Here is a 121,896-nt window from a genome sequence, read left to right on the forward strand (position 1 = left end):
TTTTAATTTTTTAGTAGCTGACTGTCCCGTTACGAAGTCTCGTAAACGGTTGGCCCTGACTAGTATTTGTACGCAATCTGACTGCATAGAATAACAACAAAGAATGAAAGAAAATTTTCGTTAACACAATTAATTAATTAATTAAGTCCCCAGCAACTATAAAACCTACGAAACCAAAACACAAGTGTAATTGTTCTGTGTGTGGATGTGTGATTCAACGTACACATCTGGCGCGGTTCATCTTCAATAAGACAAGAAATTTTAAATACCTTTTATACTGAAGTAATTAAAAAAATAGAAATACTATAATTGCGCAAGAAAACCAGAATTACAATCTAATACAAGAACACAAGCCAGATGCTTTGTTGACTGAACCTGTAATGACGCATTATTTAAGACATTGAAATAATAAAAAGAAAAGGAATTTTTTTTTACCTTGATATATATTGACGAAAAGCACTCTGATTATTACAATATCTCCATTAGAACAACATCTGCTGTCTATCCCATCAAACAACTGCATAAAACATGGAACAAGCACTCCCTACTGCAACATCTCAACACCGACTCGCTACTACCACATTTCAACAAGCACTCTCCACCACGACTTCTCGACAAGAACTCTTCACTACGACATCTCAGCAAGCACTCCCTACTACGAGTTCTCGACAAGCACTGCCAGTGGAGGCGGCGGAATAATACTCTTTGGCGCAATCTCTGGCGCTGTAGCTCAGTGTAGCCACCTTTCACGTTTCATGACTTTATTGCGAATGTGCAGCATTGGTTGCCAATTATTAATATTGTTAGCATTGGTAGATAGAGTAACACAAATGAAAGTGTGGGAGAGGAAGTGAGAGCCAACGATTTCTTTCTCTCTTTTTTTTTGTTTGCATCATTAGAACAGCACTTTTTCAGTGTTCCTCCACCACGATTTTTATATTCTTACAAAATATAAATTATATTTTGAAAGTAGTAAAAATTAGCTGCTCGAGTACCTTCTGCACTTTTATTCAACCGAAGTAATTACCGTAAATAATTATTGTTGTCATTTTGTATTAAATAGAATGTTCTTCATCACGACCAAAGGCCAAAGTTTCCTATTATTACTGACAGATGAGAAAGTTTTTTCGTAACAACGAAAACATGTTTCATATAAGCTTGACAAAATATTGAAGCGACGTTTGATATGTTTTCGTTTTGCCTTTTTTTGAGGAAATTGCATTTTCTAGCGCTATGTGATAAACCTGTGGTTTTTTTTTATTTTTGTTTTGTCACCTATTGTCACTTATGGTGGAGAAACATGGACAATGACAGAAAGGGGCTGGAGCAGACTGCAAGCAGGGGAAATGAAATTTCTCAGAGCAGCTAAGGGAAAAACAAGAATGGACAGAGTACGGAATGTAGAGATTAGAAAGGACCCTAAACAAGAAAGTATGAGAGAAGAAATTGAAAACAAGACATTAAAATGGTAGGGGAATGTTAAAAGCGATGCATGGGCAGAGACTCCCTAAAATTATGGAAGAACTAAAAATGAATGGGAAAAGACGTAGAGGGCGCCCAAGAACACGGTGGAAAATGGGAGTGAGAATATCTGTGGAAAGGAGAAATGTGACCTGGCAGCAAGTGGAGGAAGAAAAGTGGTGGAAGGACCGAGCCAAACAGAGAGGATTCGTCAGCACCCAGACCCGGCAGTAGCTGGAGCGAGATCCGGGTATAGGTAGATAGATTTTTGTTTTTACAACTTCCCTCTGTTTCATTTTAAAGACCAATTAACTTCGAATAAAACATTGACAGTTACAATTTTGCTGTAAATAATGTTTATTTTTATGTACCAGACTGTTGCTAGTTTCTGACTGCATTGTTGTTTAAATAGTACAGATAGGTGTTCCTATTTTCTATAATGACAGAATATTTCAAACCAAAGCAAATTTCCCCAATTAAGAGCACTTCAAAAAAATTAGGGTTTATTTAAAAACGATAAATTTCAGTATAGCTGCTATGACTAATCGATAGTTTGTTTTTTTACATAATTATTAGTAATACATCTGTTATAACAGAAACCAAATAAACACTAAAAAATGCCGGTAACCCAAACTGGAATACCGGTATCGACGGTTTTCCCCACTCCTATCCACAATATGGCAGTATGTATGGCCCCCCTTTTCTGTTTGCGAACTGGCAATATGGCGGAGCCCTCGATGCAGCTTTCTTTCCTTATTTACGCTGAGACGCGGACGCGTAAAGACGCAGCGCAGTAAACAAATTACGGCAGTAAGCGAGCGGGCAATTTGTTTATCGCTTCTGCGCTCGCCGGCGGTGCGGCCTGGGACCAGTTGCCCGGCGCCGGCACGAGAACGGCGACTTCAATCTCGTTCCACGCGGCGCCCACCCTGCCCGCCGTTGTTCTAAGCCAATGGCGCGCCTCGTAAACAATTAGGGCGGCCGTCGGCGGCGCCGGCGCCGGCTTGACAGCTCGTTACGCGCCGCAAATTGCTAAAACTTTATAACGACACCGGCCGTGGCCGCGAACGGCGCTCAAGTGGAGTGGCGAGTAATTTTAATTGCTTCCCTCCTGCCCGCACCCACCAGACTTAGCTCAAAGTCGCCCGCAGCTCACAACTTGCGCAGCTTGTCGCTCTTTCAGCTCACTTCTATGACGGCCCCACATACACCTGTAGATAAAATTGTAACGCTGTACTTTCCGTCTAATTTTCACGTTTTAGGAGAATGAACACTGTAATGAATTAGGAACGTGGTTGACAAGTTGAAGGCCGGCCGAAGTGGCCGTGCGGTTAAAGGCGCTGCAGTCCGGAACCGCAAGACCGCTACGGTCGCAGGTTCGAATCCTGCCTCGGGCATGGATGTTTGTGATGTCCTTAGGTTAGTTAGGTTTAACTAGTTCTAAGTTCTAGGGGACTAATGACCTCAGCAGTTGAGTCCCATTGTGCTCAGAGCCATTTGAACCATTTTTTGACAAGTTGAATAGGCTTCGGCAGAGTATTTTAAGTAAGCGTAGGTACGATACTTTTCCTACTAGCTTTGGTCAGTCATGATCGCAACCTGGTTACCTGTACGTTAGGCGTTTCAGCACTCTCCTTCCGTTAGCATCATTGGTCACAGAACTATTGATGACAGATCAGCTGAACTCAGCGAGGTTGCTCATGGAGACACATATCTCGCTGTAGGTAGCTGAAATACACTGACTTGCATCTTTCAGATCGACTCTGTACTGGTAGTGGTTTCGCTGGACTGAGGATATAGAAGAACGGCTGCAACGGTTTAGAATGATGAGAAGTCTGACAGAAGCTAGTGATCACATATTAGTACTCACGATTTTTGAAGGGACGCCATTTTCATTTCTAGTAATTTCCTTTGTGGTGGTTTACAAAACACGTTTTCCCAACCATTCATCGTCCATCTGTGCCGTATGCAGATTACAATGGTCTTACACTCGTGTATCGCGCCATAACCACAGACAGCAAGGGGCACAAGTGAATGCCGGCCGGGGTGGCCGAGCGGTTCTAGGCGCTACAGTCTAGAACCGCGTGACCGCTACGGTCGCAGGTTCGAATCTTGCCTCGGGCATGGATGTGTGTGATGTCCTTAGGTTAGTTAGGTTTAAATAGTCATACATTCTAGGGGACTGATGACCTCAGAAGTTAAGTCCCATAGTGGTCAGAGCCATTTGAACAAGTGAATGAAATAGTAGCAGTAAGAGAGCAAGAGGGAACAGCGCCCAGTGTCGTGAGAGGAAGTAGTGCAGTGACCGCTATTTTTTTTTTAAGTCAGTCTTCTGAATGGTTTGAGGCGACGCGCCACAAAATCCTCTCCTGTGCCACCCCTTCATCTCAGAGTAGCACCTGCAGCCTGCGTCCTCAGTTATGTACTGGAGATGTATTCCAATCTCTCTCTCCCTCTACAGTTTTTACCCTCTACAGCTCCCTCTAGTACCGTGTAAGTCATTCCCTCATGTCTTAACAGATGTCCTATCATCCTACCCTTTCTTCTTTCCAGTGTTTTCCATGCACTTCTTTTCTCACCAATTCTGCGAAGAACCTCTTCATTCCTTACCTTAGTAGTCTAACTAATTTTCAACATTTTTCCTTAGCACCACATCTCAAATGATTCTATACTCTTCTGCTCCCTTTTTCTCAAAGTCCATGTCTCGCTACAATGCAACGCAGTGATCTTATCACACATACCCAGAAATTTCTTCCTCAAATTAAGGCCTGTGTTTGAAACTAGTAGACTACTAAACTTGGCCTGGAGTGCAGTTTTTGCCAGTGCTGGTCTGCTTTTTATGTCCTCCTTGTTCTGTCTGTCATGGGCTATTTTCTTCCTAGGTAGCAGAATTCCTTAAATTAATCTACTTCCTGATCACCAATCCTGATGTTAAGTTTCTCGCTGTTCTCAATTCTGCTACTTCTCATTACTTTAGTCTTTTTTTTTTCACTTACTCTCAATCCATATCTGTACTCATTAGACTGCACATTCCACTGAGCAGATCCTGTAATTCTTCTTTAATTTCACTGATTTCCTTTCACTTCGAATTTTAATTCCACTCTTGAACTTCTATTTCCGTCACTGCCTCTTCGACGTATAGATTGAACAGCAGCGGACGAAAGACTACATCCATGTCTTGCACTCTTTTTAATCCGAGCACTTCGTTCTTGATCTTCAAAATGGCTCTGAGCACTATGGGACTCAACATCTTAGGTCATAAGTCCCCTAGAACTTAGAACTACTTAAACCTAACTAACTTAAGGACATCACACACACTCATGCCCGAGGAAGGATTCGAACCTGCGACCGTAGCAGTCCCGCGGTTCCGGACTGCAGCGCCAGAACCGCACGGCCACCGCGGCCGGCTCTTGATCTTCCACCACTCTTATTGTTCACACTCGGTTCTTGTAGATATTGTGTACTACCTGTCATTCCTTATAGCTTGTTTCTAGTTTTCTCAGAATTTCGAACATCGTGCACCATTTGACATTGTTAAACACTTTTTCCCGGTCCTAAGAAAGTGTCTTTATTTTTCTTTAGTTTTGCTTCCATTATCAACCACAACTTCAGCACTACCTCTCTGGTGCCTTTACCAATCCTATAGCCACACTGATCGTCATCTAACAACATCCTCAACTTTCTTTTGTCAGCAGTTTTGATGCATGAGTTGTTAAGCTCATTGTGCGACAATTCTCACATTCGTCAGCTCTTGCAGTATTCGGAATTCTGTGAACGATATTTCTCCGAAAGTCAGATTTGTTTTGTGGAAAATTTATCCGTTGCCACGATATAAGCAAAATAGTTCGAAAGACAATGAAAAAAAGCATCTGTACCAGATCAGTCGTCGCCCGAGTAAAAATCTACATCGGCTGTCAAGCTACGGTTGTCTAATGTCTAAAATTATGCTAGACTTAAGTTGGGAACCAAAACAAAAAAATTCTCCTACCTAGCACAAAAAAGGTGAATATGCCCTGGACAGAGTTAAAAAGGTAAAAGAATGTAATCAGATTCCGAATTATCTGGCAGCTTCAAAGACATATAAATCAAAACATCTTGACATACGTATTCGCACTCTTATACGAGTTAATCCTACTCTCTTAGACCCACCCCCTGTTTCATCTACGGTGAGGGGTGTAACAGCAAATAGACACAAATGTATGTGCTTCTAGAGAGTGGGATACATCTACAAGAAAACGTATCCGGAATGTGGGAGTACATCTATAACAGTTAGTATCCCAGAGTGGGGATGCATGCATCCTAAACTTTAATGACACGTTGTGTCATAATGCAGGACATGGCTTGTGTCATATTATACGACATGAAATCAAGCATTATGTTACTTTAATTGACGCGATGCACTGCATTACATAAAATGGGCACAAATACTAAGAGGTAAAGAAGCGCAAATATTTCAAGATGTTTTGATTTAAATGTCTTTTAAGCTGTCAGGAAAGTCAAGAAACTAGTTCCCTTCATTCACCTCCCTAACTCTGCAAAGGATACTTTCATATCCATTATAATTATCCGGTCTGTTATGCCGTGGTCGGTTGATGAATTCTGTGGCGATTCCCAACGTTTCGTCTCCGACTACGGGAGACATCTTCAAGGGGGTCCGTAGCTCGATGGAAGGTCCAACACACCCAGTGGCTCGCTACTACTTGACACAGAATTCATCAACCGACCACGGCATTTCCGGCCGTGAAAGTCTACATTTTAGTAAAAGGATACTTCCGCCTTTTCAGTGCCACAATAGGAACATTTTTCATTCCGGTACCTCTTCTTCCAGTATATCTGTCCTCAGACAGGTATCAACTGAACATCTCCCATATCTCTCTGTACTGAGCATCCTCCTTCATTTATTTGTAACTTCTTCCCCTCTTCACATATTGTTAGTACTCCAAACCTTCTTCCTCCTCTCCCTCTTTTTCTTTCCGCTTTCCCCCTCCAGGGTTCTCTGTAGTGGACAATTCCTAGCTAATATGTGTTCCATCCAAGATGTTTTCCTCTTCTGTATCAGTTTCATGAAGATCCTCTCCTCTCCTACCTCGCTCAGCACCTCCTCATTCTCATTCTGGTCGATCCACTTCACTTTTTCCATTCTTCTCTACAACGACATTTCAGAACTTTCTAAATATTTTCGTTCTTTCTGTCTGACTATCCACGTTTGCAAACCACAAGACCACAAACTCCACATAAAACATTTGTTGAAAATTTGGCGAACGTTTGGCAAACCACTGCCTAAGTGTAATGGCTGTCAGCTAACCTTCCACTCTGTCGAACGCTCTGTTTATCATGGAGATCCTGCATCTCACTTCCTCTGCACAACTTCCGCCGGAAGTTATCAAGCTTCCCAAATAGTGGAATGACTGAACATCTTCTAATACCATTTCATCTAGTCACACGTTAATCGTGTAGTCTTTTTTTCCGCTTCTCCTGGCATTAGTCTTGCCAGTGTTCAAATGGTTCAAATGGCTCTAAGCACTGAGGGACTTAACATCTTAGGTCATCCATGCGCGAGGCAGGATTCGAACCTGCGACCGTAGCAGCAGAGCGGTTCCGGACTGAAGCGCCTACAGCCGCTTGCCCACAGCGGCCGGCGCCAGTGTTCAGTTTCATCCCAAACCCTTTACCCACACTTACAACGTTCCTCACAATTACCTGCAGTTCTTCGTCTGTATCTGCAAGCACGGCAATATCGTCAGCAGGCTTGATGGATGGTTTTTATCCTGTCTCCGCCCCCTTTTGATTTTTCCAAGGCCTTATTGATTAATTTTTCACCAATTATATTGAAAAGTGGTGCTGACATACAGCAGCCATGTCTCACGTTCTTTCAATACGCATCTCTTCAGTTTCACCTTCTTCCACTCGAACTAACATTTTCTGTCCCTTATACAGTTGCTTTATCAGCCTTCTATCCTACTAATCTATACTACTATCTTTCAGAATCTTCAACAGCATACGACAGTTAATTGTGTCAAATGCTTTCTTCCAGTCGACAAAAGAAACAATCAGTTCTCGGTTCACTTCCGAAAATCTTTCTGCCATAATCCTAGTCCCTCTTCTTTACTAAGTCCGATCTTCTCCTATATTCTCCTCTACTTTCCTTCCTATTTTTCTCAGCACTGTTCTGATAGCAGCCTTGGAGACATAGCATATGAAATTAATTGTCCTATAACCTTTACATTGGTTGCCATTTGGTTACTTTGGTAAGGAAAGATTATCTTCAGGCCAGATACTTGTGTCGTATACTCATTTGATTAGATTTGTAATTCTAGTTGTGGCATCACTCCGTTACGCCTTCAGTGCCTCAGATGGTATTTGATCACAGCCCATCCTTTTCCTTTCCTTAAGATCCGGAATCGCTTTCTCCCCTCCCATTTTTCTATTATTGGTCCTCTGTTAGGATTGAGAGGAATATGCGGGAGGAATTGGCAGGTTTCACAGTTGGACGATCTTGTATGGATCATATTGTCAGCCTTAGGTAAATAAGTGAGCAGGCATATTCTAAGAATGAGAAAGTACACCTAATATTTACAGACCTAGAAAAACCTTACGATTCTGTACCCATCGACGCACCATGGGAAGTGAGGTATTATGTAAGTGTAGAAGCACAAAAATATAATTCTTAGAATATACCACCAGTCGTAAATAGTAGTTAAGTTAGGGAGAAAGTTGAGTGAGAAATTCCAAACATCAACTTAGACAGAGCTGCAGTATTTCGCCGACCCTGCTTATAACACACGAGGCTAATCCCAAAAGTAAGGTCTACTTTTTATAAGTACATAGACTTGTTTATTTCTGCAATAGTTTACATCAGTTTACAGCTTGAACATTTAGCTATTTTTCGACTTAATCACCATTTCTGTCGATGCATTTTTGTAGACGCTGTGGCATTTTTTGTATTTCTATGGCATATCAGCTCGCCGCCATGCTGTTTAGAAAGTTACGTACCTCTTCTTTCACCTCGTCGTCGGAACTGAATTGCAGGGACCACAATTAATGCTGCCAGGTACTATGACACTCTGAAAAACCTCAAAGGGGCAATTCAGAACCGGAGAAGAGGAATGTTGAACAAGGGCGTACACATTCTCCATGACAACGCTCGCCCACACATCGCTCGGCAAACCGTTGCTCTCCTGCAACAGTTTCAGTGGAACATAATCACCCACCCACCCTATAGTCCTGACTTGGCGCCCAGTGACCATCACCCGTTCCCTAGGTCAAACGAACATTTGGCCGGAAAGCGATTCAGCTCCGACGACGAGGTGGGATTACCCTCGTATATGCATACATATTGGAACGATGGATAATTAGGATTTCCTTTCCGTTACTTATTGTTGTATGCCAGTGATCACGTACTGATAGCACAAGGTAGAGAGGATGTCCAATTTATGATAAAGAAGTTAATGGCAACGTTTTAACGAGGCGGGCGTAGAATAAATACGAGCAAAACTGAATATCTAGTAGTGGGAGGAAATGGAAGGAATATAGCGCTGCCGCAAGGAATTATTAAAACTGTGTTGTTGTTGTTGTTGTGGTCTTCAGCCCTGAGACTCGTTTGATGCAGCTCTCCATGCTACTCTATCTTGTGCAAGCTTCTTCATCTCCCAGTACCTACTGCAACCTACATCCTTCTGAATCTGCTTGGTGTATTCATCTCTTGGTCTCCCTCTACGATTTTTACCCTCCACGCTGCCCTCCAATGCTAAATTTGTGATCCCTTGATGCCTCAAAACATGTCCTACCAACCGATCCCTTCTTCTAGTCAAGTTGTGTCACAAACTTCTCTTCTCCCCAATCCTATTCAATACCTCCTCATTAGTTACGTGATCTACCCACCTTATCTTCAGCATTCTTCTGTAGCACCACATTTCAAAAGCTTCTATTCTCTTCTTGTCCAAACTGGTTATCGTCCATATTTCGCTTCCATACATGGCTACACTCCATACAAATACTTTCAGAAACGACTTCCTGACACTTAAATCTATACTATTAAAACTGTAAAGCAGTTTAAATAGAGTACTTAGGATCGATTATCCATTCCCCGGTAAGCTGTGAAGCAGATGTAGAACGCAAGATACAGCAATCAAGAAGAGCAATTAAAATGTCAAATGTAATTCTGTAGAGCCGAGCAATATCAAAAGAAACAAAGAAAAGGTTTCTGCAAACGGTAGTTGAAAATATACTAACATACGGTACGGAAGGACGGATCCCCGGCGAGCAGGAGAGAAGACGAATACACGCAGTAGAGAGGGACGGAATAAGACGGTCAGCCAAGATATCCAGGATAGGCCGAAGATGGAATGAGAAACTTAGGGAGATAATGAATATCGAACAACCAGTCGTGCGAAGAACTGAGAATAGGGCTCTTCAGTGGTATGGTTATGTACGGAGAACGGAGCAAGAACGATGGCCAAAAGCAATACTAGAATTATCGCTGCCAGGGAGGAGGAAGCGCGGACGCCGAGATAAACATAGAGGGTCGGAATAGTTACCATGATGAAGAAGGGAGATCTGAAAGAAGAAGACTGCCATGTACATGAAAGCTAGCGAATGAGAATACGAAACAACTGCTGAAGCGTTAAGAAGCTCTCATGTGTAAAAGTAAGTGGTCCCCACTGATGTTCGACACATTTTGGGGCATCTTCTAAGACTAATTGTTCATCATCAGCCGCAAAATCATATAGATCTATGTACGTATATGCGCTCATTGTTATCTTGCCCTGCTTGTTTAGTATTCCTTGCTAATTTGTCGCAATTCTTTCTTTGGTAAACACTTTGCAGAATCTTTTTCTCCTTGCTTTTCTAGTTGTTCTGTTTCCTCACATTTCTTTTTCTTCCAGTCTGCTTTTCCTTTGTCAGTAGTCCTCCTCAGTTCATTGTTCAATTTTCTACATTGTTACTTTCCTTCTCCTGCAGAGTAATTTTTCCACTTCCTCCACTCACCCATTTTATATATTACATTGTGTTTGATTCATTCCTTTCTGATCCTCCTTTTTTCTGCTTCCCCAACTTCATTCTCTAAAGTTTCTAGCAGTGCTTCTCTGGCAGTAATTCATTCTTTTCATACATCCAAACGGTCTCATCCCTCTCAAGCTGTGTTACATGCTATTTGTAAAGCATCTTCATTTTTCAATTTTGTCAGATTCCACTTCTTTCAGTTTGTTTCTTTTTAATATGTTTCAGGGTATTACTTACGATTGCTACAATCTAGTTGTGATCTGTATTGGCATCTACTCCAGGGAAAGTTCTAGTCCCCCTCATGGTGTTTTTAAATCTTGATTGGTTAAAATGTATATGACTTTATCACCAGTGTTTTTCCGTGTGTACAGTCTTCGCTTATGCTTCCTGAAGCAGGATTCTATCATTCTATATTTTCTTCATTCCATTGTCCTAGTCCATAGGCACCAAAAACATTTCCACATCCTCATCTCCCTACCACACTCTTCCAGTCTATAGTTATCACTGCTCATATTTGAGCATTTCCATTATCTTCAAACACCTCTTCTATCTGAAACTTCCATACATATTAAAACTGTATGCCAGACCGAGACTCGAACTCGGGACCTTTGCCTTTCGTGAGCAAGTGCTCTACCAACTGAGCCCAACTGAGCTACCCAAGCACGACTCACGCACCATACTCGCAGCTTTACTTCTGACAGTATCTCTTTTCCTACCTTCTATCTGTTCATACACCTTGTCCACCTCCTTTCCACATTTGCTTCCGATATAGGCATGTACACTTGAACAAATAACGCATTCACTGGTTCTTTCAAGACTCTCACTTCTGTCTTGCTGTCGCTGATAGATATTTGATCAGTACAGGCTCCTATCGATTTTGCTTGCCGCCACTAGTCATTATCTTTGACTGAGTGCTGCGCCAAAGGTACTAAAGGGCGTGCATAGAGAGCTCTAGGTGAGGGCCCGAGAGGGGTGGGGGGGGGGGGGGAGGGGGGTCTGGCAGTCTCGGAGCAGCCATTGCGGTACTCAAGTGCAGTGACGGCTCTGCTACGCACTAGAAAGTGAGCTGCCATACCGATCACATGCGTGCCGAACCAAGGCTAGTTTTGGCGTGTGGCTGTACGAATGGCTGTTAGCCACTGTGGAGCCCATACTGAGTCACCTGGGTGGTTATTGCGATGCACCGTGTGACTAGATAGAGGCACGCCTTGCTCTGAAAAAAAAATGGCTCTGAGCACTATGGGACTTGTTCCGGACTGAGCGCCTAGAACCGCTAGACCACCGCGGCCGGCCCTTGCTCTGAGTTTCAGTACTTCCTGTCAGTTGCCCGTGCCGGGAATGTGCATGTATTAACCCTCCTGGAATTTTGACAGTTATTATTTTAGTGTACATTTCTGTCGCTTCTGTACCTTGGCGCTCCAGTACTTATATGGTGTGCTGACGTGTGACTCAATTTTGAGAATGATTGTAGAGTCTGCAGAAGTATAATGTTCAGTTGTATTATTGGAAGGAATAATTTTGATTACTTAGAAATAACTTTCAAAATAGAGGTTTCTTGATATTTGTTATTTAATTGTGAATAGTGTTTGAAAAATTAATTCCTTTACTTGTTGTTGCCTGGCTATTTATGCTGAGCCAAATACTGTAGCATACCAATGATAGCTGCAGAACGGGGTTGTTTATTGGGTGTGACTAATTAATTGTCCTTTAAAAACATTATTCACAGTTAAAAAAGAAAAGAAAATATTTGTTTCTGCTTGTGGATACACTACCGTTCTTCCAACGTTTCAGGATAATAGTGCAGAGGGAACGGAACCATGAGGTTTCCTGGGTATAGCATGCATTTATGAACTAAAAATTCACGGCCAGTCAGGTGGCGGATGCACTGCGTAACTTGGAGCGCGCTTGCGCCACGCTTTGGAGTGTCTGTTATGCGTTACTGCTGGCAACATTGGCAAGATAGGATCATCTCCTGATACATACTCTGCTGCTCTCTCTGGTGTGTGTGAGAACACTGAGATTTTGGAAGTCAGTATTCCCACCTATAATCAAGTACGTAGAGTGTGAACTCAAATTAATCATTGAGTTAATCGGTTTCTGTTTTTGAAGCAAGACCAGTAAGGAACAAGCTCTTGTTATTCAAAAATTACTCGTGCGAGCCAAGGAATTACAAGTTTGGCTTAATATGCTGGGTTGGGCCGATATTAGGGTAATACACCAAGAGGGTAGCCCAATTCTGAGAGAGATGAGTGGATCAGGTTGTTAAGGGGGAAATGGTCAACCGAGACGAGAATCATTTGCTAGACTGCCGAATCCAATGATGCAAGTACTTCGAGGGATTACAGATTTATCGATTACCGGTCTTTGAAAAGTGGCGGATCTTTTATGCCTTACCATCCGTTTCGAATTTCATGCTGACGCACTTGGTATTTCGCATCAGGTCGTCCTTCAGCTACTTTAGCCCATAACTCAGGATTCATTGAGGAAAAGTGTCTATGAAATATTACCTGAGCAGCGAACGCTGAGGGTTCTAAGAAAAAGATCATTCAGGGAAGATTGATACCAAGGGTTAGGAGTGAGCCTATTAATAAGTAACTTTTGCCTGTTTAGTCCTGAGACGAGAGCATCGAGAAATAAGGTACGTGTATCAAATAAGGCCATCTAATGTTTAGGAATTTCGTATTCAGTATGTGTAAGTAGTAAGATTCCAAGATCGTACGTGCAACATCAACTACATTCAGTTCAAAAATAAATGAACATTGAAAGTTTATTTAATTAATATCATCACTTTAAAGAAAATGTTTAACTCTTGCAAATGGGTCGTGTTAGGAGACCTTGTACCTAATATGGCCCATAGCCACATCTTGTTCATATGTTACCTGGGCCGTGTAAATGGCAGAAAGACTGTTTGAAATCACCGCAGGAGTTGTAATGTAATTTTATTTTAGAAATAAGTGGAATGGGATGATACATAGACTTTTATAATTACTTGTTTCTACAAACGCTTCATACAGAACTGTTGGTACTTACTGTTTATTAACTCTTCAGATTAGTAAATTTAATCAGCAATCAAAATTGTTCTGACAGCAGTAAGTTTCCTTATCGTAATAGGAAAAATAATTATAATCATTGCATATTCTATCATCACATGAGTAATGGTTCATGAAACTGGTTTGGCTTGTTTAAATCATTTTTGACATGTAGGGCACAGGGAATTTCGCACTTTGAGTGTCATCCCTACACAATCTCTACATCTACATCTACATCTACATTGATACTCCGCAAGCCACCCAACGGTGTGTGGCGGAGGGCACTTTACGTGCCACTGTCATTACCTCCCTTTCCTGTTCCAGTCGCGTATGGTTCGCGGGAAGAACGACTGTCTGAAAGCCTCCGTGCGCGCTCTAATCTCTCTAATTTTACATTCGTGATCTCCTCGGGAGGTATAAGTAGGGGGAAGCAATATATTCGATACCTCATCCAGAAACGCACCCTCTCGAAACCTGGACAGCAAGCTACACCGCGATGCAGAGCGCCTCTCTTGCAGAGTCTGCCACTTGAGTTTATTAAACATCTCCGTAACGCTATCACGGTTACCAAATAGCCCGGTGACGAAACGCGCCGCTCTTCTTTGGATCTTTTCTATCTCCTCCGTCAAACCCGACCTGGTACGGATCCCACACTGATGAGCAATACTCAAGTATAGGTCGAACGAGTGTTTTGTAAGCCACCTCCTTTGTTGATGGACTACATTTTCTAAGCACTCTCCCAATGAATCTCAACCTGGTACCCGCCTTACCAACAATTAATTTTATATGATCATTCCACTTCAAATCGTTCCGTACGCATACTCCCAGATATTTTACAGAAGTAACTGCTACCAGTGTTTGTTCCGCTATCATATAATCATACAATAAAGGATCCTTCTTTCTATGTATTCGCAATACATTACATTTGTCTATGTTAAGGGTCAGTTGCCACTCCCTGCACCAAGTGCCTATCCGCTGCAGATCTTCCTGTATTTCGCTACAATTTTCTAATGCAGCAACTTCTCTGTATACTACAGCATCATCCGCGAAAAGCCGCATGGAACTTCCGACACTATCTACTAAGTCATTTATATATATTGTGAAAAGCAATGGTCCCATAACACTCCCCTGTGGCACGCCAGAGGTTACTTTAACGTCTGTAGACGTCTCTCCATTGATAACAACATGCTGTGTTCTGTTTGCTAAAAACTCTTCAATCCAGCCACACAGCTGGTCTGATATTCCGTAGGCTCTTACTTTGTTTATCAGGCGACAGTGCGGAACTGTATCGAACGCCTTCCGGAAGTCAAGAAAAATAGCATCTACCTGGGAGCCTGTATCTAATATTTTCTGGGTCTCATGAGCAAATAAGGCGAGTTGGGTCTCACACGATCGCTGTTTCCGGAATCCATGTTGATTCCTACATAGTAGATTCTGGGTCTGCGCATATTTCATACATTTTTTTGTAAAGCCTCGTGTCGAATACCCTGTCTTCACACCACGCGTGACAAAACCAGCCAACCTCTTGCAACACTTTCTTAGAGGCAGAGCTGCTGCTTGCTTCAGCGGAGTCTATATTTTCGCATTTTTTCTGAATATTCTTTACTGACAGTGAAATTTTTTGCGACGTGTATCTTCCTTAGACCCAGTGCTTTCGTTGGTACCACTTTTCTTTTGATTCTGCGTGAACAGTGTCTTGCAAACGACTTGCGCCTTGTAATTTAATGCCTTCTTCCGTGGCGTTTGGTATTTTTTCTTCAGCTTTGGGGTTTGCAAAATTTCCTTGAAAGGACAATCGATATCATCAGCTGCATCACTATTTTGAAAACTGAAGTAACTTGAACTATCCTTTACTGAATTACTTTGCTTTGTGATGAACTGGAATCAATGGACTGGCATCTCTTTTTTCGGGAAGCGTTTGGGACTGATTGAGTCTCTAGCAGTTTCTCTGTTTCAGGGGCAATTGTCATGTCCTCTTCTGGGTCAGGACGCTTTGATGGACGAGAGGGAGCAAATGCAGTGTCTGGAATAGCTTCTGGGTCAAAAGGATAGATCCTTGTTTCATGGAACTCATACATGATATTTACTGGGGATACTGCTTTTGGCCACGCCTTGCTGAAGATTTTTCCAGACATACGTCTATTAATTGCTCTGTTTTCTTCCCTTTCATGTGTTGACCGGTACAGCTGAACTTCGTCATCCCAGTAAGAATACTGATTTATCCAGAGTTGCAGTTCATGTGTCATGTTGCTGGGCAAGCAGTCAAGTCTGATATTGCGCTCTTCAGCAACGTCGCTTATTTCAGGATCCAAATGTAACGATGCCCCATCAAATATCAAAATAACAACTTTTGCAAGCTTCAATTAGGCAAAATGATGTATCCATCTGATGAATGTCACAGTATTAATTCACCCCATATCTGTCATTTCTACTGCTGTCCGAGGTGGCAACTAGTCTTCCCATTCTGGCTGTGTCCCTTTCCTTTGAAAAGTATCATAGGGGGAATAACCTGCCCAATTGCATTCCCACATGAGACAATGGTAACATTTTCCCCACGTTCTGGGACAACATAGTGCAAGCGTTTCTCACCTTTCTTCGCTAAAACTTCAGGATACTGGTGAAATGAGAGGCGACGTCCCTTTTCGTACATATTGTAGATAAGGTGGGGTTTGTCAAATAACTGTAATTCGGACAAGACCGCTTTCAGTTTCTGAAAATGATCGTTTAGAATGTTCTTGTTTAGCTTGCAGCTCTTCCTGGATTCAGGTGTTGTGCCTTCCTTCTTGCAATGTCTGGGTGCCCTTGTGGGAAGAGCTTGAGCCACTTCCGTCCAGCCAATCTCTTTGTCTCATTAAAAGAATTCTGCACACTAGTTTTTGACAATATACATATACACATTTTCCGAGCACTTTTGCTGTAATTGGATACCCAACTTCAGCGAGTGGAAAAATTCTTTGGCAAAGTTCTCTCCTCTGAGCTTCGTCCCAACAAGTTTTCAAAAAAATGGTTAAGATGGCTTTAAGCACTATGGGACTTAACATATGAGGCCAACAGTCCTCAAGACTTAGATCTTCTTAGACCTAACGAACCTAAGGGCACTACACACATCCATACCCGAGGCAGGATTCGAACCGGCGACCGCAGCAGCAGCACCTAGAACCGCTCGGCCACAGGGGTCGGCGAACACGTTTTTCGTCCCGAACTTTTAGTTGTTAGTCCAGAACTTACGAGGTTGCGTAACGTGCATCGAGGAATTCTGTATGTTTCTGAAGCGGCTCTGACAGGTATCCCTTCACCAACAGATTCCATAACTGTGGCTCTATCTAAAAACAAGCATTTCCAGTAAGTCTGACGTTCCTGAATTAGGACTGTAAAATTATGATTATATATATATATTTGAAGTACCATACTTCAATTATAGCTACTAAAAATTATTGATCTAAATGCAGAACGCCCCTTTACAAAGATTACCAAGAAGGAATTTAAAATGTTTTCTTTTGACATTTCTTGCAACAACCAACTAATAGCTCAGTAAAAATGTACAAAGTAATTTATATTTAATTTATAGATAGTAAATACGTGTTACATGAGGTTTCTCAGGATACGTTTCTCAGGATACGCTAAAACTGCTTCATAATCGAAACGATTACATTAGATGAGACCTACAGTTAGAGTGAGAAGCAGCCCTTCTCCGTTGATCGGCGTAGCACAACCGATAGGCCGGCCGGAGTGGGCGAGCGGTTCTAGGCGCTACAGTCTGAAACCGCGTGACCGCTACAGTCGCAGGTTCGAATCCTGCCTCGGGCACGGATGTGTGTGATGTCCTTAGGTTAGTTAGGTTTAAGTAGTTCTATGTTATGGGGGACTGATCCCCTCAGCAGTTAAGTCCCATAATGCTCAGAGCCATTTGAACAACCGATAGTAAAATGGCCGGTACGAGTGTGGGTGCGGAAATACATGTTGCCTTGGCCGCTAGATGTCACAAATTATCACTACCGAAGACATTTAGCGCTGTTTCCAAACTTTCTATGCTGGAAAATGAGAGTGGGCCTTATTAGGAACCGGGCCTTGTTTGATACGTGTACCCTATATTGAGTAAATTCGAACTGCTATCTCTGCTTTAGATTTGGATGCAATGGACTATATTTTAGAAGGAATGAAGACAGATAGCTTGAGTGTGATGTTTCCCCCGAAACCCACCATACGTCTGTAATTAGACGGACTGGTCTCTAAGATTGAAGGTATATGGTTTGCAGACAAAAAACGTAACTTGGGAAAATTGTTCTTGTTACCGGAGGCGGCAGACAACAAGGGAATAAAGAAATGGGTCCCGTGCTGTCGAATGAGAGGGGTTGTTTTTGCTGTAGGAAGCGGAACACTTTGTACATGAATGTCCGGTAAGGTGCGATGGGCGTCCGAACAGGTGAACCGCGCAAGGCTCCATTAGCACCAAAGCATTGTGACGGTAATGAATCAGTCCCTTCCTTTCTTTGCGCGAAGTTAAATCACCTTAATGTACCTTGCTTGGTTCTGGAAGCAGTCTTTCATTACCTGATTACACTTGATATCTGAGGTGCATGCTGTATGTAAGCTTCCTCCCTCACGAACTATGGCTCAGAAATGTATTGCCAATGGCAGATGTTGCCTCCGGTGGGCTTTTTTCGGTGAAGTCTTTGTGTTGAAGTTTTTCCAGGCCCACGGAGCTTATCGTAGTTAAGGGTTCATTTGCTAAATGGGATTGGTTCTGAATTATGCTAATAGGTGTTTTTCCTTCAAATTTTTTCCTGGAAGGAAGTCTCATTCGTGTTCTTGTCAATGGGTATCAGGGGTCAAGGGCGCTGTGGTGCTAGGTACAGGGTTTAGGTAAGTCACTTGGATGCAATTGAAGTTAAGGAATTACTAGTGGTGGTCGGTCGCTTCAAAGACGTCTTACATGAGAAATTGGGGGACAAGGATAGGGTTAAATATAAAATAAGCTTGACTGATGACATACCTGTCTGACAACTACCTTATAGGCTTCATGTCCTAAGATGAAAGTTTTGAGCAACCCATGGGTAACATGCTCCGCAATGGTATTAAATGTCCATCTAATTCATCATATGCCTCCCCGATGTTTTGGTCCCCAAATATCAAGGGGCCGCTTTCCGCCCGATAGTGAACTGTAGAGCTCTTCATCAGAAGGTGATTTAAGAGTTAGTGCTGCTACCGAATCTACACAATTGTTTTACTTAGTTTTCTGCTGAACGATGGTTCACTGTCATAGTTGTAAACCAGACACTTCAACACTCTCCGCCCACCGAAGATTGGAAGCATGTCAACGCTTTTTGCACTATCTTCAATATTTATGTGTTTCACAGAGTTTCTTTGTGGTTATTCACGCAGCCATCCGTTTTGTTGCGACTTTTAGATGATCTAAAGTTTAAAATCGTGTACACTTATTTGGACGATGAGGTTGTGTGCATAATGAACTTCCAAGGGCAGATCCATCATCTGGATCAGATCCTAATCCGCTTCCAGACCACCGGTTTCACTATTAAGCCATCCGAGTTTAATCTTGCCCCCCAAACAAATATCCTTTTTGGGGCAAATGGTATGACCCGATGGTGATCAGGAAACACGTGCGATATGCGTAGATTCACCCATCCCAAGAATAAGAAGGGAGTCACCCATCTTGTGGGCATGGCAAATTTACTCAGAGATTTCGTGCCTAACTTCACCCCACTGGCCGCCCCTTTGAAAAATTGATGTAAGAAGGAAGGAATTTTTCAGAGGAAGGAAAGTCGGCAGTCCGCTCTGGACGCCATTTAGACGGCCCTCAGTAATCCATTGGCCATCCTGGACTTCGAGCAACCTTTCGTTGTTCCAATCGACGTTTCCAGTTCTGGGATTGCTGTTGATCTACTGCAAGAACAAGATGGTGGTTGTCGGCCATTGGCTTCCACCTCTAGAGCCCTCTCCCAAGCTGAGGTGAGGCACTCAATCTATGAAAGAGAGGCCCTGGCAGTAATGTTCGCCCTGAAAAAATTCATGTTTGAAGCACCGCCAATTCGCACTTGAGACTGGCGAAGAACCCTTAAGCCGATTGTTTTGGCCGTGTTAGCAGGGAAAGAAACAGAGCCAGGACCCTTTAATTCAGCATATGAAACAAAAGCTCCTTCCCAGAGAGCAGGTGTCTGGGTATAGTCTAATAAAGGAATCGTATGCTATATGACCAAGTTTAGGATTTGTTTTCAAAATTTTCATCGTTCCTTAATTGGGGATATCTCAATGTGCATAAAACGACTATGAAGGTTAAAGAGCACTTGACATGGCCAAGGATATGTGCAGATTCAGATTGATCGGGTAGCGCGAGAAGTACAAGGCAGCGAAGCCAGATTTACCTCTCAGAAAGGTCTTATTCAGCCCACGCGTGACGGCAATCCCATGGAGAAATTATTTAGTAAGTACGTCGGGCCGTTGCCATGGATTCGGGACGGCAACCGTTATATTTTCGTTTCTGTGGGTGTCTTTTCCAGATTTTTGTGACTCATACAGAGTCGCAGTTACTGCCACTTCAACCATCAGCCATTTGTCTAAAATCTTTTCCATCTTTGGCCCTCCCAGAACCTTTGCTAGTAACAATGATCCGGCAAATTTATGCAAAAACTTCAAGAGGCTCTATTCTGAAAACGCATTTCACGACGATTATGTACTGTCCCCAGCCTTCATTTGCGGAGAGGGTCAATATTCAACATTCAACTCACTCTGCACTGATAATATTCCATTCACGCATTCAGAACGAATGGAATACATCCTTCCCTTGACGGAATCTAGCATTTAACTCGATCCATTATGAAGTCATCAGGGCAACACCCACATCATCTATTTATACCTACACATTCAATTAGCCCTTGGCCAGTTTGTGGTCCGTGAACAATCTCCGGACAAAGTCACTCCTGAAATTATGCAACAGAAGTGGAGGCGAATTAAGAACCACTCTGATCTTGCACACCGACGACAGGCACAGCGTCATCACAAACGGCGGCATGCATTGGAGACAAAGGTCAGTAACAAAGCCTTCATCCGTTACTTTGGTGTACGAGAGCAGGGTGATGCCATTTTGCGCAAGTTGTCACGCTGTTTTGTGAAAACCAGTCAGTCTCCCGGTATGCAATCTCGTTACAGCAAGACATCAAAGGGGGCACATCACTCAGGATAAAGATGGTATCTAACTATTTTTTTTTCAAGTCCTTCACCAAGGATATGGACTTCCCTAGCCTGAAGTGGGGAAGGATGAACCGTGCTGGACTCCATCGATTTTGTTTGCCTGCAGTAGTCGGTGTCTTGGTGTTCTAGAGGACATGCACAGATAGCGGTGGGGAGTGTGGTCGAGCAGTCTCGGAGTGGCCAGTGGCTTAGTCGTTGAGTGATGGGTCTAGTAGGCATCAAGAAGTGAACTGTGATGGCGAGTGCGTGGGCGGCAATCCAGGGCCAGTTGCTGACATGTGGCTGACTGAGTGGATGTTGGACGACGGTTCAAACCCATGTACAGCCATCCTGATTTAGATTTTCGATGATTTCCCTACATCGCATCAGGTAAATGCCAGGATGGACGCTTTCAAAGGGCACTGCCTACATCCTTCCCCATCCTTCCCTAATTCGATGGTCTGGTACCGAGCGCCACGGAATTTGAAACCGCGCCAGACGTCATGGATGTCGAAGACTCATAGAGGTTTCTGCACCATCGCGCCGTAAGCTGTGACGGCGTACGCCTCCTGGCCCGCTTTTAGTGTGAGGGCGTGTGAGGGCGCCACAGGGGAACACGTGGTCCCAGCGGCCAAAAGCGGCGCCCCCGATAGCGTACTTGAGCGCCTGCCTCGCGCTCAGGCAGCTCTTCATGTCAGTGTATTTTTACCTCCATTTTCTCCCCTTACTCTGTTTTATGGCCCCCTTTTTTATCGCCTCACACATGTCACATTTTATCCTTGTATTAGTTGCCATGTCACTCGGCTGAAGGGCGGCGGATTGTGCCGCTGACAGCCCTCCCCTGCCCATATTGGGCAGGGGAATGAAATCACAATAAAGAAAAGAATAAAAGCTCAACCATCCAGTATAATCTCGCGTACGTCGGTTTACACCTCGCTTCGCGCTAGACAGCTTACTTCCTTGTCCTGTGTACGAGTGGACGTGTTTGTTTCCTTGTGACTCCGTTGTTCGATCTTGTTGTATTTGTTCCGTCGTTCGTTGGTCGTGTCCGTCCTCTCCCGTTCTGTTGTTGTTCGCGGGCCTCTCCGCGGGTCCTGTCGCGCTTTCCGTCATTGATACCCCGCGACCATCCTGGTCGCAGTTACAACAGATGGGACCGAAGGCCTTGCTTTGTCCCTTCCCCCCCCCCCCCCCCCCCCCCAAAATGGCTCTGAGCACTATGGGACTTAACGTCTATGGTCATCAGTCCCCTAGAACGTACAATTACTTAAACCTAACTAACCTACGGACATCACACAACACCCAGTCATCACGAGGCAGAGAAAATCCCCCTTCCCCCAAATCAACCTACAAGGCAAGTGGATTTTGGGTGGTTAGCCGCCCTGGATTTTATACTGAGCCGTCTGCGTGGTTACTGGGCCGTGCCGTTTCGCTCTGTACTGTGCAACGCATTTCTCTGATCCTTGTGAAAACGTTTACAATCAATGTGCAAATAACTTGATTGCAAGTAATGTGTAAAATGATTTTTAAAATAAGTGTTTGTTGTCATTTGTTATTTGATTGTGAAATGCGTTTGAAAAATTACATTATATACTTGTTGCGACCTGACTCTTCCATCTAACAGCTCATTATGCTGACGCCAAAGTGGCGTGACGTATCAATAGAAACGTCTTGTACAGTATACAAACTTCTTCCGGAATCTCATCCCGTACTCTCCTAAAACCAATGCTCCTTCTCCTTCCCGTCGTACTAAAGCACAAATTATATCTCTTCATTTATTTATTGGTATTTTATAGTTTGCCTTGAAACAAACACGTTTAAGTTAGCGTAACTGGCAGTAGTTTGCAGCACATATGTTAGAATGGGTATGGCGTGCGAACGTGCATGCTTGCGCGCTTTGCTCTTTACTGAACTGCGAAAGTGTAAGCTGTCAATAACTTTAAACCAAACCAAAACTGCCTGAATTTACGTAACACAAAAACTGAATCTGATTAAACACTATTGATCTTAAATTGGCCCTGGTAATTAAGTAAAACTTGATCCATTTCAAGGTAGTGGTCCCTGTGCTTACTGAGTGCTACCCCTGGAATAATAAAATTTCTTACCTTTATCTAGGCAATGGTAATGCTTTTCGCACTGCTCTCTGTTTGTATTTTAAATTATATAGTTACCATACAGCTATTGTGCAAAGCTGTTGCTTAGCATACATTTTAATTACATCGAATATGACAGACAATAACTTCTTGTGCAAAATAGTTAACTAAAAACGACATGGATGTGGGAATTGGTATTGACTTGTGGTAAGTAACAATACGGCACTAACTTTAAAACTTGTATTTTGACTCTTTGAAAATTAATAATGCTCACAATTAACACATAATAAACTGATTATACGTTAACAATTATCTGTACAAAATCATTGGATGTGAGTCTATACATTGTTCCAGTCATCACTTACGAATATCCGCACTGCACTGATAACAAAACAACTCTCTTTACCTCAATTATTTTCAGTATTGTATCTTACAAATACAATCATTACTGCCCGTAGCAAGTAAGTATATATCCAGTACACATGACATACAACACATCTTTACACTTTAGAGTCCTCCACACTTCTGTCTATCTGAAGTTACTCTAACACGTCTTTACACTTGAGAGTCCTCCATACTTCTCCCTATCTAAAGCTACCCAAACACATTAGCCGTAAAACTTAGAACCAGTGATCGCTGTTGAGCAGTGACGCTACTGGTCTAGTTCAATGTCAAATTTTCTTACAAAATTTAAATTACTTGACGCTATGTGTATACTTTTCAACCTTTCTCATTTGTTGTTCTAACATTCCAAGTTCCAATCCTCAGGTGAGAAATTTGAGTCTTCTTCTTGTATAATCTCTCAGTGCCATTGTTTTACTGGGATAGTGTCCACCCAGAGATCCGGGTGTGAGCATATTAGTTCGGAGTATTTCTTTTCAGAGACAGCCATTCCATGAAAGGCTTTTACCAGTGGAACTAGGTAAACCACAAGGGACATTAATGCGGTGGTTTCCCCTTGTCTTCCGCATTATGTGATTTTGAATAGGTTCTTCCGCTTTTAGAAGCGATTTCTCATTTCAAGGGAATAAGGGTACTCTGCACTTCCACAGCTCGTCCACCTTTAAAGAGGTTGTTGCCATTTGGTGGAGGTGTACCACTTACACAGGTAGTCACTCGGTGTGTGGTCGCAGTGACCCGGAGGCCGATATATGTTCAAGTAGTTTTTCAGTCCACTTCACAAGACTGAGTGGCCCTTGCTCCCGGTCCTTTCTATTACAGAAAGTTACAGACCAGTGTCACTTCTATGCCATCTCTATAAGATACTGGAGCGGATGATTCTCAACCGGGTGGCAGAAGCTATAGATGGAAAGCTCATAAAGGAACAAGCCGGTTTCAGATCAGGAAGATCTTGTTATGGGCAAATACTTAATCTGACGCACCATATAGAAGACGGGTTTGAAAAAAAATTAATAACTGGAGCAGCTTTCATAGATCTTACTGCTGCATACGACACGGTAAACCACAGAAAGCTATTGCGCAAATTATATCACCTCACAGGGGACTGTAGGTTGACGATGGTTATTGGTAGTCTTCTGCAGAATCGAAGATTTTATGTCGCCCTAAATGGTAAGAACAGTAGATGGCGACTGCAGAAGAATGGCTTACCACAAGGAAGTGTACTTTCTCCCATACTTTATAATGTGTAAATGACCAACCTATACCTCAAGATGCAAGACTGTTCGTATATGCTGATGACACTGCTGTGGTGGTCCAGGGGTCCAATTTTGATGCAACATCTGGAAATCTCTCTAGAGCGCTTGAAGAACTGGCTCAATACTATGACGCAAATCACCTCAAGCCAAACCCTGACAAAACCCAAGTATGTGCTTTCCACCTGCGCAATAGAGATGCTGGAGTTGAGCTCGACGTTACATGGCAAGGTAAGAAGCTAAAGCACTGTCCAACACCTAAATACCTTGGGGTTGTGCTTGACAGAACGCTTTCCTTCAAGCAGCATTGCCAAAACACCAAGGCTAAAGTCTGCTCCAGGAATAACATCATCCGCAGGCTGACAAACTATGAATGGGGAGCTCAACCATCAGCACTGAGAACATCAGCACTTGCTCTGTGTGTTACTGCAGCAGACTATGCAGCGCCAGTATGGGAAGCATCTGAACATGCTAAACAGGTTGATGTAAGTGTAAATGAGACAATGCGAATTGTTACAGGCTGTCTCAGACCCACACCAACGGGTAATTTGTACCTACTTGCTGGAATTGCCCCATCCAAGATCAGAAGGCAGATGGCAGCAGACGCTCAAAGAACAAAGAAAGAAACAGATTCTCGACACCCACTGAAAGGGTACGTCACTCAGGCTCGGAGGCTTAAGTCTAGAAATAGCTTCATTGCAAGAACCAAGATGCTTGACGGTTCACAGGAAGATAATAGAGTCCGTAGATGGGAGAATGAACAAACCGCACTGCAGATAATACCGAAAGAGCAAATGGCATCTGGAAACAAACTTCCTTATACAGTGTGGAGAACACTAAATAGGCTGAGAGCTGGTGTACCCAGATGCAAAACTAATCTGTGTAAGTGGGGACTGCTGACTAACGATGACGACGTTCTTTGCGTATGCGGAGAGGTACAAGACGAGGCACATCTGCTCATGTGCCGACTACTGCCGGAGCCCTGCAGTTTTAGTGACCTGCTACAAGCCAACGACAAAGTCGTTGTGGTGGCTAACTATTGGAAAAATAAAATTTGATCTGGACACGGAAAAGTAAAGTAAAGTAAGTATTACAGAAAAATTTCAAGTGGTCGCCGGGAATCAAACTCAGGACCACAGTGTTACTGGCCAAAAGCGCTAACCGCTATAGCGTTTCTACTCTTTTTTTTAATGGCACTAGAGACCTTATAGCTCATCCACTCACAAGAATTGCCTTCATTGGCATCAGCTTCTCCTGCCATTCTAGACCTTTCACAGTTATTTCACAAAAGTTACTGAAAAGAAAATTGAAAGGTAAATCCATAATGCGTACATAATACTCCCTACAAGTGTCGGTGAGAACCCTTTACGCCGTGGTTTGAGGTTATTGTAAGTAAATATCGTGTTGAAATGAAAAAAAATATTGCTTACATACCTGACTAAGCTGAATTTGATTATGCATAGCACTTCTATTCCTGCTTGAGTCACCAGCCTCCCTCACAGACGAAAAGTACCGTAATGGAACTAATTATAACACAGATGGTTGAAAGCAGTGTAGCTGTGGGTATTCTGTCACAGTTTGACCGTCGTTGAAATTAGATTAATTGTAATAAGGTTCTGGAAACTGCTCTTAAGAAGTAATATCATGTACTTATCAGATGTTCAGATGTGTGTGAAATCTTATGGGACTTAACTGCTAAGGTCACCAGTCCCTAAGCTTACACACTACTTAACCTAAATTATTCTAAGGACAAACACACACACCCATGCCCGAGTGAGGACTCGAACCTCCGCCGGGACCAGCCCATGTACTTGTCGATGAGGGGGAGACCCTTATCGGACAAACCATAGTTAAAGCTGTCAGAGCGGTTGAGAGTCTAATAGGTAATAGTAGTTCCGAGGGAAGACTAGTCTTGGAGGATTCGGGACAAATGTTTCGAAAGAGGGAAGGGGGAGGTGCGGGGTGTGCTGTGCCCCGAAAAAGTTCGGCAAGTGACTGTAAATTCTATAAAGTTTTTTTCCGGCCATGCAGCCAGTGCAGCCAGTGTGCTAATAAAGTAAGCTACTGCACAGTATTGTTGACATCACAAATCGCCTGCCGGTTTGGCCGAGCGGTTCTAGGCGCTTCAGTAGGAACCGCGCGACCGCTACGGTCGTAGGTTCGAATCCTGCCTCGGGCATGGATGTGCGTGATGTCCTTAGGTTAGTTATGTTTAAGTAGCTCTAAGTTCTAGGGGACTGATGACCTCAGATGTTAATTCCCATAGCGCTCAGAGCCAGCCACATCACAAATCGCGAGGGATAGCCGCGTGTTCTGAGGCGCCTTGTCACGGTCCGTGCGCCGTCGGAAGTTCGAGTCCTTCCTCGGACATGGACGTGTGTGTTGCCCATAGCGTAAATTAGTTAAAGTTAGCTCAAGTAGTGTGTAGGCTTAGGGACCGATGACCTCAGCAGTTTGGTCATATAAGACCTTACCACAAAATTCCAATTGACATCACATCAAAATACTCAGGACGGACACGGTCTGCCACATCGGTCACGGCCGAGGAGCTCAGAATCACTAACGCCGCACCACAGGGCGACCAGGAGTGAAGTAACATTTTGTAACTCGCAGCACTAGCGTGTTACCGAGAAACTCATACATTGCATACGTGAGTGAGCAACCCGTGCTCTGAGTAGGTGGAGCTAGAAAAAGCTGACAGAACAAGAATACAGCAATCCAAGTTGTAGGCCCTACCCCTTCGTCTCCACGCCACCCCAGTAGGGCTGCTTCAGAAGTGTAGGTATAACGGTATAAATAAGCGAGCGTAGGCGTTCAAAGCATTCAGTCATCTCGCTATTCCGTCTGCGTTGAGAAACGGGGAGAGTGACAGCCTTTTGAGCTTCAGAGAAACCACGGCTAATCCTTGGTGATGAAACTCTGCTGGCTGGCAGCTCGCTGATTAACTTGACAGGCTTCGCCACGAGTTTCGCCACGACTGTGGCGGTGCTGTTGTGGCACTTGGAGAATTTCACCATTGTCTGGAGCTCGTGCGCACCCAGCCACCACCCGCTGAGGAACTCCGGTACAACTTCCGAGGACCTCTGCGGGCAGTGCTCATTCTTCAGCGCTAGAAACACACATGGCACCGCGGTAGCTGCCGGCCACGACATAGGACAATGGAAGTCCCAGGCGCCATCAGGGTATCAGTGCATTCCGCAGTGGGCTAAATGCCTGTAAATACTACGCTGTTTACCCGCACATCCTGTCGTGAATCTGCTCTCCCTCGCCATTTTTCTCGCCCATCCTGATGCGTAGTGGCTTGGTATCTGCCAGATCGTTACAGCTGAAAGTTAGACCAGCAATGGTACAGACGTGTGTTTTATAATGTTAAAGTACAAATTTTTATTTACAGGGTGTTATTGGTATAGGTACAGATATTATGATCATTGGTGCCTTGATATGTACGCACTTCAGAATGTTGCTTATTTTCTCTGTGTCAAATGGTCTTCCCACAAACACATCACATAGTTTACTATCTGATGTTTCTGCATGGTCGTAACTATGTCGTGACATGAAGTACATCTGTCAGTATAGACTAACCATATTGTGTCCACGCACCCACAATTCATCATCTGACCTGCTACCCAGGGAAAAATTAATTTTAGTGGCTTCTTGTGCCATGCATACTCGGACATACTAACACACATAAAAGCCTACCACTTGTAATAGGTATAATTATTAGTCTGCAAATTAAGCGTATACTGAAGTAATGTTATTAAGTACACTGTCCCCAGTCAACAATAGAAATATCTGCATTGGTAATGCTAACACTAACGCAAAACATCCTTGCATTTTAATAAATTTAATGTCTGGGGCAAAAATCGTAATATGCTTGTCAACTAGTCTGTAGCTTATTTGAGTAGTGCCAATAAATGATTCACGTTTATTTTGATAAATAACGCAGACAATGTAGATACGGAAATATTTAGTTTGATTACCATAGTGACTCGAAAAGCGTGGTATCAATTAACTTTGGTTGTCGTCATAGTACATTAACCGGTAAATTTCATTACTAGTGTTACTACGTTAGAAAGCAAGTTACGCTGGTTGTGCCATGTGTGTTTTCTGCTTCAAATCTTATGTATTTTGAAAAAAATTTATTTTGGTACAAATATTGAATCTTTGTTCGTGTTCAGTGATCTCTGGTGCAAAGAGCTATCTAAGTTTAATCTCTGTGTGTGGAACCTTGTTCGACCGCTGTCTTTCGCCATAATTACATTCGTTTTCCGTGCTTTATGTCAGTCTCCTTGGCTGTTACGAATACCTGCAGTGTAATTGCTACAATGAAATAAAGATTTAAGTAACATTTTCTTCCCACCCTGAAACGGTGCTTGATCAGTTTGATTGTCTTTGGCTTCGTCGTGTGTTTCGAATTTTTGAGCATTATATTTAAATTTTGATTTTATTTAGAAGTGATTTATGGAAATATAGTTCATGTATTTTCAGAGGGCGTTGGCACAATAATTCATATCCGTAAATTCTGCCACCTTCCTTGCACATTTACTTACTTCTGCCAGTACCTCGTCTCCTACCTTCCAAACTTTACAGAAGCTCTCCTGCTACCCTTGCAGAACTGTTCATTCTGGAAACATCCCCCACACTGGTGTGAGGAATGTTAAAGATTCTAAAGACTATTTCATAAGATCCATGTGTCGCCATCTGCACACAAGTGACAAATTTATACTGTGGTTCAATGTTGGAAATGGAACAGTTTAGGGATACAGTGCAACACTAATTTTGATGAATCCTATGCTTAATTCTGATGAAGTGTTAGCAATATTTGCATTCAGCGTATATTTGTATGTTCACATATAAAGAACATTTTCATATAAAGTAAACTTAAGGTGCATTTTCCACATTTAACTGTTGGTTACAGTACAAAATACTTCCTTTGTGAATCTAGCACCTATTTCTTTTCAAATGTTAGTTATGTATGTCAGTGCTCATTTATGTATGTATGTGTCTATTAAAATGTTCATGCACAATTAAAAAGCGCTACAAAAGTATGTTTGCCTTTCATCTGCCTAATTCTAAGATAATATGTAGGGTTAGTATGGGTTTAAGTGTTCCTATATTTCTTCAGAACGCAGGCTAATCTTCTCAAAAGTCGTTTTCTACCAGTTTTTCTTCTGTAAATAATTGGTGTAATTATTCTACAACCATTACACATTAAACTGGTGATTTGATAGCGTCTGCCTTCTTTGAAATTGAGCTTAGTACATTCTTCATTATTCTTCATTATTTAAGGAGTGTATCTTCAAGATTTCATACATATACATATACATATATATATATATGTATATATATATATATATATATATATATATATATATATATAATGTAATTAGTCTGAAATCTTCAAGTGTTCCCTCTCTTCCATGTATAAAGCAGAATACATGATTCTTAAACTCGTTGTCAGGGATAATTAAATTATGCCATGTGCAAAATTCTATCGGCTAGCCCCCTCTTTCATTGCTTTCTCTCCCACCCATGTCCTCCTTCTGTTCCTTTTCCTGTCAAATTCCAATTACCCATCACAATTAAGCATTCATCTACCTTAACTAACTGAACAATTTCCTTTATCACATCATACATTGTTTTAACTCTTAATAACCTATAGAGCTAGTAGGGATATAAATTTTTGCAACTGTGGTGCAGGTTGACTGTATGACTATCTTGACTGCAATAATATGTTCAGTTATTCTGCTCGTGGTTGGTTACATACATTCCTATTTTCTTATGAATTATTAGGCCTACTCCTATATAATTCCTGTTTGATTTTTGGTTGGCTATCTTAGTACTATCCTTCCTCACATTTTTCATCCTTCCTGTCTAATTTCATTCCCTTTTTATTTCTTAGCTTCTTTTTTTGCTGCCTTCTTTTTTCCGTTCTTTACTGATTACTTTTTCTGTTTTCTCCATTCTTTGTTACTAGCCATCCATGTTTCATTCTTTCTTTCATTCATTCTCTCCTTCCTACTCACTGTTTCATTCCCTCTTCCTTTCCTGGCTTACTTCTTTCCTTTCATTTCTTCCTTCTTTCCCATACTTCTTCATTCACATTTCCATCTTTCCACATTTCTATCCCGTTTCCTTCTTCTACCTTTCTTATTTCAATTTTTCTTCTTTGCTCCTTTCCTTCTTTCCACTTTCTTTCTTGTCATGCTTCATTATTTCCCTCTTACTTGTTTCACATATTCTTTTGTGTCCTTTTCCTTCTTTCTACTGTTCTTCTTTGGTTTTATCTTTCGCAATTGCTTCTTTTTCCCTTTCACATCTTGCTTTACGATTTCATTCTTCCATTCTCCATCCTTTCATATTTTCTTCCTTTTTCATTTCCCTCTCTCCACTGTTTTTTCCTCTACACCCTCACTTTTTGCTCTGCTTTGTCTTTCACACTTCCTCCTTTCCCCCTTTCCCACTTTCCAGTTTCATTCCTCCCTCACATCTAACCATACTCCATTTCTCCAAAGTCAATTGCCTCGTTTCCTTTACTTTCACTTCTCTTCTACGTTTTCTACCTTTCCTTATTTTCCAACATCGCTTCTCACGCAATAATGCTTAGATCCAACTCAAATGAAGGTGGGATGGTATCCTAGAAAAAAGAATTTGACCGAGGATTGATGTCTCACGGGAGGAGATGGAAGACAGGACAAAAGTTAAAATCCAGTGTTGAAATGGCCATTGGAACCTTAACTTCAGAAAGTAAGTTGTTGAATTGCCCCTTTGCGGTTCAATTCTTCAGGTTTAACTAACTGTGGTTTAATTTCAAACTGTTATATAAAAGGAATGAGTATTTATATTATTAAGGAAATAAAGCTTCATTGTTATGCATCTTTTCATATGTATTAAAACGATGTGATAATATGAAATAAAAGTTAATAGATTATCGATCGTAGTACAGTAAAGACAATTTAATTTTGTTTCCTTTACTTCTTTGTTGTTATGGCCATGAGACCACCTTCTAATAGATCTTTTCAAATGTATCTTATTCGCCATGCCTTAGTTCCCTTGTTGATGCAATTCAGACAGATCACAAATTTCCGTGTTGAAATCTAATAGCAAATTCCGTTTCAGGATAAAGGCTGAAATAATAACGTAATACGTGTGTTTTGTTTGCATTTCTTTATTACAAATTTAGCATAAGTGTCGTTTCTTCGAACAATGGCTTCCTTTACAACTACAAATACTTTAAGAGACGTTATAGTTGATTATTGGCATCTGTGCACGGTATGAAGAGAGCGCTGAGGGTTTCATTGTGTGTGATGTGAGGCCAATACCTCTTGTTGTAGTGTGGAAGTACTGTGCAGTCTCTCTAGCCACCATAGCGTTTGTACAGGTCGTCCCAGAACGCTACCCTTTCGGCAAACGGCCGCCGTTGGACACTGAATCCCTGCCGGCCTACGTACAGGTAGGCTGCGTCGTCTGCGGTGAAAGGTGGCCATGATACATCCAGTTCAGGGTCCGTGGGCTTCCTGTGGACACCAGACCATCAGAACGTCACATATGGAACAGATTTCGGGAAATTTAAAATCAAATCACTTAAGTAAAGAAGTTCTCGAGTTTATCAGTAATGGCTTTAGTAGCTGCGGAGTCGGGCAGAAGTATTACAATCGTGTAAATGCTGGTTCGAATCGTACTAGCAGCTTAATTTTTGTTTTGTTTAAATTCCATGTGTATGAATAAATCTGAATATTAGTTAACAGGTACTAACTTGTAATTTTTTAATAAAAGTGACACCTTGTTATTTTTACCTACTTGTCGAATAATATGAGAAAACTTACATACATCAATAATCAATAATACTGTTGAATCTCTAGAAATAGAAAAAAATATATTTTGTTTGTTGTTTCCCATTCATGTGACAAATTTTAATTTATCGAGAATGCTCCCAGTTGTCCACCTTTGCAGCCAAGTGTTCAACTTGACAGACCGTCACTGGAGTGAGGGGGGGGGGGGGAGGGGGACCCAGCGCTATCAGGGATTTCTCCTTGGTGGGAGGACTAAATTGGACTGCATTTGGTCTCGTGATACCAACGGAGCAGCTACCTGATTGAGACACAGCGACTCCAAGGTCGAAATGTCGGTAATGGCCGAGAGTACGGTATGCTGATCCATGCATACCATTCTATACCATATCTGATGATGAATGACCGAGAATAAAACGGTGGTCAGTCGGCTATCCCTTAGTCTTCAGAAGGAGGAGGAGGTCATTGTTTAACGTCCAGTCGCCAACGAGGTCATCAGAGACGGAGCACAAGCGCGGATTAGGGAAGGGTGGAGAAGGAAAGCGATCGTGTCCTTTCGAAGGAACCATCCTGGCATTTGCCTTAAGCGATTTAAGGAAATCACGAGAAACCTTAATCAGGATGATCAGACACGAGTGTGAAATGTCGTCCTTCCGAATGAGAGTCCAGTATGCTAACCACTGCGCTATCCGGCTCGGTTTAGTCTTCAAGGCCTGACCGCAGTGTTTCCTTTACACTCGCAGTTTTATGGGATTAATAATTAAAAACAATAAGACGCAGTTTTTATTAAAAATATGATTCATTATTTGTTAATTAATATTTAAATTGCTTAATAAGTGTGGAAATTAAATAAAAGTTTTAAAAAATTTCTGCAGTCTGGAAGTCTTCTGATCTTTAAAGGCAGTTGTCTCTAGGTTTTTAGAGAGCTGTGTTGTTCTGCTTTAGTTCCGTTGTAAGAGTGGAAAAGAAATTCCAGTGCTAATTACACAGAGAGGAGAGAGTTTTTTTTTTTTTTTTTGTCATCAGTCTACTGACTGGTTTGATGCGGCCCGCCACGAATTCCTCTCCTGTGCCAACCTCTTCATCTCAGAGTAGCACTTGCAACCTACGTCCTCAATTATTTGCTTGACGTATTCCAATCTCTGTCTTCCTCTACAATTTTTGCCCTCTACAGTTCCCTCTAACACCATGGAAGTCATTCCCTCATGTCTTGGCAGATGTCCTACCATCCTGTCCCTTCTCCTTATCAGTGCTTTCCACATATTCGTTTCCTCTCCGATTCTGCGTAGAACCTCCTCATTCCTTACCTTATCAGTCTACCTAATTTTCAACATTCGTCTATAGCACCACATCTCAAATGCTTCGATTCTCTTCTGTTCCGGTTTTCCCACAGTCCATGTTTCACTACCGTACAATGCTGTACTCCAGACGTACATCCTCAGAAATTTCTTCCTCAAATTAAAGCCGGTATTTGATATTAGTAGACTTCTCTTGGCCAGAAATGCCTTTTTTCCCATAGCGAGTCTGCTTTTGATGTCCTCCTTGCTCCGTCCGTCATTAGTTATTTTACTGCCTAGATAGCAGAATTCCTTAACTTCATTGACTTCGTGACCATCAATCCTGATGTTAAGTTTCTCGCTGTTCTCATTTCTACTAGTTCTCATTACCTTCGTCTTTCTCCGATTTACTCTCAAACCATACTGTGTACTCATTAGACTGTTCATTCCGTTCAGCAGATCATTTAATTCTTCCTCACTTTCACTCAGGATAGCAATGTCATCAGCGAATCGTATCATTGATATCCTTTCACCTTGTATTTTAAGCCCACTCCTGAACCGTTCTTTTATTTCCATTATTGCTTCCTCGATGTACAGATTGAAGAGTAGGGGCGAAAGGCTACAGCCTTGTCTTACACCTTTCTCAATACGAGCACTTCGTTCTTGATCGTCCACTCTTATTATTCCCTGTTGGTTGTTGTACATATTGTATATGACTCGTCTCTCCCTATAGCTTACACCTATTTTTTTCAGAATCTCGAACAGCTTGCAGCATTTTATATTGTCGAACGCTTTTTCCAGGTCGACAAATCCTATGAAAGTGTCTTGATTTTTCTTTAGCCTTGCTTCCATTATTAGCCGTAACGTCAGAATTGCCTCTCTCGTCCTTTTACTTTTCCTAAAGCCAAACTGATCGTCACCTAGCGCATTCTCATATTTCTTTTCCATTCTTCTGTATATTATTCTTGTAAGCAGCTTCGATGCATGAGCTGTTAAGCTGATTGTGCGATAATTCTCGCACTTGCCAGCTCTTGCCGTCTTCGGAATTGTGTGGATGATGCACTTCCGAAAGACAGATGGTATATCGCCAGACTCATATATTCTACACACCAACGTGAATAGACGTTTTGTTGCCACTTCCCCCAATGATTTTAGAAATTCTGATGGAATGTTATCTATCCCTTCTGCCTTATTTGACCGTAAGTCCTCCAAAGCTCTTTTAAATTCCGATTCTAATACTGGATCCCCTATCTCTTCTAAATCGACCCCAATTTCTTCTTCTATCACATCAGACAAATCTTCACCCTCATAGAGGCTTTCAATGTATTCTTTCCACCTATCTGCTTTCTCCTCTGCATTTAACAGTGGAATTCGCGTTGCACTCTTAATGTTACCACCGTTGCTTTTAATGTCACCAAAGGTTGTTTTGACTTTCCTGTATGCTGAGTCTGTCCTTCCGACAATCATATCTTTTTCGATATCTTCACATTTTTCCTGCAGCCATTCCCTCTTAGCTTTCCTGCACTTCCTATTTATTTCATTCCTCAGCGACTTGTATTTCTGTATTCCTGATTTTCCCGGAACATGTTTGTACTTCCTGCTTTCATCAATCAACTGAAGTATTTCTTCTGTTACCCATGGTTTCTTCGCAGCTACCTTCTTTGTACCTATGTTTTCCTTCCCAACTTCTGTGATGGCCCTTTTTAGAGATGTCCATTCCTCTTCAACTGTACTGCCTACTGCGCTATTCCTTATTGCTGTATCTACAGCGTTAGAGAACTTCAAACGTATCTCGTCATTCCTTACTACTTCCGTATCCCACTTCTTTGCGTATTGATTCTTCCTGACTAATGTCTCGAACTTCAGCCTACTCTTCATCACTACTATATTGTGATCTGAGTCTATATCTGCTCCTGGGTACGCCTTACAGTCCAGTATCTGATTTCGGAATCTCTGTCTGACCATGAGAGAGTATAGATGGAAAATTCACTGAGGTCCTCCATATGGAGAAGTACCTGCTTGCTGACGTGATAGAAGGAGAAATGGGTGTAGATCGGGAAGAGATGGGAGATCGATTGCACGTAAGAAACCTCGATATGCTGCAAAAGGCGTTTTTTTTATCGACAACTACTTATCTACTAACTATTAGAATAACGCAACAGTGTTCCCAGTACCCAAAAGTCTTGTTGAGGTTTGTTGGTAGCGGCGGGTGGGCGCAATATCGTGCGAACGACCTTGACATAACATTTAGCGGCATCACGACACCTCTGAATAATGTTTAACATCTCTGGTTCTTGCAGTCATGATTATTACTAAGCGGAGAGAACAACGTACAGAAGCGAGCAGCTGTTGCCGTTAGAAAGCATTGATCGGTATACGTGGCCACGAAAGTCATGTCATTTGCGCACAGAACGATATATCGTTGAGCTCCTACATTTAGCTATCAAGGCACTACCAGGGCGATGCTACAATTCTAATGGCTGCTCGGCTGCTGCATGCATGCCGTAACATGTAACTTCATTACTTATTACTTGTTAAATAAAATGCCAAATAGGAATCTTCATGTGTCTAAAGGGTTTCTTAAACATACAGTCACTAGAAACTGTTACTGAAAATAATTTGACAATAAAATTTAAAAAATTTAGAAATTTATGAAGCACCGAATCACTCTGGCGCTGTCGTGTTGTTATGAACGATGTCCTACTGCTCTGATCTGCAAACAAATCTATCCAGTAGACAGGGAGCTATACTGACTGACAGAGTGAAGTACTCAGAGGACATAGTGGCATGTCAATGCAATTTCATACACATGCACACCACTGATAGGTCTGTAAATGATTAGAGGTCCTATTCTTTGTGACAGGTAAAATAGCAACCAGAATGCATTAGTGCTCATCATGTATAGTGTTGTAACCAGTCCTGGTAGCCTTTATAAGGAACGGGAACACTTTAAGATGGTGAGCAATCACTAAGTACACGGAGGTACCGAGTGTTCGTGGGAGACTGTGTTTTCGACACCAAACAACGTTTGAAAGGGGCCTACTTTTGGGTCTACATTTGCTGGCTGATCGAATCATGCAAAATTCAGAAATTGGGAGGGTGGGGGGGGGGGGGCATTTGGATGTGATAGAGGGTGCATACTGAACTGCATGGGCACGTCAGAGAGAGCCTACTTATCGTCAAGTTTCCGGTCGACCTAATCTAAACACCGCAAAGCAGCACCACTATATTATGCCCTAAACACTTGGTAACCACTTCACATCTGTGCATGCCAGCCGAGAACAGGTAATGGACTCCCCGAAGCACACTGTGTTATTCTGCACCACTAATCAGCGACTATCAGCAGCCAGATTAGGGAGTTATCTTCCCATGTACAGGATGCCATGAACACCACAACACAAATGGTTGAACCTGGAGTGACAGGGAAGTAGTATGCATTGCTGTTGTTTGGTATCACAACGTGTTCTGCGCAACCATGGATGACCATCGTCGGTTAGTATAGCGACGATCTGGAGACAGGTACGATTCTTCCAATGATTTGGAGAGGCACAGAGGTATTACTCCTGTCGTCATGGTGTGGGGAGCCATCGGGAACCATTTCAGGTCACGGCTGGCAATTACTAAATGAATTCTGATAGCACAACAGTACATCACAGATGTTCCCTGTCCTCATGTGTTACTTCTCTTGTGACAGTATCGTGGTGCCATTTTCAGCAGAACAAGGCTAGTACACTAATGACACGTCCCTGTGGATTGTCAGCGTGATGCTGAGGCACTCCCATGGTCAACAAAATCCCCATATTTGCGTCCAACAGTGTATGTGTGGAACATACTCCCATATAAAATGCGTCCCAAGATAAATACACAGGATATAAAGCACGAATTCCTTAGTAGTGAACTAGCTTGCCTCAGGATAGGAGACACTTATCTTACGACATCTTCTCAACTGAATGAGTGGATGCATCCAATCCATAGGGGTTGCCATGTCAGAGTAATAAGTGGGCCCTTACTGCCAAGTTCTTTGTAAATTTGACTCGATTTGGTAGTCACTGAAACAACATCACGTACCATCCCAATCCGTGAAGTTTCATTTCGTTTCCTCCTTCCCTATGGATGACTCACTTTTTTTCTCAGGTAATGTATAGACAAGCATGGTTGGCTACGTGTAGAGATGTATTTCGAACTGAGAGTGTGCCAGCTGTGTTGACCAGTTACATACTAGGAAGGTTTCTTATTAATAATTAGTGTGTGAATACCATATCATTTAGATGTATTGACTCTTTTGTGTGTGCATTTGCACATCACCAATCGATGTGAGCGTATGACTTTGTAATGACTATGGTTTGTCACGTGATAATCTGCCTAAGAAAGTAGCAATCCATGTCGGATAATAATATCTCGTGAAAAGCTAACACTTCATCTATCACTGTACTGGGAAGCTACGTAGAGTTAAGAGACCAGGCCGGTGCAAATTACAGGACTGCGGCTCCCTACCCCCTCCCACAGATTGCAATTTCAGTATAAATAGAACCCATACTGTCGACACAGGGGCCACAGATTTCTAAGAAGAAGTTTATTCTTAGGGAATGAAAGTATATGCACATGAGAATTATTCGTGTTTGGGCTGTGAACTGCATGCAACTTTCACCTACCAATCACCAGTACACTTTCATTCTTAAACTAGCAAAGTAATTACACCCTTTCATAAAAACCGTAGCAAATGGTAGGCTATAGTCGAGTCGCTGTAAGAATTTCCTTGCCAGCTAGAAGCGATGTTGTAGCTAATGGCTGCAGGCGAAGGCAATAGTCCACTATGTAACTGCGACATCTGAGACGTTGCCAGATAGACGTTTACAAAATCTTATCACGTTGCTGATGTAGGTGCACGAAATTGCCTCACCCAGCCCACAGCTGCTGTCAGGGATCTTCTTACACTTACTGTACTATGGAATTGCACATCCGAGCGTCCATTTCAGTGCTATCTGCCTAACAAAAGCGTGTAAGATATTACAAAGCACTGATTATTCTACGACTGAGCAAAAATTCAATGTGCTCTGCCCCAAATATATGACTTTGGCCATCGATTTGAGCCATGCAGTTGATGGTATTAACTATGTACAGCGGAGAATATTGTTCCTGTGGGATAGCGTACCTAGGAAAACGTATTTTGGTCGATGCTTCACTAGTGACCGATTTTAGAATTACATGAACTAACGTGCAGTAGAGATCGCCACATGCAGTTTCCGCCATTTTACACAGCTTTTTGATGTTGCTAAACCTCAGGTTGCGCCTTGTGCAGCACTTGGAGATATTGCGAGTTTCATCCATTTGAGTGCTGTCTAATATACTGAAGCTGTATGGAACATATTATTAATTCTTCAGTTACAGAATTGTTTGGCAAGTAAAATTCTATTTATTTTTAAAAGTAGTTATATGACGCGTGGACAGTGGTGACGTCAGTTACAAATTTTTTGTGCGTGCAACGCTTTAAAATACTGATAGAATATTTGTTCTTTGATGCACAAGCATGTTGCCCTTCGACCATGTTTTCACATTAGGAGAAAGCCTAATTTTCTGGGGCAATTTTTCTAATTTTTCGAAAAAAGACTACAGAACACAAAAACGAATGCCGTAAATTTATAACTGAAATAAAAAAATTATTGAACTAATATTTCAGAGGTGGCTAAAAGTGAAAGTCTGAAAAGTTTCCCATGTACAACGCTCTCCCCGACCACTAATACCTCTAAGGTGCAAAGGGCAACCGATATTTCATCTCCAAAAGCCTCGCATATATCAAAAGGTCAAACTAATTATCACAGTTAACGTGTGGAGACGACGAGGTATTGTGGTGAGAATGATTCGGAAAACGCACCAACAATCTGCTTGAGGCAGACAATTATGATAATCCATATTATTTACTAAGTGCAGTGTGGGAGTAAGAGTACGCACTACGGTACGAATGGGTGCCGTTTCCGAACACCAAGAAGTGGCTACAAAAGGCCACTCCGCATTTTTCACGCAAAGCACCTCCTGAATTTGAAAGACCACCATAGAATTAGGCAGGACAAAACTATGTGTGATCCTACATTTAGGGGGACCTTGTGGGAATGTTTAACTTAGTGTCAGTCATTGCAGAGTTAAGCGCAAACGGAGAAATCTGCTATGGATTCTGGCCACATCTCGACCGCAGGGGAAATAACACCTTTCTGGCTAGTGGTTCCAGGTGAAATGTGTGAATTGTGCAGCCACATAGTCAGAAGACAGATGTATCTAACCTGCTCAGATTCAAAAGTCTTAGGACTATAGGTTGCAATAAAGTAAATCCGTCCATGGCAATGTTTGGGTATACGATACCTGGAGCAGTTCTGGAACGTAGCGTCTCTGGAAACTCGGGGGCTATTTGTGAACGCCAGCTGGAGTTGGGTATATAGCTGCAAAGTGTTTTTTTTTTATTTATATAGTTATAAAGTGCCTGGACGACAGCTGTTTTGGTGAGTCATCCCTGAGTGGCCATCAAAATAGTGGGAGACAGCACGAGAGGCGAGCGTAGCGTTTCGCATATGAGGGCGAGCAGTTTGGCTGCATAGAGTTGGCAGGAGGGGAGGTGAATTCGTGTGTGCAATTGAAAACTAGCCAGTCCCAGGTACAGAGATGTGGAGCGAGTAACAGGAAGCAGGTAAAACCCAGACCGGCGAATTTGGACAGTGGTCGCTTGCTTAAGAGGACCAGTGATGCACCAGCATCAGACAGTCTGAAATATGGCTGCTTACTGCTCTTAGCAATTCGACAATAAATCACAGATACATAAAAAATGCGACCTGAATACATCTGCGAGCTCAGAAAAATGGGGCACTTTCAATGGAACAATGATATTTTCAATATCTTTAAAATTACAAAAGTTAATAATTTACAGATACTAAACATTTTCGCAGTGAAGATTGGAATTGACAGCTTTTAAATTTGAACAAATCTTGTCTTGGACAGTAGAATTGCGCTATAGGTATCTTCCCTGAAAGCCAATCATCTTTATCTAATTTATTTATGGATTTTTTATATATTTGTATATTTTTCATTATGTAAACGCCTGTCAGAACATCGTATTTTCCACAGTTACATATCAACTGAATGCAGGATAAATACATCATATTTTGTTGCACTTGTGATTGTACTTACTATATACATTACTAGTTTTGACAGATATTTATTTAACGGTTCAATTCAATTCCTAGTACGAAATTATGGTAATTTAAGAAGTGGTCAGTTGCATGGTTTGGCTGACACCACTTTTGTAAAGAGTGACAGGAGAAGATACCTTAAAGGGGCATAAATAATTGTTTAAACAATAATACCAACAGTGTGTTGTCATTTAATGAGAGTGCACTGTCAAGAATGCTGCCTTATTTAGAAATAACTTATTTATATTAATTGAAAATGAGCTGAGAGTGTACATTTCTTCGTTTAAATATTGTTTTAGTATGTTAGTTTAGTGCAGAAAGTCTCCAAGTTGAGCCAAATCACATAAGTAGAACTTAAGAAAGATGTGTTTTGATGGAGACGGCCTTCAGCGAATGGAGAAGCAGAGAGTGGCGAGACACCAGTGGGTGAAGTGGAAAGACTTCTTTCGGGTGGTGAGCTCAAGGAAGCGATTCTGGCCATTCTTAAGTTTGTTCTTGAAGAAGGCAAACCTGCCTGTGATAAAGTGCATCTCTTCGGTCGAGTGGGTGATAGATTCTGCGCAGTGAATGGCCACTACCACACTTCAACTTCTGGAAGGACTTAGTTTTTGCGAGATCTGAATGTGCTCCAGTGCAGAGCTTTTCGCGACTGCATTACTTAATTGAAAATAGACACAGAATGAGCTTCTATTAATTTTCTCTAGTCTCTTATTGTGCAATCTGTTATATTGAACCGTGAATTATTTTGAGTTGGCGAATGTACTTAGTTTTGATAACTATATAGCTTGGGTACTGTGCGACCATTCTCGTAACCCTCTCAACACAACTTTACTGCATTCGATAAAGCTATTTTCTGCCTATTGCATATCGTAGGACCACTTTCCATTTATTTGAAATGTACTTTCTGAACATACATTTTTCAACATAATTCTCTATCATCTATGTCAATTGCAGACGTTAGAATAAAATTCACTTCTCTTCGTTTAATATGTCTGTTTATTTTATTAATTGGTAAATGTAGACAGTGCATTGACTATTTTACTAAAATAATCAAATGGCTCTAAGTGCTATGGGACTTAACATCTGAGGTCATCAGTCCCCTAGGCTTAGAATTACTTAAGCCGAACTAACCTAAGCACATAACACACATCCATGCCCGAGGTAGGATTCGAACCTGCGACTGTAGCAGGAGCGTGGTTTCAGACTAAAACGCCTAGAACCGCTCGGCCGCAGCGGCCGGCAGACTATTTCACTGCAGGACCACTGCTATAACCAATTATTTGGAGCAAGTTAGCTTCTCGGGGACGTGTGCAGCTTGACCCTACAACATTATCGAGCTAGTCATTTTCAGACAGAGCCAAGCATAGCCCAGTTACCTGAAGTACGAGCAACAACAGGTAAATTTGCAATTAGTTTACTCATATGGAGTGCTGGTTAGGGATCAACTAGTCAGCAGAAAACTGTTGGAGACTGAGTTTCAGGGATCGTCAAGTGAGAACCAGTTAAAGGAGTAAGAAGGTGAAAGGTGTGTTCCAGTGAGGGAGCATGGGGGTGGGGGGTGCCGGCAGTCGGTATTAATTTGGTTTTGGCGGCCGCAAGCGTGAATCGTGAGCGCCGAGAGAGGAATAGCGTGAGAGCAACACGAAATAAGAGTTTGGCAGTCCTACATGGAGCACTGGAACGTGAAGAGACGCAGCTTTCGCAGTGAAAGGTGAAGTTCCGAATGCAATTTGCTATAATTACGGATGGGAGGAAGGTATTTTGCTCATTAGCAGACTGGAGGGCTCGTAGTTTTCGATTAGAGTGACTAACTTGCAGGGCACTATTTCATAATGTTATTGAGGCTAAGTTAAACCCTACACATTAAAGTGTGTAAAGGTATCGAGATGTCAATAGGAAAATATAATACACCTCCTTCATACTTACTTTATATTGGCATGTTCATTTTAACAGTTTTTTTTTCCTTTTTATGTGTTTTCGGCTGCGTTTTCATTTCTTGTTCATATGCGCCATATTTTTTGTATGAACGGAAGAGGTGTTGGCCTAATTTTACTCATAGTTTCCAGTCTCCCGACTTTGATATCCACTGAAGTTCACTGATCCAGGAATCGACGAGGGATCTTCAGACAGTTAGAGAGGCATCTGATTCACGGGGTGAAATTTTTATAGTAAGGCTGGCGACCAAGTTAATTTCAGTTAAGAGGTACAGACAGAGGCAGGGGGACAGGAAGAGGCAGCAGGAAATGAATATCTTTGTTTAGGCGGTTAAACGAAGGGGTGGAGCTCTACAAAGAACGAGAGAACAAAACGGGGTACGATGCTGCAATTTGTAAACTCTGCTTTCATTACACGAGCAAGGCCAATGGTCCTTACCACTTCCTCCAGACGCTCATACGAACTGAGGATGGCCTCAGAACCTGTATCACAAAGGCCACTGGTTGAAACATGAGCTAAAACTCGCTCATGACTGTACCCTGCATCCTCGACAGCCGCGGGCAGGATCGCCTCCACATCTCGGGTGAGGATATGCAGTAGACGTTCCAAGTGCACATACGGCTTCTAGCGATGGACCCTAATACCCTGAGCGCTCCATAGCGTGCCAGATATTTGACCTCCCGATAACTAGTAAATTCCTTCCACCGAGTGCCTATTCAGACACTGCTGAAGGACCAGCCGCTTGTAGGATGAATGGGTGAGTCCGGACGGCGAGTCCATACATTCGCCCTCCGCCTCGATCGACGCGAACGGGTTACAGCCTGAAACTTAGTGGTAGATTAAAACTTTGTGCCGGGCCGAGACTCGAACTAGGGACCTTTGCCTTTCGCGGGCAAGTGCTCCGCAATATCCTTTCTTTCAGGAGTTCTGCAAGGTTCGCAGGAGAGCTTCTGTAAAGTCTGGAAGGTAGGAGACGAGGTACTGGCAGCTGTGAGGACGGGGCGTGAGTCGTGCTTGGGTCAGTTGGTAGAGCACTTGCCCGCGAAAGGCAAAGGTCCCGAGTTCGAGTCTCGGCCCAGCACACAGTTAGAATCTGCCAGGAAGTTTCATATCAGCGCACACTCCGCTGCAGAGTGAAAATCTCATACTGTGTTACAGCCCCTGCCACTCACCCTAGGGAGAGCGTGGTTCCCCTGTGTCGTGTACGCTGTGAGGTATATCGGCAGCAGAGCCCATGGGCGAAACAAGCGTCACTTCAGGTGCTCACGGAGCCCCATTTTCCCCAATGATGCCACAACCCGAGGCAGCAGCCGATAGATGCCTGAACGTGGCCAGTTGTGTCTTCAGTTGTTCGCAAATTGGGGCAAGCTTCTAAATCACCTCCACACAACAGGCATACTCCATTCTACTACTAAAATTCGAATGAAAACAATAAGTAAAAACTAAACAATTAAACACCTCCTGTCGTCTTTTCGACAACGATTTGCGCTACAAAACTTGTTAAAAGACGAACGCAAGCTACTACATTACGAATGCCACAGACAATACATCACTGAACGCTGTCAGACTTGCGTAGCAGTCGCGAAGAGAATATTAGACTACCTATAGCGTGCATAGGGGGGGGGGGGGAGAAGGGGGGGGGGGGAGAGGGGGGATTATGCGATCATTCGTCCCACTGATGAAGATTTGTACTGAGAAGCATATTACTGAGCTGCTGAAACAACTAAGTTCAGCTGCTTTTACTATTCGTATAATTGATGCTCCTGAAAACAAATGAGTTGACCTTCTGATATACTTTGCAGATCTTAATAATACGTTATCAAGGAGTTCGGCATTCTAGCTGCATCTCCTGCGGGTCGTCAGGCGCATTGTCTCTCATGTATCGGTAGATATTTGTAATTTAGGTTTTGTAGTTTGTAGTTGGAGTCATCCCAAACAAATTTTGCTCATCACGTCTTTCATGCGACGCCCATTGTAGACATAAAAGGGCGTTGGTTTCCCATCACAATCAAAATGATTTTCAAAACTGAATATCATGTGTCAGTTCGACAGACGGGTCCCACATTATTCTAGTGCGACATCCGTGTTGTCGCAATAAATTAACATGGATAGTAAAACACAAAGAATAACCAGTACTACAGCAACGGCGGAGTAGCGCTGCTGCACGGCGGTAGCAGTCAGTGCGAGCCAGAGCAGTCCTATCGCTGCTGCAGTGTTGGTTATTCATCGTGTTGTGACGTCAGTGTTAATTCATACCAGCGGATAGCACACTAGACTAATTTGGGATCGCTCTGTCGGATGGGCACGTAATTCATTTTGTTTGCAACGGGAAACAAACCGGGGCTTTCCGACGACACTGGCCGTCACACCAAAGACCAGATCACCTGTATTTGCTTGGGCCGACTCCCACTCCACACTGGAAAAATGAAATTGCAAATAGCTGCCGAAACATCGCAGAGAATACACCTGCCGACTCTTAGGACTATATATACAGGGCGTTTCACTTAATGTGTTTGCTTCTGTAAGTTACGAAGTAATAGGCGACTGACATATATATTGCGGTAGGTCACCAAAAGAAACGTAACACTGTCTGCGGAGCTATGAACTTAGTTTATTGTGTTATTATCCAAAGAGTCACAGCAAAAAGATATACATTTTTAAATGGAACAATAGTTGTTTCTATCATGCACTGGAATCAGTAACACCAGCTGTTTATACATCAGTTTAAATTACATTCCTATCACTTTTAGTTTATGAGCTATAACCCTTCAAAGTCTCAGGGGCAGATACCACACACGCTACGCATAATGTAATGCGCCTTCTCAATGTGGTGCGGCCGAGTTGTAATGTTGCCGGTGTCAGTGAGCGAGAATCTTCCTCGATGCGCTGTTATACTGCCGACTGTCGCCGCACACGGCCGCATACCCTACAGTTCGAGGCACACAAACGGAGCTCAATATAACCACAGTTACTGCCATCGGATGAAGATGGCATAAACGAACAACGCGTACATTGACATGTTGCTGATGCTCGGCGAGTGCCGACACGATGCCACTCAAGCAGCCATGGCGCACGCCGTGAGACATCCTAGGCGTAGAGCTCCGGCAACCCTTACGTTCTTACGTGCCGAACAACGACTTCGGGAGAAAGGCAGCTTGGTAATGCGCCGCAGACGAAGAACTGCAAGAAGTGAGGAGAGGGCCGCGTGACCGCTACGGTCGCAGGTTCGAATCCTGCCTCGGGCATGGATGTGTTTGATGCCTTTAGGTAAGTAACGTTTAAGTAGTTCCAAGTTCTAGAGGACTGATGACCTCAGAAGTTAAGTCCCATGGTGCTCAGAGCCATTTGAACCATTTTTTGAGGAGAGGGAAGTGTTTGTTTTAGCTGCAGTACACCACGATCCTCATGTCAGCTTACGAGCCGTTGCTGCAGTAGCTGGTGTCAGTGTCACATCTGTGTGGCGTATAGTACACGTCCACAGGTTTCACCAGTCACTGACTCAGGAGCTGCATGGGAACGATTTCCGTTCGAGAGTTACATTCTGTGAATGGGCCATGCGTAATTTCACGCTGGAGTCTTTACAAGCTTTTATGTTCTCTGATGAGTCCACGTTCACAAATTATGGTGCAGTGGATCGCCATAACGTGCATTACTGAGTCGCAGACAAACCTCGGTTGGTCCGACCTGTCGACCGTCAACGTAGGTGGTCTAGTAATGTATGGTGTGGAATCCTTGGGGATGAAATCATCGGTCCACACTACTACCCAAGCACACTGATAGGTGAGTTACATCGCGCGTTTATAGCCGACAGTTTGGGTGGTCTCCTTGAACATGTGTGTCTAGACGCGAGAGTCCATATGTGGATGCAGCACAATGGTCACCCAGCCCATCCTGTGCGTGCTGTTGTGGAAGAACTAAACAACAGGTTTGCAGGAAGGTGGTTGGGGCGCCATGATTCTCATTCATGGCCCGCAAGGTCGCGCGATTTAACACCATTAGATTTCTTTTTGCGGGGATATCTAAAGGATCCTGCTTATGCCACTGATCCCACATCCCCAGATGATGTAAAACGGCGCATCGAGGACGCATGTTGCTCCGTGACACCGGTGATGTTACATCTCGTCCGCAGGTCCTTTAGAAGGCGCACTGCATTGTGCGTTCGGGAACATGGACACACATTTGAACATCTCATTTAAATCAACTTCCCACCGCCAGAACATCACTCACCTACCACACAGCCATGTATTATGTACAGCGTGTGGTATCTGCCCCTGAAACTTTGATGGGTTGTAGCTCCCAAACTAAAAGTGATATGAATGTAATTTAAATTGATGTATAAATAGCTCGTGTTACTGATTGCAGTGCTTGATAGAAACAACTATTGTTCCATTTAGAAAACTGTATCTTTTTGCTGTAACTCTTTGGAGAATAACACTATAAACTACGTTCATAACTCCGCTGACATTGTAACGTTTCTTATGGTGACCTATCGCAATAAATATTTCGCTCGCCTATTACTTCGTAACTTACAGAGGTGTGTGTGTGTGTGTGTGTGTGTGTGTGTGTGTGTGTGTGTGTCTGTGTGTCTGTGTGTGTGTGTGTGTGTGTGTGTGTGTGTGTGTGTGTTTTAGTGAAATACGTTATAAATAATACATCACAATCTGAGAAGAGTAGTGAGACCCATATCTGCAACTCTAAAAGAAAATAATTAATGAAATTAATTTTTTTAACACAACAAATGTTTAAAACGGACTATTAATTATAAAATAATTTCTCCTAACCCAATACACATTCCTAATTCCACAAAAAAAGTAGTAGTGGAAATTTGTGCTTGTGCTATTTTTAATAGCTGTGAAAATACTTGTACAATTTAAAACGGAGAATATGGAGCTCATGCAACAGATAACATTAGAGAGATGAACTATTCATGCATCACTTTGGTACAGCGTGCACGCCACGTTTTTCGTTTTAAATTCTGAAAGTATTATCATAGCTATTAAAAATTCAGAAGTACATATTACTGTGGGGCTAAGAGTAAGTATTTTATATCTTTTAATCCATTTTAAAAAGATTTCTATTTAAATAATTATTCTCTGCTGTTTAGTCTTGTGTGTCAAATCTTTCAGTCGACTTCGAATATTTCGATATTACAACAGAGACCCGCAAAGACATGTGGTAAATTTCAGGAGTATTTCAGTTTCTCTTCACCTGAGCCAACCAGCACATTTCTTTCTTCTACGATTATTTCACAGAATGATCTCGAAGGTCGAGCTCACACGGGGACTTACCAGCAACCGTTCTCACCCAGAGGCATTCGCAAATGGAAGAGGAAAAGGGGAAAATAGCAGTGGTGCACAAAGTACTCCACCACACACCAGCAACGAAACCGGGTTAATTTTGCATCGCCACAGAGTTCTGAGTTACGTTGAAAGTTACGTCTTTAGCTCATTGTAAAATGGCAGTTGTAAACAAAATACCCTCCTCCATACACTAGCCAAGAAAGCGAGTTAAAATTGCATAGCCAGTTCTGAGCTATATTGAAAGTTTCAAGTCTCTAACTTAGTTTAAAATCAACAGCAAAATTTGCACCAAAGGAACAGACAAAAAGGCTACATAGAACAAATTTGTTAAAATGGCCTCTATTACTCATTATTAACGCTGTCAGCGGCTCAGAAAGGTGTTCAATATGCATCAACAAAAATTTTTAATGCTTTGCCTAATAACACAGAAAGCTTGACAGATAGCAAAGAAAGTTTTAAAGTTAACGTAAAATCCTTTCTTCTGGATAACTGTCTCTATTCCATGGACGAATTGTAACTACCACTTTCTGTCCCATGTAGAGTTGCTTTATCAGCCTTCTGTCCTCCCAATCTCTCCCAGTATCTTTCAAAACCCTCAACAGCATACACCAGTCAGTGCTGTCAAATATCTTCTAAACTGACTAGTTCCGTATTATTGCGATAAAAACTCCTTCAAATGATATGTGGAACATGTAACTAAGTGACTAGCGCCCCATAGCAGAATTTAACTGTACGCAAACGTAGATAGTGTGTATCCCAAAACTCACCCAGTCTTGGCGAAGTTGGTCCAAAGGCGAGTCATCTTCATGGCGATTTTTCCATCCTCGGAATCCTTCTCCGGCGGTTCTCCATACATGGCGATGCGGAACAAGAACGCCAAGTCTGCCCCATGGCTGGTTGCTGCAACGAAATGAGTCATTCGTAAATCCCCCTAAAATTAGAGTGGATACATAAGGGCTCCATGAAGGCATACGCCTCTGTCACACTGTCATTTATTGTTTGGCACAGGGATCGCCAGTCAAGCCTCAGCATAAACAAATGTAACGTATCAAGCATAAACATGTGGAGAGATCCGTTATTGTGTAATGAGAAGTATGGAGAACTGGAAGCAGTCACATCCATTATACGTGTCTACGGAACGATTTAAAGTGGAACGACGACATCAGACTAATCGCAGGAAGGTTTTTGGAAGTGAACAGAGAAAGATATGTTTGGTTTTTCGACTGCGAAAAAGCATTTGACAGCACTGATTGGTGTATGCTGTTGAAGATTCTGAAAGACATTGAGATAGATTGGAAAGACAGAAGGATGATAAAGCAACTCTATATGGGACAGAAAGTGGTAGTTGGAGAAGAAGAAGATGAAACTGAAGACATGAGTACTGGAAAAGGTGTGAGAAATGGTCGTTGTATATCACGAGCACTTTCCAGTACATATGCCGAAGAGCTAATCAATGAAGCCTTGGAAAAATCAAATGGACTTGTAGTTGGAGGAAAAGAATAAAAACCATCAAGTACTATGCTGGTATCAATATGCTAGCAGAAACGGAGGAAGAGCTGGGGAATATTGTAAGTGTAGTTAAAGAGTTTCGAATGAAGCTGAGCACTGTCAAGACAAAAGTGATGAGAATCGAAAAAGAAGAGTACACGATTAATACATCACTATTTGGAATGGTTTTCTATCGGTTTCAGTCATTCTACTATTTGGGAAGCTCGATAGAGGAAGAGGAAGTGGGACACAGAATCTCCATGGGAATTAAAGGTCTCGGGTAAGTGAAAGGTTTCCTAACAACCAAAAGCATCCCCATTACACATAGGAAGAGGTTCGCCAAATTTTTTGTGTGGAGTGTGGTGTCTTATCGTTCTGAAACGTGTTCAGTCTGACAGACAGAATAAAATTATTTATAAAATTCGGAAATGTGATTACAGAGAAGAATGGAGAAAATCAAATGAACAGACAATGAGAAAAGAGTTGTAGAACAGGGTAGGAGAGGAGACAAACTTTGTGAGGATGATACAGAAGAGGTCAACATCGTGTATGGGACGCATATTGCGCACGAATTGTCTGCTGCGTAGAATCACGGAGGTGAAAGTAGCAGTTAAAAGAGGGAGATGAAGAAGAAGGTTTGGAGGGGTAATGGATGTGAAGACAAGAAAAAATTCCAAGCAAATGAAGGAGGATGCTCAGGACAAGAAATGGGGAGGATTTCTCGTTGATGCCTGTCTGAGGAAAGATTAGCTGAAAGAAGGAGAATAAGAAGAAGAAGAAGGAAGGCAGATGCGAGGGTGAGATTTACTGGAAGAATTCTAGGGAAGCGTAGCCCACCCACAAAGGAGTAGCAGCTAACAAAACCGTCCTTCGACCATTATCTGAGTACTGTTGGCCAGTCTGGGACCCTTACCAGACATGTCTGATAGAAAAGAGAGCAGAAAGTTTCGTCAGAGCTGCGTTTTGTAAGCGTAAAAGCGTCACGAAGGTGCTCAGCCAAATCCAATGGCAGACGCTACAAGAGAGGCATCGTGGATCACGGTGTAGTCTCCTACTACAATTCTGAGAGCGTACGTTCATAGAAGAGTCAGCCACAATGTGGCTTCCTCGTGCGCACATTTCGCAAAAAGACCATGAAGATACATTTAGGGACATAAGAGGTCAGCAATGGCTCTCTCCGCTGCCATCGGTGAGTGGAACAGGAAAGGAGGGAAGACACACTGCTACACAAAGTACCCTCCGCCAGACACCATAAGATGTCTTGCGGAGAATAGCCGTATAAGGGCAGCCAACTGAATCTCAGACAGGGAGAAGTGGATCGGGCTGGTGGAGCAGTTATATGATCGCTAACGCTTTTGTATAAAAGAATGAAAAATATGTAATTGCTGATGAACTATTTTATGCAATATATGTGGAATATCGGAAGCCTGAGCGTGGTAGGGAAACGAGAAAAACTGAAAATGGTAATGCAAAGGCTCAATCTAGACATAGTAGGTGTCAGTGAAGTGGAAAGAAGACAAGGATTTCTGATCAGAAGAGTATAGGGTAATACCAACAGCAGCAGAAAATGGTATAACGAGAGTAGGAAGGGCAGATTAGTTATGGCAGAGAGTGTGTTACTGTGAACAGTTCAGTGATAGGGTGATTCTTATCAGAATCGACAGCAAAACAACACCGACAACGGTAGTTCAGGTATACATGCCGACGACGGTAGCTGAAGGTGAAGAGATAGAGAAAGTAGATGAGGATATTGGAAAGGTAATGCAGTATGTAAAGGAATATGAAAATGTAATAGTCATGGGGGACTGGAATGCAGCTGTAGGGGAAGGAGTAGAAGAAAAGTTTGAGGAGAATATGGACTTGGGACAAGGAATGAGAGAGGAGAAAGATTAATTCAGTTCTGTAATAAACTTCAGCTGGTAATAGTTGATACTCTGTTCAGGAATCACTAGAGGAGGAGGTTACTTGGAAAAGGCCGGGTGATACAGGAAGCTTTCAGTTAGATTACATTACGGTCAGAGAGAGATTCTGAAATCAGATACTGCATTGTAAGGCGTACCCAAGAGCACATATAGACTCAGATCACAACGTAGTTGTGATGAAGAGAAGACTGAAGTTTAAGACCTTAGTCGGGAAGAAACAATACCCAAAGAAATGGGATACGGAAGTACTACGGAATGACGAGATACTCTTGAAGTTCTCTAAGGCTATAGACACAGCAATAAGGAATAGTTCAGTAGGCAGTACAGTTGAACATCAATGGACATCCCTAAAAATGGCGAGAACAGAAGTTGTGAAGGAAAACATTGGTACAAAGAAGGTAACTGCGAAGAAACCATGGGCAACAGAAGACATACTTCAGCTGATCGATGAAAGGAGAAAGTACAAAAATGTTGCCGGAGACTCAGGAATACAGAAATACAAGTATCTGTGGAATGAAATAAACAGCAAGCGCAGGGAAGCGAAGACGAAATGGTTGCATGAATATCTGAAGAAATCGAAGAATGGTCGGTAGGACTGACTTAGTATACAGGAAAGTCAAAACAATCTTCGGTGACATTAAATGCAAAGGTGATAACATTAAGAGTGCAACGGGAATTCCACTGTTAAATGCAAACGAGAGAACGGAGAGGTGGAAAGAATACATTGAAAGCCTCTATGTGGAGGAAGATTTATCTGAAGTGGTAGAAGAATAAACAGGAGTCGATTTAGAAAAATAGAAAAAATAGGGGACCCGGTATTAGAATCAGAATTAAAAAAGCTTTGGAGAACTTAAGATTAAATAAGGCAGAAGGGATAGATAACCTTCCACCAGAATTTCTAAAATCGTTGGGGGGAAGTGGTAACAAAACGACTATTCACGTTGGTGTGTAGAATGTATGAGTCTAGCGACATACCATCTGATTTTTGGAAAAATATCATTCACATAATGCCGAAACGGCAATAGCTGACAAATGCGAGAACTATCGCACAATCAGTTTAACAGCTAATGCATTCAAGTTGCTGACAAGAATGACATACAGAAGAATGGAAAAGAAAATTGAGGATGCGCTAGATGGCGATCAGTTTGGTTTTAGGAATGGTAAAGTCACGAGCGAGGCAATTCTGACGTTGCGGTTAATAATGGAAGCAAGACTAAAGAAAAATCAAGATACGTTCATAGGATTTGTCGACCTGGCAAAAGCGATCGACAATCTAAAATAGTGCAAGATGCTCGAAATTCTGTGAAAAATAGGGCTAAGCTATAGGGAGAGACAGGTCTTATACAATATGTACAATAGCCAAGAGGCAATAATAAGAGTGGACGACCAAGAACCAAGTGCTCGTATTAAAAAGGGTGTAAGACACGCATATAGTCTTTCCCCTCTACTGTTCAATCTGTACATCGAAGAAGCAATGATGGAAATAAATGAATGGTTCAGGAGTGGAATTAAAATTCAAGGTGAAAGGATATCAATGACACGATCCGCTGATGAGTTTGATATCCTGAGTAAAAGTGAAGAAGAATTACATGATCTGCTGAATGGAATGAACAGTCAAACGAGTACAGAGTATGGACTGAGAGTAAATCGAAGAAAGGCAAAGGCAATGAGAAGTAGTAGAAATGAGAACAGCGAGAAACTTAATATCAGGATCGATGATCACGAAGTAGATGAAGTTAAGGAATTCTGCTACCTAGACAGTAAAATAACGAGAGACGGACGGAGCAAGGAGGACATGAAAACCAGACTAGCAATGGCAAAAAGGTCATTCCTGGCCATGAGAAGTCTGCTAATGTCAAATATCGGCTTTAATTTGAGGAAGAAATTTCTGAGAATGTACGTCGAGTACAGCATTTATGGTGGTGGAACATGGACTGTGGGAAAACCAGTACAGAAGAGAATCGAAGCATTTCAGATGTGGTGCTACAGACGATTGTTGAAAATTAGGTGGACTGATAAGGTAAGGAATGAGGAGGTTCTGCGCAGAATCGGAGTGGAAAGGAATGCTACTAGAGGGAGCTGTAGAAGGCAAAAACTGTAGAGGAAGACAGAGATGTGAATATACCTGGCAAATAATTGAGGACGTAGGCTGCAAGTGCTACACTGAGATGAAGAGGTTGGCACAGGAGAGGAATTCGCGGCGGGCCGCATCAGACCAGTCAGAAGACTGATGACCCAAAAAAAAAAGTGAATATCTGCCTCCAGTAATTTCATGACAGTACGTAGGTAAGCGAAAGTTCTCGAAATTGGTTTGTTATACTGAAATCCTGAAGATTCAGTTTTAGGTCTATTATTATTTATCGTGTATTTTAAAGTTGCCGACTGAATAAAAAATATTTTTAACATGGAGAAATAATTCTCTTAGATAAGATATTTTATTCACTTTCATTATATTTCATTAGAATTTTGGTAAACCATCTTCCAAAAATAGCTAACAGTCTCTGTTTCAAATGTTTATTAATCATGACGCGCCTCGCGCGGTTAGCACATCTTCATGTTACACAGGCCAAAGAAAACCTATTTTTTAAAAACTTTTTTTACTTTGATAGCTGATTTTTATAGATTTTTATGAGCTGAATCCAAATCTACCCTTAGTTTTGTTGCATCACACATAGTTTTCGAGAACCATCCTTTTTACTGTATAGTATAAAAATCCTATGCTATACGGTAAATGTGGAAATTAATTAAATGCTTTGTTACAACATAACCATGGTTTGTATTTACAGTAAACTACTTAATGATATGTGTTAACAGATGTTTCACTTGTCAGCTGGAATTGGTTTGCATTTTCTCTCTCTTTTTTTCTTTGAAGCTTCTTGTGTAGCTTTTTCTACGATGAGTCGCTTGCTGAACTTCTCGGTGAAGTGACCAACAGTAGCCCACCATTATAATGGGGTTCCAGCGGCCTTGGTAGCCTTTTTCCATTACTTTAATGTCCTGGTGAAAACGCTCTCCTTGCTCCTCACTAACATCTCCCACATTGTCCTGGAAGTAATCAAGGTGACTGCTCAAAAATTGAACTTTCCAGCTCATTAAACATCGTAAAGTTTTAAACTTCTTTAACATTGTAGCTATAATACAAACATATCCTGGGTCTTTTTCATGTCCTAAGAACTTTGTAACGACTTGCTTGAATGATACCCATGCTTCTTTCTCATTTAATGTCACTGTGGATTCAAAGTTAACATCAAACATCAAGTTTCTAATGTCAGATCCTACAAAGACGCCTTCTTCTAGTTTAGCTTCTGAATGGTGTGGAAACGTTTGGCAGAGATACTTAAAATATGGTCCATCTTTAGGCAAAGCCTTTAAAAACTGTTTCATTAGGCCTAACTTTGTATGTTGAGGTGGTAGGAGTATGTTTTTTGGATCTACAAAGTTTTTGTATAGAATGTTCTTCTCACCAGGTTGTAAATACACTCTCACAGGCCAGTTCTTTCTGCACCAGTGTTGATCCCTGTCCCTACTGTCCCATTCACACAAGAAACATGGAAATTTGGTCAAGCCACCATGCTGACCAAAGAGCATTCATGTTAATTTTAGATCCCCATATATCATGCAACCATGAGCCTATTTTATTTAGCACTATTTCTAGTTTTTCATAGCTTTCTTTCATATGTACACCATGTCCAACAGGTATAGATGCATACATGTTAGCATTGTGTAACAAAACAGCCTTTAAACCAGTTTTGGATGAATCAATAAACAGCCTCGAGTCTTCCTTTTTGTATTCAATACCAAACTCATTCATCAGATGGGGAATGTCTGAGCAGTACGCTAAATCACTTTCTTGTTGAATAAACTTGGTAAATTGCTGCTCTCTCTTTCTATACATGTAGATGCTGGTTCCAACTGCCCGTAAGTTCTTTTCTTTTAATCTAGAGCCAAGCTATTCAGCTTTTTCTTTTGTTGAGCCCAGATCCTTAACCAAATCGTTAAGCTCGGTCTGAGTAAACAATTTGGGCTCTAGACTTTCTGTATTACAGTGGAATTCATCGTCATCCGGTTCATCTAAATTACATTGTACATCAGAAAATACTTCTGTTGGAATAAAATTTAAATCATCCGGTGGTTCAGGAATTGGCAAATCTGCACCATGTCGGATGGTGGAGGGAAGGGTAGGATGACTTATTACCCTCTTGTTTTTCGAATTATGACCAGTAATATAAACACTACGAAAGGAGCAATCATCGGAATGATTTCTTGGCTCGCTCCATATCATAGGAACAGCAAATCTAAAGACTTTTTTCTCCTTTTTGGACCATTTCCTCAGATCTTCAGCACACACATAACACACCTTATGCGGCACCCAAGATTTACCTTGATCATCACAAAGACTGCAATGATCTTTGGTGTTTTTTAATCACAAATTCACCACAAATATAGCAAAACTGTCAGCAGGGTTTTTACAATCACGATTAGATATTGTACTAAGCACATGTACAAGAAATGGGAAAGTGAGGTTAGGTTGGCAGAAAACAAAACACCATCTGTTAACACAAAAATAGAACCGACCTTTCTTTTGCCAGCAAATGTTTTTCAGCAGTGCGACTAACGTCATCGACATTCATTAACCACCTTTTTAAATTATTTTAACAGTGTAAAAGCTGTTAAATTCTTGAAGAAATCGTTTAATTTAATAAATGTAACTGTAAAATGTGAAGAAATGGTGGGTGATACAGTTTTTCAAGTATCATATTTGGATTCCCCACCCTAAAAAACATAAGAGTAAGGTAGTTTCAGCAAAAACGTTTTTCTATCGTTGGCCTGTGTTATCTTTAAAGAGTATTTTATTTTATCTCGTCATCTTTAATTGGCTCTGTTCAGGATTTACTTTATTTCAATTGCTTTTTATTATTAGCACCACCAATCGGCACTTTAATTAAGTTTCGTTCTCACGTCAATCCACCGCACGGCGTTCTCGCGTCAGCATATGAGTTGTCTACAGCAGTATTTGTTTACCACAGTGGTACATGGTTGTGATCGCCAACCTATCTTCGCACCACATATTGCCATGATTTGTTGAGTTTATTTCTTGGTTCCTAATCCAGCGCTTACACAGATCTAATTTCTTATTGATGTTGTAATTTTACGTCCTTAAGTGAGAGGTTTTCACTTTCCATTTCAGCCTTTCCTATGTTCTTATTTGAATATAGCGATTTTCACTGTGACACTGTCATATCATTGGTTTTAAATTTGACTGAATTGATCTCTGTTCAAGGCAAGTGTATCACTTTACTTCTCTTCTTTAGCTTAACTGATCCATCGATCGGTGCAAGATAGGTTCGGGAATAAAATGTTGTGTAACAAGATTATTGTTACTACTCACAGATAATCTGAAGATGCGCTAACTGCGTGAAACGCGTCACTATTAAATAAAACTTGCAAAAGAGACTGTTTTCTATTTTTGTAACGTTGCACTACCGTTGCTGCACCAGACCAAAATTGAATGAAGTATTTTTTCAGACAGTTGGGATGGACCCAAGAGCTTTTATGTTTTTGTAAAGATGCTCGTTTGCCCTTATAGCTATCAAAAATTATTCTGTCCTGACAATTTTTGATCTTTCTAAGTAGAAAGAATTTTTAATGTAGTTGTCAGTGAGCATTGACAAAAATGTGCACCGTTCACCCATAATCATTTTGCAGATATCTCTTTATTGGCATACATTGCTTATATATCCCTCAGTAAATTAATTTTAGATCAAAATGTTCATAATTATAATGCTAATCTTGAGTTTTTTTTCAGAAACGAATAGATTACGTTGCAACCAAACTCTCTGATCAGTTACCTTATAACACAAAGTGTCTAACAGTCACTTGTTTGAAAGAACGCCAGCAAAAGGTGAGTACCCATTGCAGAGGTATTTTTATGTCTAAAAAAAGAATTACAATAAATAAACTGCCCTTTTTTTAGCCAGACCCGAAGATGATCTGCAGTGCAGATTGAAACTGGTATTCGGTGATAAATGAAGTGATTGAGACGGTGTTTATTTATTCATTCGGTTTGTGCATAAGTTCGTTGCGTCTTTGGGTAAGTTAAATTAACACAACAGATACACCTAACTGAGACTTTAGTCATCAATAAAACATTCTTTCGCTATTTACAATAGTCTGGCAACGCTAGAGAAACATTTCGATTCGACGATTAGAAATAACGTGGTTTTCACTCTAAGAACTTGTCGAGCATTGTTTGGAGCGCATTTTCATCCGGAAAGGAAGTTCCTTTAAGGTTGTTCGTCAGAGAGTGGAGAAGGTGTTCCACCAGATGCATAAGATTATCTTCTGTGTATGCGTGCATGTCTTTGTACGGGGAGTTGCTGCTTTATCTGGGCTCAACCATTCCTTTGTTTTCCTTATGTTGCCGTAAAGGCATCATTTCCAATCATCAGTAACGCTAAAGGATATAAATGGTAGGTGTTATTCACGAGCCAACTGATGACGAATAAACACAGATGCACATATGGCCACCCACTGGTTTTTGTGATTTTGACTTGAAGCAAGCGATATCAGTACACCCGATTTTTGAACTTTCGCCATTGCATGCAAATGTCGCCGCTGGTGGAATGTTTAGAGTTCATCACATTTGCCAGTTATCGAGTGCAGTGACGTAGATCATAGTGGATTAATGCGTTTAACCTATGTTTATCAAACCACGAAGGTGTTCCTGAACGTGGAGAGTTACTAATATTCTAATGGCATTACCTCCACGGACGGCGCAAATGTTTCTGGCCGATTCCGCTGCTGTCACCCCTGTTTTGAACTCAAAAAGAAGAATATGTCAGAAACGTTCCGATTTCTCCCCTTGGCATACAATTTTCTAGCATTCACAGCTCCATTCTATCTCCAAACGACAAAATGAGAATTTTTAAATTCAAATTGAAACCATGAGCTACAAATAAAAAAAGCCAATCGCTTGATAAAACCATAGCAACACCTTTTTGAAGAGTTCGGATTCAGCCATTCTCAGGCCAACAAGAAGAACCAAAAGTCTACGAACTTATGCACCAACCTAAAATTAAAACGATAGAGTTCAGGGCTTCCTACGACATGGCGTCAGTTACGAAAATAATTACGCTCTTCTGCTGTAACAGATTTTTACCATAATGATCAGTATTCTTCTCTTCAAAAATTTATTCTGTGTCAAGAAACGTATTGTCGCCCTTTGTGCTTATCCAGCATTGCACTGCTGAAGATGGTTCGCCCTTGCCTTCCTCCGAACTTTTGAACCGACCTAGCGAGCCAATTACAGGAAGGGGGGGGGGGACTCAATCACGGAACAACAACCTGGCATGGCGTGTTTTCGCATTAATAAGTCTTTGCTGAAGGCGATAAAAATGAGAAGGGGCAGAAATCCCATAGCCTTTATGGTCCTAATTTTTGTTCTCTAACTTTGACACTTCTCAGTTTTTTTTTATGTCACTGTAGTCGGTTGGATATTATTTTAGTACAAACAAAAATAGAAAAACATAAGACCTTTATTTCTTTTTTCCTATTTTTGTTTTATTCAAAATGGGATTTAGGAGTCGTCTCATTTCACAATAGCGCACTCATCGACGAACGTTACTCCACGAGAAGCAACTTTCCCTCTGAGTGACACAAAACTCCTTGCGTTGGAAATACTTGAAATGAAGTCTTGATTCGTTAGTTAAGGCTTTCGGGCTGAAGTCTTGATTTTATATTATAAGTAGCACAATTTTCATATATTCGACGATTAGAAATCCAATCTGGCCACGAGCTATAAGATTTTAGGTTTGACATTCATTTGAAAGTGAAAAACCTTTCTTAGCTCTTTTTTTCTTGCTCTCACTGCTCTCTTCAAATTTAATTTCTGCAGTTTCTGTAGAATAAGTGGAAGTATATTCTTGATGACTGGAATATGCTGTGGTCTGACTTAGTTTATTTGACCTGAGAGTAGTTGAATCCGAATGCTTCAAGATGGTGATCTATTTCATAATCTATTTTCGTCATTTTGTGTATCAATATCTGATGGAAAATAATTCTGGAGCGACTCCAAAATCTCCTTCTGTTTAAACTCTCTTGCTAAAGCCCATCATGCAAAATATGGAGCTGTAGTCCTGACGGAACTTTCGAGTACAGAATTGAAAATTTTCGAGAGATCTTTAATATTTTACGCTTATAAACAGTTATTACCACATGCAGACTTATCAAAAGTGGGAGAAAATATGAAGACAGGATTATCACAGGAAACACTCGGAATCAAGCACAATAAACGAAACACCGCAGTATAGTCAGGGTGCAAACAACGTAATGTGTTATATATTCCTTTCCTTGAAGCGAGACTCAGAATTCCCACCAGATCATAAACGATGAAGTAATTAATCTGGCACTTACCTATTCAGACAGTGAATCGCCTAGAGTTTTTTAAGCAGCCGGTAAACAAATTCATTATACTAAATTATAGTATAAAGTAAAGATACGTACATGTTGCTCAGTCGTTGTGTCTATCCGTTTTTATTTACATTTATATATTTCTACCTGTTTCTCTACCTGTATTCATACCACTTCATCTATCTACCTCTGTATGTATGCTACTACTTTGTTTCTGTACATATCTTTCTCTATAAGCCTTTCTCTATACATCTTTCTTTCTCTATATCTTTATGTTTCACTACATTTCCATCTTTTCTTGTATCATTACTTTCCTCTATATCCATCTGTCTCTTTATTGCAATTTTTTTCTGCATCTCTACATTCCTCTCTTCTCTACTTACAGGCCTACCTCTGTGTCTATAATCCACCACTGTGTGACTGCACGACTGGCCCCACCTCTGTGCGACTGGCCCCACCTCTGTGCGACTGGCTCCACCTCTGTGCAAGGGGCGCCACCTCTGTGCGACTGGCGCCACCTCACCGCAACTGGCCCCACATTTGTGTGGCTAGCCCCACCTCTGTGCGACTTAACTCTATCTTTAAATTCCTGTCTATGCAGGTTGGAACTTAAATAGTGGCAACACTGCTTTAGAGACACTATGCAATGGAATCTACTATTGTCGCTGATAGCACACATTGTTGACATACCTTCCTTACTTCCGAGCAAATGGACTCGCCAATCCCACATCACCAATGTGCGCACAATCGAAGGAATGCCTGGGCATGTCAAAAATTGCATCACGATGGGCTTGATGGAAATGTAGAAATGGATGCATTACGACGCTGCTCAGACGCACTTGGAGCGCGAAGGAGAGGCTTTCTTACGCTGTATCGTAACGCTGGATGCGACATGGGCCACATCATACGAGCCAAAACTAAAACGCCAATAAAACGAATGGCGTCTTTATGGGTCGCCGCGAAAGTGGAAAGTGCGTCGGAGCCCCAGTATGGTGAAAGTTATGGTAATTCTCGTGTAGGACTGTGATGGTGTCATCCTAAAGCACTGCGTTCCTCCACAGCTGACCGTCAATGCACAGTATTACTGTTCATTTTTGGAGCATCACTTGGGGTCAGCTTTGCGAAAGAAGCGGCGACAGTTTCTCTGCAACCCACCCATCATTTTGCACGACAATGCTCGGGCGCATACAGCGCAAGCTGTGGCTGCTTTGTTCAGTCGATGGGATGGGGAAGTACTGTACCATCCACCATACTCCTCGGACTTAAGTCCTTGTGACTCTGATTTGACTCCAAAGATGAAGGAACCACTTCGTGGAACTCGCTTCAGAAATGTTCCAGAGATTCTACAGGGAGTAGACCGCTCCATTCGCACCATCAACAGAACAGGCCTTGCTAACTGTATACTACGCCTTTCACATCGCTGCCAACGGGCTCTACATAACGCTGGTGACTACTTTGAAGAACAGTAACAGGCGCAAACATGTAATTCTTTTGTATCGGTTGTGAATAAATAGTTGCCACTATTTAGGTTCCAACCCTCGTATATATCTGTATGCGGTCATTTATACAGGGTTATTACAAATGATTGAAGCGATTTCACAGCTCTACAATAACTTTATTATTTGAGATATTTTCACAATGCTTTGCACACACATACAAAAACTCAAAAAGTTTTTTTAGGCATTCACAAATGTTCGATATGTGCCCCTTTAGCGATTCGGCAGACATCAAGCCGATAACCAAGTTCCTCCACACTCGGCGCAGCATGTCCCCATCAATGAGATCGAAAGCATTGTTGATGCGAGCTCGCAGTTCTGGCACGTTTCTTGGTAGAGGGGGTTTAAACACTGAATCTTTCACATCACTATGCGTGAAACTTGCCCGCACGCGTTCAACCGTTTCTTCGCTCACTGCAGTCCGACCCGTTGATTTCCCCTTACAGAGGCATCCAGAAGCTTTAAACTGCGCATACCATCGCCGAATGGAGTTAGCAGTTGGTGGATCTTTGTTGAACTTCGTCCTGAAGTGTCGTTGCACTGTTATGACTGACTGATGTGAGTGCATTTCAAGCACGACATACGCTGTCTCGGCTCCTGTCGCCATTTTGTCTCACTGCGCTCTCGAGCGCTCTGGCGGCAGAAACCTGAAGTGCGGCTTCAGCCAAACAAAACTTTATGAGTTTCTCTACGTATCTGTAGTGTGTCGTGACCATATGTCAACGAATGGAGCTACAGTGAATTTATGAAATCGTTTCAATCATTTGTAATAGCCCTGTATATCTGACATTTTTCTATCATTATCCGTCCACAGCTGTAACACTATCTGTTTTCCGTCATATATCTTCTGTCTATGTATCTCCGTCTCTCTATCTACATATCTGTACCCATGTATATGTCTTCATCTGTCTATTCCTGTATGTCTGTTGTTGGTAGCATACATGCTGACTTACTCATAGTGTCAAAAGTCATTGCAAAGTAAATATATGAAATACAGTACCTTTGAATTTCTCGTTGGATCTGGCAGCCTCACCCATGAGAGGTCCTTGAGGAACAAGTTCTCGCGGTCTGTCGAAGTTGTAGAAGTACACTGGCTGGGAAGACTTATTACTGTGGATTTTGGCCGCCCTGACTGCAGCATAGGTGAACACCGTGTCCCCAAACAGCTGTGACAGTATCGAGAACCAAGTACTGCATACACAACTCCTGACAATATATGTATCACGTAACAACACATCTCAATAATCTGTTTCTTAGTGACACTAAGATGACAGTCGGGTTGAAATTACAGTGATTTACTAGGTACGGTCTACAGGATTTAGTATGCACGTGCCTTTTTACAGCCTGCGAACTGATTACTCAGCCAGCAGTATGGAAAGTTTCCGGTTAGTGCACATCACGAATAGTAAGGCAACGGTATTTTTCACGTAAAAAATCGTCGTGAGAGGTGTAAGAATCAATAGTTGTCAGAAAAACTCCTGAATGTAGCGTATATACATCATAAAACTAATCACACAGTATAAAAACAGATTTTCGACATATTTCACTGGTTACAATCATCTGAGCACTGGTTCTGTTGCCTCTGTGGTTGAGGTGAATTCCACGAGCTTAGTTTGATGTTTGTAATGAAGACAAAACCCGCCACACTCATTTTCAGAACCTTGACAGATGTCCTTTTATGAGGAAACTGGTGACAAACTTCGGTATGAGGCCCCTTAAATCTGTATTCCAAGGTTTCACGCTGAAAATGATAGCTGCAATCTGAATAGCTACGTTTGTTCTTTAGCGAGGTTTCTTGAAGCATTGAACTACACAGGACGCCAATAGCTCAACGAGACCTTCATGTCACTTGTCAGTGTATTAATATTGTTCTGTGAAAGCTATAAATTGAATACACGAGGGCTATTCGAAAAGTAAGGAACAATCGGTCGCGCAATTGGAACCAGTGAGAATCCCATGAAACTATTCACAGATGTGCTGGGCAGTGTCTGTAGTATGCCCATAGATAGTGTCACATTCCTTTTTCAGTTCTGAGTGTTCAGTTAATGCATAAAGATGCCTAGAAAATAGTGCCTCTTGCCTTTTTCGTCGTGGGGGTGCCTGGCGAGAGATTTCCCCTGGTTTCATGCAACCCCACACAACATAACTGTCATGCATGTCCTGCTGCGTAGGAAATTTGGCTAATATATTGAAATTTTCTTGGTTGGAGGTCTATCTGTCTCGAGAAAATTGAACTGGCGATCGCACCGCGCCAGCGATAAAGCCAGAGTGAGATATCCACAACATTTCTCGTATTTCATAAACGGTTTGAAATATCGAAACGAGATTTTGGCAAATGATAGCACAGAAAGAGGAGAGTATTTTGCCACATGGTTATTGTGAAAACCTGCATTATATACCGTGTTATTCCACTAACAACAGACTTTTACGATGAGAGAATGTAATTTTTAAGAGCCAGTAACAGCTGGTGAAACGAGAAATGCTAGGGGTTTTGGAGAAAAATAAGTGAAGTCATTACATGTTTATTTTGTACCGAGGATGTGCTTCTTTATAAGATGCTGACCTTACTTTTTCTCAGTTCCTCACTTAATAAACCACAGTTTCAGAATTCTCTCGCAACAGCGTCTGCACAACATGTTAATGAGGTGAGACTGTGAAGTCTGCTGTGTTTCGGCAAAAGAAGCAAATTTTAACGTGGCAGCAAGAGAAATGTGTCGGTTTTACTCAAAATTCCCTGCTCGTTACTCTTCTCTGAACGTTACAAATGGTTACAAACAAGGTGAAAATAAATCGCCGCATTTTCGGCGGAGTTCTTTTTAGAGAAAAGCTAAGATGAGGTAACAGATCTTTTTGAATGGTCATTGTGAAAGTTTGGTCATGGAGAGGATCCACTTAATATTTACCAAGAAGTGAGTGCAGGCTTCAGTTTAGAACGGTACTTCCCTTCCAGCGCTCGGTATTTCCCATACAGCGCTCTGCGCGACCCCCACCACTGCCGCTCTTCCCACTCTTCTGCAGGTGACTGCGTATCGAGCAGCCGTTGCATTTTGGGCACACTGTAGCATACAGCCCGGACTTGGCTCAAATGAATCACTGGCTATAAAGACAATTTTGGTATAGACAACGAAACCAGTGTAGAAAATTGTCAGAAAGCACATAAAGTGGAGTTCATATTGGTCAAGAAAGCCTTTAAAGACACAAACTCGCTATTATCAACACCTTAGTGTGTTTGAATATTGTCATGTGATAGGGCTATGAGAAGCTGAATGTTCCATCTGTGATACTAGAGAAAGACATGGCAGGAATGTAACCACTGTACATGGTTGGTGGCAGCAGTGATCAGGAAAAGGTATGATCGCAAGAAGACCAGGGTCCTGACAGCCACTTGAGATAAGAAAATTGTGTTCGGCTAATCTATCTGGCGCATCATACTGTATCTGCAGAAGCAGTTGCCACCACAGTGACACAACAAACTGCTCCAAGTCGATTACTTCAAGGACAGCTCCGAGCCAGATGCTCTGTAGTGTGCATTCCATTGACCCTAAACCACCACTACTTGTTATTCCAGTGGTGTCAAGTGAGAGCTCACTGGATGTCTGTTGTGTTTCTCAATGAACTCTGGTTCTGTCTCAGAGATGTAACAAAATGTTCAAATGTGTGTGAGTTCTTAAGGGACCAAACTGCAGAGGTCATCGGTCCCTAGACTTACACACTATGTAAACTAACTTATACTAACCTATGCTAAGAAAAACACACACACCCATGCCCGAGGGAGGACTCGAACCTCCGACGAGGGGAGCCGCGCGAACCGCGGCAAGGCGCCTGAGACCATGCGGCTACCCCGCGTGGCACTTCGAAAGACCAATCCAGCGTCATCCACGGCCAGCATTAACCTTCGCTGCACTGACCGATTACGTGCAACAGGCTGGAAGTGCATCCCACAAACTGACATCCGCCACCTGTACAACACAAAGCGTTCACGTTTGCATGCTTGCATTCAACATTCTGGCGCTTTCACATTTGCAATTGATTATCTCGCACTAACATTAACGTGTGACCCTTTGAATATTTTATCTAGACGAACGTTTTCCCGAAATTTCATTACCTTATACTAATTATTTTTCGGTGCTGCGATCTTTTTACCGTCAGTGTATATCTAACCTAATAAAACACTGCAAAACCATCGTACCTGTCTGTTTGAATAAGCTATCCTCCAAACTACTAAGGAGTTTTCATTAGGTTTTCACGGGTAACTTTAGAATAGCTTGCGGCAACGTGTAGTCCTTATTTCATCAAAACCGTGTCACAGAAAAAAAATATGACAGGTTTTATCTTAAACCATCACCTCGGTTTGTTTTTCTGTTTTAATACGTAATCTCGAGAACTACTACACTATTTTCCGTGAGATTTTTCACAGTTAACTTAGGAGTAGCTTGAGGCAACATATAGGTTTTATTCTATCAAAATCGGATAAAGCAAATAAAGATACCGTAATTCAAAATTTTAAGAGCCTGATAAGCTTAGTGTTTCGATTTCTAGTGACGGCGTAGTACATCAAAGAACAATAGATGAAACTGTTATTTTCGTAGTACACCCAAGAACCAGTAGATGGCGTTGTAAAATGTTTTACATCGCCTGTCGGTAGTTTTCGTCAGTGACAGAATTAAGCACCGCTATCTTATCTTTAGAAGTACAAACTAACATTGAATTTACTTGGCTAGAAAATAAGGATTTACTGATTTCGCCTCGTGTGTTAAAAACCTAATGAAACTGCTTTACTTCTTTCGATAGGATTCGTTTATACTCGTATTACACTTCCTGAGCCGGCCGTTGTGGTCGAGTGGTTCTAGGCGCTTCAGTCTGGAACAGCGTGACCGCTACGGTTGTGGGTTCGAACCCTGCCACGGACATGGATGTGTGTGACGTCCTTAGGTTAGTTATGTTTAAGTAGTTCAAAGTTCTAGGGGACTGATGACCTCAGATGTTAACTTCCATAGTACTCAGAGCCTTTTGAACCTTTTAGACTCCCTGACTCAGAAAAATGACTTAATTGCTTTATTGACAAAGTGATCCTATAAGGATTCCTGTTTTACGGAGTGAAGTATGGAACCTTAAAAAGCGATGGTATGCAAAGATTCTTGCTTAACTTTCCTTAGGATGCAAGCACATATACTTAGTTGCTAAATTGTATGGGAATTGAATATACGTCTTAATCTCGGATATCGCTGCGAATTGTACCACGGAGCAGATTTTCGCTCCTCGTTGCCACTTCGCTAACTTTAGAGGTATGGAAAGCCAAATTACAATAAATAACGCAGGATATTGCCTTACCAGTGAGAGAAACGCTCGACAGATATGGATGGGAAATACGTCCTTGCGCACCATAAAGTCCTGATACGAGCCTACCAGACTTTGATTTGTTTCCCAGATTGAAGGAGCAACGTGTAAAACGTTTCGAGACAAGTAATGAATCTTCCAGTGAGGTGACCCGAATAATCTGACAATTCAACAATGGTCCTATCCGGAATACAGAAGTTGTCAAAACGTTGGGAAGCTGACATAAGCAAGAATGAAGATTATACTAATGGCTGTAAAGTTATTTTCTAAAATAAATTATTTTCTTCATTTTACCTCACTGTGTGCAGAACGCAAAATGGTCCGCTTATTTTAAGATAATAGCAATTCCAGTGCTGATTTAATTGCTGGTAAAAAAAGGCTCAGAGTCTGACCTTCGTACAAGGCAAGTAGACAAGTCAGTGAGAAGGAAATTGTCAGGACTCACGTCGTAAAGCTGCTTGTCGGTCTCGGGCCCGATGTCGCGGTCGCCGAAGTAGAAGCGACGGATCTCCTCTGCCACGGCGTCCTTCTCGGATTCGCTGCATCTCAGGTCGACGGGAACCAACAAGCGAGGATTGCGCGCCATGTTGGACATCATGTCCGTCTCCACGAGCGCAACTGCGGAGGAAGCAAAGGCTGAACAGCACCTACCACATTCGTGTTGGTAGTAAATGTCAACGGCTTAGAAGTGCTAACGAACTACGCAGGGTAGTAATAGAGTTTAATTGTTCTTGTGGTCACCAGTCCGAACACTGGTTTGATGCTGCTTTCTACGCTAGTCTAGCCTGTACAAGCCTCTCCATCTCTGCCTACTGTACAGCCTTGTTCCTATACAATTCTTACCCACCACACTTCACTGCGGCACCAAACAGACTATCCCTTGGTACCTCAGAATGTGTCCTACCATTCTCTTAAGTAAAGTTTTCTCGTAACTTTCTTATCTCCTCAATTAGATTCAGTAAATATACTTACCCTATCACCCCATCTAATAGCCAGCATTCTTCAGTCTTTTTCTTTATCCTCCTCGGTTCAAGGATTAGGCTTATAGCCTGTTCTGATTTCACGTGCGCAACCTTTTCCTTGGTCTTCCTGAATTTCTTTCGCCCGTACGTCCGTAGCCTATTACTTATCTGACTGTTCCTTCTGCTCCCGTTCTTTCAGTATACTACTTCCATTCTGTTACCACATATTCTATTCTGTCATTCATGCAAAATATATTTCTTTGCTTATTTCACAATTCTTTATTTGATCTCTCAGTTGACATCCTGTTATTTTCCTTAGAAATTTCATTTCTCAGAGGACACACTGTCATTTTCCTTAAAAATTTATTTTTAGCTCTCTGTTATTTGCAGCTCACTGTTATTATTGTCCAGGTCTCACTTCCATGGACCACTGTAGGCGTTGCCATTACTTTGTCGAATTTTGTCTTTATGTCTCTCCTGGTTTTACTGGCAAATGGTCTATGTATAATGCCAGATAAAATTTAAATTTGCTTGTCTTATTGGAGATGCGTATTCATTTGTTATATTACATCCAATCGGAGGAATAGAAATGGGTACACAATCGCAATTTCTGACATGCAACTCAACGGCCCTTGAATATCCAATTGCACCGTGTTACCCCATCTCCATGCTGCAAGGGTAGGACAGGTGAGTATTTCATAACTTTTAATTGGAAACCCCATTTGCAACGTCGTATTCCATTGACATATCGAATATGGCCCTTCTGTGGCCGCGTACCGAACTACAACCCGTCAGGTGGTAATCTGCGACCGGAGCTCATGTATCGTGCAGACGCTGAACAGACAGCGGCTCTATACCATACATTTTTTTTTTTCTTTATTGTAATTTTTATCGCCTTACACAAGGCGGGCTGTCAGCAGCTGAGTACGCCGCTCTACAGCCTTGAGATTTATAGTAAGTAATAAATAGAGGGGACACAGAGAATACAATCAAAAATGGCGGGCAAAATAATGTGGACACCAAAAAACAAAAAACACGGAGCCGTTCACACCTGACGAGAAAACAACACTGACACTAGTCGACACGGCGCACAAAACAGGGATGATGGCGATGGTACACGTGAACAGTGGCGGCGTTTCGGCGAACAAACACCAAACACAAACGAAGGCACACACACGAGACACTAATGGCGATGACCTCCGGCGCGCGAATGTTCACTATGCGTGTGCGAGTCCGGGAATCTGCCAAGAGAGGAGGAGGAGGAAGGGGAGTGGGAGAGCGAGAGGGGAGAGCAGAGATACCACGGGCAGGGGAGATGGGGGGGAGGGAGGAAGGGGGAGGGGAAGCCCAGGGGAAGAGGGGTGGAGGGAGGGGATGGGGGAAAAGGAAAGAGAAGGGAAGGGAAGAGAAGGGAGGGAGGGTGCCTAAAGGAAAGGACACCGGAAGTGGGAGGTGGGGCAGGGTCAAAGTTGATAGGAGGGGTAGATGGAGGGGAGGAGCACATCATCAGGGAGGGCGAGCTGGCGGAAGCCACCTTGGGAGAGGGTAAGGAGGGTGGAGAGATGGAGACTGGGTGGGACGTGGGAATACAGGCCCGGCAGCGGGCGGGGGTGAGAGAGGATCGGGGAGATGAGCGGGTGAGGAGGACGAGTTTACGGGAGCTGTACAGGATCCGCATCCTTTCAAGGAAAAGGAGGAGGTGGGGGAAGGGGATGAGATCGTACAGGATCCGCGTAGGGGAGGGGAGACGGATGCGATAGGCGAGGCGGAGAGCATGGCGTTCAAGGGTTTGGAGGGATTTATAAAAGTTGGGGGGAGCGGAGATCCAAGCTGGATGGGCATAACAAAGGATAGGGCGGATGAGGGATTTATAGGTGTGGAGGATGGTGGAGGGGTCCAGACCCGACGTACGGCCGGAGTGGAGCTTGAGGAGACTGAGTCGGGAGCGTGCCTTGGCTTGGATTGTCCGGAGGTGGGGAGTCCAGGAGAGGCGACGGTCGAGGGTGACGTCAAGGTACTTAAGGGTGGGAGTGAGGGCGATAGGACGGCCATAGATGGTGATGTAGAAATCAAGGAGGCGGAAGGAAGGGGTGGTTTTGCCTACAATGATCGCCTGGGTTTTGGTATACCATACAATACTTGCGCAGTGTTTATTGCCTGCAATCCTACATCCCATTTGGAGAACAGACGTGCAAGTGGACGGTTGCGACCAAGAAAAAATTGAAATGATCCTGCTTTACAGATAACATGGGATAAATGTTGAAGCTGCTGTTGTTTTGTATGACTAGCGTTTGCCGGAGAAGGCTCGGTCACGTAAATTATGGCTCTGCACCCATTTCTATTCCTACAATTACAGCGCCAAGGTGGGTGTAAGACTGCACCCTTATGGTCATCACCTGTTAACCGCTATTGATGCTCTTCTCTCTTTGTCTGTAGTAATTAAAATTTCGCTATTTAAATACAAACATTTTATTACTTGTATTAAATGCTTAGAATAACTTTGTCTTTCCATTACATACCGCTGTATATACCTGCCCCTCTGTCGAAGGCTTTTTCATAATCTACGAATGCAATACGTGTGCTCAGACTGTATTTTCGTATTTTTTTAATTATTTGCTGCACTGTTGTAATATTGTCACTGCATGGTTGTCGTCTTCTCAAAGCATTTTTCCCCATTTACTCTTTTCAGTACGCTATTATTTACTCATGCATATATTACTGATCTGTAATTTCGAGGCGGCCGCGGTGGCCGAGCGGTTCTAGGCGCATCATTCCGGACCCGCGTGACTGCTACTGTCGCAGGTTCTAATCCTGCCTCAGGCATGCATGTGTGTGATGTCCTTAGGTTTGTTAGGTTTAAGTAGTTCTAAGCTCTAGGGGACTGATGACCTCAGATGTTAAGTCCCATAGTGCTCAGAGCCATTTGAACCATTTTTTTTTTTTTTTTGTAATTTCCACAAGCATTTCTAATCGCTTTTGAGTGATACTACTTCCACCACTCCTCAAGAGTCGGCTGTCATCTTCCGTTTCAAACATTTATTCTTCTGCAGCATCGCATTTATGAAGTTTCTATTCTCTTCTTGTCTGAACTGTCTATCGCCCATGTTTCACTTCCGAACTAGGATTCGCACCTTGAAAATGGCGGGGTGTTCTCCCGCCGAAATATCGGCGGTCGCTGAAAGTGTTACCTGGCTGAATTCCCGGAAGTTGTTTGACAGACACATATTTTCAGAAAAAGTTCCTAAATTTATATAAGATATCAGCACTTTTTCTTTTTCAGAGACGATTATCTTGCTGCTGCCAGTCCACATTTTGTATCGTCTCTGTCTGGTCCATCGTCGGTGATGCTACTTGCAGCGTCACTGTGTTTAACTGAACCACTTACCACGTTTGTATTATTTGGTAACGTTTTTCTTATAACTTCTTCTCCAGACACTATTCATTCATTTCAAAGGAACTCGTAAGGCCCTTGATGTCTCTGTTAGATTTACAACCGTAAACCCCATTTCGATTTTTTTTTCCTCTACTGTGTACATAGCCCGAATAACACAGGGGACAAGCTACAGCCTTGATCTCACTCCGTTCTCTACTGCTGCATCTCTCTCATAAACTCCAGCTCTTATAGCTGTAATCTGATATATGTGGTTTTTTTTAGATAAACTTTCACTTCATGCTACTATTAGAAGCCTTGGTCTTGCAAATTGAGAAGCGATCACAATAAATCAGTTTTGGTTATTGATAATTTGATACCAGTGTCCGAGTGTAATTTGTACAGCACTGAAGATGATTACTATGTGATCGAAAATCGATTCAGCAGAAACATCAATATTACGGCCAACGCTGACCTTCCTTTTAATTTAACAATGATAATTGTTACAAACCAACAGACAGACACTGTAGCACATGCAGTGGTAAATAAATGGCTATCAAAGTTCAGTGTTCCAGAGATGATAACCCCAGCTCCTGTCAGAGCTGATGAAGCCGTTTTGTCCTTTGTTACATAACTGCAAACTGAGCTGTAGCCAATTATGTAATGTGTCGTTGTAGTGATGGCTATGTCGGAAAGGGGAGGGAGATTCAGTGAGCTGACAGCAACTGAGGATGGATGAATTACTGTGGAGCTGATGTTCCAGCATGTGGAGGATTGTCGTAGTGACCAAGACCACAGAGCTGAAGTAATAAGTGTGGTCTGGATTCCTCTTCGTACATTTATGTCCATTTGGCATGCCCATGCACCTGAACTCCTTGTGTATCAGCTACCAGTCGGCCAGGTCAACAACAGGAATTAGGAATTACTTGATGTGACTAAAAAGAAACGAAAATCGTCAGCTTTATTTGATGCTAGAGATGTCAGTGAAGCAGTACATAGGGATACCACCAAGGCATAGTTTGAAAAGACTGTCCAGAACTGACGCAGCAGGCGTCACCACACAGGCCATATTATAAAGTTACCACATTTCTAGCTCTCACTGACACTGCGGAAGTGGGACGTCGTGTGGAGAAACACTGATTGGGTCTATTATACACTCTGCATGTCGCTGAGCCCCTTTCTGTCCTATGTGGCAAGGATTGATAGACTGGCAAACCACTGGTGGATCTAACTGCCATAAATAATACCCATTTTATCCAGTCTGTATCAGTTACAACATGCAGCCAGCTTTAAGAGAAAGTCTATGCCAGTCATCGTTCCAAAATAGGACATCCAGTTTCTGCTGTAGGACACTGTCTCAAATCGAGCTGGCACTGGGATCGAACTGGTGTTCCCCAGTACTACGCCATTTACCGGATGGCTTCCATTGACTAGAGGTCGCCAGATTGTATTTCTTGGTTAACTTCTGAGCCTGCCTAGCTGCCTTCTAGTGGCACACGCTGCTGCCACCTGTTTACCTTGCATGGCCACACTAACGCTGTAAGATGAGGTCACTGCTGTCCATGTCAGTGTCAACGGTTCGTCTCCATATGTTCCCAAGCATCCTGCATTAGCCTGTGCACAAGCCCGGCCATCTACTCCTGATGCCATCACATCTGCTTTCCACACAGGCCAAAGTCCTTTTCGGCGTTTTCTCGCCACCATACGAGGTGCATTCAAGTTCTAAGGCCTCCGATTTTTTTTCTCCAGACTTGAAAGAGATAGAAACATGCGCATTGTTTTAAAATGAGGCCGCGTTCATTGTCAATACGTCCCAGAGATGGCAGCACAGTACGGCAGATGGAATTTTACCACCAGCGGCGAGAATGAGAACTGTTTTAAATACTTAAAATGGCGACGTTTCCTTACTTGAACAGCGTGCAATCACTCGTTTTCTGAATTTGTGTGGTGTGAAACCAATTGAAATTCATCGACAGTTGAAGGAGAACATCATGTGACAACAAACCGAAACAACCTCGGGCTCGCACAAGCCGGTCTGACAACATGATCTAGAAAGTGGAGAGAATTGTTTTGGGGGATCGCCGAATGACTGTTGAACAGATCGCCTCCAGAGTTGGCATTTCTGTGGGTTCTGTGCACACAATCCTGCATGACGACCTGAAAATGCGAAAAGTGTCATCCAGGTGGGTGCCACGAATGCTGACGGACGACCACATGGCTGCCTGCGTGGCATGTTGCCAAGCAATGTTGACGCATAACGACAGCATGACTGGGACTTTCTTTTCGTCGGCTGTGACAATGGTTGAGACGTGGATGCCATTTTTCAATCCAGAAACAAAGCGCCAGTCAGCTCAATGGAAGTACACAGATTCATCGCCACCAAAAAAATTTCGGGTAACCGTCAGTGCCGAAAAAATGATGGTGTCCACGTTCTGGGACAGCGAGGGCGTAATCCTTACCCACTGCGTTCCAAAGGGCACTACGGTAACAGGTGCATCCTACGAAAATGTTTTGAAGAACAAATTCCTTCCTGCACTGCAACAAAAACGTCCAGGAAGGGCTGCGCGTGTGCTGTTTCACCAAGATAACGCACCCGCACATCGAGCTAACGCTACGCAACAGTTTCTTCGTGATAACAACTTTGAAGTGATTCCTCATGCTCCCTACTCACCTGACCTGGCTCCTAGTGACTTTTGGCTTTTTCCAACAACGAAAGACACTCTCCGTGGCCGCACATTCACCAGCCGTGCTGCTATTGCCTCAGCGATTTTCCAGTGCTCAAAACAGACTCCTTAAGAAGCCTTCGCTGTTGCCATGGAATCATGGCGTCAGCGTTGTGAAAAATGTGTACGTCTGCAGGGCGATTACGTCGAGAAGTAACGCCAGTTTCATCGATTTCGGGTGAGTAAATCAGAAAAAAAATTGGTGGCCTTAGAACTTGAATGCACCTCGTACTGCTGATAGCTGGATGCCGTCCGGTACCGTCAGCGTATGCCATGAAATGACTACGCCAGCAAAATGTGAGTGCTGTGTTCAGCATCCTAGACGCACACCAAGGCTGATGTTCGACCCTGTCCAGTGGCTCGAACAACATCACTATTGTATATGAATAGATGATGGTCACCTTAGTCCTGTTGATATGCCAGTGACTATGGAGAGCTGAACGATGTCTTGATCTCTACAGAACGCTTCTTCCACCAACCATAGAGCAAGGTCTCTGCGGCGTGGTAGATGATCGGCAGTTGAGGTCGTTAACGCAATAAGGCACGTCAATATCAACAGCTTCATTCCCAGCCCCCAGTACTTCCTCTCTACGCACCTGTGGCAGTTACTGACCCTTCGAAGTCGCAGACGCCGGCGATGAACGGCACCGCCTCGAAATCTCCACTGAGCATGATGTCCGTGGGATGGCGAGTCATGAACGCTCCCCCCTCAGCGTCTGGAGCCTCCAGCGTGCCCGCGAAGTTGAAGATCCAACAGCGAACCTTGTCCTGGAGACACACAGAGGTCCGCTGAACCCCACAGAGTTGACCATACCACTCGTGGCCAGGAGTGTATACTACTATCGTGCCCAAAAACGCCAAGGACAATGAACATCACTAGCTACACTACAGCATTTTTACAAAATGTTAGTCATTCCCTCTGAAAGAGCACACCAGTCGCTTTGGAGGGCTGTAGTTGGTGTAGAACTGGGAACGGTATAAGGTGCTCATGTAAGCCCCCTTGCAGCCCTCTCTGGCTATGCCGTGGCAGTGAGGTGGTCTTTGTACCTGTCGGTTGGATGGAATCAGCGCAGCAACAGATGAGCCGACGTGTTTGGACGTATCACGAAGTGAATGAACTTGCTCAACATGTATGTGTATCAGTGCAGATGATTCATCGTCTATATAAAGCTTGATGCACCACTTGTGGCCTTATAACATGGTGTGAGAACATTGGTCGTAAGAAGAACCCGACCGAAGGACAGCTAACGTCAAGCCTTGTCAAAGATAATCGTTTCCAAACCTAACAGCAATTGCAGCTATCAGTGAATACAGTTCCATATCTAATAGTTTGTGCGCCAAGATTGGATGCCAAGGGAACTGGATGCGATGGATATCTGGAGTCGGGCACGTCGCAAAAAGCCGCTGCTTACAGAGACACACAAAGGTGCACGTCTCCAGTGGGCGAAGCAACACAGAAAATGGAAAGTAGCCGACTGGAGGCGTGTAGTGTGGTCCGACTAGCTGTGGTTTTTCCTCTTGTCAAGTGATTAAACGTGCTGACTGCACCGGAGGCTCAATGAGACGTTTAACCTGCAGTGAATGCTGTTGTTTGGACAAGGGCTGGTTCTGTGATAGTCAGGGGTTGTTTTCGTATCATGACATGCGCCGACTCATTCAGGTTACGAGGATATGACATGTTTATTCGAACATCCTGAGAGAACAGGGATGCTCTGTCTTCATCATCTTGCGAGTATTCTGCGCCTGGTTCCGCTTCTCGCTTCCCGTTTTCCACTTCCTTTCGTCAAGAATCGTTGCTGACGTCTTCTGGCAGCCATCACGTTCCAGGTTTATCGCTTCCAGCTCATCACAGACTGTCCGCGTTCTCTCCATTGGCAACACTATCTTCGGCCATCGTCCATCGTTTACAGGTGTCCATAACACTTTAGATGTTTCATGTCTATGGTGTCTCTTATTGATTTATCGACACGCACAGCCTCTCTTACGTCGGTATTTGGCAATCTGTCCAGAGTGGAGATTCCACAACTTCCTCTCCAAAGTCCCTCTCGACTTCAAGAAACATTTTTCTCTGAGGCTTGTTTATTATCCATGTTTCTGTTCCGTACATAGCGAAGGTTTCAACAACTGAACGATCTATCACCTGCTTGGTCATTTCCGTTAGTTTGTTATTCCAAACGATTGAGTTTATTGTATTGTTTATGTCACCTTCACTGATATCATAACCTACAGATACTTAAAAGACTTACATCCCCTGATCCTACTGGCTCTAACCCCCAGATCCTCTATGGTATTGCAACCAGCCTTCAGACATTGGGTTCCTGTCATGCTTATTGTGAGGGTCCACTTTTAACTCCCAAAGCATGTACTCGGCAGTATCCTGGTCTCCTGCTAAGATCACCTGGTCATCTGTGAAGAGAAGTGGGTACAAGATTTCATCACTCACACGGAGTCTCATGCCTCCATATGTGTTTCTCCAGGCTTTCTGTGCTTTTTCCACATAGATTTTAAATGGCGCCTGTGCTACAGCAGGCTGTCATACAATACTAAAAAAATGGTGTTTTTAAGTGAATTAATTCATGGATGGATTACATTTCTTCAAGGTTCTCTTAGCATGGCATTTGATTTTCCTACAAGGTGAATTATGTGATGATTCTACTTTAGACTGGTTTTTTGCCTTCTTTCTCTTCCATTACCAGTTCCCTCCCTCGAACACATAGCACAGTGATTTCTTGAATAGGGACTGGCTTGTCTATTTGATACGTTGGCTCTTTTTCATAGAGCCAATAATTTATAATTTGGCAATATCTATATTTGACTGTACTGTGGAGAACAATGCCCTAAATTAAGCAAAACATGTTTCTCCAGTTTTACTGTAACACTTACGTTTCATACTCACATTATCTCTGTTGGAGTTTGTGTTAACAATCTCCATGTTGTTTATAGGTAAATAATTAAAACTGTAGGCAAACAGAGCATAGTGTATATTGTTTTCCCGTTCCTTATTGTTACACATTGTAAACACTAGATATATGAAACGGAGATGACACGATAAATGTATACCCTAATAAATATACGATGTTAAAAGTTTGTTCCATATTTTGTAAAAGTAAAGAACATAACTTAATATCAGAAACTATTGATGTGGTGTCACCGCCAGACACCACACTTGCTAGGTGGTAGCTTAAATCGGCCGCGGTCCATTTAGTACATGTCGGACCCGCGTGTCGCCACTGTGATCGCAGACCTAGGGCCACCACAAGGCAGGTCTCGAGATACGGACGAGCACTCGCCCCAGTGGTACGGACGACATTGCTAGCGACAATACGGAAGAAGCCTTCCTCTCATTTGCCGAGAGACAGTTAGAATAGCCTTCTGCTAAGTCCATGGCTACGACCTAGCAAGGCACCAATTGTAACAGTGCATGTATCTTACGAGTCTCATTTGTATAGTCAAGAGAGATGTATCACAAGGAGTGAATAAAGTTAAGTATATTCCAAAGCTACGTATTTTCTTGATAGCAGTCATAACGTATCTTGTTCCAGACTTGACGCCAGTCGGCGTGTGTGTACGCGTGCCTTTCTTTCGGCTCCCTTCCCAGTGTGGCGTAGCAAGCTTGTTACGCCACAACAATTGAGATATCTGAAATATGCATTAAACACCTTTCCCATGGGTTTAATTTGATATCAACGACTACATACTGACAGTAAAGAATTTTAGATCAAAATCTTTTCGTATAACAGATTGTTTTAGGGTTTTCAATAGTATTCCCGGTTACAGATAAGCAAACAGATTTGCTACAGTTTACTACATACTTCGACGTGTACCACCTACTCTGAGTGCAGTGAAATCTTTGTTAAAGTGCTGGAGTTTTGCAGTCGAATACTGCACCTGATGCAAATTCTAATTGTGCCACTACGTGTTGTATGGGAACTATATAGCAACATTAAATGCAAGGTTAAAAAAAATGAGTCAGCGTCAACCTCGTTCTTTAAAACTGGTGTAATTATTGCTTTTCTAAGCAGAGGAATCATTGGCAGGGCGGTAATGCTCTGTAAATATTGAAGTAGGGAGTGGTTTACTCCGTTTCTTGTACGGATAAGCCATTCTATAGCAAACTGTTTTTTAGTGTGCTACATAGTCAAGAAGACATATATATGAAATATGATTCCACACAACACTCGATTTTGTAGGAACTGCACCGTACGGAAGACACTTTGGCACTCAGACAACGATTGCTATGTAATAGAGAGACGTTTTGCGATACTTCATAATTAGACTTGGTTTCCTGGAGATGATGGATAATTGTTGCAGGGACTATCAATCATCCCCGAACGTAAATAAATGCAACTGTTGCAGACGAATACGCGAAGAAGCCCGTTACTGTCCATTATGCGACTGAAAATAACCCAGTGCGAATCGTAACAACCATGTTATACCTAGGAGTAACTGTCCGCACTAACATGAAGTAGAACAATCACATAATACAGCTCGCAGAAAAGTCAGATGCCATTCTGAGGTTCATCGGGACATTCTAGAAACTGTAATCCATCCACGAAAGAAGTGGCTCACAAAAGACTTATTCGACCGATTTTTTGAGTAGTGTCCTTCAGTCTCAGAGGCTTACCAGGTTAGAGTAATACAGGAGACAGACAAGATGCAACACAGAGCAGCATGAATGCAACCGTTTAGTAGATGACTGCGGATATAAATCGTCTGTCATCAAAAGCTAAATACTTAATTTCTATCTCTATGGTGTTCTAATGCTATTCCATTGCAATTTTGTTGCTGAGAGTTCTTATCCTTCTGCAATACCCTTTAATTCTTAAAGGCTTGTGACGATAGATCGCTAGACTTCCTCTTTTTCTGCAAACAACCCCTGCACATGTAAACTTCCTTTACACCATGAACAAATAGCGAAGGATAAACATAGCTGACGCCACTATTCTGGCGAAATGAAGAAATTCTTGCTGATCAAAACATACCATACCAAATGCCGGCAAAAACAGCGTCACATTGCAACATTGCACTGCTAAGCGAAACGTCGAGCTGTACTGACGTGGAGAACACGGTGTCATCACCCGATTTCCCGGAAACTTCGCTTAGTGGAAGAGGCGTCAAAATAAGCGAACACCTGTCTCAGCTTATTCGTAGATCCTCGACCGTTTCTGAAAACGTGATGGTCAAAGTTTTCTAGGTAATTTATGTGCCCTTTACCACGTGATATCCTCAGACGAAATGATGGGTCAGAGGATACCATCAAGGCTTTTTTTTTTTTTTTTTTTTTTTTTTCGCCCCATGTCCGAAATCCGACTATTGTTTTTATTTATTTTATTTTTATTGTTTTCATTTACCTACCCTTGATAGTAGAAGGTTACTACACGAATGTTTCTTATCAAAATAAAGAATACGATGGCGTTATATCAATTTTATAATTACAACTGGATTTCATAATAAGTGGCACAGATTTATTATATGATGAATGTGTGTATTGTATGTTGCGGAGTTACAATCTTTTTAAATTCTCAAATTTTGATATTTCACTCTCATATCAATTCTTATATTTTATTGACACGTAGATTTGATGCATTCCCTTCGATGATACCGATCGTAGACACATTCGAATCCCAGAAATTCCAAACACCAAAAGTCGCGTGAAGGCAGGTTTGCCACAGTGACATTTATTCGTATGAGTCATAGTCGGGAAAGAAACTTCGTTAACATTGGCCTGAATTTGGCGAGGGAGAAGTCCATACGTTTCTGCAAGTATGTTACTTATTAATGATTATATCCCTTAGAGATCCCAAACTGCGTGGATGTTTGACTGATACATTTCAGCCGTTGTTCCAAATAGTCCTAGACATTTCCTCAGGAATTAGGATCAAATGATTTAAATGGTCATCTGAGATATGGTAGGCTGCCTGAGTGTTCGTCAGACAAAATAAGTGTCCGTGAAAGTCTGTGAACATAGCAGTTATCTGTCATCTTGGAAGATGGGAATGTCTACAGCATGATGACATGAAGATGTAGAAGTAAGGGCAACACTTGGTAACTGAAAATGTTAATGAAAACATCATGATTCCTATTCACGGTAACCTAAATGTCTGGGCCCAAGTCACGATACGAGAAACACCTCCAAACGTAAGAAAAGCAAAATGAAAAAAATATAAATCAATCTCAAAATTTTTACCTCACCCACTACATGCGTCGTTGATTAATCATCATCATCACGTGGAAAGTATAGTTTATATAGCTGCTCTTGGTGACAAACATTGTCGATTTCTTGTAAGACCGTTGGGGAGATCAAAAGGTTAGATTGGTTAGATTGTAACTTACGTTATTAATAGTTAAATCAAGCAACTTTTTAAAATTTATGACATAACGCTGAATAATTTTTTAAATTTCTAATTGATTTCGATACGCTTATCAGTAGTGCAACCGTTTTCTCACATGCATCTTAACTCTCAGTACTCATACATTATAGTCATAAATTTTACTACTAACGTAATATCTGTAAGTTTTGTGCTAATCGTAAAGGTAACTATTTTCTTATATATATCTTAAATCCTATTTCATTGGAGTCATAAATACCATAACGTGGTCATGAAATATGTACTTTTAAATAGTTCCACAATTTACTTAAATGTATTCCTCATTATAATATTAAAAAGATATAAAAATCTAACATACTCAAAAACATATGACTTTCAGAAATATTTTAATCAGTTCCTACTGTTGTCACACAACTAAATATTACTGTTTCTGTGCCTCAATACCACAAGAAATGTACATGTATATCCTAATCCCGTTTATGTTCACTACGAATCTGTTATTTAAACTACTGACCCTAAGATCTTCGTAAATGTAGCTTCTGTGCTACAAAACTAAAAATTTGTATGACGAATGTACAATGAAATACGAATGTACAATGAAATGTATACGGGGTTTCCCGCGCCAGAATGCACCGCACATACTGTTCTTTTTGCACTATTTGCCATCTCACATCTATAAATACTACGTCTAATTCACTTGGTTATTAAAAGATGCAACAAATAGTCAATACTTGCCACTAGTAACAGCTACGTAAAAAATTCTCTCCATCTGCTGTTGGTGATGCTGTCTAATAGCATTATGGATGACGTAAAAGCTCCCTGACTGGTGCACAATATTTTTTTTTCATTTAAATGAAATGTTGCAGTCCGTGCAGCATTTTTCATAATGATGTTATTGATATCACAGAACCGTTTACAGCCTGCACTACACACTATACACACGGAAGATGTTAAGCGTCTCATTGGGTCGTTGCGAGTTCCATCATTTAAAAAGGGAAATAATCGCGACCCATCGGACCACTGTACACACCTTCCATCAACTATTGTCTAAGTTTTGTGTTGTTTGGCCCATTGAAATCATCCAGTTTTATGTGCTTAAGCGAGCGACGGCTATTTGCAAGGTAACAGTCTTCAAATGTCTATCCTGCAGTTCCCTTAGAAATGTTCGCTCTGAAACTGATTAAGCTGCACTTGTAATCTTTGACAGCAGCAACTCCTGTCTAATTTGAAACTAATATGTCACTGCCAACACGTGACACTCAACTCTGGTCCCTGTCATTTAAGAATTTCTACAACCACTGTTCTTATGTCATTGTGCGGTACTGTGGGGAGTACACCATTCGCTGTAGACACATTGCTTGGTCTGCATTGAAACACCAGTAATTCTGGCTGCTTTGTTCACGATTTGGTCAGTGGCACGATAACTCCCTTATGCCTCTCTGTCATATGCCCACGTCGACCCATCTTAATACAATGTTTCTATACAATCAATTTGCCATCATGACGCATGCCAGCAGTGAAGGGTCACATGACCACCAGCTACAAGTTATATACTATCGACAGCACTCCAAATCGACAAATGTGCTTTTTTAATCGGATTTTTAAATTTTGAACTCTAAGCATATGTAGAGCGTTTGAAATACCGTACCTCTTCTGTGCGACCCAACATGGCGCTCTCCTGTAGCAGTCTAGCAGGCTGCTTGCTGAGGAACTCCACAAGCTCCTTGGAGTCCTGCGTCTTCAGGCCCAGGTGCTCTCCCAGCAGAAAGGACCTCGTACGCACGTCCTTCGAGAAGAGCCCATCGCCTGTCGCTACTCCACTCTGGGCGATGGCTCTCCGGAATAGGCCTGCAGAAGTGGAAGTTCCTGAAAGGGATACCTGCACCTACGTCTTACCTACATCTATGTCTACAGCCACAACTACTTTTAGAGCTACTTCCTTGCCGAAATCGACATCTTTGTTTATATCTATGTATAATCTATGTTTTCTATCTATGAATACATCTACACCTACTTGTGTGTCTACTTCATCTACATGTACACATATATTTGCATCTATAACTACATCTATCTCTACATCTGGATATAAGGCTACCTGCCGGCCGCTGGTGGCCGAGCGGTTCTAGGAGCTTCAGTCTGGAACCGTGCGACCGCTACGGTCGCAGGTTCGAATCCTGCCTGGGGCATGGATGTGTGTGATGTCCTTAGGTTAGTTAGGTTTAAATAGTTCTAAGTTTTAGGGGACTGATGACCTGAGATGTTAAGTCCCATAGTGCTCAGAGCCATTTGAACCATTTTTGAAGTCTACCTCTACTCATCGAGCAAGATGTTTTACAGTGCGTGGCGGACGGTGGTTTGTACCACTGCTAGTCATTCCGTTTTCTGGTTCGCCCACAAAGGGAATGGGCCAAAAATGATGTACTTCCAACATTGCAGCACAGTCAGCAATCGTGATAATTTAATATATAAGAAACTATCAGCCTCGATTGCGGTAACGAAAACAACCTTTACCTAGGTTTCAGCCCAAATAATTGAGCCTTCTTCAGAAGATATACCGGAATATGTAATTTGTCTAAGAGGACATGGTCTGTTTTAGTTTTATATCGAGACCATGCCCTCTTAGAAAAATTATAGGTTCAGATATATCCTCTGAAGAAGGCCGGCCGAAGTGGCCGTGCGGTTAAAGGCGCTGCAGTCTGGAACCGCAAGACCGCTACGGTCACAGGTTCGAAATCTGCCTCAGGCATGGATGTTTGTGATGTCCTTAGGTCAGTTAGGTTTAACTAGTTCTAAGTTCTAGGGGACTAATGACCTCAGAAGTTGAGTCCCATAGTGCTCAGAGCCATTTGAACCATTTTTTTCTGAAGAAGGCTCAATTATTTGGGCTGAAACCTAGGTAAAGGTTGGTTTCATTACCGCAATCGAGGCTGATAGTTTCTTATATATCTAAAATGATGTCCTGTATGCCTCTGTATGGTCCCTAATATCCTTACAGTCCTTAAGCTAAATGTACTTTGCAGAAAGAAGTCTCTGTGTCACGAATGGAGTTTCCCTATACTTCTCCAACAGCTTTCTGCAGGCCGTATTAAACACCTCTTCAATGATTCGGAAAAGACATTTAAAGCTATAGAAATCTATTACACTCGTATTTAAACTAGTTTCGATTTTAAATCACCATACTTTCGATAAATATTGCAACGTAATATGGTAGGACGGTTCGTGGTCATCAGCAGTCCAGGCAATACATATGAATCACTGTATCAAGCATCATCTTGAGATAAATATGAACAAGTTACTAGTTCAGCTCAATAGTGACTCTGAACAAACCTCAGGAAACTATAAAAGCTATAGTTGGTCGGTCGGAGGCTCCAATGGCGTATGGTTGCCTGTACGTGGATCAACTGATCGAAGCCTGTAATGAGTACTGATAAACAAGTATGCACTCTACTTAGCTATGTGAACATATTTATTACTTTCGGCGCTAATCAGTTCAATGGTACCGCGAAGTACAGACATAGCCACTTTTGCGCTATAAAATGGAAGATCATAACTTGTACATCCGATGCCGATAAACTCAACTACACTGAGGGGAATGAAAACGCCTGTGGGACAAATTAATCAAAATTTCATCCTTATATGAGGTTATTTTTAGTATTTTCAATACCGAGAGAAGCTGCTCATACAGAAGAAGAATAAGGTGAGTACATGATGGTGCGATTGACGTTTTTGGAACGTATCATATGGACACCACAACACAGCACACTCAGAGGACGTGCAAGTGCAACCCATCAACATCCTTTGAATTTTCAGAGAAGTCAAATCATTGGCTTGACAGACATGGGAATATCTTACCGACAGATAGCATAGAAAGCTGGCTGTAGTCCAATGACTGCACAATTGGTGACGAAGTGGACTCGCAACATGGACTCACAACAGTGTGAAAGAAGAGAAGGCACCATTGCTGCAGCAGGAGACCAGAAGATTGTTCAACTGGCTCTGAGGAATAGACATGATAACAGATTAAATACATCCAGACGTTACTGTCAAAGTGTCACTACGAACCATATGGCACTGGGAAGTGGGTTGAGATCCAACGTTGTCATGCGGAGTTTACAGCTGACATGATACCACAGACAACAGAGACTTGCATGATGTAGAGTTAACTGGGACCATGAGTGGTACTCTGTGGTTTTCAGCAATAAGTCTCGCTTCTGCTTGCGGTGGTTAGGTCGTTGCTGATGTATCTGTAGACGACGTGGTCGACTACGCTATTGATGAGGAACTGCTGGAAACAGTATTTACCGTAAAATATCTAGGAGTAATCATCCAAAGTGGAATGACCACACAACACAAACAGTAAGAACAGTAGCTGCCAAAATGAGTTGACAGAAAGGCTTATAAGGAGCTTGTTTGACTGACACTTAATATGGGATCTTTACCAGATAGTAGTCATCGAAGAGATACAGAAAAACCAATGGAAAGCGATGCCATTCTTTACGAGATTTTTTAATCAGCAAGAGAGCTTTACCGAGATGCTGAATACACTCCATTGGTGGGCGTTACAAGAGAGGCGTTGTGCACTGCGGAGAGGTATACTACTGACATATCGAGAGAACACTTTCCGGCGAGGGTCGTATAACATATTTCTTCTTCGTATATCCATAATTGAAACGGACGACTTGGGACGTCAGGTAGTGTAATATATGTTAAAAAATGACGAAATTCTCCCAGCTGTATTGAGATGTTGGTTTTATTGGCAACTATTTTCGATGTTGTTACGACATCATCTTCAGGCCCTAAATACAACATACCATACATGAACAACCGATGCAACTGTGGTGTCACCGCCAGACACCACACTTGCTAGGTGGTAGCTTTAAATCGGCCGCGGTCCCTTAGTACATGTCGGACCCGCGTGTCGCCACTGTGTGATCGCAGACCGAGCGCCACCACAAGGCAGGTCTCGAGATACGGACTAGCACTCGCCCCAGTTGTACGGACGACTTTGCTAGCGACTACATGGACGAAGCATTGCTCATTAGCCGAGCCAATAGTTAGAATAGCCTTCAGCTAAGTCAATGGCTACGACCTAGCAAGGCGCCATTAGTAACATTGCATGTATCTAAAGAGTCTCACTTGTATCGCCACAATCTCCAGATGTACCAAAGGGATGGATTAAAGTTAAGTATTCCAGAAGCTACGTACTTTTCTTTATAACATTCATTACGTATCCTGTTTCAGACCTCACGCACTCTGCTTTAACTTAGCGTGTGCCTTTCGGCTTCCTCTCATTGTGTCTAGGCTGTCTTGTCTAGACACAACAGCAACAACAGTAATTTATGAGTTACTATGCAAAACAATTCTATTATAACCATATTACATAATGGATAATTTTAATGAAACTAATTATATTATTGGCCATTTCCGTTAAAATACCATCACTCTGGACATTAGCCATGTACGTGGTATCACTAAATACAAATGAAGTTGTATATGCACAATATGAAGTTGTATATGCACACTCTGGACATTAGCCATTTACGTGGTATCACTAAATACAAATGAAGTTGTATATGCACAATCGTTTTCTTATATCTGTAGACGACGTGGTCGACTACGCTATTGATGAGGAACTGCTGGAAACAGTATTTGCCGTAAAATATCTAGGAGTAATCATCCAAAGTGGAATGACCACACAGCACAAACAGTAAGAACAGCAGCTGCCAAAATGAGTTGACAGAAAGGCTCTTAAGGAAATCATCCACAAAGCAAGTGGCTTATAAGGAGCTTGTTTGACTGACACTTAATATGGGATCTTTACCAGATAGTAGTCATCGAAGAGATAGAGAAAAACCAACGGAAAGCTTAAAAAGGGTTTAGTCATTTCTTGGTAAAATAAATTTTTATGCTAAATTTATACTAGATGCCGCCCAGAGCACCACACCCCTTATAATCTGTGCAAGAAAATCCAAAGTACGAAAGGTCACAGCTTGCTTTCGTGGCATTAAGACATTACCTAAACTCTGCTCCTTGTCCGGTGACCTGCAACGCATCAAAACTCCTTGTCCTGGCCGCTGACGTATCTCATCATGGCCGGCCGCTGTGACCGAGCGGTTCTAGGCGCTTCAATCTAGAGCCGCGTGACCGCTACGGTCGCAGGTTCGAATCCTGCCTCGGGCGTGGATGTGTGCGATATCCTTAAGTTAGTTGGGTTTAAGTGGTTCTAAGTTCTAGGGGACTGATGACCTCAGATGTTACGTCCCATTGTGCTCAGAGCCATTTGAGCCTTCTCAGCATGCCATCAGATCTCATCGTTCTGACAAAACAGATGGCATGCATGAACAGTCCCTCGCATACACATCTAAAACGCCCACTTTAGCCCACTCAGGTGGAACTTCTGCATGGTCGCCGGGCCGGCCTGAAGTATACAACACTCCCACTCCAGACCAACCATAGCCCCTGTTGCTCGCTATCAGTACGGCGACCATAATATCGACAGAATACACACGGCCCTATGTGCTCATTAGATGGGGGAGTGTTGCAACATTTCCGTCATGTGTCAGCGAGGACGATACGCTGCATGGTCTGGTATGAACGACACCTCCGGTGATGGATAGAGGCGCAGGGGACGGTCACATGGACCTGGCCGCTGACATCAACCCAAAGATGAAAGCTGGTCATCAGGTTGCTACAAGTTACTTTGAGTTGTGCTCTAATAAGTTTACATTTCTTTGACAGCACACTTCCCTGACGTTGCTGTTCCATGGATTTCAACACGACTGTGTTTTTGTGGATGTTCTAATATTTACGACTCGTGCAGACTGGAATTGTGGACTATCAAGCGACAGCAGTATCTATACTTCTTTGTAATAAACAGAAGGAGTTGTTAGAAATAGTCATTCATGCATTTACTCTACCATTCATACATTCATTTGCCCATTCATTCCTTCATTTACATTCACTCATTCTGTAATTAAATTAGGAATGAATGAGTGTTTGGTTTAAGTAATAAGTCAATAAATGATAAGACGATGGAATGTACGTGTAAGTGAGAATAGGGTACTTGAATGAATCCATGAAATAATATGATTATTAAACTGAGGACTAACTATTTGAAAGGGTGTAAGTGGATGAGTGAAGTATTATTGAATGGAGAAGTCTGCAGATGAACTGAATGAATGAAGTGGGTAAATGAACAGATGACGAAAAACTAAATTAACGTAGTTATTGAACAGACATGTGAATAGCCAAAGGGGATTGAGCGAATTAATTTCTAGATTAATGAGTAGAAGACTGAGCAGTTGGTACGGCATAAGGGCATGAAATGAACTGAGTAAATCTAACGAACGAATGGAGAAATTAATTAATTGGGAAGTGAATAAATGAAGACAAATAAGAGAATGTGAGAACGAATTAATAATTCAAAGCGTGAACAGTTGGTAGGGATTAAATGCGTGAACGAGTGACGTAAACGACTGAGACTAAGTTAGTCAAGGAATGAATTTTGAAGTTTTTTAACGAATAAAAATAGGGAAAACGTGATAACGCATGAAGGAAAATTTGAAGGTCTCCCGTTCTTAAGAATCTGACACCACTAGCTCATAATGTAAAAAAGGAGGAAGGAAATTTTCTATGGGCTTCTCGAAGATACCGACCTGCCTTTCATTTTAAGCGATCTTTTATAAGTACTACGAACTAGAAATGTGTGGTGCGATAGTTATTTGAATTCCATCGCTCACAGTTACAAGTACGGTGCTTCAACCTGTGCAACACCTATCTCAGTTGAAGGTTTAGATTCGTCATTGGCTGCATCAAGAAGCATCTCATCGAATACCCAGAATGATCTAGAGAAATCAGGATTGCCGAAAGAGGATCCGATGCCAACTCACTGTCGCACCACCGTATTATACCCAAATTAATCATCAGAGAAAGATTTTCTGAGCGCATTAGACATCTGGTTATATTCTAGAGTATGCCTGGTAACATCAACAGCCAGAAACCCTGATGCCACCATTTGCTTACCTTTCGCCATCGGGGAGAGAACTAGCGCATGACAGGACCAGCCTCCTGCGCTGCACCCAAAGATGGTGATGTTGTCGGGGTCTCCGCCAAAGCTGGAGATGTTGTCCCGCACCCACCGCAGCGCCATTACCTGGTCCTTGAAGCCCATGTTGCCAGGAACCACATTGTCACCCGTACTCAGGAAGCCTGCAATAGAGTGGATACATACAATGTTGGTAATAAAAATTGCGACACCAGGATAGAGAGAAAATAAAATTTACATCTTTGTCTGTATAGTAGCTGATTCGGGGATACAAGCTGTACACTGAACTTACATCTGTAGGGACACTGATATTGAAGTTGGCCATTGAATCCAATTGAGCTTCGGTGACAGCTATCTACAGTCAACTCCTCAAGCCGCCAGAAATAGCGTGGCGGAGGAAACCTTGTGCAGCTGCTTTGTATTCCCTTTCCTGCTCCACTCGCAAATGGGTAGAGGGTTGGTTGTTTTCTCTCTGGCGTGCAGTACATCGTGCTCTGGCATTGAGTGACTTCAATGGAACGGAGTGTCTGACAACCTGTGCACGCGAAAGTTCCAGAGCTATATTCTAGGAAGGTCACAGCTGCATACTATCAAAATTGTTGCCCTATTTTTTCATGGGATCGATTGTCAGGGCTGATATCTTGCAAGTGTACTTTTTTCTCTTCAAAATATTCGATAAAGTTGTTGATGTTTCCTTGTATGTGGACTACTCCTAGTAGAATAGACTAACTGCTTAGCGTCCATGCATCCTCACTTCAACACCTGATCTCTTGTCCACTGGAAATTAAGCACTGAAGGCTTGCTCTCACCCCACGTACTTGGAGAGTCCAACCAACCTAAAAACATACGACTTGTAATGGCTACGATTATTAGTCGGTAAATAAATACTGATGTAATGTTGTTCAGTACATCGTCTTCAGTCACCAACAGAAATATCTGCACTTATACCCGATAACCTTGTATTTGCTAACCTCCATATACACTGAAGCGCAATAAAAAAAGCAAAAAACATGGCATGCGTATTCAAATATAGATATTTCTAAACAGGCAGAATACGGCGCTGCGGTTGATAACGCCTACATAAGACAACAACTGCTGGCGCAGTTGTTAGATCTGTGCTGTTAGCAGCTTATCAATATTTAAGTGAGCTTAAACATAGTGTTATAGTCGGTGCACAAGCGATGAGACACAGCATCTCCCGCATGACCATTTCATGAGTGTACCGTGAATATCTGTAATCCGGTAAAACATCAAATCTCCGACATCGCTGAGGCCAGAAAAACATCCTGCAAGAACGGGACCAATGACGACTGAAGAAAATTGTTTAGCGTGACAGAAGTGCAGCCCTTCCGCAAATTGCTGCAGATGTCAATGCTGCGTCATCAACAAGTGTCAGTGTGCGAACCATTCAACGAAACATCATCGGTATGGGCTTTCCGAGGCGAAGGCCCACTCGTGTACCCTTCATGACTGCACGACACAAAGCTTTACGCCTTGCCTGGGCCCGTCAACACTGACATTCGACTGTTGATGACTGGAAATATGTTGCTGGTTGGATGATTCTCGTTTTAAATTGTATCGAGCGGATGGACGCGTAGGGGTATGAAGACAACGTCGTGAATCCATATACACTGCATGTCAGCAGGGAGGCTCTTTAATGGTGTGGAGCATGTGTAATTGATGTGATAAGGGACCCCTGATACGTCTAGATACGACTGTGACAGATGAGTCCGCAGCTCATGGTTTAGTGGCTAGCGTTGCTGCCTCTGGACCTTGGGATCCAGGGTCCGATTCCCGGCCAGCTTGGCGATTTTCTGGGCCCGGGGACTGGATGCTTGTGTTGTCCTTATAATTTCATCATCATCATTCATGGAAATGGCGAGATTGGACTGAGTAAAGATCGGGAATTTGTACGGTCGCTGATAACCGCGTGGTCGAGCGCCCCACAAACTCAGCATCATCATCTTCATCGTGACACGTATGTAAGCATCGTGTCTGATCACCTCATTCATGTTCACTGTGCATTCCGACGGACTTGGGCAATTCCAGCAGGACAATGCGACACCCCACACGTCCGAATTACTACAGAGTCGCCCCAGAAGCACCCGTCTGAGTCTAAACACTTCCGCTGGCTACAAAACTCTCCAGACATGATCATTACTGAACATATCTGGGAGGCCTTATAGCATGCTGTTCAGAAGATCTCCAACCCCTCGTACTCTAACGGATTTATGGACAGCCCTGCAGGATTCATGGTATCAGTTCCCTCCAACACTACTTCAGACATTAGTCGAGTCCAAGCTACGTCGAGTTGCGGCTCTTCTGCGTGCTCGCGGGAGCCCTACACAAGGTTTGCTAATGAGTGTGGCTATTCTGAGTTATCTTGAGAAAGAGAGAGATCTATTTATGAAAGCAGCTGTTGGTTTATATTGGTTATGTTATAATCTTACATATAGCTCTTCTCCATGCTTCCATCCGGAACACAGAGTTATACTTTTCTGCAAATATGTGCTTCAAGGGACCTGATAGACTAGTGAGATTTCTTAACAACCGATGTCAAATGAATAGTAGAGTGGTATTTGCGATTGCGATTACTGTGGGGCAGAGTCCATTCTGTTTTATACTGTATCTGATTCGTGATCGGATTTCATTCACCTAATGGTTTTTGGTTATGTTCTTCAAATCTACGTTATGCAGCAAGTTGTGACGTAACTGTTTAATCACATGTCACAAATCGATTCCATATAAATTGACTGCTGTAGAATAATGTGTAACTTTACTAGGAAAAGACACAAGGTTTGCAAAGTTTGGACAGTGAGACCAGAATTTCTACACTGTTGGTGTGATGCGGAAGTAGTTAGCTGCAGACCTACGGGCAGTGCGCGCACAGAACAGGGAAATGGCACCCGTGCTTCCCTGACCAAAACACTTGAATGGTCTCGCCTCAGGTGGCGGCATTCCTAAGCCGATGATATGACGTGTGTTTCCAAAAGGCGTTTGGTGTGATGAATGGTAGCTAGCTCTAACTGTGGAGAAATGTAAGTAAATGGGCATCTGTAATAAGAACGAACCTGTAATGTTCGGTTACAGTATTGTTAGTTTTCTGCTAGCCATTTAAATACCTGGGCGTAACGTTGCAAAGCGATATGAAATGGAACGAGCATGTGATAACTGTGGTAGGGAAGGCGAATGGTCGGCTTCGGTTTATTGGGAGAATTTTAGGGAAGAGTGGTTCGCCTGAGGGGAGACCGCATACAGGACAATGGTGCTACCGATTCTTGAGTACTGCTCGAGTGTTTGGGGTCCGCACCAGGTCGGATTGAATGAAGACATCGAATCTGTTCAGAAGCGGGCTGCTAGATTTGTGGATGGTAGGTTCGGATAACACGTAAGTGTTACGGAGATGCTTCGGGAGCTCAAATGGGAATCCCTGGAGCGAAGGTGACGTTCTTTTCGAGAGACACTATTGAGAAAATTTAGAGATGCTTCGGCAACCTCCCTGGAGGGACACTACTGGAAAAAGTTAGAGAACCGGCATTTGAAGCTGACTGCTGAACGATTCTAATGCCACCAACATAAAATGGGGGCAAGGACCACGAAAATAAGGTTCGAGAAAGCAGGGTTCATACGGAGACATATATATAATGGTTTTTCTCTCGCTCTATTTTCGAGTGGAACAGAAAAGGAAATGACTGGTAGCGGTATAGGGCACCCTCCACCACGCACCATACGGGGGCTTTCGGAGTATCTATTTTGATGTAGATATAGTTGTAGACACTTAAGATGCCCTGAGCGAAGCTAGAACGGGCCACGGACTCTCCCACTCAAGTATGCATATTAGGTCCTCCGTCGGTGTTCCCTACACAGCGTGGGAAATAGCTGCCTCCTTGCCCAGAAGAATTCTCAGCCAATGACGGCGAGAGCTGTGTATAGCGCCAACCGCTACTGTGTTTACGAATATACTATAGCTGCCTTTTTCGTTATTTCGCGCTATTTCGAAGGAAACAGAGAAATTCTCGTTTGCCAGTGTCGCAAAACTTGCGAATCCTCCCCTCCACGGGATACGTTCGGGAGTGGGACGAAGCGCAAGAGACACAGATCGCAACTTCGGGGCACATGTTGAACGTAAACTTGGGAGATCCAGAGGCTTCCAGTTGCCGCTTGGCGATATTTCGATGCAATTATTTTGAGTAAGTGTCGTATTTAGGATTTACGCTGCTATACACTCTGCGCAGGTTGCAATTTGCGTAATTATTCAGCAACGAGAGATATCTTCTTTTTTATCATACATATGTTTCACTATAGGAGTTGTGAACCAATCATGCCCAGTTTAGTAGAGTTTGTGAGGTGCTCAGATTTAGACTAGTCGTTTGATTTATCCTGCAGCAGTCACATGAAATTCAGGCGGCTTCGGCACATACACTCCTGGAAATTGAAATAAGAACACCGTGAATTCATTGTCCCAGGAAGGGGAAACTTTATTGACACATTCCTGGGGTCAGATACAACACATGATCACACTGACAGAACCACAGGCACATAGACGCAGGCAACAGAGCATGCACAATGTCGGCACTAGTATAGTGTATATCCACCTTACGCAGCAATGCAGGCTGCTATTCTCCCATGGAGACGATCGTAGAGATGCTGGATGTAGTCCTGTGGAACGGCTTGCCATGCCATTTCCACCTGGCGCCTCAGTTGGACCAGCGTTCGTGCTGGACGTGCAGACCGCGTGAGACGACGCTTCATCCAGTCCCAAACATGCTAAACGGGGGACAGATCCGGAGATCTTGCTGGCCAGGGTAGTTGACTTACACCTTCTAGAGCACGTTGGGTGGCACGGGATACATGCGGACGTGCATTGTCCTGTTGGAACAGCAAGTTCCCTTGCCGGTCTAGGAATGGTAGAACGATGGGTTCGATGACGGTTTGGATGTACCGTGCACTATTCAGTGTCCCCTCGACGATCACCAGTGGTGTACGGCCAGTGTAGGAGATCGCTCCCCACACCATGATGCCGGGTGTTGGCCCTGTGTGCAGTCCTGATTGTGGCGCTCACCTGCACGGCGCCAAACACGCATACGACCATCATTGGCACCAAGGCAGAAGCGACTCTCATCGCTGAAGACGACACGTCTCCATTCGTCCCTCCATTCACGCCTGTTGCGACACAACTGGAGGCAGGCTGCACGATGTTGGGGCGTGAGCGGAAGACGGCCTAACGGTGTGCGGGACCGTAGCCCAGCTTCATGGAGACGGTTGCGAATGGTCCTCGCCGATACCCCAGGAGCAACAGTGTCCCTAATTTGCTGGGAAGTGGCGGTGCGGTCCCCTACGGCACTGCATAGGATCCTACGGTCTTGGCGTGCATCCGTGCGTCGCTGCGGTCCGGTCCCAGGTCGACGGGCACGTGCACCTTCCGCCGACCACTGGCGACAACATCGATGTACTGTGGAGACCTCACGCCCCACGTGTTGAGCAATTCGGCGGTACGTCCACCCGGCCTCCCGCATGCCCACTATACGCCCTCGCTCAAAGTCCGTCAACTGCACATACGGTTCACGTCCACGCTGTCGCGGCATGCTACCAGTGTTAAAGACTGCGATGGAGCTCCGTATGCCACGGCAAACTGGCTGACACTGACGGCGGCGGTGCACAAATGCTGCGCAGCTAGCGCCATTCGACGGCCAACACCGCGGTTCCTGGTGTGTCCGCTGTGCCGTGCGTGTGATCATTGCTTGTACAGCCCTCTCGCAGTGTCCGGAGCAAGTATGGTGGGTCTGACACACCGGTGTCAATGTGTTCTTTTTTCCATTTCCAGGAGTGTATAAACACAATCAGCAGGTCTGAATAATCTCGTACTGCTGACTGATGTCAATAATTCCTGCGTACTTGCACCCCCATTAATGTTGATCTCGTACCCAACAATTTGTAATTCAGTTCAAAAATGGTTCAAATGGCTCTGAGCACTATGGGACTTAACTTCTGAGGTCATCAGTCCCCTAGAACTTAAACCTAACTAACTTAAGGACATCACACACATCCATGCCCGAGGCAGAATTCGAACCTGCGACCGTAGCGGTCCCGAAGTTGCAGACTGTAGTGCCTATAACCGCTCGGCCACCCCGGCCGTCTTGTAATTCAGTTAAATAATTAAATATTGTAATAGGGTATGAATGGTTTATGTGTCATCTTTCCTTCCTTGAGACCAAATGTTTAACAAATATCGTCAGTACATTTCTATATTTCTAAACTGTGGTTCGCTGTGACGGTGTTTTCCCTTTTAAAACAGATGCCATTATTGGGAACATTCCCAAGTCGAAGAAGTTTGATATAATTATTTCATTTTGAGTAACTGAGCGTCACCTACAAGTGCACAGAGTAGAGTGTGTGATCTTTCATAGCCAGTGCGTTTTATGGTGTTATTTTGCCTACAAGGGCCCGCATCTCGTGGTCGTGCGGTAGCGTTCTCGCTTCCCACGCCCGGGTTCCCGGGTTCGATTCCCGGCGGGGTCAGGGATTTTCTCTGCCTCGTGATGGCTGGGTGTTGTGTGATGTCCTTAGGTTAGTTAGGTTTACGTAGTTCTAAGTTCTAGGGGACTTATGACCACAGCAGTTGAGTCCCATAGTGCCCAGAGCCATTTTGCCTACAAGGCGTAACATTAAATAGAATGTGTTGAGTTGGAAAGTGTGCTAGACGCTGCTGAACCACAGACCAACCACCCACAAGACAAGCAGAGAACATGCAAAGTCGTTTTGTAACTGTGCCAAGTGCAATGCGTGAGTCATGTACCATTAAACTTAATGTTTTGTATAAGACGTTTGTATTAGTGGGATCCATTACTAATTACAATGTTCAAGAGAATCTCTTGTCTATATTTAAGTTTAATTCATTCGTCAGGTTAAGTATATAAACTACTTTTGCGTGATGGCGACACTGCGCAGATATGAGGTCTTGCACCAGTGCCTCATGCGTACGTAACTAAACAAATCTCGTACTTTTAATTCAGTCAATAGTGCACTCAGGACTACTTCTCAGATGAATTATTCAGGCAGGAAAGAATTCTTTCCGTTTACGAAATTATATTCAGATCGCGAAAGATAAACTTGTCTCGAGAACTTCACACCAGAAGCTGCTTCGTCATCGTAATAATATGTTTTATGATAACGTTACATTACCAGCTCACAACAACCAAGGTTTATAGGTTGATAATTGAATTCTCGATTTTGTGAAATCTAGGTGTTCCTTCTGAGATTCAAATTTAGGTTCAGCAAAGAGAAAGTTAACCAATAACCAATAGTAAATCAAGAAACCTTCAAAAATATCCGCTGTGCCAAGTATGTGTATCTGCAACGAATCGTACCTGAAGGCATTCAGATTGCTTTCTTTGGCGCTCTTTTCATTCTGGAAAGAGGGAATCTTTAATCAGAGAAATTTAATGCTGAACGTTTACTTCTGCAAGTAAAAGCTTTCCGACAATCATTTTTATTTTTCATTTTTTACAGCGAATGTACAACTTAATGCAAACAAATTTGTTGCCATATAACATTATCTACAATCACTGTGCTGTATACCTCCTTATGAGATGAAACAAGGAATTATTGTTATTGTAGTTGCTATGATTATTCTTGCTCTACATACCGAGCACCCCCAGCCGGTAGTTGAAGGACACCATGATGATGCCGTGCTGTATAAGCAGGTCCGGTCCGAACCAGTCTTCATTGCCCGAGAAGGCAGACAATCCGCCTCCATGCACCATGAACATGACGGGCAGGCCGCGGGCGCCTTCCGAAGGCAACTGTGGGAGAAAGATGAAAGTTCAGAACATCTGAGAGGAAGAACCTGGCACACTTCTCAACATGTTATCGGGCAGACGTTAGTGGAATGGAAGCACCACAGTAACGATAGACTGTCGAAGCGTCAGTTCAGTACGCAGCATAATGTGTGATACGGAATTTTTAATATAATCATGTGGACCAAACGAAGGGCATTTAATTAAATGTGTGTTACATGGCTTAGGGAGTAAAATCTTGGTTAATGTGGTCTATGGCCGTCCGTAGTGGCCGAGCGGTTGTAGGTGCTTCAGTCTGGAACCGCGCGGCCACTACGGTCGCAGGTTCGAATCCTGCCTCGGGCATGAATGTGTGTGATGTCCTTAGGTTAGTTAGGTTTAAGTAGTCCTAAGTTCTAGGGGACCGATGACCTCAGACATTAAGTCCCTTATTGCTCAGAGCCATCTGAACCAACTTTTTTGGATGTGTTCTATGCAAAGAAGTCGCAGTTTTATAAACATAATGAAATGTAGATATGCTGAGGGGCGCCGCTTAGTGCAGCGACTAGCTGCTGGTTCTCAACACAAACAAATGCAACACTTTGCTCCAATATAGGGGGTTGACAGTGAGATTGGCAGTCAATCACTGGTAACAGGCACATACAGTTAATACACTATTGGCCATTAAAATTGCTACACCAAGAAGAAATGCAGATGATAAACGGGTATTCATTGGAAAAATATATTATACTAGAACTGATATGTGATTACATTTTCACGCAATTTGGGTGTATAGATCCTGAAAAATCAGTACCCAGAACAACCACCTCTGGCCGTAATAACGGCCTTGATACGCCTGGGCATTGTGTCAAACAGAGCTTGGATGGCGTGTACAGGTACAGCTGCCCATGCAGCTTCAACGCGATACCACAGTTCATCAAGAGTAGTGACTGGCGTATTGTGACACGCCAGTTGCTCGGCCACCATTGACCAGACGTTTTCAATTGATGAGAGATCTGGAGAATGTGCTGGCCAGGGCAGCATTTCCTGTATCCAGAAAGGCCCGTACAGGACTTGCAAAATGCGGTCGTGCATTATCCTGCTGAAATGTAGGTTTTTGCAGGGATCGAATGAAGGCTAGAGCCACGGGTCGTAACACATCTGAAATGTAACGTCCACTGTTCAAAGTGCCGCCAATGCGAACAAGAGGTGACCGAGACGTGTAACCAATGGCACTCAGTACCATCACGCCGGGTGATACGCCAGTATGGCGATGACGAATACACGCTTCCAATGTGCGGTCACCGCGATGTCGCCAAACACGGATGCGACCATCACGATGCTGTAAACAGAACTTTGATTCATTCGGAAAAATGACGTTTTCCCATTCGTGCACCCAGGTTCGTCGTTGAGTACACCATAGCAGGCGCCCCTGTCTGTGAATCAGCGTCAAGGGTAGCCGCAACCATGGTCTCCGAGCTGATAGTCCATGCTGCTGCAAACGTCGTCGATATGTTCGTGCAGATGGTTGTTGTCTTGCAAACGTCTCCATCTCTTGACTCAAGGATCGAGACGTGGCTGCACGATCCGTTCCAGCCATGCAGATAAGATGCCTTTCATCTCGACTGCCAGTGATACAAGGCCGTTGGGATCCAGCACGGCGTTCCGTATTACCCTCCTGAACCCACCGATTCCATATTCTGCTAACAGTCATTGGATCTCGACCAACGCGAGCAGCAATGTCGCGATACGATAAACCGCAATCGCGATAGGCTATAATCCGACCTTTATCAAAGTCGGAAACGTGATGGTACGCATTTCTCCTCCTCACATGAGGCATCACAACAACGTTTCACCAGGCAACGCCGGTCAACTGCTGTTTGTGTATGAGAAATCGGTCGGAAACTTGCCTCCTGTCAGCACATTTTAGGTGTCGCCACCGGCGCCAACCTTGTGTGAATGCTCTGAAAAGCTAATCATTTGCATATCACAGCATCTTCTTCCTGTTGGTTAAATTTCGCGTCTGTAGCACGTCATCTCCGTGGTGTAGCAATTTTAATGACCAGTAGTGTACTTGGGGAGTCTGCGTACGGAGCGATTAAAATTGGAAAATAAAACTAATGGCAGAAAAGCCAGATGTCAGGCTGAGATTCTTTGGAAGAATCCTCAGAAAGTGATTACCTAAAATAATGTAGGAGGGACTCAGTGTGAATTAAAACAACGAAACCAGTTGACGGATGGACAGGATAAGAAACAAGCAGCCGATGGATGGACAGTTAAAGAAATGAACAGAAGAGTAAAAAATAACTGCAATGCTTCTGGTAGCCTAAAATGAGTTTTAAAAGCTAGTCGAAGCGTCTGAAGCGACAAGTTTATAGTGAGTATTTCTCCAGCTTTGGCTTGTGGCCACGACATCCAGATTATTTATATGAAAAACATTCACAAAATGAGTGGTGCTCAGAATTCAGTCGAGAGCTGTATTTTCAAAATTACTAGTAGACTCAAGAAAACTAACAGATGGTTCACAGAACGGCGTGGACTAGACAAGGTAATTACGGCTGTAATATAAATGAAATAGTCATAGGCTTCACATGTAGCGGAAGCGGAAAGGATGGTGGCTAGATCAAGAAGTACTTCGCTGGATTCCGAAAAATAAGATATGACCTAAACGAAGACACATTGGAAGATGGTTACATTGCACTGGAACGTGGATGCGTAAATCTTAAGTATGTAATGCGTGGAAAAGTCTAGGGGGAGCAACCACCCGCAGTGATGTAGCTTGTCTGATGATGCTGATTTCGCCTGATCGTCCATTTACTTTTGGTAGAGCTCCTATCAATGCTTAGTACTATCATTCAGACAATCCCAAAGCCAGTGACGGGAAATAAAAGCGACAACTGAAGCACAACAGGCTTAACAGCTTGTAACATGTCCGGTTCAGGGAGCCGTAAGAATTATTCCCATGCTTCACTCCCCAGTTGAGCGAAGATGCGGTAGCTGACGCATTACGTTATGAAGAGGAGCGAGATCTGAACAACACGTGGTACAGCACTTTGCGCGCCAAACGAGTCTTATAGAGTGGCCGAACAGTACTGTTGAATATATATCATTGCTTTTACAAACTCGAAGTCCGCCAGAAAAGCAGAGAGTAATTGAGCTTGTTGTTGTTGTGGCCTTCATTCCGAAGACTGGTTTCATGCAGTTCTCCATGCTGCTCTATCCTGTGCAGGCTTCGGTACCTCCGAATAACTACTGCAACATGCGTTCTTCTGAATGGCTTACTTTATTCATCTCTTGGCCTCCCTCTAAGATTTTTACCCACCACATTTCCCTTGATGTCTCAGAATGTGTCTTACCAACCGATCCCTTCAAATGGTGCAAATGGCTCTGAGCACTATGGGACTTAACAGCTGTGGTCATCAGTCGCCTAGAACTTAGAACTACTTAAACCTAACTAACCTAAGGACAACGCATACATGCATGCCCGAGGCAGGATTCGAACCTGCGACCGTAGCGGGCGCGCTGTTCCAGACTGAAGCACCTAGAACCGATCCCTTCTTTTAGTCAAGCTGAACCACATATTTATTTTCTTCCCAGTTCTCTTTAGTACCTCCTGTTTAATTACGTCATCTACCCTCCTAATCTTCTGAATTATTCTGTAACATCACATTTTAAAAGCTTCTCTTTTCTTCTTGTCTAAATTGTTTATCGTCCGTATTACACTTCTGGACATGGCTGCACAAATACTTTCAGAAAAGATTTCCTAACTCTTAAAACTATATTCAATGTTAACAAACACTTTTCTTGCCTTTACCAGTCTACGTTCTATATCCTCCTCCCCCTGCCATCATCAGTTACTTTGCTGTCCAAATAACAAAACTACTCTACAACTTTAGGTGTCTCGTTTCTTACCTAAATCCCTCAGCATCAGCTGATAGTTCGACTACATTCGATTATCCTTGTTTTGCTTTTGTTGATATTCGTCTTACATACTCCTTTCAAGACACTGTCCAATCCGTTCAGCTACTCTCCCAAGTCCTTTACTGTCTCTGACAGAATTTCAATGTTGTCGACAAACCTCAAAGCTTTTATTTCTTCTCCCTTATCATTAGCTACAACTTCAAATTTTTGTTCTGTTTCCTTTTGTGCTTGTTCTTGAACAAATTGAATGTCATGGAAGATAGGCTGAAACCCTGCCTGACTTCCTTGTCAAACACTGCTTCCCTTTCACGCCCCTCGACTCTTATAACAGGCGTCTCGTTTCTGTACAAGCTGTAAATAGCATTTCGCTCCCCGTGTTTTACCGCTGCTACCTTCGTAATTTGAAAGAGACTACTCCAGTCAACATCGTCAAATCATTCTTTCAGTCTACAAATGTTATACACGTAGATTTTCCCTTGATTAACCTATCTTCTAATACGTCGTAAGGTCAGTATGGTCTTGCGTGTTCCGATGTTTGTCCCGAAACCAAACTACTCTTCCTCGTGACTGGCTTCTGTCAGTTTTTCCGTTCTTCTGTAAATAATTCTGGTTATTATTTTGCAATCGCGACTGATTAAATTGATGTTCAGACCTGTCATAACCTGCTTTCTTTGAAACTGAAATTATTATATTCTTCTTGAAGTCCGAGGGCACTACTCCTGTCTCATAATCTTGCACAGCAGATGGAAGAGTTTTGTCGTGGCTGGCCATCCCAAGCTACCAGTAGTTCTGACGGCAGGTCGTCTACTCCCTGGGGTATGTTTCGAATTAGGTCTTTCATTGCTCTATCAAATTCTTTTCGCAGTATCATATCCCCCTTCCTATCTTCATCTACAACCTCTCCCAGTATTATAATATTGCTTTCAAATTCCTCTCTGTCGTATGACTCTCTATGCTACTTGATATTCACACAGCTGCTTTTCTTTTCTCCAAAGCTCTCTTTAATTTCCATATAGCCGGTATCTATCTTTCATGACATGAAATATTTCCTAAATAGTTATGTTTGTCCTCTAGCCATTCCTGCTAAGCCATTTTGCACCTCTTACCTCATTTTTAGACGTTTGTATTCCCTTTCGCCTGCTTCATTGGCTGTACTTCTATATCTTCTCCTTTCATCATTTAAATTCCATATCTCATGTGCTATCCAAGAATTTCTTACAGACTTTGTCTTTTTACCTACCTGATCCCCTGTTGCCTTCACTATTTCATATTGTAAAGCTTCCCATTCGTCTTCTTCTGTATTCATTTCCCTTGTTGTACCCAACGTTGCCTAATGATCCCTATGACACTTTCAAGAACCTCTGGTTCTTCCATCTTATTCAAGATCCATCTCTTTAATTTCTCATCTTTTTGCAGTTTCTTCAATTTTAATCGATAGTTCTTAACCAATAAATTGTGGTCAGAGTCCACATGTGCCCCTGGAATTGCTTTACAATTTAAAATCAGGGTCCTAAATCTTTGCCTTGCCATTATATAATCAATCTGAAACCCTCCAGTCTCCAGGTCTCTTCCACGTGTACCATCTTCTTTCATGATTCTTAAACCAAGTGTTGACGATGATTAAAATATTCTCTATGCAGAAATCTAACAGACGGCTTCTTCTTTCATTTCTGTCCCCCGTTTCATATTCAGCTGTTATTTTCCCTTCTCTTCCTTTTTCTACTGTCGAACTCCAGTCCGCCATCACAGTTAAATTTTCGTCTCCCTTAGCTATCCGAATAATTTCTTTTATCGCATTACATTTTTTCAATCTCTTCATCATCTGCGGATTTAACTGGCATACAAACTGTGGTGGGTGTGGGCTTCGTGTCTGTCTTGACTACGATAACGTGTTCGCTATGCTGTTCATAGTTATATGGTTAAAATTAAAATCAAATTCACACCGTCAAAGAAGAGGACCGGAAAAACTAATAAAATAAAAAGGAGGTTTGACCCACATCAGCTAATTAAAAATAATAAGTACCAGCAAATAACACAAACCATCAAATTAACAGATGATCTAGAACAACTAGTGCCTAATCTTAAAAAAGAAGCAGAGAATCTAGCTCCCTTGAACCCACGAAGGAAACATGCATGGTGGACATCAGAATGTGACAAATTCCATGAAGATAGACACCAATCATGGTTAAAGTTTCAAACACATAAAACTGAAGAAAATGCCATCAACCTAAAAAATTAAAGAAAAAAATTCCCTCAAAATATTAGAAGAATCAAGAGAGGATTTCATAAAGATATTATAAAGTCTGTAGAAGGTAAATATCATAAAACCAACTCCAGGAACTACTACAAAATCTTTGGGAAACAACTACAACAATATGAGGCCCCTACAGTAATACTAAAAGATGAAGATGGAAGAATGACACACAGTAACAAGGAAAATGCAGAAATCATGGCAAAAGCATTTTACAAACTTCTGAATTGCGAGGAACCCAAAGAACACTTACAAATCAACATAAATACCCCAATAAAAACCAAACCTAACAAACTAGACCCTCCAACTTTCCAAGAAGTAGAAGAAATTCTTAAAGAACAAAAGAATTATAAGACATATGGAGAAGATCATGTTTTTGTTGAAATGTGGAAATATGCAAGTGACATAGTCAAGACCTCCTTACACATGGGTCTAACAAAAATTTGGGTAACAGAACAATTTCCCGAACATTGGACCACAGCTATCATCCACCCACTACACAAAAAGGGAGATAAGAGCAACCCAGACAACTACAGAGGAATCTCTCTCCTAGATTGCATATATAAAATTCTATCCAAGATCCTATATAAAAGAATCAAGGAGCAATTAGAACAGGAGTTAGGGGAATATCAGGGAGGTTTCAGACCATGGAGAAGCTGCGCAGAGCAGATAATTAGTTTAAAATTGATTATGGCATACTACAAGAAACGGAACAAACCTCTGGCAATAACATTTGTAGATTTTAAGAAGGCATATGACTGTCTCCACAGACCTTCAGTATTAAAAATTTTAAGAAATCTAGGACTCCATCCAAAACTAATTAAAATAATACAACTCACTCTAACCAACACCAAATCAAAAGTGAAGTTTAGAGGAGAAATTTCGGAACCATTCCTCATAAAAACAGGCTTAAGACAAGGAGACTGCCTATCACCATTATTTTTCAACTGTGCACTGGAATACATAATGAGAGAATGGTACAAGGACAATCCAAAGAGGATAAGAATTGGAAGTGCAAAAGATGATATTAGCTTAAACTGCTTGGGATTCGCTGATGATCTTGCTCTCCTAGCCAACACCGTTCAAGAAGCCAAGCAACAAGTGAAATCACTACAAGAAATAGCATAAAAAGTAGGCCTTAGAATATCATTTGAAAAAACAGAGATTATGCCAACTGATCCACCACTTGCAAACAAAATTACAATAGGAGAACAGGAAATCAAAATTGTTGATAAATTTAAATATTTAGGTGAAATAATAACATACAATCTAAATGAGAAGCCATCATGGCAAAATAGAATAAAAAAACTGAACTATGCAAATTACATTACCAAAACTACATACAACAAAAAAAGCCTATCTATAGATGCAAAATTAAAACACTATAAAACAGTTACACAACCAGAAATAACGTATGCAGCTGAAACTATCTTAAAAACAACTAATACAGCAGAAATTGACAGAATACTAAAAATAGAAAGAAGAATAATTAGGACATGTATAAATAAACAGTATAAAATAAATGGACATTGGAGAATAGCATCAAATGAAACAGTATATAAGAAAATAGAACCATTCATAAGCACAATCAGGAAGAAACGCATCTCATTCTTTGGACATATGATGAGAACTCCAGAAAACAGAATTAGTAAAAAAATAATACAAAAATTGTGGAATAGCAAGAGCGACATTAAATGGATCACAGAAATTAATGGAGATATAAAAGAACTTCAAATTACAGTAGATGACCTAAAAACCAAGACAGAGAAAACCAGAATACTGCAAGACCCGTAAACCAGACTAAAAATGAAAATCAATAAAAGGAGTACAGGAAGAGCTGTCTCAGATGAAGAAAGAAAGAAAATATCTGAAAAAAATGAAGAAATATTGGGCAGACAGAAGAGCAAAACACCTTTCATATAAGAAAAGCCTCTAATAATTATATTACCTAAATATATTAAGTTATTGTCGAACCAAATTGTATCCATGTGTAACAACTTGTTCAGAACTTTGTATTTTTGACTACAGTGGTCCAATGAAGGCCATAAAATAAATAATAATAATAATAATAATAACATAGTAGCTTACCCGCATTCCTATTTTTTATTTATTTTAAATCTACTTCTGCAATGCCCCTATTTAATTTTATATTTATAGCCCTTTATTCACCTGACCAGAAGTCCTTTTCCTCCTGCCACCGAACTTCAGCCTAACTTCAGCCTATACATTTCCCTTTTTAAATACTCTAACCTACCTGCCTCATTAAGGGATCTAGTATTCCACGCTCAAATCCGTAGAATGCCAGTTTTGTTTCTCCTGATGACGACATCCTCCTCAGCAGTCCCCGCCCGGAGATAAAAAATGGGGACTATTTTACTTCCGGAATATTTTACCCAAGAGGATGCCATCATGATTTAACAGTACAATAGAGTTGCATGCCCTCGGGAAAAATTACGGCTGTAGTTTCCCCTTGCTTTCAGCCAACTGCAGTGCCAGCACAGCAAGGCCGTTTTGGTTGATGCTACAAGGCCATGCCAGTCAATCGCCCAGACTGTTACACCTGCAACATCTGAAAAGGCAGCTGCCCCTCTTCAGGAACCACACGTTTGTCTGGCCTCTCAACAGATGCTCCGCCGTTGTGGTTGCACCTACGGTACGGCTGTCTGTATCGCTGAGACATGCAAGTCGCCCCACAAACGGAAAGGTGCATAGTCGATGGAGGAGCTTATGATGTTTAATTTTACTTGTGAAACATGTATAATAGTTTCTACAATGTTCATTAACGCACAAGCATTGGATTTGTGAGTAACATGGACACGTGGCTTTTGTTGGCGTACGCTTGTTATGACATAATGCCTGTGATCAGTTTTCGGCTTTGTCTAGTGAAATGTGAAATTAAAATCCGATAGCACCCCAACATACTTACGGATTTTCATTTTAGTATCGGTGAGCTGTATCCAGTAGATCAAGAGTTCCATAAAGCCTCAAGCTAGAGCCTGAGACATACAGTCTACGTGGTACGTCTGTTCAAAAATGGTTCAAATGGCTCTGAGCACTATGGGACTTAACATCTGAGGTCATCAGTCCCCTAGAACTTAGAACTACTTAAACCTAACTAACCTATGTACATCACACACATCCATGCCCGAGGCAGGATTCGAACCTGCGACCTTAGCGGTCGCGCGGTTCGAGAATGAAGCGCCTAGAACCGCTCGGCCACAGCGGCCGGCGGTACTTATATACTGCGATAAGAACATCCTTTGAGGCACCAGGTAGGTGGGCACTTACAGAATTTCAGTGTTTAGCTTTAATGCAGCAGTATATAACTAGGCTCCTCAGACGTAATGCTACTGCAGTACAAATGGAAACAGTTACGTACCATCTTACGTCATATTCAGTAGCGATGGTGCATATCTTTATATAAGCGCGTTTTAGTGGAAGATCGCTGTTCGCCCATGCATCCAAATTGGAGTCTCGTATAATATACGTGAAAATCGAAAAGAAAATTGAAGACCCGTTAGATGGTCAATTTGGCTTTAGGAAAAGTAAAGGCACCAGAGCATCAGTACTGGCATAATGCTTGATAATGAAGACAAGACTTTCGACAAATCGCAGGACTCACCGTCCTCGATAAAGCGTCTGACAACGCTAGTGTGGAAAACTGATTGCCGTTCTCGGGAAAATAAACATAGAGAAAGACGAATAATACGTACAAGAACCGAACAAGAACCGAGAATGAACAATAAGAATGGAATACCAAGGACGAAGTACTCGGACAGTTATGTAGTCTTCATCCCTACTGTTCAATCTGTACACTAAATAAGCAATGACGGAAACAGAAGGAAGAGTCAATAGTGGAATTAGAATTAAATATGAAAGAATATCTGTGATCACATTCTCTGAAGACATTTGCGGTCCTCAGTGAAGGTGAAGAGGAATTAAAGGAGCTGTTGAATTAACAGTCTACTGAGAACAGAACGTGGATTGAGAGTAAACCGAAAAAAGACGAAAGTAATGAGGAGTAGCAGAAATCAGATCAGCGAGAAACTTCTCAGAATTTAGGAACCACGCACTAGACAAAGTGGAGCAGTTCCACTACCAGGGAGCAAAATAATGCAAGACAGATGAAGCAAAGAGGATACAAAAAGCAGAGTAGCACAGGCAAAGGAGGCATTCTTGGCCCAAAGAATTCTACACTGAGTAACAGAATTAAAGCCTCACTTTTTCAAACCCCGTTAATTCCCACCCACTGTGATGGTTAACTTTGAATTTTGGCACAAAGGTGGGTACGACCTTGCTCTGTAAAGTTGCAAAGGCGTGGTGCCCTATGACGTCATTCTGGGGCTCGAAGACGCAACAAACAGCAAGGTGTCGACACATGCAAAATAAAGGCCACAGCTCAGAAGTTCATCTGACGCGACCGGCCGTTGTGTCCCAGCGGTTCTAGGCGCTTCAGTCTATAATCGCGCTACCGCTTCGGTTCCAGGTTCGAATCCTGCCTCGGGCATGGATGTGTGTGATGTCCTTAGGTTTAAATAGTTCTATGTTCTATTGCACTCAAGACCTCAGATGTTAAGTCCCATAATGCTCAGAGCTATTTGAACCATTTTTTCATCTGACGTGTAAGGTGGGTTAATGATGTCACACTGGCACTAAATTTTAACACCGTTCTGCCCAGCGCTACCATGGACGTGTCACAGGATCGAACCCCTCCTTACCTACATCTCGCCCTTTGAAACTTCCTGGCAGATTAAAACTGTGTGCCGGACCGAGACTCAAACTCGGGACCTTTGCCTTTCGCGGGCAAGTGCTCTACCAACTGAGCTACCCAAGCACGACTCACGTCCCGTCCTCACAGCTTTACTTCCGCCAGTACCTCGTCTCCTACCTTCCAAACTTTACAGAAGCTCTGTAATGCAAAAGGCATGACACTCAATCGACGGTATTAACACACCGCTCCTATATAATGCATGTCAATGAGCGGAAAGTGAAACAAGCAGCGAGAGGAAACGTTTGGTGTGGAAACCAGCGCAGGCAGACGCAGAGGCTGCACCATGGGAAGCACCAGAAAAAGCTCTTGGGGGGCATTCTACGGCAGGTGTCAGCGACAGGACAGGACAGGTGACGCATACTGCAGAGCAAGTAATAGGCTACCAGAAGTAGGACAGAAAGAAGCTTTAGAAAACTAAGTTTCGAAATTCCAAATGGATAAGAACAACAGCGAATGGTACACATGTGAGCGGACACGTAACGTCCGATTGGTGGAAACGAACTAGGAAAGAGTAAAGTGCCGATATTTCAACGCAGTTTAATGGTAGGGCCCTTGCGACTGGCAGAGCGAGTATCCACAAAATAAGATGAAAGCTCCTATTGGTTGAAAAAAGTCGTGACGTGGAAAACGAATGGACCCAGGAGGGGAGAGAGTTCAGCTACAAGAAAGACGACAACGAAATTTTCGAGGACTTTTCTCTGATCTGGCGTCTAGTGCAGACCGGGGCACATAAAGCTCTGTACGACGCGGAGGAGAAATTTGTGTGAACACTGCGTTCACAGCGGCTGACATTCAGCTAGATATTAGGTGAAGCGTCGTTGAACTCCAATTGTGGTCTCTTGTCACTTCGTCTTGAATCTACTCTATGGTTATTTTCAGTCTAGGTTCAAAAATGGTTCAAATGGCTCTGAGCACTATTGGACTCAACACCTTAGGTCATAAGTCCCCTAGAACTTAGAACTACTTAAACCTAACTAACCTAAGGACAACACACACATCCATGCCCGAGGCAGGATTCGAACCTGCGACCGTAGCGGTGGCGCGGTTCCAGACTGTAGCGCCAGAACCGCTCGGCCACCAGCGGCCGGCTTCAGTCTAGGAAACAGGAACAAGTCAGCTATGGCTAGGTCTGGAGGAATACGATAGATGGAGCACAATGGGAATATGATGTTTTGCTAGACATCTGTGGACAAGGAATGACACTGGAGACGCTGCATTGTCATGATGCGACAACAAAGTTTGTTTTTTCCACAGTTCAGTCCTCTTCTTGCGCACAGCATCCCTCATGCGCACTAGGATTCGTCAGCAACTTCTAGAACAGTGGAACGACGGTTTCTGCTAATCACAGGAAGAAATCTTCCGACATCATTCATTGATGTGGAAGGTCATCCAGGCTTAGGATCGTTGTGGACCGACTTTCTGCCCTGCTTAAAAAGCTCGAACTACTCACAGCAGTGCTTTTGACACACACAGTCCTCCTTGCATGGTTATCTAAACAAGTTCTGCCATGTTTGTAGCAAAGTTTTACACACGTTGTTCTTCGAGCTCTTTCGTTGCGACTTTGGTACTAACCCGATGAGGAGCTTCCGCACGCGAACACGTCAGCGGCTGTACTTCGCCTACTAACGATCACAGCGAAACGCTACAGGCGGCAGGATGTTGTCTAAGCCTACTGCTACATGCACTCAGTAACAGCAGCGCGCTCCTTCTTCCAGATGGCGTGCTATTTCAAAAGTTCGGTTTCTTTTGAATACGCCTCGTACAGGGTGTAAAGGAAATTTGTGGTAAGGTCTTGTGGGACCAAACTACAGAGGTCATCGTTCCCTAAGCCTACACACTCCTTAATATATCTTAAACTATGGACAACACACACACCCATGCCCGAGGGAGGTGCCGCACGGACCGTAACAAGGCGCCACTATACCGCGCGGCTACCAGGTGTAAAGGTACCGATATTGATCACTTACGTAACGTACTGAATCCACCCTTATCTCCGTCAGGCTGGAGCAGCACACATGGCACTAACATGGCCCATCTTACGAGACAGGTGTGGTTCTGATGCCTTCCAATACAGCGCGTGACTGACACAGTCTGCTCTATCCAGGTCCTCAAGTTAGCTCGCAGTAACTTGCCGTTTGAATTATGAATATCTGCTTCATGACGTATCCACGCATAATGACACAAATCGACTTAAGATGTGAGAAAAGTGTTGTTTTTGTGATGGATTGTATATCAGCAATGTTGACAGTGTTTTACGGCACAGCGGTAATTCAAAATCGACGTAAGAAATGAGAAAAGTACTAATTTTGAGATGGATTGTGTTTGTCGGCTGTGTTAATCGCTTTCTGTGCCACAGCCTGTAGTTCAAGAGCTGTGTTATTGCCATTGTTTTGCGGCACACACTGTAGTTCAAACTTAACTTCACAGACAAGAAATGCGTTAATTTTGAGATGGGTTGTACAGATCAGCTGTGTTAACAGTGATTAACGATTCACGGCACAGACTGCGCCCTATGCGCTTTTTTTTTTTTTTTTTTTTTTTTGATATGTTACAATACAGCATCACCAGTCTATTGCGGTCTAACTGTGTTGGTGAGGCAGTAAATTTCCACAGGGCAGTGACTGCGTCACTGCAATTCACTTTGGAGGTGTGGCGGTGGGACTTGTAGTCCCGTACCACCCTCTGACGGTGACAGTACTGCATGAGTCAGGCAGAAAAATTTAGCCTAACATGGGCAGGTATGATTGGAAAGTATTGGACGTAGAATGGGGGCTAGTCCCGCCAAACGATGCGTCCGTGGTGGGCGCGTCAGACCTATCGTTAGCCATGGTCGGAATCCGTTTCCTCTAGGATGGTTAGGGGAACCGGATGTCGATGCCAGCGGCGTGGAAGTGTGGTCCCAACGTGGCGTAGCCCATGGACAGTGTCCCGCAAGGCATCCACTTTCTCATAGAGCCGCCGCGCGTTGTTGCGTATGGTCGTCTTTAGGGGGACGATATCCGCTTCCTCGTGGAGAGTGACAATTCTCGTGAGTGGCGGGGCGTGTAGGCTCCACCTGAGCACCTTGTTCTGCAGGCGCTGCAATGTCCGCATCCTGGTGACACTAATCGTGGCCCATGCAGCAAATCCATACGTGAGGGCAGGCAGGATAACTGTTCGGTATATGCGGAGATGCGCGCTAGAATATTAGTATATTTGCGGCAGCGGAACAAACGTTACTGCGAGAATAAAATCTGTGTAGGCGATGCCACTCTTTGCTTATATAGCATCCATCTGCATTTACATCTATACTCTGCAAATCACAGTGAGGTGCATGGCAGAGGATACGTCCCATTGCACCAGTTTTTTAGGATGTTCTTCCCGTTCCATTCACATATGGAGCACGAGAAAAATGATTGTTTGAATGCCTGTGTGCGTGCAGTAATTATTCTAATCTTATCCTCACAATCCTATGCCGACAGATACGTAGGGATTTTAGTACATTCCTAGAGTCATCATTTAAATCCGGTTCTTCGAACTTTGTTAACAGATTTTCTCGGGATAGTTTCAGTCTATCTTCCAGTCCAGTCCCTTCAGTATCTCTGTGAAAATCTCACGGATTAAACAAACTTGTGACAATTCGTGCAGCCCTTCACTGTATACGTTCAACATGCCTCGTTACTCCTACTTGGTAGGGGTCCCACACACTTTAGCAATATTCTAAGGTGCAACGAACCTCCTTTGTGGAGTGATTGCACTTTCCCAGTATTCTATTAAGAAACCTACGTCTACCTCTTGCTTTACCTACGAGTCAGCCTACGTGATCATTCGATTTCACATCCCTACAAAGTGCCACACCCACATATTTGTATGAACTGGCCGATTCCAGCAGTGACTCATTGTTACTATAGTCATAGGATACTATGCTCTTTCGTTCTGTGAAATACACAATTTTACATTTATGAGCATGTAAAGCAAGCTGCCAGTCTTTGCATCACCTTGAAACCTTATCCTGATATGACTGAATACTTATGCAGTAGTCCGTTACAGATAAAAGCACCATCTGCAAAAAGCCTGATGTTGCTATTAATATTGTCTTCGAGGTCATTAACATGCAACATGAACATCTGATATCCCAACACACTTCCCTGGGAAATACCCGAATTTACTTCTACATCCGACGATGATTCTCCATTCATGATAAGATACTGCGTTCTTCCTACCAAAAAATCTTCAGCCCAGTCACAAATTCCACTTGATAGTCCATATGATCGTAGTTTTGACAGCAAGAGTAACTTTGGTACTGAGTCTAACGCTTTTTGGAGATCAAGAAATACTGAATCTATCTGACTTCTTTGATCTAAAGTTTTCAGTATGTCATGTGAGAAAAAATTGTGAGCTGAATTTAACATGATCGATGTTTGCAGAATCCATGCACGTAGGAATCGAGGTCATTTTCTTTCAAGGTACGTAATTATATGTGAACAGAGAATATGTTCCAAGATTCTACAACAAATCTATATCAAGGATATTGGACGCTAGTTTCGTGTATCAATTCTACTACCCTTCTTGTAGACGGATGTGTGCCCCGTAATTTTTTCCAAGAACTGGGCACGGTTTTCTGTTCGAGAAATCTACGATAGACTATAGTTAGAAGAGGGGCTAACTCATCTGCAAATTCAGTATAGAATCTGCAGGGACTGCACTGGGCTCTGGAGCTTTGTTTAGTTTTAACGATGTCAGCTGTTTCTTAACATCACTGACACCAATACTTGATTCATTCTTCTTTTCAGCGGTACGAGAATTAAATTCTGGCACTCTTCTGGGTGAAAATTTGTAGAGGAACATTTGAAAATGGAGTTAAGCATTTCAGATTTTGCTTTGCTACCCTCATTCGCTAAGGACTGGACACTAACATTGGCGCCACTAACAGCCTTTGCATACGACCAAATTTTCTTTGCGTTCCGTGAAAGATCATTTAAAAATACCCAGCTACCGTAGTCATTGAAGGCATCACGGATTGCTCTCTAGACAGCCAAACGAATTTCCTTCCGAATTTCTCTGTCTATAGCCCTGCGCTTTGACAGCTATTATGCAGTAATCTCTGTTTCTTTATACGTTTCTTTACACCGACTGTATACGATGGAGGTTCGTTCCCATTGTAAACTGTGTTACTGGGTACATACCTCTCCAGTGTGTAGTTCCGCTACATGCTCCTGCCCCGCGCTGGAAGTTTCATGTTCCTCATTGAGATATTACATGACTGATTTTTTTATCTATTTACTAAAATAAACATCTTTCTCTCCGTTTTAGTTGCCCTTTGTAGTCTGGTAATCAATATTGCCACAATCGCTTCATGGCCACTGATACCAGTTTCGAGGTGGACATCCTCAAAGAGATGGCTATTCGTTGCCATTAGATCCAATATATTTCTATCATGAGTGTGGTTACTATCTATCATTTCTTGTTAATTTCCAGAGAAGGCATTTAATAATGTTTCACAGGATGTCTTATTACATCAACAACTAACAAAACGGTAATTTTCCCAGTTTATTGTTGGATCATTGAAGTCCCCACGAACGATTACAGAACGTTTGGGGAACTTACTTACAAGTGAACTGAGGTTTCCTCCAAAGTTTTTGGTTACATCAGGAGATGAGGCTGGTGGGCGATAGAAGGCTCCAGTTATCGTTTTATGCCCACCCTTGGTACTGAGTCTTGCCCAAGGAATCTCACTGGCAGCTTCAATTTCTATTTCGGTGGATTTGAATTTCTTGTCTAATGCGATAATTACACCACTTGTATTTCCCGTTCGCCTGTCCTTTCGATACACACTTAATTTTCCTCAAAAACCTCATTGCTGTCAATTTCAGGTTTCAACGACCTTTCTGTGCCTAGCAGTATGTGAGCTACACAGCTTTTATGAGCGTTTCAACTTTATCCCGAATGCTTCGGCAGTTTAACATGAGGATTTTAATACTCTCACCTGTGGGACGCATTTCTTTCGATCTTCTCTGATACTTCTGGGTGTCCTGCACCCATCTTTATCCGGAGTGTCCAGCCCACACACAGTCAGCCGCCTGAGTAGTAGCCAGCAGCCTCTGATGTGTATTGCACACCTGCCCCATTTAGGAGGACCCTACAGTTCTCAACCCTATGGCACAAGTCCAGGACATCGCAGCCTAGTTTGTCACAGAAAGTTTGGTCTCTGGTTCAGTCCTTCCATTCGACTAAGAACCAAAACGCCAAGATCAGTTCTGGGGACAATACTGTAAACTGTGAGCTTCGTTGAAACTCAATACGCAAGGCTCGTCTCCTCAACCTTCTCTGCAAGTCTCTTCAATTATCCAAGTATGACCTCAAGCCCAGTCGACAGGCATCATTTATTCCAACGTGCGCCAAAATCTGCCGTTTGTTGCACCCTGTTCCGTCAATGGTTGCTGGAATAGCTTCTTCCTTGAATTCCATATACACTGACTGCATCTGGTGTTGCTTCCTGTCCCTTGCAGCCATTTCTGTAAGGGATACCATCATGCGCCATACGTTTGAACCTCCAATGATTAATAGAACTGTACCCTTTCCATTTGCCTCATCTTGACACCGGACAAAACAGTTTTCCCCAAAACAAGTGAAGTGAGTCCCACTTACTCAGTTTCAGTTCCAGTGAAATGCAGCACCTCAGACGTATTGGTTAGATGGATCGGTACAATATCCTGAGTCCTCCCTTTGCCCCATCCACCCTGTACAGGTCGCCTAGATTTACCATTGACACGCCATTCGTGGTCGACGAGTAATGACAGGACCTGTACTTTCTGCAGAGGAGACAGGATCCACATTAGAGGATAGTGCTTGAGGTCAGAACAACAACTGTGTAAGCTGCAAATGTCTTTAATTTAATATTGCAGTCTTATCACAGAAGTACACACATTTACACAGTTAACAATGTGACAATGTTACGACATCAAAGGAACGCACCTCGTCCTCAGAAAGTGAAATAATCGTAAACCCCACAACTGTAAATTTTAACTAGATGTTTCTTTACAAAATTATTCTTACGACTATGTCATGACGTTGGTTCCAGGTTCCAGGAGGCTGTCCGCAAATGGAAGAAATGACGGGAACGAAAGAGCTGGAAGAACTTGCCTGTGAAGTGCACAGTGGGAAGAAGCATGGTGGATGATTGTGCACAAAATAACTGTGTATCGCCATTAGAGGAGACTATTTTGAGGGGGTAGTCCTTAAAGTATTGTACAACAAGCAATAAAGGCATTATAAGAAAAGTTAATTTCTTTTCAAACACGCCTCACACAAGCGCCAATGTTATGTTCCTGGTGTTTAGAATTGTTTGCAGCCATGACCGATGTCGAAGGTGGAGCATTCCACGTTACGGAAGCATGCAGGTAAACATTTAATGTATAGTGTAGCAGGCTGTAGTGGCCGGAAAGATCAAGAAAAGTACAGAGAAAAGTTACTCAACGAGCATCATATTAACTGCAAGAAATGTTTCGTCGTGGGCCGATGAAACCACAGAGAATAGGGCAAGATTCTTGAAAGAGGACTGTTTGCATAGTAGAATTTGAGGTGAGGGTGTTGGGTCGTTAAATCCTCACTAAGGATTAGTCAATTTGCCTGTGAAGTGCACACTGGTAAGAAACATTGTGGGTGATAGAGTGTGCACAAAATAACTGGACGGCGCAGCAGGGGAAGAGGGGAGACGGGGTAGGGTGGCGAGGCTCCGTTGTGAACGGCCACGATGAACTGAAGCCTCTGCACAAATGTATATTTCGCATGATTCGTAACCTCCAGCTGCCGAACCTGCAAACATATTAACAATATATGTAAGTGCGACCAATAAGTAGAAAAATTCAGACTTCCAAAGTCGATAGTTTGTGACTAGTCTACCGAAAAATAAATAACGAACCAAAGGAAAAGAAGTCCGACCACGTGCTGCCAGAAAGAAACCTCATAAAACAAAATAGGGCAAAAGTGTAGTATAGCAGACATCGTCACGATAGTGAGAGTGTAAAATAAGAAATGTCTGTCACAGGGATATTATGTGGCAGTCCTCTGACAACCCTGAAACACGTCGGTCAGTCCGTCTCATATAATGTTGCTGGTTTTACCTTATCAAGGTTGTCGAGTATCTTTTCCTCTGCTTGCTTTTCCCACTATTTTCCAGTCTTATATTTTCCGTGCCAGGGAAGAAGATCGCGCTGGGAACGTGAATTTATGTCCCTTTATTCTCACCTTAACTACAGTTCGATCACTTTCTTCATGTGGAGCACCACAGCCGTATGTTTGTTAAAGGAAATTTTGAAGTTTTCCACCTCCGCTGTTTTTGACAAGTATTCAGATTATTACAGCTTGCACTATTTGCCAATTTCGGCCTTACAGACCATTTTCAGGCGTGCAGCTGTTGAGCAACTGACCACTGAGTGACTACAGGCACCCTTTTCAGATAAAACACGTTTTATACTCCACGGCGTGAAACGTCTGAAAGCAAACACCCTACAAGACAAGAATCGTCAGAAGGAACCAGGCTGGGGGAGGGAGGAATATGGTCTGGGGAATATTTTCGTGGTATTCCCTGGGTAAACTCATCATTCTGGAAGGCACAGTGCATTACCACAAGTATGCATCTATCCTTGGGGACCATGTCCGCTCCTATATGCAGTTTGTTTTTCCTCGGCATGGTGGCGTCTACCAGTAGGACAATGCTACATGTCGCAACGCTCGTAGTGTACGTGCATGGTTCGAAGAGCACCCCGACGACTGTACCGTGTTCTCCTCGCCACACAAGTGACAGGATTTAGACGCAGTCGAGAAATTGAGAGACCATCTCACCCGAGAAACCTGGCACAGATGGCAACGGCACTAGAGTCAGGATGGTTCCACATACCTGTCGGTACATTCCAAAACCTCACTGATTCTCTTCCTGTACTTCTCGCAGCAGTCCGAGCTGCAAAAGATGGTTATTCAGGCTTTTGACAGGTGATCACATTAATGTGACTGGTCAGCGAATCTTGCATTGTTCCATTTCTGTCTTTCCCTTCAGTTTTTATCCTTTACAGCTCCTTCAAGTACTATACAAGTCATTCCCTGCTGGTTTAACTTTTGTACAATACACAACACAGCAAAGTATGCAGCAAATTTTATGACCTGTTGTAACGTAAGCTTTTAGATTGGAAGTCATCACCTTCAACAGGTGCTACGATTTTGTTGTCGCTAGATGTAAGTTAGTTTTATAAAGAGCTTAACATTCATTTCTGACCGGAAGGTCCTCAGTCCAGAGTATCCACGTTAGGATCCTGCTCCAATATTATAATACTGAGCCTACCCGTGTAGGATTCCCTATAGTGGCTGTACTGCGTGGGGCAGGTAGAATTTGTTTCCCACCACTCCTCTTCCTCCAGCGGTCTGCTTGCTGGGTAGGGTTTATTACCTGTGATCGCACCACACTTATCTCTGCTGGGGTCAAGAAAAGCTGGGGGTCACATTTTTTAGGTTATAAATCTTCTCTCTCCTTTGGTGCCATACATTACGATTATCTCCCTTGTGCCCCACTCGTATGTTGGATATATTCCGAGACTCTGTCTTTCCCTACAGTTTTTACCCTGCACAGCTCCCTCAAGTACCAGTGGGTTCGGCTGCTCACCTTCGGAGTGTAGACATTGACGAAGAGGCAATCCTCCTCCCCCTCGTACTTGCCCAAAGTCAGGTTCATCTGTGCTGCGATGTTTCCCTCTCTGGTGGCATCCAGCACGCCGGACCAGTCTCCTGCAGGTTGTGGCGGCTGCAACAGACGTCACGCACAATGTACCTTTTATAAAAAATTTCATAAGGTAGTTACCATCAGCGAATAAATATTTTATAAAGATCATGGAACTCAGTCTATCTGAAAACAAATCACTGTTTTAAGACGGTTGCAGTTTCAGATCTTAATGAGAGTGCCCTGCACACACGAACAACACAGGAAAGCATGTAGGTCTGCATAATAAAATTACACTTATGTAGACATCAGTCAACATACTGGAGCAAGAACTTACACTACTTGGTGTATAGCTGTGTATGCCGCGAAACATGGGTGATGTAGTAGGCAAAAACGAAAATATCATATACCTATACTGGTGCTAAGAAATAACCGGTGGTTGAATGGTGTAAGAGAGAGATATATAAAAACCACACAACGCAAATAAGAATCATGACGATATTATACAGAAACGAGACGAAGTAGATGAAGATGAGACAGAAGATGTGACATTGCGAGAAGAATCTGACAAATCACAGAATGATTTAAGTCGAAACACGGCATCTGGAGTAGATATTTCCTCAGAATTATTGAGATCCTCTGGAGAGCACGCCATCACAAAGCTATTCCTCTTGATGCGCAAAATATTTGGGACAGGCAAAATAGCGGGTGATCAAAAAGCCAGTATAAATTTGAAAACTGAATAAATCACGGGATAATGTAGATAGAGAGGTACAAATTGACACACATGCTTGGAATGACATGGGGTTTTATTAGAACCAAAGAAATACAAAAGTTCAAAAAATGTCCGACAGACGGCGCTTCATCTGATCAGAATGGCAATAATTAGCATAACAAAGTAAGACAAAGCAAAGATGATGTTCTTTACAGTAAATGCTCAATATGTCCACCATCATTCCTCAACAATAGCTGTAGTCGAGGAATAATGTTGTGAACAACACTGTAAAGCATGTCCGGTGTTATGGTGAGGCATTGGCGTCGGATGTTGTATTTCAGCATCCCTAGAAATGTCGGTCGATCACGATACACTTGCGACTTCAGGTAACCCCAAAGCCAATAATCGCACGGACTGAGGTCTGGGGACGTGGGAGGCCAAGCATGACGAAAGTGGCGGCTGAGCACACGATCATCACCAAACGACGCGTGCAAGAGATCTTTCACGTGTTTAGCAATATGGGGTGGAGCGCCTGGTTCTAATAAAACCCCATGTCATTCCAAGCATGTGTGTCAATTTTTACCTCTCTATCTACATTATTCCTTGGTTTATTAAGTTTTCAAATTTATATTGACTTTTTGATCACCCGGTATCCTCAGACTTCAATAAGAATGTAATGATTCCTGATGTTAAGAAAGCAAGTGCTGATAGGTGTTAATGTTAATGAATTATTGCGTTAATACGTAATGTTTGTCAAATGCTGACACGAATTATTTATAGAAAAATGGAAAAAGTGGGGGAAGCCGAGATAGGGGAAGATCAGTCTGGAGGAATGTAAGAATATAAGAGGCAATACTGACCCTACGACTTAGGTTAAAAAAAATTAAAATCTAGATTTATTGCATTTGTAGATTTAGAGATATCTTTTCACAATATTGACTGGAATACATTCTTTGAAATTCTCAAGGTAGCAGCGATAACATTCGTGCAGCGAGTGATTACATACGACTTGTTCAGAAATCAGACCGCAGTTATAAGAGTCGAAAGATATGAAACAGAGGCATTAGTTGGAAAGAGAGAGAGACAGGGTTGTAGCAAATCCCACATGTTATTTGGTTGGCACATTGAGAAAGTGGTAAGAGACATCAGGGAGAACTTTTGAAAGGGAATGAAAGTTCATGGAGAAGAAATTAAAACTGTCAGGTTTGCCAACGGCATAGTAATTCTCTCCGAAACACCAAAGGACGGGGAGTAGCAGTGAAACTGAACTGATAGTGTCTTGAAAAGAAATTATGAGATCAACATCAACAAAGGTAAAAAAAGAGTAATCAAATGTAAGTCAATTAAATTAGACTACGCTGAGGGAATTAGATTATGAAATAAAATACTAAAAGTCGTAGAAGAGTTTTGCTGATGGCCGAAGCAGACTGGCAATAGCAAGGAAAGCATTTTTTTTTTTTTATCAAAAAGATGTTTGTTGGCATCTATTATGAATTTAAATGTTCGGAAGTACTTTTTGAAGGTATTTGTCTAGCTTGTCTTGCAAGGAAGCGAAACATGGACGGTAAACAGTTCGTACAGGAAGAGAATTGAAGCTTTCGAAATATGGTGCTACAGAAGAATGCTGCAGATTAGATGGTAGATAAAATAACTAGTGAGGAAATGCTCACTCGAATTAACGGGAAAAGAAAATTTGTGGCACGGCTTGACTAAAAGAATGGTTCGGTTGATGAGACAGATACTAAGATATCAAGGAATTTTTAGTTTGGTAATGGATGAAGGTATGAAGGTTAGAAATTGCGCATGCAAACGAAGGCTAGAGTAAACAAAACCGGCTTAGGTGGATGTAGGTTGCTGCAATAGTTCTGAGAAACGAAGCAGTTTGCACAGTACAGAAACGTCTAGAAGGCTGTACCAAGTGAAGACCACAGCTATTTACGAAAAATACAGAAAATCTAATTAATGACAGCCGTATAGAGATTGGAGCCGACATACTCGTGACTACAAGAACAGTCTGTTTAAAACAGCGCAACCTCGTTCTGTGTATCCCTGAAGTACAAAACTGTCGTCTTCATATATTTATGTAAAGATGTTGTTTCACATTTTTAAAAAGCTAGTGCTTTCATTTATTTTTCGACGCAAGTCGCCAACGTACCAGACTGCGACTCGGTTCCGCAACCTTGTCTCTCAACAGCAATGCTCGTACGGGCAGAGCATCCAACTTATTTAAACCTCACTGAAGTTCCTCTGTAAATCTTGCGGAGCTAGCATAATACATATGTAAAACCTATGCTATTGTTTCACAAACAATCCTCAAATGAAATGTCCCTCGTGGTTGTGAAATAAGTCAAAAAACCATAATGTATTTTCCCTTCAGAGGTAATAACGATTTCGTCACAAAACATTTAAATAAATCGCAGTCTTAGGCGCGTATGATAAATCTTAGGTTGTTGTAGCCACAAATCATAAAGCAGAAAATTAGTTTACAATACTCATTTTACGTTCATCACATTACTACGTTGAAGATGTGCAAAAGTCAGGTTTTAGAACATCCACGTTGATATTATTAATAATTTTATACGTAAAGTGGTTCTAGTAAGAAGTTAACCAATGGAGTAGGTGAAGTTTCGCACCAATAAACCATTTGGCATTTTTTAAACTATCCTTTATTAATAGCTAATTTTTGTAGCTGCTGGCACATTATAACGGACATCTTTCTGAGCCAATCTATGTTGCTTTAAAAATGTATGTAGTTTATTGTTATTTCTAGTAACTGAAGAAAATTTCAGAAACAAAGCTCGCTACAGAAGCATTTTACAGGATGATCGGTTGCGACAGAGCTATGCTGTGATCACCGGATCTTACGCTTTTGAATTTTTACAACGTATTGTCTCTCAGTGTTACAGTCGCATCACACTGCAAATACACATCCCAGTGAAGCGACTCGCCACACTGAAGGACAGTATGTTGTAAAAATTCAAAAGCATAAGATCCGGTGATCACAGCATAGCTCTGTCGAAACCGATAATCCGGTAAAATGCTTCTGTAGCGATCCTGACTTGCGAAGGTTTCTTCAGTTACCCTACATTGCAGATCGCCCCCAGACAATCCATGCCAGGAATATACAATTATTTCTAGTCTTGATTACATTAACCGACCTGTTGGTATGAAAAAAGAGTAACTATTTACAACAAACATCATTAAGGTATAAATGTGGGGAAGCAGTAGTTAGTATCCCCAGGTTCCTGAACAGGAACAGGGTGTTCCAGAGTTCACACCAGAAATAATTCCTAATGCACACTTCTGAAATGGGGAAACATTAACTTGGCTTGATAAGAAATATCCCCCCCCTGCCCCAAGAAAAAGGTCGCGTATGACGTTGTGAAAAGAAAGTAAAGAAAGTATGCTGTTGATGTTATGGTCTGCTTACGAGGTGAGCCTAAAATGTCGAAGTCTCATCATCTCTGCATAACTGACTGGATGGAATCTATATCCATTTGAATCTGCTTAATGAAAGTTAATATTTGATCTTCTTCTTCTATTTGTGCCATCACAGTCCCCTCCATTACTAAGCTGATAGGATGTTCCTTATCAATCGATCCCTTCCTTTAGTCAAGTCGTATTAATAGTTATTTTATTCCCAATACATTTCAATACCTCTTCATTAGTTATCCAAGCTACTCTCTAACCTTCAGCATTCTTCCATAGTACCACATTTCAAAACCGCATATTCTCTTCTTGTCCTAACTGTTGACGTTTCAGTTCCGTACAAGGCTTCACTACAAAAGAATATCTCCAGGAAAAATTTCCTTAGACTTAAATTTACATTCAACGTAAACAAATTTTTCAGAAATGCATTCTTACTGTTGCCAGGCCGCATTTTCTTCTCTGACCGCTGTCAGTTTTTTGCTGGCTAAAGATCAAAGCTCATAGATTACTTTTAGTGTCTCATTTCTTAACCTAATTCTATCAGTATCCTTGATTTACTTCTGCTGATGTTAATTGTACAGCCCTTTTCAACAGATTATCTATTCCGTTTAACTGCTCTCCAAGTCCTTTGCCGTCTGTCATTGAATTACAGTTTCATAGGCAAACATGAAAGTTCTCTCGCCTTGGTTTCGTTTACTGTTTGCTCAGTTGTACGAATTGAAAAAGATCGGGTACAGGCTACAAGCGCGGTAGCATTTATTTTTAATTTTTGTATCATCTGTGCTGGGCCAGATCTGCATTGCAAATAATTATTCTAGTAGTACAACAGTTTTGGGGTAAGTACATATCACACTCCAATAATGAAATCATTAAAACATACCCTGCGTTACCCACCTTGAAGCGGAGAGGCCCAACAGGTGGCTGGGCGTAGGGGATTCCCTGGAAGGAGACGTAGGGGAATCCCCAGACTGTGCGCCTGCGCCGTCCGCGCATTTCGCCCTGTCTCACTTTTAACACCACCGTCTCGTCGGCCATGCTGGATACCCCGCAGTCCCCTGCCCGTACGGGTCGCCGACTCAGAGCTACTGCTCGCTTCGCGCGGACCACGTCTGCGCTAGCGGCTATATATAGCCGCGCCCTTGCGTGACGTAAACGCCGACACCACTGCGATAAAAGGCTCCGGCCTGACCTCGGCTAATCTGACTTGTCACATCGCTGCCGTGAGTATGCGGAAGGAACTAGCGAACTTCCAAGGGCTACTCTTTTACGGCATTCAATCCGAGGTGACAGTCTTCAGAAATCATATTTAACAGCTAAAACTGAAACTTATAGGGTGGCAATACACGATTATGCAGAAATCTTTCAG

General features: G+C 42.5%; 1 protein-coding gene across 1 annotated transcript; it reads right to left on the reverse strand.

Moving 5' to 3' along the window:
- Positions 1-31,575: 31,575 nt before the first annotated feature.
- LOC124620897 (esterase FE4-like) lies at positions 31,576-121,616 on the reverse strand. The gene is made up of 10 exons (XM_047147101.1): positions 121,425-121,616; positions 116,333-116,470; positions 95,626-95,782; positions 87,959-88,144; positions 81,585-81,784; positions 74,204-74,375; positions 66,998-67,170; positions 62,216-62,381; positions 48,668-48,800; positions 31,576-31,940 (listed from the first exon to the last, which is right to left on the reverse strand). The coding sequence occupies exons 1-10, from the start codon at positions 121,563-121,565 to the stop codon at positions 31,781-31,783; spliced, it is 1,626 nt and encodes a 541-aa protein (XP_047003057.1). The 5' UTR covers positions 121,566-121,616; the 3' UTR covers positions 31,576-31,780.
- Between the last annotated feature and the right edge of the window lie 280 nt (positions 121,617-121,896).

Source organism: Schistocerca americana, chromosome 1 (genome assembly GCF_021461395.2).
Source record: "Schistocerca americana isolate TAMUIC-IGC-003095 chromosome 1, iqSchAmer2.1, whole genome shotgun sequence".
In the NCBI taxonomy this organism is placed as follows: domain Eukaryota; kingdom Metazoa; phylum Arthropoda; class Insecta; order Orthoptera; family Acrididae; genus Schistocerca; species Schistocerca americana.

Bases quoted from the DNA above. Each gene is read 5' to 3' on its own strand.
- LOC124620897 (XM_047147101.1), bottom strand. From the start codon at position 121,565: ATGGCCGACGAGACGGTGGTGTTAAAAGTGAGACAGGGCGAAATGCGC. The intron at 81,785-87,958 runs GTAAGCAAATGG...CCACTTCTGCAG, and splicing joins TCTCTCCCCGATGGCGAAAG to GCCTATTCCGGAGAGCCATC. The intron at 62,382-66,997 runs GTGAGTCCTGAC...ATACTGTCACAG, and splicing joins CCGACAAGCAGCTTTACGAC to CTGTTTGGGGACACGGTGTT.